Raw genomic sequence first — 144,179 nt, forward strand, 5'->3', positions numbered from 1 at the left:
TAAGCCTGACTGCTCTTTTCCAAGCTACCAGAGGGTGAGCACAGGCTATCTCAGTTGTGTATTTAGCTTACCCTGACTAGAGTGGGGGTCCCTACTTAGACAGGGTGCATACCCCTGTCACGTAGAGACCCAATTTCTAATATGCATATCTATATATATCTAAATACTAGACCTCCTTCTCGAGTCATGTTCCAAATTATTTGGCAACACTGTAGTTCCTCAAGGTGTTATAAGAGGTCCCTGCTTCAAATGATCTTCACAATGCCTGAGGAGGTGTGCCTTTAACATTTAAAATTTGCATACTCACTTTTATAATTTTAATGATTTGGGCTTATTTTCTGTGGGATGGACAAATTTGCCGAAGCGAGTGAATCATAAGGGGGCAAACTAAGAGTTTCAATAAATGTCTTGATTTTATTGTAGTATGTGATAACACCTGCTATGTGTAGGAACTAGCATTAATTTTAAAGCCCAATGTCCTATGCTGTGGTAGGAAGAGACAAAAGGTGAATATCAGTAGGTGACATAATAGATAAAGATATTTGATAAAAGTTCCTTTAGTCATATACATATACGTACTGCTGTAGTTCCTCAAATTGTCATGTTTCTAAATGATGATTACATATAGCAAAGCTAGTTGATAGTGATGAGTTAACATTGCACCTTACAATAAATGTTTTCTCTGTTATAGAAACAGTTGATGATACCATACTATACATAGGACTGGCAGTCACTGGAAAATACAAGTGTCTAAAACGTTTAATTCCCTGTAAATTATTTGTAAGTGTATGTACAATCCCTCTCATATCAGAAATGAACACTGCAGCACATATCAGGAAATCCCCAATGAAAACCTATGAGAGGGCAGCCTCACAGCAGTGAGAAACCAAGTAGGCTGTCACTACCAGGATATGCCACACAGTTAACGCACATGTCCTATTTTTTACCTACACTGCACCCTGCCCATTGTGCTAGCTAGGGCCTACCTTAGGGGTGACTTATATGTAGTACAAGGGGAGTTGCAGCCATGGCAACCATGTTTACATGCCACAAGGCTGCAGCAGTAAACTCTGCATGCAGGTCCTGCAGCGACGGAGGCCTGAGGCAGGTTTGAAAGGCTACTAAAGTGGGTGGTGCAAGCAGCGCAGCAAGTCCACTAGTAGCATTTCATTTACAGGCCCTAGGTATATGTGATATCACTGTACAAGAGACTTTTTTTTTTTTTAATTTATTTTTGTTGGCGAGGATAGTAAAGAAGGCACAAATTATACAGTCATCAAGCCAGTTGACATATAAGGAACAGGTAGGCCAGGTCCAAAGGGAGTACACAGCCAGGTATGGCCCACATCCTGGAGGCAGGGCGGCGTCAAGGTGAACCTATTAAGCTAGTAAAGGGATTCGCACTTGTGCTTCAAAGATCAAGTAAACAATATCAATGTCTACGCCAATTTTCATTTCTGATGCAGTTGCAACCTAAACAACAGTATAACAGTAACGAAGAACCCCATGAATGGCATTTTTAGCGCTGATCCGATCACATAAGGAGATGAAGGCAAGGGCCAATTAGAACGCGCTCCTCACAGTACAGTGTGGTCAAATGGGAATCACAACGAAAGACAGATGTATACAGCAAGGAATATCGGCATGGCACAGGGGACTGCTACACTACCTCCCGACACCCCGCCCCAGATCCCCCCCATCATCATCAGACTCCGAGGAAGCGGAGGAAAACAGCTCAGCGCTGGTGGCGTCTGAATCATCCCCCTCCATCCCCTCGATACACATGGCTCTCCAGGCGAGTAAGTCATCCTGGAGTTTCCCATCCCTGCGAGTGCGCTGCATATGTGTCTCCTCTGCCAAGGCCCATTCCTTGACGTCCCGTAACCAACAAGGGATTTCAGGTGCCCTCTGGCCCATCCAGGTAATGGCCACCCGTCTCCTCGCCAGAACCAGCAGAAGTTGCAGTAATTTGTAAGACAGACCCTTCTTCCTGGGTTTGGGCACTAACGCTAGTAAACAGTGAAGTGGGTCTAGTTGCAACTTAAGATGTGTGATCCGGGTAATGTGAGCTATCACCCTATTCCAAAAATCATGAACCAAGGGGCATTCCCAAGCCAGGTGAAGGAATCCCGCCCTTTCTGCACCACACCTAGGGCAATTATGGCTTCTATCCGAGGAAATACGGTGGAGGGAGGCAGGTGTCATATAAGTGCGATGGACAAAGTTAAAATGGATCAATTTGAAACGCGCATTGCAAGATACTTTACGAGTCAATAGTCCAATTCGCTTCCTCTGAGCCGGATCCAATTCAATCCCCAGGTCCGCTTCCCAAGCCACCCAAGCTGGCGCCAACGGGGGAGTCGAGTCTCTGCGCATGGCAGAGTAAAGGAGGGAAGTCAGGCGCCTACCTCTACCACAGGACAAAATGATGTCCAGGGTATTAGTGAGCTGGGGCGCCTCTGGGAATTGGGGCCACGTCGTCCTGGCCACATCCCGAAGACATCCGTAATGCAAGTACTGGCCCTCACGGAGTCCAAAGGAGTCCGAAGCTCTCTCAAAGGACACAAAAGAGTCGTCCGAATACAGATCCGCGAGGGTCTCGCAATCGCCCAGGCGCCACTCTCGGAAAGACATATTTGCCTCCATTTTGAGTATCGGGCCAGGATCCAAAAAGAGAGCTCCCTGTGAAACGGCGCACAACGCAGAACCCGCTCAACGAACCGCTGCCAAATATTAGCCGTATGCCTGACGACATAGGGCAGAGTGTTATCAGCGCCCCGACCTTGCATGAGAGCCTCCTGTAAGTCCCTGTCCGAGGCCACTCCCGCCAACAATTCCAATTCCCAGTTCTCATCGTCAGCGAACCACCTGGCTGCCGGGAGAAGCTGCGCCGCATAGTAGTATAGATCAAACCTCGGGGCCTCTAGGCCGCCTTCATCCCAACACTGCGTCACCGTACGCAACGCGACCCTGCTGCATCCACCCGCCCAGAGCAGGGATGTGAGGAGTGAGTTCAGTGTACGAAACACCCGGGGAGGCAATGGGCATAGGGTATTTTGCAGCACATATAGGACTCTAGGAAGCATCACCATCTTGGCAACTGCCAGTCGTCCCATGAGGGAGAGAGGGAGTGTGTTCCAAAAAGCAATGGATTTACGGAGGGCCACAAGAATTTTGTCTATATTATGAGTCAAGAGAGCCTCATCGGAGGCGGCCACTTCAATACCCAGGTACCGGAATGCCAGACGTTCGCACCGGAGGCCCAAATAGTAAGAATCCGCAGCCGGGTCGAGGACACCAGGAGTCAGTGGGAACACCAGGGATTTATTGACATTCATGCGCAGTCCAGAGGCTGCACCAAAGCGGTCCAAAAGCCGCAACAAAGCGGGGAGGGCCTCCACCGGAGAAGTCAGGTAGAAGAGTGCATCGTCGGCATAGAGGGAGATGACATTGGTAGTGTCCCCCACCACGATACTCCAGTCATGCAACTCCTTGCGGCCAGATACGGCCAGGGGCTCAATTGCAAGAGCAAATAGAAGGGGGGACAAAGGGCAACCTTGCCGGGTACCCCTCCCCAACGGCCATTCATCGGAGCGGGCTGAACCCAGACGCACCCTGGCCCGGGGCGCTCCATAGAGGACCCGGATCCAGTCTCGAAATCCGGGACCAAATCCCATCTTTAAAAGCACATGCATCAGATAACCCCAATGCACCGTATCAAAGGCTTTAGCCAGGTCAACGGAGACCAACACATGGGGAGCCTCTCGCCCCCGGACCTCATGCAATATGTGATTCAGGCGACACAAATTCATCGCTGTATTACGACCGGGGACAAAGCCACACTGGTCCGAGTGGACGAGCTGGGCCACGTGCGGGGCAGGGCGATTGGCCAGCAGCTTAGTCAGGATTTTTGCGTCTGAGTTTATCAATGTGATAGGACGGTAAGCAGCGGGGTCTGTTTTGTCACCACCCGGCTTCAAAATCAAACAAACATCACCCTGATTTAAGGTGGGTGGGAGGGTGCCCGTACGCAAAGCTTCATTGTAGACCTGTAGAAGGAGGGGGGCCAGGGTATGCCCGAACGCATGGTAAAACTCTGCAGGGAATCCATCCCCGCCAGGGGTCTTGGACCGGAGGAGGGCGGCTATCGCCGCAGTAATTTCACCCAACGTCAGCTTGACATCAAGTTCCTTCGCCGCCGCCTCTGGCAGGGTCTGCAGGCCGAGGTCTTCAAGGTATAAATGATAGACCTCCTCAGATATGGACAGGTCAGCCTCATACACAATACGCAGATGGTCTCGCAGGACTGCGAGGACATCGGCCTCCGAATGGACCATATCGCCACTGGGCGTCTGTAGGGCCACTATACGTTCGGCCGTGAACTCACGACGAAGTATCCAGGCCAACAAGCGTCCAGACTTATCCCCCTCACGGTGTAGTCTCTGTCTATATTGGCCCAGCATGAATTTATCGAGCCTCGTGAGAATGTCGTGGACCGACACCAGGGCAAGGCCCTCCGCCCGTTGATCCGACGCGTCCGGATCAGGCCGGGTTTGAACGCGCAAAAGCTCAGCCTCCGCAGTCTGCAAGTCAGATAGCAGCTGTTTCCTGACCCCGTACGACAGGCCCATGCACGCTCCGCGGACGACCGCTTTCAGCGCCTCCCACTTAGTGGAATAGGACAGATCTCTGCCCGCCCAGTTGAGTTCCAGGTAATCGGAAAGTGACGATGCCACATGGTCCCGGGCCACCTGGTCTTGAAGCAGGTCAGTCGGCAGTCTCCAAGTGCGTGGACGCTCCGTCCGAACAGGCCATTGTGCCACGCACGTGACCGGAGCATGATCCGATAGGTATCGGGCCTGGTGTGTAACCGTCAATGTGAGAAAGGAGGGGAGGTTGGCTGCTAGCACTCTGTCTAGTCTACTATGAGTACCATGTGTTGGGGTATAACATGTATAAAGCTTCTGTGCGGGGTGACCGGCACGCCAGACATCCACTGCCCCTATGTTATGCATCACTTCCTGTAAGCACGCCGTCATACGGGGCTTAGTGCCCGCCCTAGGTGGATGACGGTCCAGCTCATGATGTAGCACGCAATTGAAATCCCCTAACCAGAGGAGGGGTGCGTCCAGGCTCGGAGCCACAAGATCTTGCATCTGGGAAAAAAAGGTCGGGTCATCAACATTCGGTGCGTACGTATTAAGGATCAGAAGGACTTTATCGTCCAATCTGAGTTTCGCCAATATGTACCTGCCTTCCACATCCGCATCTATATATTGGACAGCGCAGGTAACCCCAGGGGCCACCCAAATTAGAACCCCCCTAGCATATGTAGAATAGGAGGAATGGAAAATCTGGCCTCTCCATTTCTTGGTCAGCCGCTGCGCACCGTCTTCATCTAAGTGGGTCTCCTGTAAACAGAAACCCCATGGCGTTTGAGGAAGGTAAGGACCCTGTGTCTCTTAGTGCACGTATCCAGGCCACGCACATTCCACGTTAAGAATTTAAATCCCATGACCACCAATCACGCCCAACCGGGCAACAGTGTAAGCACAACCTAGGCCGTCGCCAGTAGGCCCCCGCCACATAGAATTCTAGGGATGCATCGCATAGGACAAGCACCCTGCAAATCGGAATCAACAAGCGCAAAATGCCAGTGTCATCATTGTCACAAACCCAGTCCCACCCCCCAACAACCCCAACATATGAAACTTTGACTTGAACCCCCTCAACCCCACCACCCACGAGCAATAGGATAGCAACAACCAAAACCGCCACCCCGCCCTTCCCCCGCCAGTGCCAGGACGTGCACAGCCACCCCATTCAACACACTCCACACACACTTACACACAGCAAAACAACCCCACCCGCTCGCCCTCCCAGCTCCCCGAAAGACCCAGCGGATCTGTTATACGAACCCGGTCACATCTCCCTTTCTGAGTCAGCAATGCGGGAGGGACAGCCCCCACCCACACCTCCCACCTCCCGGAGCACACACAACTCAGATGCCAAGCACAAGGTACCAACCAGTGTTCAATTGCCCCCAGCATCAAGGATAAACAGTCATAATTTTAAAGAGTTGCCGGGCCATAGGGAACTACACAATAAAGGCAAGCTCACAGTGGAGTCAATGGAGGCAGGGCAAGGATCATTCCAATTCTGACGCCGGTAAGGCCGTCTCCGGGACCACTGGAGCCGCAGAGTCCGTGTTCAGCGGCGTCTCCTGCAAAGTATCCGGTACCAAAATGTCATCAGGGGCGGCCGCCCCGTTCGGACTTGGATCCAGCCCTCGCAGGCGAGTCGTCCATTAGGATGGCCCCATCGGTCCCACCGTGGGCCGAGCCTCAGGAGGACCACGGGATCCAGAACGGCGATTTCTCCTGCCACGCCGTCGTCTTTGCGGCCTGGTCCCCCAAGCGTCTCGCGAGCCCCCTTTCTCACCCGGGGGCAGATCATCTCCTCTGATCTCAAGCCACTCCCATACCTCCGCTGGCGTCTCAAAGAAGTGTGCCCGGCCCTGGGAGAGCACCTTGAGCTTGGCAGGGTTTATAAGCATGTACTGAAGCTGCATGTCGCGTAGCTTTTGTTTGACTCCCAAGTAGGATTTCCTTTGCTCCTGCACCTGCTGGGTGTAGGCGGGATAAATTGAAATACGACTGTTCTCAATCGTGTGGGGCCCCGACTCCCTCGCCGCCTTAAGAATGCAGTCGCGGTCCTTATAGTTCAGGATTTTCGCGATGAGGGCTCTAGGGGCTTCCCCAGGTCGTGGAGGGGGCACCAGGGTTCTGTGCGCCCGTTCCACAATGAAGACGCTGGACAATCCACTCGGACACAGATGTTCACGGATCCAAGTCTCTAGGAAGCGCTCAGGGTTCCCTGCCTCCAGCCGTTCCGGCACCCCCAGGACCCGTATGTTACTTCGGCGCGCCCTACCCTCTGCATCCTCGGCGCGCCTCTCCAATGCACGGGTAGTAGAGGTAAGTTGGGAGAGTGACTTCTGTAGGGACGCGACCTCCCCCTGTAGTTGAGTGATATTGCCTTCCGCATCTGAGACTTTATCCGCTACTTTGTGAAGGTCTGTCCGCAAAAGGTTCACATCTATGGAGACCGTCTCTATTTGGCGTTCCATGGCAGTGTGTGAACCCTGTATAACCTTGAGAAGTTCCGCTCTGGACGGCTCCTGCGGCTCCCCATCCCTATCTCCAGCGCCCGTCTGGCGCGTGATCCTCTGCGGCTGCAGGCGAGGGGTAGTGTACTGCATAATCGTGTTAGGTTGGGTAGCCTTAGGGCCACGACCAGAACGGCCCGCCATAGCAATTGTTAGAGGTTCGCACGGCTCAAGCAGGAAGGGCCCCTCAGAAGCCCCCCAAGCACGGTAGGGTATGCGCACGCCCCAGCGCTCGAAGGATATAGGGCAAGTGGCGTTGAGGTCCAATCAAACCAAAAGGCAAGACAGCGTATGATCAGGTCCCGTCCGCCCACCCCTACTGGGGGACCAGGAGGCAGGGCCCCGGCAAGACAACAGTAGGCAGCGCAGGCCACAAGTCAGGTTCCACCACTGCTTCACGTCGTGCTCTCCACCTAGGCTCCGCAGGACTGGGCAGGGCGGAGCACAGATGCACCCCGCTACCGGCCGCCACTGACCCTCAAGAGGCCGCTCGACACTGTCTCCAAAATGGCGGATGCGTGGGGGAGGGGCGCCAGTCGTCCACGGGCCCAGCAACACCACCCTAAGGACCCCTCCAATGTCTCACAGTTAGCGACAGCCCAAAGCCCCCTCAAGGTGCAGGATGCAGTCCGGCGGGAGGAGGTACAGATGAGGCAAAAGCTCCGCAGTCACCACGAGAGAGCCGGACCCAGGCAGGCACACAACAGTCCGGGGCCCCCGCACGCACCCCCACGTCTCAAAGGGGACGCCCCGATGATCGGGCGCGCAGTCCCCAGCACTAGTAAGGGGGGGGGGCCCTCAGCTCTCCAGCCTAGCAAGACCGCACAAAATGGACGGCGCCTCCGTCTCTCTCCCCTCCTCACCGCACACCAGGAGATTCCTGCACCTTCGGAACTCCAGTCCTACGGTCGCGGGTCGGGATCTTCAGTCAGGTCACCGGCGGTCATCAGAGGGCGAACTCAGGTCGGGGATCCCTGCATGCCTCGTCCGCTTTCCGGCCCAGTGTGCAGGCCCAAGCCGCGGCGTAGCGTGAGGAAGCACGCCGGTGCCGCCTCCAGCAACAGCCAGTCCAGCGCCCACGGCGGATTGCCGGTCACGGGTCTGTTCTTCCGGGCACAGGAGTCCCGGCGGGGTTACCGCTGCCCCTCCGACACGCTTCCAGCGAACGGGAGAGCCCGGGCAGGATTTTAAGGAGGATTTAGTTGGTCTTCGGGACGGAGCTGGTGGAGCTCACGTCCTGTCGGACATGCTGCTTGGCCACGCCCCACTGTACAAGAGACTTACAGGAAAATTAAAGATACCAAACGGGTGTAGACCAATCTTACCAAGTTTACAAGAGAGAGCATACGTACTTTAGCAATGATCAGCAGTGGTAAAGTGCCCAGAGTCATAAAACCAACAAAAACGTCTCAGAAAAAAAATACAGGAGGAAGGCAAAAAGTTCTGGGATAACTCTGCAAAAAAAGGGCGAGGTCCATCAATGCAGTCACTCAAAGTGAAGGCATCCAATGGTTAAAGTGGACAGCTCCATTAAACTACACTTTGTGAGGCGGTGGGAGGGAGCATTATTTCAGTGAAATTCTAACAGACTAATGACATAAGAGTGTTGAGTGAGAACCTACATATAGCCATGACTTTTTGTATGATATTTTGGAAAACATGAGGCTTGCACAACACATGAAGTCATCTTTATGCCAAACCTAAAAATAGTTTGTGATGCGGGTCCGCTTTGTTCTAATTCCATCATTTGTTGTTGTATCCGGCTGAAATGAATGACATTCCTCTCATATAATAAGCACCCTAGGTCTTGATGTAAAATTAATTGAATCTAATTAGCCTTCTCATCAGTAACACTAGTCCTGAGCATCATTGTGAACTCTCACTCCAAAACCCATGTGCTGTACTGTTGCTTTCTGTTTACACGTATGACAAGCTGTCAATCTATGGAAAATAAACTGCACAAGCGGGCTACATTTTCACAATATAGGCACCTCTATATGCACCCCTTTACGCTTTCTTGCACCTAATTTAAGTAATAGATGTGGAATCATGTTCTTGTCAGCCAAACATATGTAATATTTGGTCGCGAAACTGATTTCCAAATGATATATTTTAAACATAAGTTGGCAACTTAATACGCTTAAAATATATTTTTGAAGAAGGGGAGGATATGTGGTCCACACAGACAGAGCAGGTGGCTGATCCTTCTCCTACCTGGTGGCCAAGATCTGGAGCCAACTCCCCCTCCGCATTGGACGAAGCCTAACACTGCACCAGTTCAGAAAGGACCTGAAATCCTGGCTCTTCCAATGATCTACGGAGGTGCTCCCACCCTCCCCGCATCCCCCCTCCCAGAGCCTTGAGACCCTCACGGGGAGTAGTGCGCTTTAAAACCCCTGATAGATTGATTGAACGATTGATGTGGTCCAGTGCCTAACCGCTAAGCTAGGAACCTGGAGACCTGGGATTTAATCACGGCGTTAACATTTGACCAAAACGTCGTATGATTCTGGACAAATCACTTTGTATTTGTGTACCTCAAAGTGTTAGTATGGATAATACTCTTTCCTTTATCTCCTGGCTTGCAGTGCCATGTGAGAGATGCTTGTGTTACTATGGAACAGGCTTCTCAATCGAGTGGCTTGTGAGCTACTGGTAGCTCTCCAGCTCATTGTAGGTATCTCTCCTATGTGCAATCCAGCCTACTACATTTGAAGCTGTAACTTAGTTGAATTAATATTTGAATATCGAAATCGAAAACACCTCTGTTCAAAATGGAAATATGTTTATTTTCAGAACTCATAAGCTGATGCTTGGAGAAAATAGTTGGATTTCCAAAACATATTTAAAGCACATATTTGAGAAACAATTGTTTGGAACTGGGGAGGTATATTACTAATATCATTACCTTGGTGTCAGGTGTATTGCAGCTATGGCTATTATGTAGCACCTGTGTAAATTTCAGAGTTTTTTTGCTTTCGCACTACCTGGTGTACCGTGGTGATAATTGTTGGTAATCGTGCTTTGCATGGCCCCTATGCCAGCTTGCCTAATTTGGTGACGATTGCAACACTAGTAACATTAATAGCTCGGGATGATTTTCATTGAACAGAAGTAGCTCATATTTTAGAAAAGGTAGGAGAGCCTTGCTGCTGTGTGAAGTAGGTGCACACTCCGTCAACTACTTAAAAAAAAGTACGAGTTCTCCTTTAGGACCTGCAAGCCTGGTCAAGGTCGTATTTGGCTGTGGTGCCTGCTGTCCTCACGCTAGTTTTCCACTCGCATAAAATAGTGTGGAAAGAAGTGATGCTTGTATAGCGCCTATTGCCTTTTCTCCTCTAAGCACTTCTTTTAAAATGTGACAGTTTCTCAATTAAGTTCTACAAGATAGGTGGAAGAGTGAAATGCTGCGTCAACCAAGGTATGATTCGATTCTGCAGCTCCCAGATCATGCAGAGAGAGCTGAAGGTCTGGTCAGATCATAGAGGTGACCACAGGGGGCACAGTCGATAGTGCCGTGAAGAGCCACCCGGGTGAGGTAGGCGCTAGCAGAAGGCCCAGTTGGTACCAGCAGTGGTATCCTTTGACTATTCTACCCCCCTCACACTGTGTGTGAATTAGACACGCCCCAGGACTCTGGACCCTGTGTTGCTAGCAGCCTGTCTACAACAGACGAAAAAGGCCGCCAAATGCACTGTGGAAGTGAGCATTCTCCCTGTCTGCTGCTGTCTTTGGGCCGGAGTTAAATCTAATGCATCACAAAATGCTGATATTAGGGTTTGACGGTAAATCTGGCAAGGGACAATGGCGGGCAGCATTGTGAACCTGCTGATCTAAAGTCAAAAGCTAATCTGCATTGAATCGGCTGGCAGATTGGAAGGCCCGTCGGAGCAGCGCTGCCATAGTGTGTGCCCAGCCTGAGCTATTGATGCGGACACTGATGGGCGCGATTCAATAGCCAGAGCTGCTGCCTCAGCACCCGAATAATCTGCTGCCCTTTTCAGAGCCCTCTCATAAATACCGACGGCCTGTGTTGTGGCCACTGGCACTCCTGAAACACTCATTGGACGAGGTAGTGTGGCGTCTCGCGGCTGTGCTGGACGAGGGGGGGTTGGGCTTGTTTTTCTCATCGGTTGCGTGGCGGTGGTGGGTGTGGCAGGGGATGGGAGACTGTTGCCTTCGTGCTTTTGATTTGTAACGATGCTCGTGGTGATCTGCTTTTACACGGCATGCAGCTCATGTGTATTTTCAGCACAGGTCCTGTAAGGGGCGGTGGCACTGCAGTCTTTTTATATTGTTGGTTTTTGCTTTCTCTGTGAATATACTTTTCACAGCAACGTGGTTTTCTCACTTTAATTCCAAAATATCCTTATTAATGTTTTAGTTGATGTGTTTTCTAAGTTAATTTGAACTTGGTGTTAACTTTATGATGCATCAAGATTTGAAATGTTGTGTTCAAGGTTGACTTTACAATGTTGTTTAAAGCAAGCCTAGCTTGTAGGAAAGTACATATAGCAAGGTGCACATAAACAGTATCTGAAAACATGTTTTGATTTGTGGCTGTCAATTTAGAAACCCAAGCAGCACATTCCCTCTGAAAGGAAGGTAAACTACAGATTAAAGGAGTGGCAAGAAAGGTGTTAAGCTATTAAATGTATCTTATTTTATATTATATTATGGATCTTGTAATGTAGTACTGCAATCTGTGTCATGTATGGGATATAAGACTTATGTAATTGGCATACTGAGGCTTCGAGATGACAACCCCAGTATTGAGGGCACATATAGAATTTTACCTAAAGTTGGCTCTTAGAAGCCACCGATAGTAGGTTAAGAAGTTAGCAGGTATCCAGTGTGGCAGATGGAGAGCTGCAGCGCTGTTTCTAGTATTCATGAGAGGAGACCCTGTGAATGAAACACAAACAGACCCGGAGCATAAGGAGCGCAGGCTGTTCTATGACCTCGCATACGCTAGACACACAGCTCTGTCTTCATAGCTTTCGGTTCTCTGAGGCAAGTGTTCACCTCCACTGTTGACAGTGTCAGCTCATGAGAAATGTACAGAAGATTCGGTTGTTGAAGTTACTTTTGTAATCAACTAATCGATTGCCTATCTCCGCTTATGTGTAAGAGTACTCCAGATTCCTACACTGGCGCTACTTTTGTAATCAACTAATCGATTGCCTATCTCCGCTTATGTGTAAGAGTACTCCAGATTCCTATACTTGTGCTACTTTTGTAATCAACTAATCGATTGCCTATCTCCGCTTATGTGTAAGAGTACTCCAGATTCCTGCACTGGCGCTACTTTTGTAATCAACTAATCGATTGCCAATCTCCGCTTATGTGTAAGAGTACTTCAGATTCCTACACTGGTGCTACTTTTGTAATCAACTAATCGATTGCCAATCTCCGCTTATGTGTAAGAGTACTCCAGATTCCTAGATTGGCGCTACTTTTGTAATCAACTAATCAATTTCCAATCTCCGCTTATGTGTAAGAGTACTCCAGATTCCTACACTGGCGCTACTTTTGTAATCAACCAATCGATTGCCTATCTCCGCTTATGTGTAAGAGTACTCCAGATTCCTACACTGGCGCTACTTTTGTAATCAACTAATCGATTGCCTATCTCCGCTTATGTGTAAGAGTACTCCAGATTCCTACACTGGCGCTACTTTTGTAATCAACTAATCGATTGCCTATCTCCGCTTATGTGTAAGAGTACTTCAGATTCCTACACTGGTGCTACTTTTGTAATCAACTAATCAATTGCCTATCTCCGCTTATGTGTAAGAGTACTCCAGATTCCTACACTGGCGCTACTTTTGTAATCAACTAATCGATTGCCTATCTCCGCTTATGTGTAAGAGTACTCCAGATTCCTACACTGGCGCTACTTTTGTAATCAACTAATCGATTGCCTATCTCCGCTTATGTGTAAGAGTACTCCAGATTCCTACATTAGCTCTACTTTTGTAATCAGCTAATCGATTGCCTATCTCCGCTTATGTGTAAGAGTACTGCAGATTCCTACACTGGCACTACTTTTGTAATCAACTAATCGATTGCCTATCTCCGCTTATGTGTAAGAGTACTCCAGATTCCTACACTGGCGCTACTTTTGTAATCAACTAATCGATTGCCTATCTCCGCTTATGTGTAAGAGTACTCCAGATTCCTACACTGGTGCTACTTTTGTAATCAACTAATCGATTGCCAATCTCCGCTTATGTGTAAGAGTACTTCAGATTCCTACACTGGTGCTACTTTTGTAATCAACTAATCGATTGCCAATCTCCGCTTATGTGTAAGAGTACTCCAGATTCCTAGATTGGCGCTACTTTTGTAATCAACTAATCAATTTCCAATCTCCGCTTATGTGTAAGAGTACTCCAGATTCCTACACTGGCGCTACTTTTGTAATCAACCAATCGATTGCCTATCTCTGCTTATGTGTAAGAGTACTCCAGATTCCTACACTGGCGCTACTTTTGTAATCAACTAATCGATTGCCTATCTCCGCTTATGTGTAAGAGTACTCCAGATTCCTACACTGGCGCTACTTTTGTAATCAACTAATCGATTGCCTATCTCCGCTTATGTGTAAGAGTACTTCAGATTCCTACACTGGTGCTACTTTTGTAATCAACTAATCAATTGCCTATCTCCGCTTATGTGTAAGAGTACTCCAGATTCCTACACTGGCGCTACTTTTGTAATCAACTAATCGATTGCCTATCTCCGCTTATGTGTAAGAGTACTCCAGATTCCTACACTGGCGCTACTTTTGTAATCAGCTAATCAAATGACAATGTTAACTCATGGAAGATGCATTGCAGAGTTTGTCATTGGAGTTAGTTTTGTAATGAACACATCAATTGGCACTGTCAGCGCATGGAAGAGGCGCTGACGATTCTGTAGTTGCAGTTACATTTGTAATCAGCTAATCGATTGGCAATAATATTTCAGGGAATAGCTAACAGACTTTGAGGCTGGAGTGATTTTTGTAAACAAATCTTCGAAGGACCGTTTCAGCTCATGGAAGACGTTATAGTTACTGTTGTTCGGGAGGCTTCGACCTTGGAATATAATTGTTGCGGCCCCTGTTGGTTTTGCTTTGTTAATCTTATGCAACGGTTCGTGTTGTAGAAAACTTGGAATCTTTTATTTCCAAAACCCGCCGATCACAAGAGGATATTTGCACCCTAAGCTTACCCTGGAATCAGTGAAGTGCCTAAATTCTCGGGTTGGTCCGTTCATGGACACGCTCTGGGTCAGAGGCTCACTGTAGGCGTTTAGAGAGGTTAAAGACAGGAATGTAAAAGAGGTGGAAACAGAGACACACCTTTGATCTTCAAAGCAGCCGAAACTTGGAACTCACTCCCCCTAGAACTGCGCAGCATCCATGACCCCGCCATGTTCAAGTAAAGACTTAAAACCCTGCTATTTACCCAATGATAATGTCCCCTGTTCCATACTGTTTCCCCTACTGGCTTTTCGTGCTGGGACACTCCTGAGTAGCCGTGCGCGCTAGAAATCACTGAAACATAACATAACATTTCTGGAGGAGATATCAAATATGGAAGAAATTAGCCTCCAGCATAGGGGTGATATGGTGGCAGAATTTCCACCCGTGGATCCTCCACCAAGCTTAGACTTTCCTCGAGATGTTAGAGGGTTTTTCTTCCCTGCCATTCTCTAGAGCAGGCCATAGTTTTGAACTCTTGTTCTGTTAGGTAGCATGCATTGTAAGGCCAGTTTCTGAGCTCATGCATTAGAGAATTTGCAATGAGAACATAAATATTTTTGTTTTTCAAATTAAATGACTGGTATGTCACACAATTATGTGTAGGCACAGGGGATAGATCTGTATGTTGACGATCTGCTTAAATATTTGTATTACCTTATATTCATTTAAAAGAAAATCTAAAACATTTGTTAATAACATGAGATTTTTTCTTAGATGCATTTCATTATGCCGGCAATCATTAATGGTCAACTGACAGTGTAGCTGTACGTATAGCTTCCTCTCCAACCGGGACCGGTGTTAAAAACATATTGGGTATTTTTAATGCTCTTTGATCTTAAGCTTCAATTGTTCAGCAGAGGGACATAGTGAATCTTCAGGAGGCCTTCCCTGAAATACATCTAACGGAGGATCCCCGTTATACCCAGGTGCACCTTCATAAAGTAACAGGATCAGCACAGGATGGCTTTTACATTTTTTTTCTTAATGCAGCCACCTTCCAAATATGGCATGTGGCTGAGAAGGCACCCCTAGACAATGAGCCCAGTTAGGTACTCATGCTTAACCTCCCTCCATCCCCCTGCCAGCACATCTATATCCACCCCACGCAGCATGAGCGAGGTGGCCCGTGTTACACCCGTAACTCATCAGGAGTAAGCAAACTTGTAACACCAAGGATTTTATATTTTTTGTGATGTGATGTAATCCAGTTTATTCTGGGACAAAGTTTCTCCATCTTGGCAGCCACTGACCTGAGGCCCTCTTAGAACTGCAGTGAATGATGTCCACCTTGCACTGTTAATTCCACTCTTAACTGGGTCTGGCCTAAGTGAATGGGCAGAGTAGATCCCGTTTCCACTGGATTACAGATCACAGTGACTGGGTTCCCAATGCTTCCCTTCACCTGCAGCTGCTTCCAGCGATAGCGATCCCCACTGGCTTCCTGCAAAAACTGCAACATTGCTTCTTAAGGGGGAGGGACTTTCATGAAAAAAGTACGTTAAGTACTTTGTTCAGTGTTCTGAACTTGTGTGATGCTTAGAGCCCTACAAAAATGGAATTTCAAACTCGTCTTTCTGTATTTTTGATTCCTTTATATCTGTTCTGCGATGTTTACTACGCATTGATGAAAAAATCCGATGAAGTCCGGCAGTGCGGATCAGTTGGAATAATGTACCTACAAAATATTACAACCACTATTGACGTAATCAAGGCGGGCCGAGTGCTCGGAGAAGGAATGGTACTTGCTGGTCTAACATTCCTCTGTTTTTCAGGTAAAATGACCGAACAACAGACCGCCCCTGAGCAGATGGCAGCAGGAAAAAGCCACGGAGGAATAGGTGGAAATTACAAGGTACTGTGCACACAACAACACAGAGTGGCAAAGTGGCAAATAAACCGATTTTTAGTATCCAGCAAGCGACGTAAACATGTTATTGTGGTTGTGCGTGCAGTGCATATTTGAGAATCTACAGTAAAATGTATGGGGGCTGTGTGATTACTAAATAGATGGCTTCAGTTCCATTTAATATTTCGAGTTCCCATCTGCTGGCAGTGACGTGGACAGCCCAAGATGTGTGTTTTCATGCTCGCGGGTCTTTTGTGCTCTACGGAGCGCATCATCTGAAAATGACGACCAAAGGGGAGAAGTGTACATCGCCATATGCTCCCCTTCAGAGTTCACTTGACAATGTATCTCTTGCAAACACGGAGATGACAAAAGGCATACTCTGACCGGACAAATGTGCAGTCAAAACAATGGAAACCCCTGGCTATCGCTGGCGGCCCTGGCACTGAACAACCCTGCCTTGTCTCTGTCCATAAAAAACGGGCTGGGTTTGTGTCCTGTTGCATCACTCTGCTTTGTGCGTGGATGTATAAAATGGTGGCTAGTGTGCAGGTCGGGGATTGCCATATGCACAGTGAGTGGATATTGTCCTTCCATGTTTTTTACCTGGTGAGTTAAAAAGGTCGACCAAGGTCATCAGCACTTATTAAATGCATTAAAACATTTTTTCAGCATGCCAAATGCTGCTCCACTTTCACAACTCCCACAGAAGGGGAGCCTGATTGCTTGCCTGAACTTTAAGGGATTTATTTATTTTATATTTTTGTTTTTTTGTTATAGCACAAATGCTACTCACGTACAGAGTGTCCATTGTTAGGACAATGCGTGTAAATGTGGTGATGACAAGCTCAGCTATGATCCAGTAGTTAATGAGAGAGGACAGAAGCATTTTTCGTTTTTTTCTTCCAATCAAGCTGATGTTCCGTGAGTCTGAGATGAAGAGGAGGATTGTTCCATGCTGTTGATCAGACCTGCGAGAGGGTCGCGATCAGGGTCTCGTAGTAGCCTGACATTCAACAGCAGGCATGCTATGGAGGACCGTGTTCTCCTAGAGGGATTGCGATGCATACCAAGCTGTGAGTGAATGATGGATCGCCATGATCTACGAAGGATGGGTCATGTGTGCATCAATCAATCAGGGAGATTATAAGCGCGCTTCTCACCCGTGAGGGTCTCAAGGAGCTGGGGGAGGGGGGATACAGGTCTGGTCAGCCGAAGAGCCAGGTCTTGAGGGCCTTCCTGAAGATGTGCAGAGTGGGGGCATGCCTGATGGTGCATAGCACCTTGAAGCTGATAGCTTTGTGACTGGAACCCAATGTGAGGTCAGACGATGAGATGGGATGCGAGTCCTTCTGCTTGGGCCAAGAAAGAGCCTGGTGGCAGTGTTTTGAATAATCTTAACCCTCTGGAGAATTTATCGGGGCATTTCTCATAACAGAGAGTTCCAGTAGTCCGGATTAACCATGGTCGTCAACTGGGTCAATCTTTTCTATAGAAGAAGGTAAGAGAGGAACAATCTTTCTCGACACTTTCAATAAAAGAAGGCATGGAGAGGTAATTTTATTTACATGCTCCTGGAAGCAGAAGTCAGTGTCCCATAAAATGCCAAGATTGGAAGCCCTACTAATAGGGGTCTGAAGAGATCCAGGGTCACAGAGCTACCATGTCTCTGGAAAGAAGGCTGGATTGTTGCCTAAAAATAAATTCTGTGGTTTATTGGAGTTTATTCTGGGGCAAAGTTCATCCATCTCAGGAAGCCCCTGATCTAAGGCTTTCTTACAACTGGAGCTGATGCTGTGCGCATTTACTGTTAATTAAACTCTTAACTGGATATGTCCAGGTAAACCTCACCATCAGCTGACAGGTAAAATTGTGTGGTGATACCGGGGTCGACCTTAACAATACTGGGTTGGTACCACCCCATTTGCATTTGAGGTCGGAATGAGGGATAACTTGCAGGGCCTAGAAAGCTGTTTACCAGGGTTTTCAAAAATGCCATGCCATTCCTTATCCACTCACATTTCCACCTCCTTTTGGCAGGTAGAAATGTGAGTGAACACAGGCGAGGCTACGCGGTGAAATCCACACTCGGTCAAACTTGGAATATTGAGGTTGGATAATTCCACATAAAAGCTGCGGTGTCACAATTTCACATATTTCGTTTTGCGAGCCTAAGTGTTTGCTTGAAACTACTCCCACAAACGCCCGGTAAACAGAGGTTACACCACAAAGGTCTGGAGCTGCGCCACGCGGTCCAGCGCCCGTGGAAGGTGCGCGCTGCTGAGAAACAAAGCCCTGGCAGCCGAGAGCCGTGGGATCGGCAGGAAGTCACACGTGGGAGCTCCGTTCCTGGGGTTTATTTAACAGCAGAGAGGCCGGCAGGCATTGTTTAGCGCGGAAACTTGATTGCATCTCTATTGTTGTCAGGTTTCCTAGATATGTCGAGAGCTTATATGGAACCAGAGTTTATGCTGAGCGCGCCGTGCCGTGCAGCAAGCGCTCTATTGCATTTCTACAGCATATACAATAATAATTAGCCAATGGAGGTGGGGCAGTGAGCCAGGAAAGTAGCTTGCATGCCTTGGGACCTGGATCTAGCAAGGAAAAGGTCTTTTTTGACTGCAGTTGTGGAGATAAAATAAAACTATTATCAGGCTTCAATGTGCCCCTCCGGTCCACACTGCCAGTCACTGCACCTGCCTGACCACTCTGCTTTTATCTTCCTGTGCAATATGACAGATCCATAATATGCTCAGACGTTTCTGTTTTTTTTTTTTTTGATACGGTGACAAATGCTCTATGTCTCTGTAAAGGAACATATATTGTATTCGTAATGTGCATGTTCAGGTACCATTTACTATTTATATGTCCGATTCGCGATGTTCCTCTATTTTCTCTGTACTGCCCATTTGCACATAAGTTACTTGTTGTGAAGCGCTCTGATACCCTCGGGTCCAGCTAGCGCTATACAAAACTCCTGAAATAAAATAAATAAAATAAAATTACCTGCTGCACCAATGCCAGTTATTCCACAGCAGTGAGCTGGTGTCAAACTGTTAGTCTGACGTCCGGAGTTCGAACCCAGGCAAGGCCGTTGCAGGCTTCGTCTTCATGGGGACGATACATTGGTTACTACTAACGTATGCTATTTATAGTGCTTAGAAACATCAGTCTGAGGTAAACTTACACTTTTGTAGGAGTTTACTACTTTTAGGGTTTCACAAACTATGTGCATAGTTTTAAGACTCCGCACTCCCTATACTTATTTTTGACATGACATAAGCAGAATAGATTACAACACTTATACACGTGGAGAACTTCCTAAACTTATCTGTCGGGGCTAGGGCTCGAGTCGGGGTACCACGTGGGTGGATGGCGTCTCCCCACTTATTTTAGTGGATTTTTACCGGGTGGACGCTGTCTCCCCTTCCTCACTGTTCTTTCCTGGAAGAAGAGCTGGATGCCTGAGGCTCCGGAGCACTTCCGGGACAACCTGTGAGATGGAGATACACCAACAAATGCGACCATGCCACAGTTGGTGAGATCACGACCTGTAATTATATAAGAGTTGTAAGGCTGCGCGTGCTAATTGTGGTTTAAAAGCCACAGCAATTTTGAACCCATAGGATAGAGCAGAGAGGTGCCTTTCGCTGTTGAAATGCGTGAAGCTAAGAAGTTACAAAGGGCAGCCGGGCTGGCACGTGTGACAGAGGGTCAAAGTGAAGGACTCCCGATAATGAAAGGGGACTACCTTTCGTGATGTCACTTCCTGTCGTGACGTCACTTCCGGTGACCACCTAACTTGGAGCTTCCCCCCACTTCTTTTTTTAGGACTTGTGCCCTGGTCGGGGCGGAGAACTCCACACGCATACGTATAGGGAGTCGTAAAACTCTGCAGGTAGTTTGTGAATTGCATTTGGTAGAAAGTATACTGCAAAGTGCAGTTTGTGGATCTAGTTCACAGATTCTAAACACTATGTAAAACAAGTTACTATCACTTTGATATGATTGACTATCATAGAGAGCTTTTATTGTTCACATCACTTTTTGAATCGGACTCACTGCAATGACGCAGCGACAGTTGATAACAAAGCTCGTTACCTGTTTCTTCATCATAACGGCCTTCCAGGCCAATCTAATAGGGCTCTGTATGAGCCTGTCAGTGCAGCACTGCCTGTCTGCTTTGATGGAAAGCAGAAAGTAGAGCTGCAGGAGGGGGAAGGAAAGCAGGGATGGGGGTGGGGTCTGGGTAAGGATCGAAGGTAAGGTATTTATTTTTCACATTTGGGTCAGGGAGGAGAGGGCATGTAAAGTGTAGCACCCCGCACAATCCTTTGCCTTTGTGCAGCAGTTGTACATTTGCAGCATAGTAGCAACAAGAAGCAGGCAGCCTTCCTCCCCCTCCTAAGTCAATCACAACTCTGCAATTGCAGTGTTGTGATTGGTTGGGACGCTTACCAACCAGGCGCCTATGGGGAGGCCATTTTCTCCATGTAGGCTGAATACATAGAGAAAAGGCAGAGTGCGGATGACTGGTTTGGTCGGCCCCCAGAGGGCCGACCAAACTGTCTCAGCAGTGGGCACTCCACTCCTCCCCTGCCTAGAGCAGACGCGCCTACCCGCCCACCCTCCCGCCCCCAACCAAACCCTTCATCTTTCTCGAAGTGTGAGAAGCAGAAACATAAAATGGTAGTTTTACCATTTTATGTTTCTGCTTCTTGCACTGCGAGAAAGCAGTGGGGCGATGCTCCTCGGCCCCTGTTGAAAAGAAGTGAAATATAGAGAGATACAGAGCAATAGGTAGCGAGCAAACAACTCTGCTACTTGAGCAATGGGTAATGGCCACAGGCAGGATCCTCAAATTCCTCAAATTTGACCACCTGGCTATTGATCCTTTATATAAGTAGTTCACGTCCTGCCATGATCAGAATTTTTATAAGATGTTATGTCCACGGACTTCCACTTTCATAGAGTGTGGTGTTTCACAACAACAAAAGATGTTGTGAAGCATCACCTTGAGTATTGTGTCTCTCCAACTGTTGACTTTTCTGCTTCTGTCTTCCAGAGTTCTAAGTGCAGGATGTACAGTCCTGACCCATGTGTGGCACATGGACGAATTGGTCCAGCTGGTCCTCCACTGTCTCCAGTTGGTTGTCAGTCCATCACATCTGTACCGTAGTAATATCAAAGAGTATGAATTTTATTTCCAATGCTGTGGTTGCTGAACTGTCTTGTACTGTCACTATCAATGAGTTAGTAGAGTTGAGGTTCATCATGAGATGAATATCCTCATGAGAGTTTCTGCCATCATTCTAGAAGAGGCAGGTAGTGACTGATTCCTTTTGAAGCAGAACTTCAATGAAGAGAGATTTACTTAAAAGCTTCTACTGAGGCATGAGGCAGAGATAATAACAGGGGAGCGTGCTTGAAAGTTTCCTTTTTTTGTATACAAGGTATATAAAGGTGTTTCCTCTCTAAGTATAGAGAACCAAAGCAGCCGTGCTCAAGGAAGATCAGTCCTGTTGGACATGAAAACATTAGCCACATCAAAAGGAGGAATCAGAAAGAGTACAGGTTACCTACCTATGCCTGGCTGCAGGGCCGGACTGGGAACCAAAACCGGCCCTGGCAAAGTGCTTGGCCGTCCCCCCCCCCCCCCCCCCCCCCCCACCACTGGGGGGGATTGGAGTTTCCCCCGACCGCTTTGCTAGGGCCGGCTTTCGGCCGATTTCGTTGCAGGGCCGATTTTGCAGCTATGCTGCAGAAACGACCCTGTCACAAAATCGGCCTCCAGGGGCTCAAAACCGGCCCCCACCCTTGCGGCGCACCGGGGGATTGCCCGGTGCCCGCTATGGCCAGTCCGGGCCTGCCTGGCTGCCATGATATACCTGTAGTGCAGCAACTTTGCACAACCTAATGCAGCCAGGACATCATTAGACTCGAGACAAAGTGCAAAAAAGGGAAAACAAGGCAACAGGCCTTCTCCATCTATTGTCCCAAGATCTGGATAGATCTGCCCATATCCATCAGCACTAACCCCGCCCTGCTCCAATTTAGGAAAGCGCTTAAGAACACTGCATCTTAAGGATAAAACAATCTACTTTCGTTCTTTGAAACCAGCTACCCCTCCAATATGTTGACTGAATCTTTGCCTCAGATAGTGTTGGCTTTCGGCTAGTTTCCCACAATACTGATGATTCATACATAGAAACAATATGGCCACCAAGTGACCAGTGCTCAATGCTTTTCCTCATATCTGTACTGAGGGTAAGGTACATGCCACCCTCAAGACTCCCCAAAGAAGAACCAGCTGCAGCTGAAGATCAGTCTAAGCTGGGGGGAGACCTCACTCTCCCAAAGCTAATCAGCACTAGAGGGCAACAGGAACTACACGGGCCTCCAGTATTGCACAAAAGCAACCATCATCTTTTAGCAAACACCATCTCTATGTGGCAGTTCACAGTTGTCTTCATCTCTGACAGACTAGACGCCCCACTAAGCGGAGGGCTGTGTGGGTCCATGCATGCAACCCTGACATGTGTGACATAGTCTTCTTCAACTGTAAACAGGCATAGATACTGTTCCATTCACCTTCATGGGAACTCTGGCCACCGCACATTGACTGAAGTGCATGAGGATAAAAATGAGCCGGTGGCCCACAGCATAAGCAAGTGTTGGCCATCTTCACGATAGCCAAGGTACACACCTCCCAAAGCTTGTTTAGCCCACAAGTGCTTACAAGCAGACACAGGTACTAGAGGAATATTATTTGGTGGGATCAGCATGGGGTTAAGTGCTTAAGTTAATGTTATGTAAGGTCCTTTCATACCCAAAAACCTAAAAATAACCAGAAATATTATGCATGTGTACCCACCTTACCTACAAAATGGGTACTGAATATTTTAATATGTATTTTTGTTGTTCGACAGCCAATCGTAAGCTTTTCTTGCTGATTTTTGGAATACTCTAGAAAAAAAATCAGATTTTACTAGATTCATCTCTTTTTATTACTATTGAGGATCATATCTCCCATTAATATTTAATTATGGAAATAATAGATTTACACATTCTTCCTCCCTGCTCAAATCTTACTCCTTACTCCTGAGTGATGCCTTCAGTGCTGAATAAGTAGGGTGGAATTTTCCTTCTTTTTTTCCCTTCTTTTTGTTTACCAGATGACAAATATGTTACACATGATGAAATCCATTCCAAAACATACTCCTAATACATGGGTGTGATAGGAGAGCCTTCCCACGCCATTTCCCTCACTTCCTATGATCGGTTTTAGTACAAAACTCACATGTGCAGAATGGATGGGAGAAAGCATTGGGATGGATGTGAATAGTGCGAACCCTACATTTACGACTACGAGCATCCCACCATATCTATATATTACTCAGAGTGTAAATGAATTTTGCTGTCAGATAAGTACACAAATCCAGATTCTTTGAATTAGGTTTTTAAATTTGTGACTACAATTTCAACTTTTTCCACATTTGAGAATCATTGAGGGGAACATATGATTTTGTAAATTGCACCCCAGAATACCTGTACTTGATACTGCTCAACCTTTTAATTGGAATACCAGCATTAGCAAAGAGAGGAATCTGAGGAGGGTACCTTGATGCTCTGGGATATAAAGTTGAGCCTTAATGCAAAGTAAATACAGAATATCCGTTGCAAAGACTATTGCTACATTGGCATTTGGTGTAGATTTTCTATTATTTAGTCCCATGGGGCTAATATTTTTGTGAGCATTATTTGGGATTCAATATGTATATCAGACGATATTTAGGCAACAATATTCTTCTACCATACCCAGTGTCCTTGTTTGCAACTCCATGGCTCACAAGTTTCTACAGTGGTTAGCGTTAGCTTACCGTGAAACTCAAGTGTAATCAACATATGGTATCGAGCATATTTTTTATTGGACAAGAAAGTCCACAATTACTGAAGATCGGTTGCGATCACATTGGAATTCAGTATGGCATGTGAAACATTGCAATGTGTTTCAGAATACAAAGCCATTGTTTACATGCCCTACACGTTTCATCATTTTGAGTGTACTTGGTATTCCTTTATAAATGAAGCATTGATTGACAACTTCAAAATATATTCATGCTGTGCTCGGCACCCAGTAGTCTGTCTTGTACTGTAGGAAGCATGCAATGCTGATCCTTTTTGTCTCTTCTCTGAACTTGGAAAGGCAAATGATAAACCATGGGTCTAGCATTGATATCAACATTAGGGGTGAGGATTTCTGCATTTAGCACTGATTGAGTCAATTAGTTGCATAAAATAAGTATCTGTGAATTGCCTGTTCTAGATAGAGTTTGGATGCCTCTGGGATTATGAGTTGGGATGCCTCTGGGATTATGAGTTGGGATGTCTCTGGGAGCCTCTGTAGTCTCTCTAATGCACCTTTTCTTGCTCTGACCTATTGAGGATCTGGTTCGACCATGAGCTTCTTAGTTAAACTCAAACTAGAAGCTCTACATCCCAGAAAAAGGAACAAGAGGGGGACAGTTCACTGATCAGTGAGAACATTCTATATGCCTTCTAATCGTAAAAGAACGAATTAGGAAAATCTAATATCGCAGTGGCAACTCTTGACAACTCTTGGAAATGTACCCCAATACATATTTTTTTTTTACTTTGAAGACTGTTTCAGGCTTCTTCAGAGTGAGGGGCCCTCAAGTGGCCCAACCATAAATCTGAAGAACAACCTTTACCCGGGGGACCTCTGAAGCCTGGGTAAGAGATCATTAGGTGGTGGGAGAAAAAAAAAAAAGGTTCAGGTCAAGTCACTTTTGGAGTTCAGCACCAACTATGACCAGTCTAGTACCAGTGACACCAAATGGGCATGACCCTAACCACGTGTGAGAGCTCAGTGTGTTCTTCACACAACCACAAAGTGGAATAGACACCCTGGAGTGGAAAGCCCCATTTATGGACAAAATCATTGTAAGGAAACAGGAGTGGGGAAGGGAGCGACGCAACGAGTAGACAATGCAGTTAGCCCTCTACAAGGTTTCATCTCTGGAGAGGCCACATCCAAAACAACGTTAATAGGCATACTAGCGAATAAACTTTGCATAACAGATGTGGATCTGTAAAAGCAACCCAAAGAAACAATCCTCCTGTATATGCCACCAATTCATTTGCAAAAACACCAAATCCACTTATAATTTAAATTGAAAAGTTCTCTGAGACACAAAATGGCCCCTGCCTGACTTGCCAGAAGCTAACAACCAAAAAAGATTATGACCTCAGAAAATGGAACATATTTTTACCCAGTATTGGTCACATGACATATAAGAGTTTTAATGGGATGTGTAGTTTTGTTCAGGGCTGTGATGTTAAAAGCTGTTATATGCTGCTGAGGATGACCGATTATTAAAAAACATTGGAAATTCACTTGCCCTGTTGCTAATAGATTTTATTTAATCTAGATCCTAGCATTGTGTTTCTTACAAATATAACACTGACATGGCAAGAATTCTTAGAACTAATTAGTAGAAAACTCACATGTGCAGAATGGATGGGAGAAAGCATTGGGATGGATGAGAATAGTGCGAACCCTACATTTACGACTGCGAGCATCCCACCATATCTATAGATTCACTACGAGTGTAAATGAATTTTACTGTCAGATAAGTACACAAATCCAGATTCTTTGAATTAGGTTTTTTAATTTGTGACCACAATTTCAACTTTTTCCACATTTGAGAATCATTGAGGTGAACATATGATTTTGTAAATTGCACCCCAGAATACCTGTACTTGATACTGCTCAACCTTTGAATTGGAATACCAGCATTAGCAAAGAGAGGAATCTGAGGAGGGTACCTTGATGCTCTGGGATATAAAGTTGAGTCTAAATGCAAAGTAAATACAGAATATCCGTAGCAAAGACTATTGCTACATTGGCATTTGGTGTAGATTTTCTATTATTTAGTCCGATGGGGCGAATATTTTTGTGAGCATATTTGGGATTCAACATGTATATCAGACGATATTTAGGCAACAATATTCTTCTACCATACCCAGTTTCCTTGAGAGCAACTCCATGGCTCACAAGTTTCTACAGTGGTTAGCGTTAGCTTACTGTGAAACTCAAGTGTAATCATTATATGGTATCGAGCATATTTTTTATTGGATAAGAAAGTCCACAATTACTGAAGATCGGTTGCGATCACATTGGAATTCAGTATGGCATGTGAAACATTGCAATGTGTTGCAGAATACAAAGCCATTGTTTACACGCCCTAAAGGTGTCTGCTGTTTTATTTCATGGTTTAATTTAACTGGTAGTTTTATTTCTGCTAGACATGTACTATTTTTTGATACACAAGATTTTATTGTTGTTTTCAAAACGGGTACAACTGTAACTTTCGCACACACATTTGAGTACAGATTTTCACATGGGTTTGTATCCAGCCACATTTGTGAATTCAAACTGGCCCATGTAACTCCCTCCATATGCCCCAAATGTTGCCATGTTTGCAGGTGCAGTCCCTCGCCTCGTAAATGGGTACCTCCATTTTGGCACACCAACTCATCGCTGTACACCGGCCCCCGATTTCTGGGGGGGTGTTGGAGTACCAGTTCTGTGCAATGTCCCTCTTTGAAGAAATGGTTTCCACCACTAGCAATGCCTGCTTCCCCCTGCTCCCACCAACATCCTCCAGTATTCCCAAGAGAGCAACTCGGGCTGAGGATGGACATGCACATTTTAATATCAGCATTCCAAATGGCACATTCAGATTCAATAGATACTGGCTAATTGTAATTTACACTAGAAGTCACTTTTCTGCAATGATTTTCCTTCCAGTCTTTCATCGTTTAAATGGGCAATTGTGAATGCAAATACTCCAATGTTAATACCAAGAAGGTATTTTTTGTGCTTTTGTTTGCATACATTAAACGTATTGTGGTAAAGTGTAGTGTAATCAGCGGTTGTTAATTTGATTTCATTTTAATGCCTCTTCAGTTTGTTTAAAGACTACTATTTAGTGGGTTGTGTGAACTGGCAGTGCCAAATAATGTTTCTAAAGTTATTACAATTGATCACTGAAAGATTGCGCAATTGATGTTCCTTACCACCTAAGCAAGTCCCAGTTTACCCAACTGGAAAACGTGTGATCAACCCTAAGGGCCATGAGTTAGACTTCTTCCCCTGATGAAAACAAAAATGTCTGGGGCCATTTTCTATACATGTAACCTTTGTGTGTACAAGGAAAAAAACTGGACTTATTGCAGTACTGGCATACATTGGAAAAAAATATCCAACTCTGTATCAGGGCTCCTAAACGTTAGGCGCCCCACTGCTTGCCGCAAATTGTCAGAACCCCTTTCAGAGGGCCATGGGGCACGCAGGTGTTACTGGGCCGAACCATGTTGGTTGAAGCCTTCTACATCTGATGTCCTGGGGTCAGGCCTACTAAGAATCCTGCACATCTGGGCCAAGTACCCCTACTGCACTTGACTCTACGTGGTAGCTGTGGATAAGCAGTCAAAGCCTACCTCAGGGGAGTGGAGCAAGGGGGAGTATAGCTGCAGGCTAGTGAGACCGACTCCTAACTCATTGAGTCCACAGCAATGTCAATAAATCAATGTCCAGCCAAATACTTATTTTCAGATTGACATTTTATTTATAAGTACACGCATTCCAAGAAGTATTATGACATTCATAAGCAACACCATAGTTCCCTTGAAATCGAGGCTATGGTGTTTCACAGGCAAATCCCTATTCCACCCACTCCTTGTAAGGTTGTTGGGGTTATTCCTCATTCACTGGTAGCCACCTCCAAGAAATGCTCACTAGGAGGCTTTACTCAAGAGTCCACTCCGGCTCTTAGAAAGTAGTCAAAAGTGTGTTTGGTGCCACGGCATCTTTAGCAGTGAGTCCTCTAGGACCCGGTAGGTCTGTCACAAGTTTTACCCATTCCATCACTTAGCAGCAGCCCGACTACGACCACTAGCAATGCTGCAGTCTGGCTCGGTTGAGTCAGTCTGCCCGCAGGGGCGCTGCAGCACCTGGCAGGTGCAGCCCCCTCAGCATCGATTGAAGGTGCTCCGGTGCTTCCTCCTGCATGGTAAGTTCAGTGCTTCCATACAGGAGAGAGTGGTTGATCTTGCCACTCCCGATCTGGTCCCAGATGTACTGACTCGCTCACGGTATCCTCCTAAATCAACGTGCCAAGTTGAAGGCAATCCTTGATACTTAGTTCGACCCACGGATCACAGCGTTCAGTTCTTGGGCGGCGACCCAAACTTCACAGCTTGCTTGGTACCAGCAGCCCCAGCTGAAATATCCGGTTGCCACAGCACCTTGAAACAAGGCACCAGTGTTCACTGCAGAACAGTCTATACCTCTGCTGCCACTAAGGCTCCACACAGGCCGTGAGTCATGACGGCAGCAGTAACTTTCACATTGGCCCCTACTGGCATACGGGGTCACTGCAACAATGCATTATGGGCTTGACTGTCCCCGCATGGCACTCAGCTCGCAGCTATCTTTGCTTTGGCCCTATCCTGGCATAGTGGGGTACCTGACCTGAATCCGCTCATGGGCAACAGCATGAGACCTTGCACTGGGAGTCCTCTTCACAGGGCTCCCCATTTGGCTTGACTTTCTCCATTGCTCTCCTTTTCCTCACAGGTCACATTTGTCTTGGCTAGTAGGCAGGTGCTTGTGCTCTACGATACAGAGGAGAAGGTCTTGGTTTCCCTGGGTGATGTCCCCTCACCCAGCAGGGAGACCTGCAGACCATGGCCACCAGTCCTGATCACAGACAGAAGTCTTGTAGTGCTTCCCCTCATCATGCAGCCCGTTTCGTTGCTTGGCAGATGACGCATTTTGGGGGTCTCAACCTCCCCTTATAGTGCATTTTCAGACACCAAGGGGTGTATTATGTATGTTGTGCATTTTGCTGGTTAGCGGTGGGTGCAAGCGCTAACCAGAAAATGTGCCGCATTTTGGTGAATGTGCTGCCCCTAGGGCAAATGCAAACTCGTGCTGCCCTGGGGCCAGTACATTTAGATGAAAAACAGAGAGGCTACTTTAAAGCGTCTCTGTGATTTCACAGTGCAGGCGGCAACCCACCTGCATTTTTAAAGGGGATTAGAGATTCCCCTGCAGGCGGGTGCAGTGAGTGACTGCACCCAGCTGCAAGGGGATGTCTGGGAGTCCATGAGACCCTCTTTCCCCCCACTTGAGGGCTACAATCAGGGGGCGCACTGACAGTGTGCCACCGTCTAGGTGGTGCACGTTCAGTATCTCTCCTGAGAGCTTCTTTACTACTGCGGCCCCATCTGTAATACAGCGTGGGCGCAAAGGGAAAGGGATTCCCTCATTTACATGGCTTTACGCCACATGCAAATGAGGGAACACCCTCTTGAGGAAGCGCTGGCACTGTATGTTCACCAGCTCTTTCAGTATTATAGAAGGGGATGCACAAATGTCTGCGGCCCATTCTGTAATACCAAAGTGACATGGGGGTGCACAAAGCGGGCGCAAACACCCGTTGTGCCCTGGGGCACTTCTATAATACGGCCCCTAATGTGATGTGATTTAGGGTCTACATGTACCAATAAATAGTATTGGTACATGCATTGCTTGTAAACAGGCAATGCATGTTGGCACATTAAAACCAGACCTATTGGCTTTGTCATTGCTTGTTCATCCTGCAGCCACCAAAAAAGTGCCTACAAAGCACAGGTTCTGCCACAGGACCATTTCTTTTCTAAGTAGAATGAAGAAACATTACTGAAACTTTCCACCATTAAACCTGCTTATGAAACACCAGGTTATGGCTGGACATTTGCATCAAATATGGTACAGAGTTTAAAGTTATGATGCAGCAAACAGGCCTTATTGAAGTGTTTTGAAAGTAGACTTTAAAATGTGATTATGGTATTTCAGTGGACTAATGCATCCACTACAGAGAATAATTTTTTGACCATGTGGTCACAGGTTTGAGTGCTAGTGGGTCCACTCAACCTTTCATCATTATGAGTTCAATAAAATGAGCCTAGCTTAGTCGGAGGGATGCGGGGTGTGAATCTCAAATATCCTTGCTTAAAAAGAAGTGGGCTTCTGGGTAAAGGAGAGGGATGACTAAGGTGCATGATAGACTGTGGAACAGGGTCAGAACTGATTTGCATTAGATGGGCGTCTGTCTAGAGTTTTTGTAAAGTGGGCGAAACACGAAGGGTTGGAATGGTACCCCATTGGACTGCCACTGCTTACACTATTTTCCAGTATTTATTCTATTAACTTTTTTGTGTGTTTGATTGTCAGTAGTATGCCTGGAAAAGTTGAGACGTATGCAGATTTCCTCGCCTTCTATTGCCAATGTTTGTGAATTCCTGAAAGAAGAACATATCTATACTGGAATACTTCTATAGGTGCAGGTTTACTGCTTTTTTGGTAAACCAGTTACTATATATATTTAAGAACCTGATCCAAAAACAGAACAAGTTAAACCCTCTTAGTAAAATGAGAACAAGAAAAACTGACAGACATCGTAGAGTCAACTCAGGACCCTTAGACCCAACTGCCAAGCCAAGAATGCATTTGAAGGTTGTCACACCACAAACACCTCCGCTGAAGCTACATCCTTGCCCTTCCTATCTGGGGCAGGTAGTCGTTCCTAGTAAGTCATGAGTATGCTTACGTACAACACAAAGATGTTGAGTGGTCAAGAAGTTGCAGGTTTTGAATATTCCTCCTGAACTAGCCCCTCAAACTACACAGCCAACGATGCACGTCGATCCCGCTGGCGACACTTTAATTAGATTGACGGGACCACCTAAAGCAAAAGGAAATAGTTACTTGGCTTTGTCCATCCAGATTAGGTGGTCAAGGTAACCAGTGGCACCTTTACAGGTGCTGGATGACTATCTCCCCCCATAGGCAAAAGATTGTGACACCGTAAGCTAGTGCACTTCCAATTTGGAGAGATTCCCAGCCTGGAAGGAGGTGTGAGTCACAGTTGCTCGAAGCAGCCTGCTGTGGGTGCACACAAGGCACAACGAGACACCTTGGGACCAGTCACAACGTTACCAACAACAGTTGAGTACCTTGTGGCGTGGGTCTGGAAGCCGGGAGCCGGCAGCCTTCAATAGAGGCCACAATGTCTGGTATTATTGTTCTCCCGATCTGGAGGTTGGAGAAAGCCAGGCTTACGGATTGTGTCCCGCAGACTCTACAAATGTCCCCCAATACCCCTCGGACAACACACACTATGAAGTGCGAGCTAGCACAGGTTTCGGGTTGCAAGCTCGGGTTCCTCGGACTATGCTAAATTCTCCAGCACTCCTCAAACTGCTCACGTTACGGCACCCTAGGTGGGCCACTGATCTTTACGAGCACCCTCTTCTGCGCAGTGTGATTACTGCATGTGTCAGGACAGTCCTTGTCCCAACTGACGAAAACTTCCACCCATTTCCGCCACACCCTGCATGGTTCTTATGATCTCATGGAAATTGGGTTATTCCTTTAGTCTCTGGGATGTCCCTCAGGGCTCATCTTTGAGCCCTACCTTATTTAATATTTATATGACTCCTCTTGAAAGAGTGGTCTCCCCCTCAGGAGTGAGGATCATCAGCTACGCTGATGATACTCAGCTCGTGGTAGGCCTTACCCAACTGGTGGAACAACCCGAAGTTTTTCATGACTGCCTCGCGAATGTCCATCGTTGGATGTCCCATTCTGCCCTTAAGCTCAATGGTGAGAAAACCGAGCTGATGCTGATGGGCAAATCCAGTCCCTCTCTCATTGCTAATTGCTGGCCTCGGTCTCTGGGTGACCCACCATCTCCCAAAAAGGAGATTAGGACCCTGGGAGTCTGGTTGGAGGAAGATCTGTCCTTTAGGACCCACGCCAGGAAGACGGCGGGGGTGTGTTTCGGTCTGCTGCGGTCAGCTCGCAAGGTGCTACCACTGCTCCCTAATCCATCCAGGAAGGTCCTGATCCGTGGTTTAATCTTGTCGAGGCTTGACTACGGGAATGCGCTGTTTCTCGGTGCTCCCGAAGCGACGTTTAAAACCCTTCAACAGGTGCAGAATGCAGCCGCTAGAGTGTTGATGGAGGTTCCGAGAAGACACTCAGCTGCCCCGGCCCTGAAAACGCTTCACTGGCTCCCCGTCAAGGAGCGGGTGAAATTCAAAGCGTTATGCATAGCCCATAAGATCTTGCATGGTAAGGGCCCCTCTATCCTGTCCACTATGGCACGCCCCTATAAGCCCACACGCCCACTGCGGTCAGACCAAAGACATCTTCTTCAGTCAGCCAGAGTAAAAAGAGCTCGCTCTGGGGGCCGGCGTTTTTCAGTGCAAGTGGCTGCACTGTGGAACTCCATGCCCTTTAAGATTCGTTCAGAGCCCAATATCTTGCACTTTAGGAAACTCTTGAAGACCTATCTGTTTCCGGTGTAGTGACTGAGTTGAGCTTCTTTCTTGTTTCTACAGCGCCGGGATGCCCCTGGGTGACTGAGCGCGGTATAAGTTTTATATAATAATAATAATAATAATGTTGTGGGGATGAGATCAGCCAACTCACCCTTGGAGTGTCATTAGGGCCCCAGCCCATGAACGTTGGCAATTAGCTGCAGGCCAGCAACATCCAGGCAAAATCCACCATGTGATGGTCCCCTTCCTGGAGCACAACAAGCCCCAGGTCAAAACAAGTCTGCCAATAATCCAGTTGAAATTCCTCCTGCCCCAATGGTTCCTTGTGTTGATTTCCCAGCGTCGAACCAGCATGGTATGGTTCCAATCCCAAAAGCATCTCTCAACTACTGAAAATGGAACCCTTTATACCCATAATGGCCTTTGAAGATGAGATAAGTTCAAAAGGGCACCTTTAAAAAGCACAGGCCCCCTCTAAATTTAGTCCTGTCTGCCATCATATTCTGGGAGGCTTGATCAATATCTTTAGTGGGGCAAAGACCCCGCCCCTTGGAATACAGGTGCATATTCCACCCCCTCTTACCCGTCCCAGGAAGGCCCATCAGAGTCTGAGGTCTTCAGTTTCCCTTCATTGCCCCTAGTTTGTCTATTAGGAATGCACATATGTAGCTATTCCCTCAGAATCCAGTTGTGGATTGGAGACAGGCTGACAGGCATACAGAGAACCACGAGCATTGAAAAACCCACTTTCCCAAAATGACATTTCCACATTAGTAATGTCAAATCGATTCTCATTAATGGAGACGATTTGCCATTACTAATCCATTAACCCCTTCGATGCTGATGACGAGCTCAGCTCGTCATCAGCCACGGGGGGCGTGTGCGGATGACGAGCTGAGCTCGTCATCTAACGCGGCTTTTTGAAAAAAGCCGCGTAGCGCGAAAATTACCGCCGCAGCGATGAGGTTAATACCAAACACCATACTGCTACTCTTAAGTATGTGGGAAATACAGCTCAATAGAATTTCCATATATCCCCCATGTTAATCAATGCGAGAAGCAGGCCTCACAGTACTGAACACACCATCTGGTGGTATTCACTACTAGGGCATGTAGCGCACATATCCTATCTCTTCTGTACACCGCACCCTGCCTCAGGAAGTACTCAGATGTAGCTAGAGATATGCAGAACTTTGTCAAGTAGCTTTGAAATGCCAAGCTGAGTAACAGTAACCTGCACACACAGGCCCTGGCATGGCAAACGTGCGGTACGTTTGAAGAGATACCTCTGTAAGTGGCACAACCAGTGTTGCAGGCTTATGGAGTAGCATTTGGGTTGCATGCCCTAGGTATATGTCTTACCACTGGGCAAGGGACTTCCAGCTTACTCAAATTCAGCGAATCATGTATACATCAATCACCAGTATGTATATGATATGCACAATGCTTTGGCACTAAATGGCAGTTTCAAAGCACTCAAAGTCCTAAGGCTAGCATGTAGATCAGTGGAAAACCAGGAGGGACAAAAGCAAAAAGTCAAAGGAAAGCAACCCTTAAATGGGCCATTTCCAACAGTGAGCCACTAAGGTAAGGTAAGGTAAATTTTATTATGCTTGATTAATTAAAACCATTGCATACATAGCCACTAAATAAACATGTGCCTAATCTTCTAGGAGCTTGGCACAAAGCAGCCAGGCTTAACTTGGAAGCACTGTGCAAAGTATTTATGTGCCACTCAAACAGTAATACTGTAGAAAAATGAATGACAAGAAAAACCCCAACCAATATAGTAAAAATAGGGAATATTTGAATAAATAAAAGGACACTAGAACAACAAAAATCAAATAAATAGAACCAGCGATATGAATTGTCAAAGCTTAAATTAAAAATATTGCTAAAAAGCACAAAAGTGCTAACCGCCGTTATCTGATTGCGATAGAACCAGCCATAATCAAAGGTTAAGCCAACCACAATGGAGCACTAGTCAGATAAAGGTACCAGGTTTACCTCTATGGAAAGTTTACCTTCTGATTTTCGATACTTTTATGAAGAAAAAGTGGTTGTCAATGAGTCGTCGGCACCGCAAGCTGGATCTGAAGTGGGGCTTGATGACGGCGGGCTGCTGAAAAGCGTGATGTCAGAGCAGTCGTCAGCAAAGGCGGGAAAGCTCAGAGCAGGCCAAATCCATTGTCTGCCCAGGAAGGCTTTGACATTGATAGACTTCGGCTCAGCGTCAGTCATGGTGAGGCCCTCCAGTCAGTTTCTCCTTCCATCTGGATTTGGAGCTAGCCTGACTGGATAGACAAAAGGGAGCCAGACCTAGGTGTGAGCTTCATCTGACAGTGACAAGAAGGCATTTGTTGGTTGAACCTCAGGAAGGGGCTGGGCACAGCCCCCAGACCATCCTGTCAAGGGGGGAAAGCACATCTCACCGCAGGGGAAGCCTCAGGGGACACTGGCAGGCAAATGACACTGTTCTAAAAGTGTAATTTCCAAAATAGTAACATAAACTCAGACTTGACCATTAAGTTGGATTTTAAATTACCAATACAACGAGTCCTCAAACCATTTTTCCAGGTACTCTGAAACTGGATTTTGCACTTATTAAATAACAGTGTAACTCAGTGTCAACAAGTGGGAGTGCCTTGCCACAGTGAAAAAATACTTTGGAGGTTTTTCACTGCCAGGACATGTAGAATATCAAATATACATATCCACCTTTTTAAATACCGGGGGCAGATTTACAATAACTGGCGCATCCCCAGGGATGCGCCAGTTATTGTGCGCCGCAGCTCCGCCACCCACGGTGCGCCGCATTTATAATGCGGCACACCATGGGGCAAAAACAGCACAGATGCGTTGCACATCTGTGCCATAAATGCGACGCAGCTCCAGCAGGGCTTGGGGGGCCCTATCTGTCCAATGCTGCATCAAGCCTTATGCCTGCTTCAAGCAGGCGCAGGGTTTTGACGTAGCATTGACCTAAAAGTGACTGAGTGAAATCTTGTGGATTTCACTCAGCCACTTTTAGGAGGCGTTCCTGCGCAGGAACGCCCCCCCCCCCGCCTGCGCCGGAATGCCTCCTTATGGCGCAGGGCTTTACAAAGTGACGCATCTTGTAAATACCCCGCACCATGGCGCATCTGTAGCGCCGCCGCTGCGTCACAAAAGTCACGCAACAGTGGCATAAAAGAGGTGCAAGGGGCTTGTAAATCTGCCCCCATGTACCTTGCCCCACTGGCATCAAGTGCCTTTCCCTGGAATGACTTATACGTATTAAAAAGGAAGGCTTCTTTTTGCAAGGTAGAAATGGCAGTTTAAAACGAAACACCAAGGCTGCAGCAACAAGCCTGGAGACATGCTTTATAGTGGTACTTTAGTGAGTGGCATAATGAATGCTGCAGCCCACTAGTAGCATTTAATTACAAGCCCTGGGTACAGGTAGTACCATATGCTAGGGAATTTTAAGTAATTTATCAATGCCAATAAGGTGAATGCCAATGTTACCATGGTTACAAAGGAGAGTGCAAACACTTTAGCACAGGTTAGCATGTTAAAGTGCAGAGAGTTTGACAGCCAACAAAAATATGATTCAGTGAAAAGGCAAAACAATCTACGATGAACCTTCTGGCAGGGCAGCTTTCCAACAGCCATGATCCAGCAAGCCAAAAAGAAAAGACGACAGATAAAGGTCGAAGACATTTAATTCTGATTCCTTCCATGCCCACAACTTCTCCTTCCACTTGCCTGTCTTAAACTTAAGATTCCTTCATTGTATGCACCTGCTTAGCTACTCTGAGATCATAGAATTCTCTTTACACATCTCCAGCTACTCCAGAAATCCATTTAATTGTGAAGGTAATCTTTATTAACAAGCATAACCACTAGCTGGACTGGTTTACCCATTTCCTGGTTTGGTTGAAGATTCCAGGTAAATAAAAAATAGAGTGTTTCTGAAAATGTTTCTGCAACTGCTGACTCTCATGCTCCCCTAATGTAAACTTTTATATTAGTTCTCCTAACACTAAACCATTATCTGAATTGACCACCATATTTCCACCTCCAAACTTTGAGTGTTTTCTGCTTAATACATTTCTGGTATTTTTAAATCTACCTTTTTCTGGGCCTTACTTTATTATCTCCTGAATGCCTTGTACTTTGCTTAGATTTCTCCTGGAAAAACCATAAATCTTGATTTCAGTCAGACTAGAGAGCTACTTTCAGTCAGACTAAAAAGCTAAAGAGCATTGTTTTAACTCAGTTCTGTCCCTACACGGCTGAATGTAAGTGTGTTTTAACTTATTTTACAGTCCTATTATTCTGGAGAGCATCTCACATGGTTTTACAGCCTTTAGTTTTCAGTCTATGGGCCAAATGTACAAACCAGTCATACAATGCAGTGCAGCACCTAAAGTTTTGCTGCTCTAGGTCGCGTGGCAGGGAGAGAGCAGGAAAGCACCATATCTACAGAGATATGGCACTATCCTGCTCTCTCTATAGTGCCATTGCAGAATTGTGCTTCCGAGTGCTGCACGCACTCCCTTGCAACATACTGCAAACGTGTCTGTGTGAGTGTAGCATAGGTTTTACTCTGGAAGCATACTCTTCCAGTACACAATACTATGCTCAGACTAAGTTTTCCCTCTGGATAAATGCTGAACAGTGTGGCACATACATGCAAAGTGGGAAAAGTTCAAAGAAATGAAAGCATTTTTCCATTTTAACCCCTTCTTTTAAGTGGCGTTAATTATTTTACACAAAACCATGCCTACTATTGTAAGTTGATAGGTGTTAGATTTGGGGGTGTCTAGTTGGCACAGGTAGGTACTTGTGACATATAGGGACCCTTGCCTCCAGTCAGGGTAAGGGGGTACACTCTTAAAATAACCCCTGCTCACCCCCTTGGTAGCTTGGCACGAGCAGACAGGCTTATCTCAGAGGCAGTGTGTAAAGCATTTGTGACCACATACAGTAATCAAGTGACAACACTACAGATGGACACCACACCAGTTTTATATAAAAAAAAAAGTATTCTTTATAGACTTATCACAAGATCACAAACGATAAAAATCCACAATACTGTACTTAAAATGGAAGTTTTAGCTTAGTTCTGTTCAGTTCTTAAAATGTGGCACTTTAAGTCAATGTACCTTGCGATGCGTTGCACTTCCACAATAAAAGTGTTGCAGCGATGGAAATGCGGCAAAGTTCAGGTGCAAAGACATAAAGACGTGAAGATCTTCCAGATGCGGCACGCTTCTTCGATGTTGCGAGAAGTCTCGGGTCGATGTGTCAGCTGCAGCGGCGACACCCTTGTTCAGAGATGGGACGATGGTGGCGACACTCTTCTCCCTCGATGCGAGACGCTTCAGCTCGATGCGACAACTGCAGAGGCGACACACTTGTTCAGAGATGCGACGACAGCGGCTCCGACACCGGCACGCTTCTCCGTGGATGAGAGGCGCTTTTCTTGATGTGGTGCAATGCGTCAGCTACAGCGCCGACATCCTTGTTCAGAAATGCGACGGCAGTGACTGCAACACGCTTCTTCGGTGCGAGACGATTCTCTTGATGCGGTGCAATGCGTCAGCTACAGCGGCGACACCCTTGTTCAGAGATGCGACGGCAGCGGCTGCGACGGCGACACGCTTCTTCTTCAGTGCGAGACACTTCCCTTTATGTGGTACAAAACGTCTGCTACATCGGCAACACCCTTGTTCAGAGAAGCGACAACAGCGGATGCGACGGCGACACGCTTCTTCGTCTTGAGTCACGCTTCCGGCTCCTTGTGACATGCAGTCCCTCAGAAGGCCCAAAACAGCAGCAGGCACTTCCAAAGAAATCTTAGGGAGCTCGGGGGTGAAGTCTTTTGTCCCTGATACTTCAGCAGGATGCAAGCTCTTCTCTCAAGCCCTTGGAGATCCTTACAAGTTGAAAATAAAGTACACAAAGTTCCTTTCTCCTTCCTTTGACAGTCAGGCAACCACTGCAGGCCAATCCCCCAAGCAGCACTTCAGCTTAGGGATAGTCTCTCCTCAGTTTCTTCAGGTTTCTCTCCTCAGTAAAGGTTTCTTCTTGTTTGTCCAAACGTGACTCAATTTCTTGGGATCAGGGTCCCAATACTAATACCCCAAAATCCTTTGTCCTCTGAAGGCAGAAGGACCTTTGCCTAGTTCAAACCAGTTCTGGAGCACTCTGTTTACATGACTCTTTTTTTCCTTTCACAGTGCTGGACAGAAACATCAGGCGCCCCACAGGAGGTGGAGCCAGCATTGTGGAGGAAAAGCACAGCCCTGGAGCACTCTGTTGACATGATTCCTTCTCTCCTTTCACAGTGCAGGGCAGAGACATCAGACACACCACAGGGGGTGGAGCCAGCACTGTGGTAGGCAGGCACAGTCCTATTCAGGTCCCAGGTGCAACTCCTCCCTCCCATCTAGATGCAGATCTCTTTATTCACCACTGGGCTGACTCATCCTGTCTCTTGGAATCCCCCAGCCCTGTCACTCAAACTCCAGACAAGGAATACACAACCTAGCAGAGGCAGGTTTTGATAGTTAGACAAGAAAATACATACTTTCCAAAAGTGGTATTTTCAAACACAGAATGTTAAAACCAACTTCACTAAAAGATGTATTTAATCATTCTGAGTTCAGGCATACTAAACTCGAATTTCTCCCATGTTCCCTGAGTCAGTTAGGATTATAAGATGTAATAATCTAACTGCCCATTCTGGCCTATGGAAAACAGGTAGCCTTGCAATAGTGAAAAATTAAAATGGCTGTAATTCACTATTAGGACATGTCACACACACCAGGGCAGGTCCAACTTATACTTACAATGCACCCTGCCCTTGGACCTACCATAGGGGTGTCTGATATGAAGAAAAGGGAAGGTTTGGGGTCTGGCAAGTGGGTGCACTTGCCCAGTCAGCATGACAGTACCAGAGAACACCCAGGCTCTGCAATGACAGGCCTTAGACACACTTTTACAGGCTGATTCTGTGGGTGGCACAACCAGTGCTGCAAGCCCACTAGCAGCATTTGGTTCACAAGCCCTGGGCACACTCAGTGCACTGTACTAGGGTCTGATAAGTAAACCAAACCAGCCAATCATGGAATCACTAATCCATACAAAAATTTGCAATAGGGAGAGCAAATGCACATTAGCACTGATCAGCAGTGGTAAAGTGCCCAGAGTCATAAAACCAACAAAAACAGGTCAGACAAAATACAGGAGGAAGGCAAAAAGTTTGGGGATAACCCTGCAAAAAGGGCCAAGTCCAATAATAGGGTTTAGCATCAAAAACCATGGGTGGTTACATAGGAACGCACCCTTAATACAGAGTACACAAAGCAGCACTTCGTGCTGGTTCGCCTTATTTTTGTCTTACAGGCCAATGCAAAACCAATTTACATTGGCTTGTAAATCCCAAACAGTATTTTGTATTGGGTCTGCGTTAAAAAACATCAACTGAACTCAAAACCTTTTGTAAATTTGGGGCTACCTTCTTTCTCACGTGGCTTCACACCAGATAGGAAAGGACACAATGCAGCTCCTCTGTTATAGATCTTATTTGTGCTCAATCTTCACAAATGCCACAGTCATGGTGGCCAGCTTACTAACAACAGCAGTATAGAAGAGGGAGAGTCTAGATGAATACTCATCTGCTTCGAAAGTTTAGGGCTGAAGGGTTTTGATAAACAAAAAAGATGTAAGTGAATGTCATTTCATATCACACATTTCTGATTCACATTTGAGGACTTAAGTATGGCTCTCCCCAAATGAAAGTGCACAGTTAAAACTCACTGCTCCCACAGGCTTCAGCCCTTTTTATTGAGCAGATTTAAATGTATCTTGGAGATGCTCTCACAAGCAAAGAAGAAAGCAAATTAAGATTCATAACATTTCTTTAACATGTGATTTTCTTCTTGAAGTGATTCTCACTACTCTACAAATCCCTAATTAAAACAAACTCAATTGCTGCGTCCCGGTAGACAACCACTCGAGAAATCCCGTGAGATGGAAGGAAGGAGTTCCTTGCTTCTTGAATAGCAAGTGTGCGGCAGTGTGACACAACAGATTAATTGGCATAATTGCGTTTTTGGGCGAATAGGCTCTAAAGAGCTTGAATGCCTGTCTTTGGCGCTGTGTGTAGCTAGCCTGAAAGTCCTACGCGTTGCTACTCTTCCTTCTCTTCCGGGTCAGCTGAGTGTTAACACCATGGCACTCTCTTCCCAGTCAAAGTATCAGAATAAGTAAGTAAGTAAATAATGTATTGTTTGGTTAATACAAAGCAATGTCAGAATAGGAAATGGCAATGCCAGCACCAAGTCGCTGATATGGCTTTGACTTACTCTTTGTTTTCCCTCACATCAGCAGTACTCTATAAGCCTGTCTTATTGTGGCACAACAGGGAGTGAATGTGGTGAGCTCTGACAACCTCATTATATTGAGGTTTTGCACAGCTTTTTAAACTGAACATCATTTTTATTGCATGCAGTTCTCTTGATTTTCATGCATCTTTATTTGCCGTATGCCACGCCGGGGCAAATCTTTTCTTTGATCCAATCCATATCATCATATTTTACATATAATTTTGGTACATTCTTTTGCTGCTGTGTACGGAGGATCCGACAAGTTTAGAATATCCCACCTGTGATGTTTCCGATTTGTTATTTCTCCCCACCCTCATTGACTAATCACATTTATAACAGTCTGTGTTGTTTTTGAAAGCCTCTCCATATCTTCTCAAATGTTGTAAGGCAACCCCTCCCTTTGTGTGCCACCCTTTCTGCTGCCATGCACAGGTCCATATTAAGTATACAATCGTCAAGTGTTGGTAGTGATTGGCTTCCCCTTTGTAGCTATCACACCAAGGGCCAGATGTAGGTCGGTCGGTAACGGCCGAAAATCGGTATTTTCGGCCGTTACCGACCGGTATACATGATTTGGCATGTAGGGGCACAATTTTACAGAATCGGTAACTTTACAGATTCGGTAAAGTTACCGATTCTGTAAAATACCTAATCGGTATTTTTACCGATTCGGTAAATCTCAGATGTAGGTGGGACTCTTCTGAGTCCCAAAGGCCCTACAAAATCGGTATTTTACCACACAATCCTATTGTGTGGTAAAATACCGATTTCAGGTGTGCATGCACATGTGTGCATGCTCACCTAGCCATGTGACAGACAGACATGCCCTTAGGGCATGTCTGTGTGCCATATGGCGCACATGCCTATTTGTGGGGTGCCAGAGGGTGTCCAAGTGACACCCCCTGCACCCTTGCAAAATTCGGTATTTACCGATTCTGTAAATACAGAATCGGTATTTCCCATTGAATCCTATGGGCTTTGAAGCCCATAGGAATCAATGGTAAATTTACAGAATCGGTAAATACCGAATGTGACAGATTTGGTATTTCCACATCTGGAAATACCTACATGTCCACCACATTGATTTACCGATTTTCAATTTCCGAATCGGTAAAATTCGATAATTGAAAATCGGTAAATCAATTTTACCTACATCGGGCCCTTAGTGTCGGAAATGTGCCCTTCCTGCAAGGTCACCTGTGATTTTTGACATGTTATTGAACCTTATTTTTCCTGGGTATAGAACTCTGTGCACTTTATTTACCCAGCTAACCAGTGGAAAATGTTTCTCTCTCCGTTTTAATTATGTTAAAATTAGCATACACCTAATTGGCACATTTAATTTGCTTGTAATTCCCTAGTATATGGTGCCACTTGTACCCAGGCCCTTCACATTAAATGTGACTAGTGGGCTACAGCACTTATTGTGCCACTCACTAAAGTAGCACTGTAAAACACCTCTCCAGGTCTGCTCTTGCAGCCTATGTGTGTTATTTTGAACTGCCACTTCGACCTCACAATATAAACCTTTTCTCTGGCCTAACCCTTTGTTGTTAATACTTATAGGTGACTTGTAAAGTAGGCCCTTAGGGCCAGATGTAGGTAAATCATATTTACCAATTTTGAAATACCGAATTTTACCGATTCGGTATTTCAAAATCGGTAAATGGGATTTAGGTACCAACATCTGGATTTTTTACTGATACCTTGAAATTCGGTATTTACCGATTCGGTAAATACCGAATCGGTATTTGCTATTGAATCCTATGGGCCTTGAAGCCCATAGGATTCAATTCAAATACCGATTCGGTATTTACCGAATCGGTAAATACCGAATTTGTCAAGGGTGCAGGGGGTGTCACTTTGACACCCTCTAGCACCCCCAAAACGGGCATGTGTGCAATGTGGCACACAGACATGCCCTAAGGGCACGTCTGTCTGTCACATGGCACATGTGTACATGCACAGATCAGGAATCAGTATTTTACCATGGATTTGTATTCCATGGTAAAATACCGATTCTGAAAGCCATGTGCCAATGGAAAATTGGCTACCCACATTGCATTTTCGGTAATTTTACCGAATCTGTAAATATTACCGAATCGGTAAATTTACCGATTCGGTAATAATAACGAATCGGTAAAATTACCGAAAATGTGCCCCTACATCTCCATAGCCCTTTACCGATCGGAAACGGCCGAAAATCGGTATTTTCGGCCGATTCTGATCGGTAAAGGGCTACCTACATCGGGCCCCTAATGTTTTAGAAAGAATGGTGCATGGTACTCAAAAAGTAGGACATTGATATTTAATATTTTACATATCCTGGTAGTAAAAAACCTTTACATTTGTTTTTCTCTGTGGCAAGGTTGACTCTCCGGTAGGAAAACACTGAATTTACATTATAATTACTTACACTGCTTACTTTCCATTGGGAGGGGCTAGAAAAAAAGACTAATTTTAATAGTAATTCAAAATCCAAATTAATGGCAATCAGATTTTATATTACTATTTTGGAAATTACACTTTTAGAAAATTGTCATTTTTCTGCCTAAAAACTAAAAGGCTTTACTTCCAGTGTCCATCTGTCAATCCCCTGTGGTGAGATGTGTGTTGCTTTCAGACAGTGGATAAAAGGCTGTGGGTGTTTGGAGGGGGCACCTCCCTTGACAGGATGGCCTCAGGGGGTATACCCAGCCCCTTCCTTCAAAATCATAGGATGCCTACTTTGGCAGCGGCAGATTCAATTCACACCTAGGCCTATCTCTTCTTTGCCTCTCTAGTCAGGATGGCATCAAATGGTCCCCACAGATCTCTCCTCAGAACACTCCTGGACCTGTGAGGCATCAGAAGAAGGACTACCCTATTGTCTGGAGAACAAAAAGCAAGACAGGATCTACTTGCCTTGAACACAGGATTCCAGAAGTAAGTCCAAGGGCCTGTTGGGAGACCTCATAGTTGAGCTACATGGACACAACATACTTCCAGAGGCCTCTCTCCTTGCAAATGCCCAGGTACAATGGGGCGTATCCTGAACCCTGGTGCTGGACTCCGTTGTAGTGAGTCCATTGAGTCCTAACCCCCACAGTAGTGCCCTAGGTCTTCAACCATTGGCTGGTGTTAGTGTGTACTCCTCCTGTCAAAAAACTGAAAGAAGTGGAACTTAGAAACTTTTTTGCCAGGAGAACCGTTGGAGACCAGGATCACTGTCAAAGCAACAGCTGTTGACGTTGAATCACTAGTTGGCCGCAGCTTGCTGGTTTTCCCCCAGAAGGAGATCTCACTTCCAAAACATTTTCAAAGTCTGAAGGTAGAGGGCTTCATTGGAACCAACTCTGAGCAGCACCTGAACATTGTTGAGGCCTTCCTGGGCACAGACTTCGGGCTTCACCTGCTCAGAGCTTTCCCACCTTTATTGAGTGTGCACCAGGACCCGCCTTTCAGCAACCCACTGTCGTTGAGCCCCTGCTTCAGGTCCAGCTTGCAGCCTGCCCCGCTGTCGGCTACTCTTCGGCAACCACTTTATCTCCATAGAAGTTTCTAAGTCAGAAGGTAAACCCTACCACTGGGACAAACCTTGTTTCATGTCTGGCACATGATCCATCATGGACGACCTTAACTTTTGACTTTGAACTGGTCTAGGATGACCAGATAACCGTGGTAGGCGATTTGTGCTTTTTGGTGCTATTTTTATTTGTTTGGTTCTTCCTGTTACATGTTTGTCATTTTATCTGCTAAAGCATTCTGTGTTTTTCTAAATTGGCTAAATATTTTTCTTGTGTTGTGTTTTTATATTATTACTGTTTGTGTGCTGCGGAAATACTTTATACATTGTCTTTAATTTAAACCTGACTTCTTTGTTCCAAGCTACAAGGTGTTTAGGCACAGGTTTATATAGTGACATTTGTCATTCACGCTAATAAGGTCTGAGATTATTATTTGAGGTGGTTTTTCCTTTTCAAAACCTAGGTTGACAAATAATTTCTGATATCCGTTTACAATATGTTCTTCTCATATTGTAAATAATATTGTGGTTGCATCCAATATCAGAGGTGGTTCTATTGCTCCGTTGATTAATGTTATTACATTTGTATAGGGACCCAGTATGTGTATAAGTGTCCTTTTCTACCCACAGCCTCTTATAAATCTGTTTTATGGCATGCGTTTGAATCTGTATTGTTTCACCCTAGTGATGTATGTTCTGTGCATCATTTTTAATGGAACCAGTTAGAATTCATATCTTATTGGCATCTCTCTAGTGTGCAGCAAAGCCTTTGTCTGGAATTTAGATTAAATAGTTCCTTTTCAGAGTTGTTTATCAATATATGTTAAAAATGTGAGGTCACTTTTAATTAAAACATTTTTTTTAATGTATTGAGTTTTCCAAGATAAAACAAGGCAGATGTCAAAAAAGAGTGCATTCGTATACATATCAGATTTCCCAAAACATTCAAAGGGTTCACTATGAAAGTCAGAGTGAAAGATATTGTGCCTGTCAGAACTTGAGGGGATAGGGAAAGAGGGGAGGGAGAGGGGGTTGGCCACTCAGCAGTGAGAGAAGAAATGGAAGACACGGAGCCCTCATCTGCAATGGTCTCGCTATCTCATCAGCTTTTGATCTCAGTTATGCTTCTAGGGGAGACCAAATGTCCTTGGGTCGGGCACGTAGTGGCATCAATTTTCAATATGCAGACAGCTGTTCCTGGCAATAAGCTGCGTCGCATAGGCAATCCTCCCTTTTTAGGTCTCGCCTACGCAGCGCGCATGCGCTGCTTAGACAAAAAGACCTTTTCCCATCGCCATGGCTTTTCAGCCAAACACGTGCACCTGTCCCATTGCCTTTAATAGCAACGCGTGCACGTGAGGCGACTTACTTGAGGGAGCGAGCGCCACCACATGGTAGCAATTATCGCTCTCGCAAGTAAATCGGGCAGGCCCCCCTCCTCCCCCTGCTTCTAGTGCATGTGCCCGCACACAGAACTCCAGGGCTTGTTTTCTTTTTTTTAACTTTAAGCGCGAGTGCATCCAATGCTTATTATGCCAGGGGACCACTGTGTGAGCCGCCCTCTACATTAAGATGTGTTTTCGTTAGTCCCGGTTCGCTAAGCAGAGCCCGCATCCCTTCTCAGCAGCCGAGCTCCAGCCGTACAACAGGACTAGGGAGACGTGAGGCCACCACATGCCGCTGCCTTTCCTCCTCCTCCTGCTCGTCTGGCTCAGTGGGTGTGGCTGTCTCAGCGACCATCACTCCCCTCCTTCGCCCATGGCAGAGAAGTCGCCGGGGACTGGGGCCCCGCAATCCCTGGAGCCACTGCCAAGGTCTAAGAGAAGCTGGGTTTGGAACCAGTTCTTTGTGATCGAGGAGTACGCTGGCCCAGAACCCGTCCTCATAGGCACGGTAAGCTTCCACAAGGAACCCCGCAGTCTGGCCGCATTAACTTAAAGCTGCATGGATCTTTACGGCTTGACAGGTGGGGCCATGTCAATGCTGGCCAAGTTAGCCACACAACCAAAAGTTTCACCAGACTCTTAACTAAATCACACCTTACTTTTATGTCTATATTTATTTGTGTGACATATGATGTGCACGTTTTGTAGTGATTAGCCTCAGGGCGGGTCTTTGCTGTCAGACCATTCGCTATTCATTTCATCTTCATCTGAAGCTCTGGGGGTTTGTGGTTCTCCTGAAGGAGAAGCGCATCCGGAGGAATCCTATATTTGTGAGCAAGATCCTGCACAACCTGCAGGCTTATGCAGAGAAGCGTCTCCTGCCCCTGCCTATGTGCCTTGAGGAAGATGTAGGTTTGTTTGGTGGAGCAGCAGTTGACGTAGTGAGACATGCTGCCACAAGGATTAGGAAGGACTGCTCCTGTGAGGTTAAGATGTTTGGGATTCAATGTGATTTTCATTGGGAGGGTTCTTTTAACACTGGATTTAAGGGGTTTGCTTTTTGTCCATGGCAGTTATGTGCCTGGCCGCCATGCGTTAGATTACCTGAACTCTATCGAGTTGTAATTTTCGGAGGCCGGTGTAGAGCATTGTGGTGTAGTGGTGTAGTCAGGCTTAGCATTAACTAGAATTGATTCATGTGTTCCTGTATTCTATATTAATGTGTTCTGGTGTTAGCTATGGAGTGCCCATAGTCCACAATATAGGTCTTTCCCTAGGCTTTCTTTGAGGACTATGTGATTGAAGAAAGTGAAGGGTTGGAAGAGCAAGAGAGTGTTCGAGAGGATCATATGTCAGGAAATGAGAGGAAGCCAAGAAAACGTCTAAATTTAATTTAAGACTACATTTTACAAGAAATCATTCTTCCAAGTTGTACAGGCCTATGTGCTACAGCAAAGGATCTTCAAAGCCGAAAGCAGGTAGATCTGAATATCATTGGATAATGTGTCTGAGGTGTATTGGCATTCTTAGCAGGAAGGTTGTGGGTAGTATGGATGTGAAGTCCTCACGATCTTGTCTTACTCTGTTCTTCGGGGCTGCCAGCACAGTATTACGGTTTAAGGTAACTTGAGAGTTCTTTCGTTCGCTATAAATCCGGAATGGCGCTTCCTGGTGGAGAGGCATGTGCAGTCGGCCGAACATGGGCAGCCCGGACGCAGCCGTCTGACAGCTGACTCTGTGCCTCTTGCGCCAATTCAAGTGGTGAAATGTTGCTTCAGGCATGCTGCACTATACGATTAGGCCTGACGCAGTGGCTTTCGTCACTTCCGGGTCTCTGTTTGCAGCTGCCGCTAAACAGATTCAGAAAAGGGGGTGGTGATGAACAGAGTGTCTGAATTAAGCAGACCACTCTTACCCAGTCCAAAGATCAGGGCTTGATCCATCACCGTTATTTATCTCACTGCACCATCCCAGCTCAGAACCTGGCTATATGCAAATCAGTCTGTCCCTAGCCCAGTGCATCATGGGAACAGGGCAGACTAAACTACCAAGCCAATTCTTCACCAGAAAGGAGACAAGCTACCGGGGACCGGTTTCTGGCATTTCAGCCGTCTTCGGCCCGGCTTGCTTGAATCCTGATGGTGCAGTGAGAAAGGGACTCATGTCTGAGTATACCCTGCCACACCTATAGTGGCCAAAACGATTCAGAAAAGGGGGTGGTGATGAACAGAGTGTCTGAATTAAGCAGACCACTCTTACCCAGTCCAAAGATCAGGGCTTGATCCATCACCGTTATTTATCTCACTGCACCATCCCAGCTCAGAACCTGGCTATATGCAAATCAGTCTGTCCCTAGCCCAGTGCATCATGGGAACAGGGCAGACTAAACTACCAAGCCAATTCTTCACCAGAAAGGAGACAAGCTACCGGGGACCGGTTTCTGGCATTTCAGCCGTCTTCGGCCCGGCTTGCTTGAATCCTGATGGTGCAGTGAGAAAGGGACTCATGTCTGAGTATACCCTGCCACACCTATAGTGGCCAAAACGATTCAGAAAAGGGGGTGGTGATGAACAGAGTGTCTGAATTAAGCAGACCACTATTACCCAGTCCAAAGATCAGGGCTTGATCCATTACCGTTATTTATCTCACTGCACCATCCCAGCTCAGAACCTGGCTATATGCAAATCAGTCTGTCCCTGGCCCAGTGCATCATGGGAACAAGGCAGACTAAACTACCAAGCCAATTCTTCACCAGAAAGGAGACAATCTACCGGGGACTGGTTTCTGGCATTTCAGCCGTCTTCGGCCCGGCTTGCTTGAATCCTGATGGTGCAGTGAGAAAGGGACTCATGTCTGAGTATACCCTGCCACACCTATAGTGGCCAAAACGATTCAGAAAAGGGGGTGGTGATGAACAGAGTGTCTGAATTAAGCAGACCACTCTTACCCAGTCCAAAGATCAGGGCTTGATCCAACACCGTTATTTATCTCACTGCACCATCCCAGCTCAAAACCTGGCTATATGCAAATCAGTCTGTCCCTGGCCCAGTGCATCATGGGAACAGGGCAGACTAAACTACCAAGCCAATTCTTCACCAGAAAGGAGACAAACTACCGGGGACCGGTTTCTGGCATTTCAGCCGTCTTCGGCCCGGCTTGCTTGAATCCTGATGGTGCAGTGAGAATGGGACTCATGTCTGAGTATACCCTGCCACACCTATAGTGGCCAAAACGATTCAGAAAAGGGGGTGGTGATGAACAGAGTGTCTGAATTAAGCAGACCACTCTTACCCAGTCCAAAGATCAGGGCTTGATCCATCACCATTATTTATCTCACTGCACCATCCCAGCTCAGAACCTGGCTATTTGCAAATCAGTCTGTCCCTGGCCCAGTGCATCATGGGAACAGGGCAGACTAAACTACCAAGCCAATTCTTCACCAGAAAGGAGACAAGCTACGGGGGACCGGTTTCTGGCATTTCAGCCGTCTTCGGCCCGGCTTGCTTGAATCCTGATGGTGCAGTGAGAAAGGGACTCATGTCTGAGTATACCCTGCCACACCTATAGTGGCCAAAACGATTCAGAAAAGGGGGTGGTGATGAACAGAGTGTCTGAATTAAGCAGACCACTCTTACCCAGTCCAAAGATCAGGGCTTGATCCATCACCGTTATTTATCTCACTGCACCATCCCAGCTCAGAACCTGGCTATATGCAAATCAGTTTGTCCCTGGCCCAGTGCATCATGGGAACAGGGCAGACTAAACTACCAAGCCAATTCTTCACCAGAAAGGAGACAAGCTACCGGGGACCGGTTTCTGGCATTTCAGCCGTCTTCGGCCCGGCTTGCTTGAATCCTGATGGTGCAGTGAGAAAGGGACTCATGTCTGAGTATACCCTGCCACACCTATAGTGGCCAAAACGATTCAGAAAAGGGGGTGGTGATGAACAGAGTGTCTGAATTAAGCAGACCACTCTTACCCAGTCCAAAGATCAGGGCTTGATCCATCACCGTTATTTATCTCACTGCACCATCCCAGCTCCGAACCTAGCTATATGCAAATCAGTCTGTCCCTGGCCCAGTGCATCATGGGGACAGGGCAGACTAACCTACCAAGCCAATTCTTCACCAGAAAGGAGACAAGCTACCGGGGACCGGTTTCTGGCATTTCAGCCGTCTTCGGCTCGGCTTGCTTGAATCCTGATGGTGCAGTGAGAAAGGGACTCATGTCTGAGTATACCCTGCCACACCTATAGTGGCCAAAACGATTCAGAAAAGGGGGTAGTGATGAACAGAGTGTCTGAATTAAGCAGACCACTCTTACCCAGTCCAAAGATCAGGGCTTGATCCATCACCGTTATTTATCTCACTGCACCATCCCAGCTCAGAACCTGGCTATATGCAAATCAGTCTGTCCCTGGCCCAGTGCATCATGGGAACAGGGCAGACTAAACTACCAAGCCAATTCTTCACCAGAAAGGAGACAAGCTACCGGGGACCGGTTTCTGGCATTTCAGCCGTCTTCGGCCCGGCTTGCTTGAATCCTGATGGTGCAGTGAGAAAGGGACTCATGTCTGAGTATACCCTGCCACACCTATAGTGGCCAAAACGATTCAGAAAAGGGGGTGGTGATGAACAGAGTGTCTGAATTAAGCAGACCACTCTTACCCAGTCCAAAGATCAGGGCTTGATCCATCACCGTTATTTATCTCACTGCACCATCCCAGCTCAGAACCTGGCTATATGCAAATCAGTCTGTCCCTGGCCCAGTGCATCATGGGAACAGGGCAGACTAAACTACCAAGCCAATTCTTCACCGGAAAGGAGACAAGCTACCGGGGACCAGTTTCTGGCATTTCAGCCGTCTTCGGCCCGGCTTGCTTGAATCCTGATGGTGCAGTGAGAAAGGGACTCATGTCTGAGTATACCCTGCCACACCTATAGTGGCCAAAACGATTCAGAAAAGGGGGTGGTGATGAACAGAGTGTCTGAATTAAGCAGACCACTCTTACCCAGTCCAAAGATCAGGGCTTGATCCATCACCGTTATTTATCTCACTGCACCATCCCAGCTCAGAACCTGGCTATATGCAAATCAGTCTGTCCCTGGCCCAGTGCATCATGGGAACAGGGCAGACTAAACTACCAAGCCAATTCTTCACCAGAAAGGAGACAAGCTACCGGGGACCGGTTTCTGGCATTTCAGCCGTCTTCGGCCCGGCTTGCTTGAATCCTGATGGTGCAGTGAGAAAGGGACTCATGTCTGAGTATACCCTGCCACACCTATAGTGGCCAAAACGATTCAGAAAAGGGGGTGGTCATGAACAGAGTGTCTGAATTAAGCAGACCACTCTTACCCAGTCCAAAGATCAGGGCTTGATCCATCACCGTTATTTATCTCACTGCACCATCCCAGCTCCGAACCTGGCTATATGCAAATCAGTCTGTCCCTGGCCCAGTGCATCATGGGAACAGGGCAGACTAAACTACCAAGCCAATTCTTCACCAGAAAAGAGACAAGCTACCGGGGACCGGTTTCTGGCATTTCAGCCGTCTTCGGCCAGGCTTGCTTGAATCCTGATGGTGCAGTGAGAAAGGGACTCATGTCTGAGTATACCCTGCCACACCTATAGTGGCCAAAACGATTCAGAAAAGGGGGTGGTGATGAACAGAGTGTCTGAATTAAGCAGACCACTCTTACCCAGTCCAAAGATCAGGGCTTGATCCATCACCGTTATTTATCTCACTGCACCATCCCAGCTCAGAACCTGGCTATATGCAAATCAGTCTGTCCCTGGCCCAGTGCATCATGGGAACAGGGCAGACTAAACTACCAAGTCAATTCTTCACCAGAAAGGAGACAAGCTACCGGGGACCGGTTTCTGGCATTTCAGCCGTCTTCGGCCCGGCTTGCTTGAATCCTGATGGTGCAGTGAGAAAGGGACTCATGTCTGAGTATACCCTGCCACACCTATAGTGGCCAAAACGATTCAGAAAAGGGGGTGGTGATGAACAGAGTGTCTGAATTAAGCAGACCACTCTTACCCAGTCCAAAGATCAGGGCTTGATCCATCACCGTTATTTATCTCACTGCACGATCCCAGCTCCGAACCTGGCTATATGCAAATCAGTCTGTCCCTGGCCCAGTGCATCATGGGAACAGAGCAGACTAAACTACCAAGCCAATTCTTCACCAGAAAGGAGACAAGCTACCGGGGAACGGTTTCTGGCATTTCAGCCGTCTTCGGCCCGGCTTGCTTGAATCCTGATGGTGCAGTGAGAAAGGGACTCATGTCTGAGTATACCCTGCCACACCTATAGTGGCCAAAACGATTCAGAAAAGGGGGTGGTGATGAACAGAGTGTCTGAATTAAGCAGACCACTCTTACCCAGTCCAAAGATCAGGGCTTGATCCATCACCGTTATTTATCTCACTGCACCATCCCAGCTCAGAACCTGGCTATATGCAAATAAGTCTGTCCCTGGCCCAGTGCATCATGGAAACAGGGCAGACTAAACTACCAAGCCAATTCTTCACCAGAAAGGAGACAAGCTACCGGGGACCGGTTTCTGGCATTTCAGCCGTCTTCGGCCCGGCTTGCTTAAATCCTGATGGTGCAGTGAGAAAGAGACTCATGTCTGAGTATACCCTGCCACACCTATAGTGGCCAAAACAATTCAGAAAAGGGGGTGGTGATGAACAGAGTGTCTGAATTAAGCAGACCACTCTTACCCAGTCCAAAGATCAGGGCTTGATTCATCACCGTTATTTATCTCACTGCACCATCCCAGCTCAGAACCTGGCTATATGCAAATCAGTCTGTCCCTGGCCCAGTGCATCATGGGAGCAGGGCAGACTAAACTACCAAACCAATTCTTCACCAGAAAGGAGACAAGCTACCGGGGACCGGTTTCTGGCATTTCAGCCGTCTTCGGCCTGGCTTGCTTGAATCCTGATGGTGCAGTGAGAAAGGGACTCATGTCTGAGTATACCCTGCCACACCTATAGTGGCCAAAACAATTCAGAAAAGGGGGTGGTGATGAACAGAGTGTCTGAATTAAGCAGACCACTCTTACCCAGTCCAAAGATCAGGGCTTGATCCATCACCGTTATTTATCTCACTGCACCATCCCAGCTCAGAACCTGGCTATATGCAAATCAGTCTGTCCCTGGCCCAGTGCATCATGGGAACAGGGCAGACTAAACTACCAAGCCAATTCTTCACCAGAAAGGAGACAAGCTACGGGGGACCGGTTTCTGGCATTTCAGCCGTCTTCGGCCCGGCTTGCTTGAATCCTGATGGTGCAGTGAGAAAGGGACTCATGTCTGAGTATACCCTGCCACACCTATAGTGGCCAAAACGATTCAGAAAAGGGGGTGGTGATGAACAGAGTGTCTGAATTAAGCAGACCACTCTTACCCAGTCCAAAGATCAGGGCTTGATCCATCACCGTTATTTATCTCACTGCACCATCCCAGCTCAGAACCTGGCTATATGCAAATCAGTCTGTCCCTGGCCCAGTGCATCATGGGAACAGGGCAGACTAAACTACCAAGCCAATTCTTCACCAGAAAGGAGACAAGCTACCCGGGACCGGTTTCTGGCATTTCAGCCGTCTTCGGCCCGGCTTGCTTGAATCCTGATGGTGCAGTGAGAAAGGGACTCATGTCTGAGTATACCCTGCCACACCTATAGTGGCCAAAACGATTCAGAAAAGGGGGTGGTCATGAACAGAGTGTCTGAATTAAGCAGACCACTCTTACCCAGTCCAAAGATCAGGGCTTGATCCATCACCGTTATTTATCTCACTGCACCATCCCAGCTCCGAACCTGGCTATATGCAAATCAGTCTGTCCCTGGCCCAGTGCATCATGGGAACAGGGCAGACTAAACTACCAAGCCAATTCTTCACCAGAAAAGAGACAAGCTACCGGGGACCGGTTTCTGGCATTTCAGCCGTCTTCGGCCAGGCTTGCTTGAATCCTGATGGTGCAGTGAGAAAGGGACTCATGTCTGAGTATACCCTGCCACACCTATAGTGGCCAAAACGATTCAGAAAAGGGGGTGGTGATGAACAGAGTGTCTGAATTAAGCAGACCACTCTTACCCAGTCCAAAGATCAGGGCTTGATCCATCACCGTTATTTATCTCACTGCACCATCCCAGCTCAGAACCTGGCTATATGCAAATCAGTCTGTCTCTGGCCCAGTGCATCATGGGAACAGGGCAGACTAAACTACCAAGTCAATTCTTCACCAGAAAGGAGACAAGCTACCGGGGACCGGTTTCTGGCATTTCAGCCGTCTTCGGCCCGGCTTGCTTGAATCCTGATGGTGCAGTGAGAAAGGGACTCATGTCTGAGTATACCCTGCCACACCTATAGTGGCCAAAACGATTCAGAAAAGGGGGTGGTGATGAACAGAGTGTCTGAATTAAGCAGACCACTCTTACCCAGTCCAAAGATCAGGGCTTGATCCATCACCGTTATTTATCTCACTGCACGATCCCAGCTCCGAACCTGGCTATATGCAAATCAGTCTGTCCCTGGCCCAGTGCATCATGGGAACAGAGCAGACTAAACTACCAAGCCAATTCTTCACCAGAAAGGAGACAAGCTACCGGGGAACGGTTTCTGGCATTTCAGCCGTCTTCGGCCCGGCTTGCTTGAATCCTGATGGTGCAGTGAGAAAGGGACTCATGTCTGAGTATACCCTGCCACACCTATAGTGGCCAAAACGATTCAGAAAAGGGGGTGGTGATGAACAGAGTGTCTGAATTAAGCAGACCACTCTTACCCAGTCCAAAGATCAGGGCTTGATCCATCACCGTTATTTATCTCACTGCACCATCCCAGCTCAGAACCTGGCTATATGCAAATAAGTCTGTCCCTGGCCCAGTGCATCATGGAAACAGGGCAGACTAAACTACCAAGCCAATTCTTCACCAGAAAGGAGACAAGCTACCGGGGACCGGTTTCTGGCATTTCAGCCGTCTTCGGCCCGGCTTGCTTAAATCCTGATGGTGCAGTGAGAAAGAGACTCATGTCTGAGTATACCCTGCCACACCTATAGTGGCCAAAACAATTCAGAAAAGGGGGTGGTGATGAACAGAGTGCCTGAATTAAGCAGACCACTCTTACCCAGTCCAAAGATCAGGGCTTGATTCATCACCGTTATTTATCTCACTGCACCATCCCAGCTCAGAACCTGGCTATATGCAAATCAGTCTGTCCCTGGCCCAGTGCATCATGGGAGCAGGGCAGACTAAACTACCAAACCAATTCTTCACCAGAAAGGAGACAAGCTACCGGGGACCGGTTTCTGGCATTTCAGCCGTCTTCGGCCTGGCTTGCTTGAATCCTGATGGTGCAGTGAGAAAGGGACTCATGTCTGAGTATACCCTGCCACACCTATAGTGGCCAAAACAATTCAGAAAAGGGGGTGGTGATGAACAGAGTGTCTGAATTAAGCAGACCACTCTTACCCAGTCCAAAGATCAGGGCTTGATCCATCACCGTTATTTATCTCACTGCACCATCCCAGCTCAGAACCTGGCTATATGCAAATCAGTCTGTCCCTGGCCCAGTGCATCATGGGAACAGGGCAGACTAAACTACCAAGCCAATTCTTCACCAGAAAGGAGACAAGCTACGGGGGACCGGTTTCTGGCATTTCAGCCGTCTTCGGCCCGGCTTGCTTGAATCCTGATGGTGCAGTGAGAAAGGGACTCATGTCTGAGTATACCCTGCCACACCTATAGTGGCCAAAACGATTCAGAAAAGGGGGTGGTGATGAACAGAGTGTCTGAATTAAGCAGACCACTCTTACCCAGTCCAAAGATCAGGGCTTGATCCATCACCGTTATTTATCTCACTGCACCATCCCAGCTCAGAACCTGGCTATATGCAAATCAGTCTGTCCCTGGCCCAGTGCATCATGGGAACAGGGCAGACTAAACTACCAAGCCAATTCTTCACCAGAAAGGAGACAAGCTACCGGGGACCGGTTTCTGGCATTTCAGCCGTCTTCGGCCCGGCTTGCTTGAATCCTGATGGTGCAGTGAGAAAGGGACTCATGTCTGAGTATACCCTGCCACACCTATAGTGGCCAAAACGATTCAGAAAAGGGGGTGGTGATGAACAGAGTGTCTGAATTAAGCAGACCACTCTTACCCAGTCCAAAGATCAGGGCTTGATCCATCACCGTTATTTATCTCACTGCACCATCCCAGCTCAGAACCTGGCTATATGCAAATCAGTCTGTCCCTGGCCAAGTGCATCATGGGAGCAGGGCAGACTAAACTACCAAGCCAATTCTTCACCAGAAAGGAGACAAGCTACCGGGGACCGGTTTCTGGCATTTCAGCCGTCTTCGGCCCGGCTTGCTTGAATCCTGATGGTGCAGTGAGAAAGGGACTCATGTCTGAGTATACCCTGCCACACCTATAGTGGCCAAAACGATTCAGAAAAGGGGGTGGTGATGAACAGAGCTGTTTTCAGCGGTGCCCTAACCTGGCGGTAGTTTGACCCTCCCTGATTGTCTGGCTGCAGAGCACTTCAGAGTTGGGGCTTTTGACCAGAGTCTTCCCGCTGTGTTTCGTCTTTTTAAAGAACATGTGGCCCTAGTTGTGTTATGTAATGATGTCACCGCCTTGAAGAATGTTTTGTAATACATACATATGATTCACATAACTCGCACGAATAACATTTTATGCGACAATACAACACAATATTGAAAGTGTCCTTGTGTAAAGCAACTGCTGCTCATGTAAAGCTCTCCCATACAGTTGGGTCGAGTTTGCGCTATATAAATCTGCAACAACAAAAAATATATATTTCAGTCAATGTGTTATGTAGAAAAACATACTCTGGTAACGTGCCTTAAGGCCCCACATTGTTATTGTGGGGTTCTGGTGCCAAGTAGGTTGGTATAATGTCACTTGAACACCGAAAGGACATTTTAGGTATGGGGTTACCCACAGGGGCGGCTCCTCCATTAAGGCGGAGGAGTGTCGCCTCACTGCTTTCTCGTAGTGCGAGTAGCAGAAACATAAAATGGTAAAACGACCATTTTATGTTTCTGCTTCTTGCATTGCGAGAAACCAGAAGGGTTTGGTTGGGGGCCGGCAGGTGGATGGGTCTGCTCTAGGTCACCAGCAAACATCCTTTGTGAAGCCTTAGTGTAAAAAGTACAGGACACAATACACAACGAAATAGCAACTTACTAAAAGTAAACACAGCAACAAATACCCGGAAGGAGACTATTTTTAAACCATGTCAAACCTGTACTTATATACACACATCATTTGAAGTACTATGTCTCACTCACTATCTCTCCCACTCAGTCTCACTCGCTAACTCTACCAACCTCTATATCACTAATTAAATAACTCTAGCGCACTCAATAACTAACTACATATTCCACTCTCTCACAATAACTAACTAGATCTCACACTCACTTTAAATAACTGACTAACTCTCCCACTCACTCAAACCAAATAACTCTCCCAAACTATATCACAAACTAACACACCCACTCTCTCTCAATAACTAACTCTAAAACTCTCTATCGCTAAATAAATAACTCACAGACTCTCACTAACAAACTGTCTAACCCTCAATAACAAAATAGGCCTCCAAAACTCTATCACTAACTCTTAAACGTTATCTCACTAACTCTCACACTCTATCACACTACCTAACTCTACTACTATATCTCACTAACTCAACCCAAAAGCGAGACCTATTGGCTATGCCAATGCTTGTTGGAGTGGGCCGTCAGCCCCAGTGCATCGCAACACTAAGCTATGCTAATACTAATAGCATCGCTATTAATCTGCGGGACCGGGGCGAAATATCTGTGACATAGCCCAGTAGTGCAAAGCGTAGTGCACACTCACTCACACACTTAGCAATTCTCTTTATTGCATCGAAGGTCTCAGACCACAAGTGCTGTACACTGGGGTGGTTCCACACAAGTTGGAGAAAGTCTGCCACGGGCACCAAGCATCGCAGGTAGAGCGCATCCTCGAGTAGGCCCATTTTGTGTAATCGCACCAGTGTGTGGTATGTACGATATATTAATTTAAAATGTGGAAGGTGTAGTCTGTAATTGTGAGAGAGTTCCAGATTTAGCTCAGCAGTATCTCCACTGATCATCAGTAAAAGTAAGAGCCAGATCCATTTACCATTCCTGTCTAGCGCAAGTGATGCACGCCGGCGAGATCCCCTGCATTTCAGCATACAGTCTAGTTAGTAGCAGTAGAATAGCTTTTATTTCTGTTAAAAACCATAAAAAGCATTCAACCAACAATCATACAATGCAGCACAATGTAATATATGTAATCTAAATACATTTCTAATTTGTCATTTATACAATTGAAACATTATAAAAATAAAAACAAGTAATAAAATTGATCATCTATCTTTTAACATTTTAAGCCCTTTCCCTTGTATACTAAATGTACAGGAAAAATACATCTAATGAGACTAAAAACTATAGGCTGAGACGTATCTCTTTTTAAAATTCTTGACGCTTCCAAAAATGTCCTAGTCCCCATATTATTACAGATTAGTTTAATCCATTTGTTTGCTTGGGGATAGCATAGACTGGACAAAAAAATAGCATATGTGAAAGATTTTCTACAGTGTTTAAAGTGCATAATGTGCAATAAATCTCCCCTACATCAGCTGGACCACATGACCATTTAGATGCATTTGATTTAATTTGAAGAACATTGAAGCAGAACTTCGTATACAGTGATCATTGTGGTTGTACTTCGTCCTGGTAGGGTTCTAGGGCAGGAAACAGTATAGCACAAAAGAACTGTGTAGTCAGCTATCCTACACTGGAGCTACAGTGGAGCATATTTAATATGTACTCCCATTATGAATGTTTCTGAACTTTCTTTGAATGGATTGTTAATGAATTGGGAGCATCCCATAAACAACCCACTTGGGTCATGCGCACTTTGACACGCGTTTTGAGCACGCGCTAACACGTCATCATGTGCTTACACATTACGTGCCGCCATCTTGGATGTTGTCAATCTCCATGACAACGGCAGCATGAAGTTTTATCGAGCCGCATCTGAAAAGGATATCCTTACCGCTCTTGCCATAAAATTACCGCTATAGGTTTACTGCTTTTGCCTTCATGAAGACTCTAACGTTGAAGATGGGGCCTACACAATCAAATTACCTTATCTAATACAATTTTTATTACACCAAAATTTTGCTCTCAACCTTTTTGGTGTCAGTTTGTTGTTCTTTTTGTTCTTTCAAAACAATTTTGCAATATACACTGAAACCTTGGCTGCCACTTTAATGAATCAGCCCCCTCCATTCCTTTGTGAAAAAGGTGAACCGCTGTTGCCTTGGAAGAGATGAAAATTATTGTTTGATTCAAGAGATGGAAATTATTGTTTGATTCTTATTTGGTTGCTATCGGGGGTGAGAACTTTTCTGCTCATATAAAACAAGCCAATCTGCTTCACAACCTCGGAATAGAGGCACGCAACATTATGAGAGCATTGATGTAAACCCTGTAGGTGAAGGTAATGGCGAGCCATCTGTTGTGTTTGAAATGTCCACACAAATGTTAGAGATGTATTTTGGGCAATGTATTAATGTTATTTTGGAGAGGCACACATTCTTCATGAGAATCCAGGAACCCAATGAGAAGGTTGGCAACTACATAGCTTCTCTAAAGACACTTGCACAAACTTGTGAGTTTGGTGACCTCACTGATTTGTTGATACATGATCAACTACTCAGGTGCACCAACAGTAATAGGGTGCAAGAAAAACTCATATCTAAAAATCTGTCACTCAAAGAAGCTATAGCCATCGTAGAAAGGATGGAAAACTCCTCTGGTTGGGTCAAAGAGATGATAGCCAATAAAACAACATCTGATGATACTCACACCCCCAGTTGCATTCATGAATTGACCCATAGGGAAACGCCTCAAGATTTTGTTGACAGTGTTTCGAAGGTTGTACGTGGAACCAAGCCCAAACCCTCCACGGACTTTTCAAGGATGAAATGTTACAGATGTGGTAGCAACAATCACTCTTCTAACTACCCTCACTGCTACGCGAGAAACACAACATGCCACAAGTGTGGAATCAAGGGCCACTATGCTAGAGTATGCAAGTCTGGTGGCAGGGTACGCACAGTGGAGAATATGTGCGAGAACGTTGAGACCAATGTCACATCTAGAACCACCATGCTAAGTGTAAGAGGTGATGGCATGGTAGATGCAGATCTCATCAGCATGCATGAATGTGAAGTGGTAATTGGAGACAAGTTGTTTGTGGTTCTGGCAGACTCTGGATCTCCGTTTACCATGTTGGGCAATGAACTTTGGGACAAGACTTTTCCTGAAACACAACTTTTTGTGACAGACATTAGCCCTGTCAGTTATGGTGGCTCACACAGTGATGTAATAGGATATGCCATCATGAAGATTAATTTCAAAGGGAGGGAGACTATTGGAAAGATCTATGTTGCCAAGCGGGTGACAACCTCCTTGGGTGGAGACATCAGAGAGACTTGGGAACACTTTTCAACTCGAATGCTCATCATCCTTCAGAGCAAGTCATGTTAGATGACCACAATACCACCTCAAACACATTTTTTGAAGAATTTCCCCAAGTTTTGTCTGACAATCTTGGTTTGCTGAAGGATTTCGAACACCGCATTGTACTTAAGCAAAAGGCTGTACCCGTGGTGCACAAAATTAGGAAGGTCCCCATCATGATGCTAGAAACCCTGAGGTGTGAACTAAAGAGGCTAGTGACTCTGGGTATAATTGAGGAAATTGAGTCCTCTGAATGGTTGGCCCCAGTGGGTTGGGCCCCAAAGGATGGAGGAAAGAGTATTAAGATGTGTGTTGATTTGAGAAGTCTGAACAAGCAGATATGGGTGGATCATCAACCACTTCCTAATATCACTGAGTCAATCAGTATGCTTGGTAGTGCAAGGGTTTTCAGTGTGTTTGACTTATCTTCAGCCTACCAACAAGTATTTATTTATTTATTTATTTATTTTGAAAGTTTTATATAGCGCGGACAAGATCCTTGCAGATATCAGAGCGCTTTACAAAGAAAATTATATGGACATGGTTAAACAGATAAATCAATAGGTCAATTAGTACAAGTAGGTGGCAACTAAGCCCAGCATGAGTACAAAGTAGTACAAATAGGTGGCTACCAGGCCAAACATGTGAGTAATAGAACAGTTAATACAAAATCAAAAGGTTCAAACAAGTAGTATAGATCGGTGCAGAGTACTAACAGTGATCCAGATAGTAGTTCAGGTGTATTTATACCTCCATCCAGACTCCAAACATCTTACATCTTTCGTGACACCACTGGGTGCTTTCCGTTTCATCAGGATGCCATTTGGGTTAACCTCAGCAGCTGCCTGTTTTCAGCGCATCATGAAAGTGATCCTGGTAGATATCCCTAATATCATGTTCTTCCAGGACGACATCCTAGTTTATGGGAAGGATGACTCTGAACATGACAGTATTTTGAGACTTACTCTGCACAGGTTAGCTGACAAAGGCTTAACCGCGAATCGCTGAAAGTGTAGGATTAGTGTGTCTTCTCATATCTGGAGAGGGCGTCCAACCGAAGCTGGACCTGGCAAAAAGTATTGTGGATGCTCCAGCACCAACTGACAAAGAGCAAGCGAGGTCTTTCCTTGGCCTCGCTGAGTTCTATTCCAAATTTATTCAAGGTTTCGCCTCCACTGTTAAGCCCATCAGAGCTCTTCTAAGGAAAGGAACACACTTTGCCTGGTCACCTGAGTGTATTGCAGCTTTCGCTGCCATCAAGCAAACAATAGGGAAGAGTCCAACCCTTTGTCACGTTGACTCGAAAAAGAAAACTTTCCTAAACACTGATGTCAGCTTATGTGATCTTTGGGGCTGTGCTTTTTCAAATTGTTGGTGGTGAAGAGAAAGTTGTTGCGGTCGCCTCAAGAGCACTGAAGAAGCCTGAGCAACAATATTCATGCATTGATAGGGAAGCTTTAGCCATAGTATGGGTGGTAAAGCAATTTAAGTTTTACTTGTGGGGATTCCCTTCTTAATAAGGTCAGACCACTGTCCTTTGATTCAAGTGTTCTCTTGTGCAGAAAGTGAGAGACTTACTCCAAGACTGAAATGATGGTGCGAAGAGTAAGAATAGTACAATTTTCAGGTGCAATATCTCCCTGGTTCTGCCACAGAGGTGCATATTGTTTATCAAGATTGCCTATTGAGTGTTGTGGAGATGCACCAGACTCTGATACTGTTATTGTTTATTGGGCCAATGAATCTTCCATTCAAGAATTTGAGTGGGAACATGCTTTGGTAGAAGATCTGTTACTTCCTGTTGTGACACGTTTTGCCATTGAGGGTTGGCCTACCAACAAAGGAATGGACTCTGACCTATTGCCCTTTTTGTCCATCAGAAATAAACTTACGCTTTGCCAGGGCCAACTCATACGTGGTGAAAGAGTTGTGCCTCCTGAAGCCATTAGGTCCAAGCTCATAAATCTGGCTCATGAGGGACACCTAGGGAGAAACCTCACAACGTCATGCCTCTGTGAAAGGAACTGGTGGCTGAAAATGGATGGCCAGGTTGAAAAGGTGATCAAAGAGTGCTGTCAGTGTGCTTCCATTGACAAATCCCGAGTCACCAACACTGCTCCATTGTCACCTGTTGAGGTCCAGCGAGAACCTTGGGTCAAGCTTTGTTTGGACCTCATGGGGCCTTTTGAGTTACTTAATCCTACAGAGAGATTTGTAATTCTCTTGGTGGATTACTCTTCCAAGTGGGTCTCCGCCAAATGTGTAAGTTCTGTCAGTACCAGGGTGGTTATTGACTTTCTTAAGGGTGATTTTGCTAGTGAGGGCATTCCCAGACTCCCTATTACAGATAATAGGGTGCAGTTTGTCTCTCAAGTGATGCATGAACTTTTGAGAGATTATGGCATCATTCATCAAAGAACTGCGCTCTATGCACCAAAAGCCAATGGGCTTGCGGAGCACATGAATAGAGTAGTCAAGCCATGTGTGCAGAGGGCAATTGAAATGAGGGTTCCCCTCAAGGGTGTTCTAAGGGACACTTGGTGGGCACATCGCACTGCTGTCAACACCATCTTGCTTAAATCTCCTTTTCAAGTGTTACGTGGGAGGGTTGCATTATCCAAACTCAATCCTGGTTGGTTACCTCTCATTGAAGGTCCTATTATACATGAGGAGGAGGTTAGTGATAAGATCAAATCCTACCAAAATAGGTACAAAGAGAGATTTGATTTCAAAAAGTCAACCAAAACCACGACATGGAAGGTTGGTGACTGGGTACTTATCAAGAGACCACGGTGGCATAGAAGGGTGTCACTGAATTCATGGGCCCGTTTGTCATTACTTCTGTCAATAAGAATGTAGTTACAGTTCATAAGGGTGGAGTGTCTTGTCTTGCAAAGTTCCATGGTAACAATTCTAAATTTCCTCTATGCCCAAAGGTCTCACCAGGTACAAGTTTGCCCATGTCTAGTTTCTCTTCCTTTTCTCCAAGGTCTTGCTGTTTTCCTAAGAGTTATGAGGATTATGAAATGTATTGATTTTTCTTGTCATGTTTTTGAACTGTGTTTGTACCATGTTATGACGACGTTTTTCTTCTTCTCTTCTCTCTCTAAGTCTCTTCTAATTCTTCCTTTTTCTTCTGTTTTTCCATGTGGAGGGGATGTGTTGTAATGATTCAAAGAGGCTGCATGTCTTTGTCTGTTCTGTTTCCATGGTAGCGTCTCGTGTGAGACAGTTATACCTAGAGAACTGACAAGACAGCAGCTGGAGTTGGTGGCTGATCATTGATAGAAAATAAAACTATCTAAACTTACCAGAGTGTCTCTTCATAACACACTATTTCAGCTCATCTCCATGTTTGAGGTATTGGGTCCTCTGCTGCCAACGCGTTACAGAGTAAGTTTACATAAGGTACCTATACCGCCTTGTTGTGTCTCAGAAGGTCACCTGGTATTTTGTCATGGCCTGGGACGTTCCCTGGCTTAACTGCTTCTATTGCTACCCTTGTCTCATCTGTGATAGTTCCAGGCGTTTACAGAGGACTTAGCCCATATTTGATTTATGAAGGGTTAATCGGCAAATGGTTTGCAGTGCCAGTCACCAATCTGTGCTGATTGGGGAATGTGAGCATTGTTTAAAGTACTTGGAACGTGGGGGAGGGGAGGGCACTAGGAAGTTGCATTAGATCCCAGAAGGGCAAGCTGCGGAGAAACAAGAGTGCCCTACGGATAGAGTGTACCCATATTCATTAATAGTAGATTCCGCAGCCGAGACCGGGTGCCTGCATTCTGTGTAAAGGGTAAGGAGGAATGATCAATGAAGGCCAGTGATGGGGAGAAAAAAACATTGAGTCACACAAGTCGTCTGAGGGTGCAGCATTTTCTTGCTCTGGCGCTATGTGTGCCATAAATCGCATGGGGTAAAGCCAATAATGCACAAACTGGCCGTGTGCCCAATAGTAATGAAGGTCCACATCTGGTGCACCCAGCCTGCCCTGCTCAAATGAAGTTTCAACACCTCCCAAACAATACTGGGTTGGTTACCCACCCATACAAGTGTCACAAGGTTGGGGCGGAGTCGTCTGCGTAACACCGATGTCAGTGGAAGTGGCAAATTTACAAACATATAGAGAAACTTGGGCAGTACTTCTATCTTGGTGATGGCAAGCCTACCAGTTTGGGATAGTGCCAGTTTGCGCAAGCTCTCCACTCTCCTCTGACCATGTCATGAAGTGGCTGTAGTTGTCCCTCCCAAGATTGTTGAGGTTCCTCATGAGCCATATCCCTAGTTATCTAACCTACTCTTTGATCCCACGGCCAAAAGAGGTGGCCTGGGGGTATTCTGGGATGAACTCAGCGGTCTGATCCATTAAGGGAAATAAGATAGATTCAGACCAGTTTATGTTGACTCCCGACAGCCACCCAAATCTTTTAAACTCATGGATTAACGGATCTAGATTATCTAGTGGGTTTCTCCCATATAAGGTCACATTGTCAGCATACATTGACACAAGGATCCATTGCTGTGTGAATCCTAGTCCTCTATGCGAGTGGTGTTGCCTCAGTTTTGTAGCAAGTGGCTCCGTAGCAATGGCAAATAATATCAACGATAACGGTAGAGTGAATAAATAGGGCCACTCTACGGAGTCAAATGGCATCAAGGAAAACCATGACGGCATCAAGGTCTGAGTTTATGGTGTGCACAACAGCAAAAAAGGTATGCAAATTATGAGCCGTTGATCAACCAGGCACAAATCCGGCTTGGTCTGGCCTGACAATGAGCGACAGAAGAGGTAGCAGTTTGAAAGCAATTAGCTTGGCAAGGATCTTATTGTCAAGGTTGATCATTGACAAGAGGTGTTAGGATTCACATGTTTGAGGGTTCTTGCCAAGCTTAAGTATTGTGACAATCAGGGCTTCTCGCAGGGAGGGGTGCAGGGCACCGACCCAAAGAGATTCCTTATACATAGCAAGGAGATGAGGTGCAAGTTTCTGAGCGTATTCTTTATAGCAGGCTGCAGTGAGGGCATCCAGCCCCAGGGCCTTGTCACCCAGTAGCGTATTGATGACTTGTATAATCTCTTCTGTCATGAACCGTTCATCTAGATATTTACCTGTGTCCATTTTCGAGCCAGAGCTGCAGCACCCAGTCTAGATAGTGACTAAGGCCTGGAGGGGTCTTGGGTTGTGTAGTGGCATAAAGGGACGTGAAGAAGGCCATAATTTTCCCCTGTACAGCAGTCTTGCAGGCATGATTATAATTCATGTTGTGTTGTAGTTAGTGTTATGGTCACTGGCCCAAGGCATGCATAGAATATTGACCTGTGTACATTGCTATCTGGAGTTGCGTTGAGGTGCAGCAAACAATTTGGTAGATGGAACTTACAGGTGAGGAATTACTTCACATAACTGGAAATGAAATTTCAAAATATCTGACTGCCATTTAATATTTGTAAACCTTCACAATCAAAACACAGTTTAATAGCAATTCTTCTAATATGGAACCAGCATTCCATTTATTGACAGAAAAAAGGCAGAGAGAAGTAAATGTATCTTACAGACAGGTAACATAGTAATTGACATCACTGAGCATGTAGATAGAGCCCCAGTCCCATTTTTACTGCAGTCTTTAAAACAACCTGATAGTAAAATGTCCTCTCACCGTCTTTGGTAGCAAGTCCAAATTCAGTTTATATGATTGCTTCTTTCTTCATGAAAGGCTTAGAGCACTCCAAGTGCATAAGCACTGTCCCGCCTCACACCCACATCCAAGTCTTTCTCTCAAAGGTTCTGGCTCCCAGGTAGAGTCTTGCACAATGTCCAACAGTAACATACAAAAAACTAGAACAGTGTCGTATTAACCAACACCTGAAAGAGCCTTCTTATTCTCACGCATTCTGATGGATGCGGAAGATGCAGAATCTGTGGTGCTAGCACTGAGAAGGGTTTACCTCCCAAATGTCCAATGTAACCAACCAGAGAGTGATACCAATGTTTCCAGGGTCATTCTGGCCACCGCACTCAACATGCTCACGAAGAGGTATGACATTTGGAGGTATCACGAGGCTACAAATCCTTGATGTCTGTAGTGCTACTATTGGGCAACATCTCCTCTTCCATTCAGTGAGTGTGACAGTGAGATACGACCCCATCCAGTTCTGGTCTCACTCCTCTCCTAAACTCCTTCCCTTGCTACTACAGCCCTCAGCATTCGATGACCTGAACATCTGGCCTGCACACTTCGCTCTTGAAGAGTTCAAGTCTGCTTGGTCCTGACTGCTGTCTTAGACTCTCATCTCTCACCCACACAAGGGCAAGTATCCAGCAGCCTCTTGGATCTTCAGGTCACCAGGATTGGCCTGCATTACACCTCCAACACTAGGAGCCTGCACCATGCATCAGAATTAAAGACATCCCCTGTCAACAAACCCACAGGTATCTGTACCATTCTTTCATGTGAACCCAGATTTTATGCATGCATCTGACATCCCATAGCTAACTAGATCATAGCTCAAAATGAAATGCCTACTGAAACCGCCTAACTGAGCCTAATACATACTTGTTCCATCCTTTAAACCAGTGCCATACCACAGAAAGAGAGTTGCATGTTCTATGACTTACTGGCCCTCGTGACCCTCCACTCTGCAAATGCCCCCAGCAAGCAGAACTTTCAAAGTCAGAGCAGTCACTATGTGCACATTTCACTCAATGAATAGGATGTACTTAGGCTTTCCTGTTATCGGTTTCTATTTTTGGTCAATTCTGGTGGTTTTTTTTCAGTGTTTTCAAGTGATTTCAATACCTTAAGAAAAAAGTGGTTATCAGTGTTTACACATTTTCGTGACATTTAAACCCCCCAGAAACAGTGTTTTTTCCGGTGTTTATGGACCATTTTGCTTTTATTATTGCTTGCTTTCTGCACTGATAGTGCATGGTGTATAGACAGTGCACGTACAATGTGTATGAGGTCCAAATATATTTTGCAAATCAAACTTACTGTAGTACATCATACAATACTTCTTCAGTGAGTCTCTGGTCATGTGCGCTCGCTCTTTCCTTCCCATGTAAGCTTTTTTTCCGTGAAAAGGCCCTATCAACATTGACACTTGAGACAGGCAATGCTAAAACAGCCAGTACATAAATTGCTAAGTCCGACCACTGACGTAGCTTTCCATACCAACTGGTGCACTTTAGGATGGTGATTCTCTGGGCAGGTTCTGCAACATTTGCATTGAACTGGAAGGTTATGCCCTCAGAGTTATTTAAGCGGTCAAAAATGAAGCAGCACTTTTGAAACTACAGCAAAAATTCCCATTTTCAAAAGGGATCTAGAATTTGTACCACAGTGAGGTTTCATTGACTTCAATTGCCATGGTTGGTGAAGGAACATTTCTACGCATTATTGCAAGCCATTTCTCATACATTGTAAATTAAAAGTTCCTAAATTGCTCTTCAACGTTGCTTTGCTTACCAAGTGGCAAGCATTCTAACATGGAACATGTTGCAGTGCCAAAGTCACTAAGTCACTATCGGCCAGCCTACTCTCAAGGAGATGTTTTATTTCTACACCAATTATGCTGAACACTTAGCAGACTAGGATGTGTTTATAGACTGTAGTTTTTTTTAATTATGTCCACTACCACAGTCATGTTTTCCTGTAAAATTCTAAGACTGCAGAAGAGCGTACTTTTTTCACATCACTATCAAAATGTGACCAACAATCCTCCCATTTCTTGCCTCTGGCATTATCACTCAGCAAATCCTCTGTAAACAGTTGCCACATGGATATTATAGTATTCACATCCCCTTGGACTGAGAACCATCAGCTAAGTGACCTAGTTGGGATGACTCTTTCTTTGATGCCACACAAAACACAAAATGAGAAATATTTGTGGTTTAATACCAGCGCATAACAAAACAGTGCACCAGAATGGACTAAAAAGTCAATAGAATTCTTCATTAACTCTGAAGATTGTAAAGGCTTTCAGCATATCATCTGACAAGTGGCAAGGACCTCTTACAGGGAAACACTTCAGCTCAGGTATCGATTTTGACAGGACATTACACAACTTTTTCATATACATAGCTGAATCACTGCAAATACAAGCAATATCTCTCCAATCTTTGTTGAACTTGGAAATAACCTTTTTGCAACAGCATTGCAAGTGACACTGTTTTCCAAAAGTCTGGTGTCATGTTTTCACCACTATACCAGATACTTGGTGATAGCATTCATTTCACATATACTTGTCATACATATACTATACCTTGCATTGAATGTTTAAAGCCGGATGTGTTGGCAATTCACCTACTATCAATACTGACTCACTAGAAACTGGGGGCTGATGTAGCAAGATTTTTTACACATTCCCTGTGGGTATATATGATGGCAAATATTAGGAAAGATTCTTATGAAACCAGTCATTTTACCTATCAGTGAAAAAATCAAACACAGCCAAAATATCAAATATGGTTTTGATATGTACTGATTCTCTACAGTTTGTAAAATAATTAAACAAGACCTAAAACATGCTTCTAAACCCTGCATCTTTGGACCAGAGACCACAAAACTGAAAAAGCAAAAGGAAGAAGAAACAATATTTTAGTGGCATCCCTAAACAACAAAACTCAAGCAGAATAATGTTAGCCCAGTCTTTCTTGCTGCTAGTTTGTATAACAAAGTTACATTGTATTGGCCCCTTCAGGGAAAAAAAAATACTATTTCACTTGCAAATTAATTGATTGCATTTTAATTATTTATGCTTGCAATTCAGAAACGTGACCTATTAGTCCTGCTGACACTCTGTTGTATATGCACGAGGGATTGTGAGCGGCAGCGCCTAGTGCCCACCTGGCACTAGGCATAGAAGCTCATTGGGAGACACAAGAGTGTCCTGTGGGCAATGGCTCCTTCAGACCCATGAGCTCTGCCACTACCAGAGTCATCATGAAACCTTTCTTACGTTCATTGCCAACACCCGTACAACCCATAAATCTCTCACTACCTCTGTCCCACAATACACCTCCAAAACTGCTCCCTCAACATCCAGCGTCCACGTTATGTATAGGCAGGCCACAAGCATTGCTGAAGTTGCGTCGCGCTTGCGACCCGACTCCAGCAATGCGCCACCCTTCTGATGGGAGATGCGTCACGCATCTGTTTATCCTTGCACCACAATGCGCCACATAGTGGATGCGGCGCATCAGTGGTGGCGCAAGGGTAAACTTGCAAGAAGCATCTAACCTGGGGCATCCCTGATGATTTGCAGGGATAAACCCAGTCATCATAAATCTGCCCCTCAGTTTCTACTACCAATTGTTCCTAATAAATCCCTGTTGTGTGCCTTGGAAGAGGTACTACAACTGGTTCCAGTAGGCCATAATGTTGTCTGACACAATTGTAGCAGAGAACCGACCACCAATACATCTCTGGACTTCTGGATCAATTTCCCCACAATCTTGCACATCCTGGTGTTGATGGTCATACCATATGCTCCAGCGATGAAAGCTTTGCCAAATAAGCATAGTTCCATTCCTAGAGGCCAAATGTTTTTATCTGTGAAATGGTAGGCTGACTGTAATAGAGAACATTAGAAATGATGTCGAACCATCTGGTCACTGTACAGCTCAGCGGTCTGTACTCAGATCTTAACCCGTTGGTCGCTCATGACGAGCTCAGCTTGTCATGAGGCATAGTGGAGCTGTGCCCATGATGAGCTAAGATCGTCATACCCACCGCGGAACGCCCTCGCGGGGATAATTCCCCTCCTGTGCTGGGGGTTCCATTGAGTGGGCGGAGTTGTGACACGCTCAGCTTGTCATGAGCACAGCTCCGCTGTGCAGCATGACGAGCTCAGCTCGTCACAAGCACTGCCGCGTGGCCCCCCTCCCCCACACCTCATGGGAATTAGCCCAGCAGGGAAGGGGTTAAAGGATAGAGTATTGTTTCTTTTTTTGTGATATCTGGAAAATTTTGAAACATAGCAGCTTTTGGAAAATGGGGTTGGTTATGGAGAACTTGCAGGTGCCTCTAATCATAGACGCAACTAGAGCCAATTTTCGGGGAGAGGGCTACTAAAACCTTCAGGGGAGTAGGGCTAATTCTTCCAGCAATAGGCACAGTGGAGATGCAGGGGATCTCAGAAGGGGTGAAAAAACAACAATGCCTTGTTAACAAGTAAAGGCATTGCATGCCTGTCTCTAATGCATTCTCAATGATGCATCAATGATTTTTTTGGGGAAGGAACTAGCACGATTTTGCTCCATGTTTGCATCACAAAAGTGAAGCAAGCCTGGCACAGTATGATGTATTTGGATTTACTTTCAATGCAAATCCTGATTTGTGTTGGAAAGTAGCCATACAGCAATGCAAAGTAGTGCTATGCGCCATTTTGTGCTACTTTACTTAAAAGAGGCTTTCTATTCGGGGCAGGCATGGGCATTCCCATACAACAAGCTATTGATTTTCACGCACAACTCGATCTACTATAAAAGGTAGACATGACTTTGTGCCAAAAATGAATGCCTCAGGCTGGCGTAAAGTTTGAGAAAAGTTTTCTTTTCTCAAAACGTTTTCAATTTTTCATTTGTGCTTCACTGTACGGCACACATACAAAGTGTGAAAAGTGTTGAACTTTGTCAAGGCATAGTATTTTGGACTGGAAAAATACATTTCCAGTACAAATTCTATGCTTGACATGACAGGGTTGTGTGTATCGACAAAAGGCAGCCTAAAGCGGGCCACCGGTGGGGAAGAGAGAAGCAGAACCATATCTTGGCAGATATGGGACTGTTTTCTCTCTCTCCCTTTCATGCAACCCAGCAACTTATATCTGTTTGAAAAAGGAGTAAATCTCCCCTGAATTTTAATTAATTTAACTATTTGCTCATCTTTAAAGCAGTAGGTGACTAATGCTTTAGCGACAGGCTGGAATAATTTGCAGAACATCACAAGCACCAAAACTAGTAGAGGTGAGCTCTATTGGCTTTTCCAGTGCTTGTTTAGGAATGGTGACCTGGATCCAATACGAGTCAGTAGCACCCTTGCTGACAGAGTGGTATTTTAGAAACAAAAAACGTGCCATTTTGCAAGGGTGAAAAGACAGCTCAACCGACACCAGCACTCGTGTCCTTTTCTAATGCTTGCAGCAGTCACGGGACAGCGCTTCAAGTTCCAAGGAAATAACGGAGGTCACATACTGCGGCTAACACTTGCCTGCAATGACCACACGTTGCTGCTTTCTTGGGCCCAGATGGGAAGTTTGAATTTTTGGATTATGGCTTGGTGGAGACTCGCTGAAGTTCCCATCAGCAGTTAGTTGTTTCAAAAGGAATGTATTTCATTCCGGGTAAAAGCCCAAATAAAGAACGTCTGCTCCTGCACTGGTGAACAAATCAAATTATCTACTGTGCCTAATAAAAAGTAAAGTAAATCTAGAAGATTAGCACAAGTAAATTATTTTTAATAAACACCAACTGGGTGACCCTAACCTAAAACAAATGTGAGTGTGGTTAGAGCTCCGTAAAAATGAAAAACCATGCTGGCAAAATGTTTGTACTTCGAAATCTGAAGACGCCAAAAAAAGCTTCATCTTTTAGTTACAATATACAGGTTAAGCAACAAAATTCAAACTAATACGGTAGTCAAAAATGGCTTTACAATATAAAGGCAGTCATTAAGTAATGTAAGGAACATCTACCCTGCTGTGCTATGTCTGTTCACGCTGTGTAGGGGACGCTCGTCTGTACTGTATGTATGTATTTTGTGCATGCAAAAAAGTGAGGGTTGCCCTGCTACTATTCACGATGCACGTACACTACAGCCTTAATGGATACAGGTGTGTTGACAGCTCTGTAATAAATAACAGCGCTATGCTGGCAAAGTGGACATTCTTCAAATGCTGACGAACAAAAGCAAGGGAAAACAAGCGTTAAGAGCGGCCGGCCAGGAAATTAAAAGTACGGCCGGCCTGCGTCCGGCCATGATTCAAGCATATCCGACGTGGTTTGATGAAGAACAAAGTAATTATTTTTAAAGGTAGGGATAGCAAGTGACTTCGATTGGCAGTTTGAGTGTATGCAGAGGCGTCTTGTGACGGAAGCCGGATGGGGGCGGGAGAGCCTGGGGCGGGATTCCGAGTGAGGGGAGGCAGGCGGATTAGGAGGGAAGCTGTATGGGGGCGGGAGAGCCTGGTGGGGGGGGCGTGAATAAACAAGCGTTGCCGGGAAACTGAAAGTACGGCCGGCCTGCGGCCGGCCATGATTCAATTAGGGGAGGAGAAGCCGCAGAGTGCACGCTGGGCGAAGCCCTTTGATGTGCTGTGCGGCCGTGAATGCCCGTGCTTGTTTGGTCATGTGATTCACGTGAACTCAATGAAAACCGCAGCGCAAGAAGCCCTTGGTTTCACGAGGATTTTCGAGACATGAATTCTCGCTCCGCTCAATGCGCTTGCTCGCATTGATAGGTCGCGAGACCTAAAAAAGAGGAAGCATTTGGACATTTTACATGCAAATTATTGAATGATCAAGCACCCCTTAATTCTGATTGAAAGCAGAATTAAAGTACTAAATTTCCTGCACTCGTACACAATCTCGAATGAGCTCCTCTCGCAGCACGTTCACCCTAAAGCTCCAAAACACAATAACCTAGTGTTCTCTGCTGGCTTGTACTACATAGATATCTGCACATCCATCAATAGTGCATTTGCTGTCATTAACTGCCCTCCTCTTGTTTCAGGTCACCCTCTATGAACTAGAGAACTTTCAGGGTAAGAAGTGCGAGCTAACTGGAGAATGTCAGAATCTGAGTGAAAAAGGACTTGAGAAAGTGGGCTCAATCAAGGTCGAATCAGGGCCGTAAGTATTGAAAACCTACAACTTAAGATTTGTATCACCATTGAATAAAAACAAACCAGAAAAATAAATATCACGTGTCTTCATAACGCAATAATTGGAATGCAATATTATACAGAGGGGTGGGGGAATTCATCGATTTGCAGGAGACGTGGAGACTACTTGCAAGTGAAATGGTAAGGCCCATTGAAGCTGGTGTGCCAGAGGCAATGCTTGTTTCAGGCCCAGGGAGGACCTGGCTTGGCAGTTCGGGCTGGACTGTTCCCATTGAGAGCACTGTCAAGACTGATTCGCATATGGCTGAGTCCAAACTGGGGTGGAGGTACAAGCACAATAACGATGGATTAAATTCAAATCTGTGCCTGGGGACGAGTGTTTGAAAAGTTTCAACACTCCGTCCATCATTTTATCTTGTGATGTGGCAGATGCAGTGTGTCATCTAGCCAGGTGCATCCGGGGAGCAGTAGTTAAAGTTATCCAGGTTGCTGGCATACATTGCCCCACCCGCCTCAGGTTTATAAGGCAGTTCTAAAATTGAACTAGAACAATAGTCCGATGCTTATGGGTCTGATACAGAAGATTTTTTCAGCACTGGCTAACTATGTATAAACATTTAGGAGATCAGCATGCCTGCAAAATCACTGGATGCTAAATGAGCAAATGCGTGTGCCCCAAGAAAAGAAGTGCTTGTCTGGTGTACCACGCCCTTCATGAAGGTACAGCCATTGAAAATCCTATGCCACAAGGAAAATAGCAGATTTACATACTTTGTCAGGACATAATTGAGTTACCGGCCTCTATATTGTCCCCACTATCAAAACCACCATAGTCATGGTGTTTTCATATTGCCCCACTATGTAAAAAACACATTGACATTCTTGACTGGGACATTCCACAACTTCCAGTGGGATATATGATGTTACAACGCGTACTTTTAGCACGCATACCATTACAACAGATTTTTTACAACGCAGGTCATTTTACAACGGATACCATTACAACGCAATACACTACAACGCACATACTATTACAACGCATACCATTAAAACGTAAGTATAGGTAAGTATATAATATTAATATATATTTTAAATAATTATTTTTGTAATATTTAATTTAATTATTCATTATTTAATTATTAAATAATTATATTAATGAAATTAATTTTAATTTTAGTATTTGTAAATATATATTTAAAATACCCCTGTAGCCCAAAACCCATACCCAGCCCTAAAACCTAAAAATATCCCTGTACCCCAAAACCCATGCCCAGCCCTAAAACCTAAAAATACCCCTGTACCCCAAAACCCAAACCCAGCCCTAAAACCTAAAAATACCCCTGTACCCCAAAACCCAAACCCAGCCCTAAAACCTAAAAATACCCCTGTACCCCAAAACCCAAACCCAGCCCTAAAACCTAAAAATACCCATGTACCCCAAAACCCAAACCCAGCCCTAAAACCTAAAAATACCCCTGTACCCCAAAACCCATACCCAGCCCTGAAACCTAAAAATACCCCTGTACCCCAAAACCCAAACCCAGCCCTAAAACCTAAAAATACCCCTATACCCCAAAACCCAAACCCAGCCCTAAAACCTAAAAATACCCCTGTATCCCAAAACCCAAACCCAGCCCTAAAACCTAAAAATACCCCTGTACCCCAAAACTCAAACCCAGCCCTAAAACCTAAAAATACCCCTGTACCCCAAAACCCATACCCAGCCCTAAAACCTAAAAATACCCCTGTACCCCAAAACCCATACCCATCCCTAAAACCTAAAAATACCCCTGTACCCCAAAACCCATACCCAGCCCTTTAAAAAAAAAAGATAATAAACTTACCTATAATAATACTTACGTTGTAATGGTATGCGTTGTAATAGTATGTGCGTTGTAGTGTATTGCGTTGTAAAGGTATGCGTGGTAAAATGACTTGCGTTGTAAATGTATGCGTGGTAATGGTATGCGTTGTAAAAAATCCGTGGTAACAGTTACATACCCTTCCAGTGTGCAAAGCACCATACCAATACTATGTTCTCCTATCAAACTGTAAAGCAACATTGTACGTACAGTATCTTCAGGCCACAGATTGTGAAGGACCATTGCTATTCCAGTTTTCGCAACCTCCCACAGTACGTAAAGCACCATTGCTGTTCCAGTATCTAACCCTCCCTCAGTATATATAACACTTTGATTGTGAATCAACAGTCACTTATGGTCAATCTTGAGGGATATTCCCATGCGGGTTCTTGGTGTCCTCCAGTGCCAGCAGTGGGAAATGGATGAGGCTTTTTTGAGGGACCGTGGTACAGATTCGTGGCAGACAGCCGTGGCCACTGCAGATAAAAGCGGTGGGGCCTCAAATTCCCCCGAGATGGCCCCACAGCTCTAACCTGCAATGGCCGCGGCTGGTGGCAGACTACTGTCCAGCTAAATGCTTTGCTTCTAAACTAGTAGGCGGTTCTTCCTTTCTTTGCTGGAGCTGGCTGCCTGTGCAGCTTTTGCTCCCTTGGTCCAAGTTTGCAAAGCCACTATAGGGAAAAGTTGAACAGTTATTTGCCCACCTGTGAACCAGGGCTGCCTCCTCGTTCAATGCAGTGGGATGCAGGCCAAGGCTGAACGGTTGAAGTGAGGGAGAGCGGCTTTGATTGATGGAAGGGTTGAGACTGCCTCAGCTCATCCAGCCTTGAAAGCAGAGTTCCAAAGCAACAGTTCAGTGTCTCGGATGATCATTGTGACTGTCCTTATCTGTTGACAGAGACGGGGAGGGAGAATCTCTTCCTGTAGTATGCTCAGCCATGGAGTAGAAATTGTGAATTATTGAGATTTTGGCATATTGGGTCATCGCTATAGACCCTTACATGGACTGGTGTGAGGAATTGGCAGACGCCATTGCACTGGAAACCTCTCCAGATACTGGCATTGTTTCTCCTACCATAGCTGCGGAGGAGGGAATCTATTTTGCTATGATGGTGAGAAGGGCGGCTGAGGTCCTGGACCTTAGCCTGACCTCAGTGGCAGTCAAGACTAACATCTTGACAGAGGTGTTTCCACCGGAAGTGATCCCCTCAGAACCTTTCCTCTCATTTAATGAAGCACTTACTGATGTGCTGCTTGGAGTCTGGTTGTAGCCCTGCACAGGGGCTCTTGTGAATAGGACAATTGCCCACCCCTATTTCCCCACCCCAGGGGACTCCAGATTCCTCACACCACACCCTACCCCAAAGTGCTTGTTGGTCTCTTCCTGTGTATACCCTGGCACATTCCCTACCACCCCACAAGATAAGAAATCAATGAGGCTGAACACAACACCTCAGGCATAAAGATGTTTTCTTCCAGCAACCTGGCACTGGGGTCCATGAACACTGAGTGCCTTTTGGGTCGTTACTCTCCTGCACTTTGGGCTGGTTGCGCAGGTGCTGCCCATGGTCTCAGAGGAGGCCAAGGCCATACTCTCCCAAGCTATGACAGACAGGAGAGATGCAGCCAAGTTCACTATCCAGTGTGGACTGGACATGACCAACTCACTAGGCAGAGCAGTTTCTTCATTGGTGGTCTTACAGCGCCACACCTGGCTGAGGATGGCTGGCTTTTCGAGGGATGCCTAAGCTTCACTTATGGACCAGCCCTTTAATGGCTCCTGTCTGTTTGGAGACATGGCAGACTCAGCACTGGATCGCTTCAAGGGTTGCAGAGCTATGGCCAGGTCCTTGGATCTTTCCATGGCGACCTGCTAACTCCAGTCCACCTTTTAGTGGACTGCATGAAAAGAGATTGCAGTTACCTGTTTCCCTACCCAAGCACCACAGCATGCAAGCTTCCCGGCCTCTGTGTGGGTCAGGCAGACGTAGGTCAGCAAAGTCCACTCCTGGCAGCCACAGCCTCTAAACCTCTTTAGTTCGCCCTCCAACCATCATTGGCATCCAGTGGGAAGCAGTATATGCCATCACCTGCACCACTGGAGGTCGATAACATTAGATCGCTGGGTTCTCCAGATTGTTCAAATAGGCTACTCTGTCCCCTTCATGACTATCCCTCCCTTTGGTCTCAGTTAAACTTAGGACCAAAACTTAAGTTTAACTGAGACAAAAGTCTAACTTTACCACTCGTAACTGTCCTTTGCGAATACAGAGAGTTGTAAAGTTAGACTTTTGTGACAGTTTACCTTTGTGAATCAGGCCCATGGTTTAGAATGGGCTCGGCCACCCACATTGCAACCACTGGTTTTCATCGACCATCCTCTTTTGACTATTGATAATGTGAATTGTCAATCATGTCCCAGTACACCCCAGTGGAGTATTGATCTCTTACCTATTGCTGTAGACTGCCTGGGTGTCTTTCACCCAATGGTACTGACTGGGTGCATCCTTCCTCCTCTGTTAAAGTGCTTTCATTGAACTGCATGAGGGACTACTTTACAACTATAGCCCTCTATGTCCACTCATGCTGGCTGCCTCCCAAGTGCCTCTCTGGAATGCTGCATGCGTTAGCATATTCAATTTCTTAGTATATTTATAGCACCATTACTGTCTACCTGAAATAGTCTAAATCAGACTTAAGAGGGAACATATTTGGAAATTTGCCCACTTCCTGTTTATTTAAATATTCTACTTTAACATTTGTTGCTGCTCCTCTCTTATTGTATTATATGCTTTTAACGTAATGGGGGCTTTTTAAATTACATGCTTGGCAGGCGGAACATTTCTCCTATGCAAATCCACGTAGATTCTACAATTCTAAACTACTGCCAGGTGCCATTTCAATTCCTTATAAAATGCATTTAATAACCTGCAGCCTCTCATAGAAATTCTTAGCGAGATCTGTTTTTTACTGAGAAAATCACTGTGTTCCGTATTAAAGCTGGCCAAAGGCTTTCTAACCCACCATTTGCTCTTTGAGGGCTGCTTAATACTTTTTTCTGTTTGCTTTTATCACTGAAATACCAGATTACAGCACAACTTTTACAATCCTATTTTTGTTATTTTCTATATTTGAAGTGTTATTGGTGTACATGGAGGCATTCACCTACAATACATAGTTTATTTTGATTGAGATATTTTCCCAATAATCTGTTTATTCTTTTCATTCACATTGCATGTGTGGCAAATTGCCATTTTACGAATTTCAATCCAGCCTTCACAGGTGTGAGGAAGTCCTGCTTTGTATATTTTCTGTGGTACCTGAAGTGCTTTGTGTCTGGTAAAGGAAGGTTGAGTCTTGTTTGCTGATACTGAGGCTCCAAATAGCTATTATCCCCCAGTGTTGGACTTGGATAGAATATAGGCCATGTATACCAAAACAAAAGTGGCTCATTAGCGAATCAAATAATTAAAAAAGTGGCCCACATTTGCAAATTTGAATTTTTACAGAGACACTGTATAGGTGTTTTGCAAGATGTGGGAGGCTTCATGCTTTTGTGCTTGCTGTAGGTAATGACCACAAAACAGGCCCACAAACAGCCCAAAAATTGGCCCACCCATTGACCCGTCAGACAAGTCCTTTTAGCATGACCAGGTTGCCGTACAGGCCAATCGAACCCTGATATCCCGTAATTGTCTCCCCTAAAATTAACAATCAGCACGTCTCTCCATTTCACTCTTGTTACCGTCTTCAACTTCACATTAAACTCTCACCTGATATTGCCATTGTAAAGATTTATTGGCAGGCGGCCTAAATTGCTCTTTGTTCGTTGACAATGCGTTAACTTCACTGTCATTAGGCAGTTGGTTGATAATGAAGATGCCACAGCAAAAACTGTTTTTCCCAATTATGTCTTGTTAATTTTGAATTTTTTTACTGTCCCGGAGGGAGCTGATCTATCTTTCCAAAGATGGCTGTAATGAACTAAGGTTTTTTTTCAACATGTTCTCTGTGACTTAGGTGGTATGTGGTGCTTCACCAGAGGACCTTGCATCAGAGTGGGTAGGGAGTGCTGTATGTATCTACTGCTATTTATATACTGCAAACCTAACTATGACGCCATGGGGCAATGCACCTAACATGAGGGGCTAAGAAACAATCTTGATTGTGTACAGCAGGTGGGGATTAGACAAATCCATTTTACACACATTAAATAAAAAATGTACACACAGGAAATGATTTTTTTTCAACAGAATCAAACAATGTTGAGCAGCAGAGACGACTCGGCCTGTAGTTTGAAGCAAACATGTGAGATTGACCAGCTATCTTGAGATTGCCAGCCTGACATGCACACTTCAGACCTCTCTAACCCAGCTGGGTTAGACAGCCAGATAGAGTGCAGAAACAAGCCCCTATTCTCATAAGGAGCGCTTATAAACAGCATGAGAGCAGCTCTTGGATTGGCTAGGTTAGTTGGCTCACCTCTGGGACCCCACGCTTGGAGCCATGCTGGAGCAGAAAATAGATAGTAGCCCAAAGGCACACCGCCACACTGATTGTCATAAATGCTGTTGCACAGACATAAGTACATTCTAACATTTTTAATATTTATTTTAACTTTAAAACGTTAAGGTTGTGGATTTAGTTGCTGTTTATAATGTATGAGTTTTAAAAGCACAGCCCCTTAAAGTGTTAACTATTTCCAGGATGTTGTTTCTGCATTTTTTTCAAGTAGCACATTAGTCCTGTGCAGTGCGTACTTTGAACTGAGTCGGCCATGGTCAATGACTGAGAGCTCTAGAGGTGATGCAGAAGGCACTGCGAGTTTCTCACAGCCCCTGTCGTGGGTCAAAAAGTTGAGAACACAAGCTCATTTAATCCGTGGCCTCTCAGCAGAAGACACACAACAATGGTCATGTATTCCACTTGCAATTGAAATTCTGTGTAAATGTGTGTGATGGGGGAACACAATTTTCAAACTAATGACAAGGTGAAAGTAAAAAACATGCAGTGTTTAGAAGTGAGTGTGTGCATTGTATGTTTGAGGAGGTGAAGTGAATGTTTGTTTTTTTGAAAGTTTATTATGCATAGTTAATTAAAACCGTTGCCATGAGTATTACAAAAATTTTAAAACATCATTGTTTAAAACCATTTAAAATAGATCATAAAATTGGGAGTTCATTGCAGTTTGCGCAGAAGTAACTCAATAAGACTGATCAGAACACACTATTTACACTAAGTGGTAAGCAGTACAGATCCTCGTATTAAAGTGTTACTGTCCTGTTCGGCCATGTGCTATTTTAGCCACTAGCGTTTTGCTTTTCTCAAGAATGACCCTCTGGTGCTGGACGGACATGTGCACTGAATGTGCCCATAGGTACTATTGTCTGTCTGTTGATCGACCTGAGTCTATAGCATTGTCCCCCAGTTTTGGCAGACTTGGCATTCTTTGCTCGGCCGTTGCCAGAAATCTCACCAGTCTACAGTTTAGTTTGGTGTTTAACGGATTCAGGCAGGCGAGCACCGCTTGCCTTCTAGTGCTGATCCTTTTTTGCTTGAGTTGATCTTTAAGAAGTAGTTGACGTGCTTGTTGCAGTTCTACACACGGGCAGATTACGTGAAGAATCTCACCATTCTTTGAATTGTATGGCATGCAGCTTCATTTCCGTCTTTCCTGAGCCATGGCGGTAGGTGCTCTGTGCTTGGCAGAATCCCTAGTCTGTATTTTAAAAGGTTCATTTTTGTAGCTTTCGGGTAACCCTGGTTGAAGTATATTTGTGGTGTTAGCGATTTATAAGAATTTAGGGTCATCCATGCATGTGATCTTTTTGAGAATATTGCCTTATCCTCCAGTGAAGAGAGTGATTTAACATTTTTCCAGACTAGTTTTTTGAAAGTACTATGCCCAAGTTGTGTGTCCCAGAGCTCTGATAGTTTAGTGGCTCTAATGCTGCTTGAAGGTAAGTTCTTGCCTCAGAAGCATGTCTGCTTTCTATATCCTGTCATAGCAGAGAGTGTAGTGTATCTGTGGTGGCGCTTCTAAGATTATGCAAGCAAATAATGTATGCCCCGTTCCTGGCTAGATCTTGCTTTTGCAGGCCGAACTCCAATCTTATTTGAGCTGGAGATGTGTAAGGCGGGAGTGAGAACATTGTTCTGTAAGCTTTGACCTGTGTGCCATCCAGGTCTTTGGAGTATCTTCCCCGCAAACCTCGCTGTCATAGGTAATCGAGAGAAACAACTTTGCCTTGATTACTTTCAAGAAAGGGGTCAGAGTCGGACCCATCAATTGAGCTGCCAGGTTTTTCATCGTCAAGACGGTCAATGTGCCTCTCCTTAGTATTTCCTGCTTCTGGTGCGTGAAAGCACCTTCTTTGTCGAAGATGACTCCCAGATATATGTACACACAAGCTGGATCCATTTTTAAACCGCCAAAAGACCAGCTCTTCTGTTGTTTTTTATACACAAACATCAATGCACATCATTTACAGTTGCTATTATCCAATTGGGCAATCAGCCTCCAAATCCAGTGTCTCTTGTTTTTTAACACCACTTTCTCTCAATCCAAATGGAAACGTATAGAGTTGATCAGTACAAAAGTTTCTTTATTTATTCCTTTTCTTATCACAGCCGACGCGCGTTTCGCCCCCAATGGGCTTTTTCAAGGCAAGAATTTTTCCAACTATGTGGCACTTCTTCCAAAACTGTAAAATTTCCTTAAAGAATATATAGGTGCGGCAATGTTCCTTCAAGCCTTTCTCTTTAGTGCGCGAAACATGAATATTCCTTTCTTTTTCAGATGGTCCACGCCGTGTTTGACTAGTACTGTGTCTTCATTTATTTAGGAGCCTTGATAAGTTCCATCGCTAATGCGTCTGCTTGTGCTACCAGCCCGATGTGCTCTCCCGAGTGGGAAAAACGATTAAAAAAGAGACACTGGATTTGGAGGCTGATTGCCCAATTGGATATTAGCAACTGTAAATGATGTGCATTGATGTTTGTGTATAATGTATATATGACAAACTGCTTTATCTTTGGTAGGCAGGTTGTTGTGGGTCAGTGCTCAAGGTGGATGAGCACTTCATCAAAAGTTGCACTCAATAACTTAGAATAATGGTTTTGAATACAAATATTTAACACTGAGGAGACTATTACGATGTGCTGATCATCTAGCAAATCCGCCACTGTTGTATCTTCTGTTGTTTTTTGTTGGTGTTAATTGACATTGTGCGAGTCTTACTCAGGTTTATTTTTCGGTTGTTTTCCATGGCGTATTTTTTCATTTCAGTCAGAAGACGTTGAAGACCAATGTAGGCGAGGCTAGGTAGCACTACGTCATCTGCATACAGGAGATTGCTCAGAGTTTTCCCTCCTATCCTTGGTGTGTGTGTGAGTTACAAGCGTCGAGCACTCTCGGTAGATCCGCCATAAAAAGGTTAAACAGAATTGGCGCAAGCACACACCCTTGTGTAAGTCCTTTGGTGGTTTTTGCTTTTGAGGACAGGTGAGTGCCGCTTCCTAGTTTTACATGCACCCAGGTGTCCGTATGGAGAAGCATCAGCATGTTTAGGGTCGACTGCGGTAAGCCCCATAGCACCAGTTTCCCCCATAATCTACCTCTCTCGATGCTATCGAATGCTGTGCTGAAATCGATGTAACACAATTGTAGCGGGCGCTTAGAAGATTTTGCTGCATCGATAATTAGTGAAATGGCAAAGATGTTTGTTGCTGTTCCAGTCTTTTTCCGAAACCCAGTCTGATTCAGCGGTATGATCAAGTTAGACTCAGCACAAAATGCAATCTCCTCTAGTATGGTGCCGACAAAGTATTTCGCCTCGTTATCAAGAAGGGCTACTAAGTGATAGTTGTTTGGGTCAGCCTTGTCTCCTTTTTTGTAAATAGGAACAACCGTCGACCCCCTCCAGGATTCTTGGATTCGGTTTTATTAGCCTGATTTCCACAAGTAAAAGTTGCATGATGTCCGCCCACTCTTTGTTCTTTGCTTTGTAGAGGGCAGGTGGGATGCCATTTGGTCCCGGGGCACCTTCTTTCCTGCCTTTGGCTATCTGCTTTTTAATTAACGCTGTCTGCTGGTTCCTCATATTCTCTGGGAGGTTGATGTTCATGCCTAAAAAGGCCTGTCCCAGTGTCACAATTACTTTCTGTAATCTTATTGGTCCTCAGTTGCACTCCTGGATGCTTTGTGTGGTCATTAAAGTGACTGGAGAGGTATTTGATCCAAATCTCTTTAGTGATGTGAGATCCTATTTCTTTATACTGCGGGCACATGATCCCATTCACTGTTTGGCAGAAGCGGGCGCTGTTGTTGGTATTTATATCGTAAAGGAGTTTAGCCCAGACCTCGTTTTCACCATCTCTCTTGATCTTCCATTTTGTTTGTTTGAGCACTGCCCTTTAGTGTTTCAACTCAGCTTGTAGGCTGAAATTGTTAGGGGCTATTCTCAGATTCCGAAGCGTCAAGTTTACTGATCTTTTTAGTTTCTTTAGTTCTGCTCTCTGTTCCTTCTTTAGATTGTTCTTGTTGCACTCTTTGCGAGGATTGGCTTTTAGGATGACAGTAACTGCAGTTTATTTTAGCAGTGTAGCCGTGAAGTGATTCCAGTAAGTGATATGCCTGCCTGCAGTTGTTTTTTGGGTATCGAAGAGTTGGAGTGGCGCTTCGGCTTGAGGGGTCGAATTGACTGGTGTACATTTGATCCTTTTTTGATTTGAAGAGTGGATCAGCCCCATAGCTGTGTCTGACCTGATTAAGTCTGGCGTATTTGATAATATATGGCACTCCAGGGGGCGGTGGTCACTGTCGCCCTTATCTCCCATTCTAAACCCTGAGATGTATGGAAATAGCGCAAGACTTGCAAAACTGTAGCCCAGAAGGGAGCTCGTTGTAGTCGATTAAAAGGATTTTACTGGAGGAGAATCTGTCGAAAATCTTCCATTCAATGCCCGAAGGCTTTTGATGTTCTAGGTCGTAAAGAAAGCGGCTTGGTGAAGTCAATGAGATGCGAGGTAGTACATTCTGGAGAAAGTGAAAAGAGAGTGCTGAAGAAGTATGAGATAAGGTGAACGATATGCAGATGAACGGGATTCGATGAGAGTAAAGGGCATACATTTCTAATATAAAGTGCACACATTTCTAATGAAAAGTGCACATAACTGTACCCTAAGACTACTTCGACAGGCCTCAGTAATATTTAATTCACAGTCTCACAGTTTCAGAATTGAACCATATATATTATTTACAACAAAATCACTGTTGCTACTCATTTATCTAAAACAGCTAACACCCATGACAAAGTCAATAGTCCTGGCTGGTTTTAGGTGAATGCCAGCTCTTGTAATATATATGTGGATGCAATAAGAGAAATCTGGAGAGAACCCCTCTTTGGTCAGTCAAGTTCACTCACTTGCTACATAAAAGTCATCCCTAACTTTACACCCCACCCCTTTCAAGTGTCACCAGCCGTCCTTGAATATTAGCAAACATCAACCAATGAACCCAATTCTCTCTCCATATGGCCCTATAGGCCTTGAAAGCCTTCATGCTGGAGGTTTAACTTATCTGCCTGTTGCCAATAGACCTGCACCACTACTCACTCCAGCTGTGTATGGATATTTCTTCAATAACTAAAAAAGATTTCACCACTTCCAAATGAATGAATACCTTAGACTTTCCCTCCTTTATCATCTTCAAGCAAGCGGGAAGCTATAGTGAGGCGGTGACCACGAGTTCCACCAGTCCTACGTGCACCCTCTGCTTTTCCTTTCTGTTTTAGTGCTAAGATCTTCGAGAAAACATTGCAATATTCATTGATGATTGAAACTGCCATATTTTGTTCAAGGTTGTGGGTGGTGCTATAAATGTAAGGTAATCCCGCTGCTTAGGGCACCACTATACGTGGTGCAGAAGTAGATGGAAAGACCAGATAACCCTCATTTCCTTAGTGGTTGGGACCACTCCAGTGGCAACATTATATTTTGCCTTGAGAGATAAACTTCATATTCGTGGTAAATCTGAGTCTCAAACTTAGTTTTTTCCAGAGAGTGTTTGTATCAGAAAGCATAAGTCGCCAACACATGAAAGTCTTCCATTATGACCTGCTTTCGAGCAACTATTAGCAGCACTGACCATTGCCATATGTGGGACCTGCAAACTCATGGTAGACCTTTGCTTACAGGTGGCTGTGCTTTGAGCGTCAGGCATTTGGTGGAGAGCAGTTTGTACTGGAAAAGGGAGATTATCCAAGATGGGATACCTGGTCCAACAGCCACAAAAGTGATTATGTGATGTCCATCCGTCCCCTAAACATTGTAAGTACAAAGCAATAATGTACTGTGTCTCCTACCTGATGTTACAACATTTGCTCATTGTAAATATTTCCTTATCTGCACACCTCCAAATGGGATTATCTTTGACTTTCTGTATCCACCTGCACAATGACAAACACCGATCCTGAATAGCGTCATATTTGAAACTGGAAAGATCAGCATTTCAGTTTCTGATGCCCAACTTTGTTTCTTCCCTTGATTTGTTTAGCATTAGCCTTGGTCCTCTTCCCTGCTTTTACCTTTGTGCCTCTACATTTACATAATATATACCATAGGTCCTCTACCTCTGTCGACACCCTCGAAGCTCTGTGATTATTGGAGCTAGTACCTGCCATCCCTTAGAGCCACGAGCCTTACACACATGCCTGCCTATATCCTATCTCTATCACTGCCTATTTCTTCATACCTGTCTATACCCTACTACATCTACCCCTACCTATTTCCTATTACCGCTACCCTTACTTGGGGTACAACTGAGAAACAATACACTCACTCACTCACTCACTCACTCACTCACTCACTCACTCACTCACTCACTCACTCACTCACTCACTCACTCACTCACTCATGTTCTGGTTTTTGTAATGCCTATATATAATGCACTTAAGTTAGTTATCCTACATTTTAGTCTTTAAATTCCCTTAAAATACCTATGGGACTAATACATAAATCATGATTGAGATCATTTTCAGTTCCTGCTAAATTATAGTGACGTTTCATCCTAAATGCAATTTAAATGTTGAGTTTGCTGGAAAACTTCTATTTTAATGAAAAAAGCTAACTCAAAGACAGGCCCTTCACTGCGCACATTCTACAGGCTGTTGGTAATATAAACTCGGGTGGGCTACATTGTACTTTGTTCTACATTTATGTATGTACACTTTTACTACAATAAAATCAAGATTCAGATTCTTAACTCACGTTACACTTTAAATGAACCTCTTCGGGCCCTGAAGCCTTGCAGTGACCACAGATTCTCCCTACCGTCACTCAATGCATGTTCATGTATGTTTTTGAACTCACATTATTATCTTTGATGAACTAGCAGCCTGGGTTAGCACCACAGGGTTCAAACAGGGCTGAACTTGAAACGAACTTTGCCTTGCCAAAACTGTTCAAACCAGCCCCATGCTGCAGGCGGCCATGACTAGAAGTAGGACATGAAGGCTTGCACCCCACTGTAATACCGAGTCTTTTTGAAAATTACATGCAATTGATTTTAAAAATTGTGGTGTAGTAATTGTGTCTTTTTATATCTTTTAAAAACCTTTTATGCTCTGTGATCCGGTCCCCCTGTGCCCCGTTCCACCGCGGCTTCCAGGTGCCGATTGTTGTGGAGGGCTAGGTCGGGCGCCATCTTGAGTGAGGCCCGGACCCTGCGGGACCCGAGTTAGCGGTCCAGCTGAGGGAGGGGCTTGGTCTATAAGTAGATTTGGTGTTCGGGGGCCTGGGCGTTTGTTCGGGGTGGTGGCAGCACCTCGATATCCCGCTTTGAAGGCGAGCAGATTGCGAGGGCTCTCCTCTGCTCTAACTTGCACCCCACTGTAATACCGATTCCTTTTGAAAATTACATGCAATTGATTTTAAAAATTGTGGTGTAGTAATTGTGTCTTTTTATATCTTTTAAAAACCTTTTGTGCTCTGTGATTTGGTCCCCCTGTGCCCCGTTCCACCGCGGCTTCCAGGTGCCGATTGTTGTGGAGGGCTAGGTCGGGCGCCATCTTGAGTGAGGCCCGGACCCTGCGGGACCTGAGTTAGCGGTCCAGCTGAGGGAGGGGCTTGGTCTATAAATAGTTATGCACTTGCAGCCACGCGCAGCGGGCGCGCCGACTGCGCGCCGAAGGAGCGCCAAAGGAGGGTCCGTCTATGCCCGTCCGTATCCCGGACGTGCCCAGTGCCAGCCCTCCTGCCTGTGTACCTCGGATGCCTCTTAGCTCCAACGCTCGGTACTCCCGTGACCACCTCATTGCACTGAATGTCAGGAACTGTATGTGCAATGACTCTTGGGAGGTGACAGACAGTGCATCTCAGGTATGTCATGTGTGTAACTTCCGCTTCCAGCCCACTCTAAATCACCATGCTCGAGGTCATGTAGACTCCTCACTCATTAGAGCAGGTTTGATTAATGCTAGGTCACTGGTCAAGCATGCAGCAGATATTTTTGAACTGTTGCTTGAGAATCAGCTGGACCTACTTTTCATTACTGAAACCTGGCTTAATGACACATGTGCCCCATCAGTCGAGCTTGCCATCCCACGGGGTTTTAAAATCACAAGGATTGATCGCCCGCTTGGTGGAGGAGGCGGTATTGCTGCGGTCTACAGGGAGCAATGGGTTCTTTCCCACAACCCCCAGGATCAGCGGGCTGACGCCGAGGTGCTCCACTTCTCCCTAGCATTTAATTCTCATCTTACCGTAGGTGGTACACTGGTGTACCGGCCTCCGGGATATGTTGGGAATTTTGTGGGGGCACTGGAAGAGGTTATAACCCCACGGGCACTAAGATACTCAAGGTATCTCCTTCTGGGGGATTTTAACATCCATGTTGATAGCCTGAACTCTCTGGAGGCCGTTCGCCTAAACAAAGCTCTTTCCATGGCCCAGCTCAAACAGTGGATTGCGGCGACCACTCACACGGGAGGTCATGTCCTAGATTTGGTCTGCTCCAACTTCGATATTGTCATGGCCTGTGCTGAGATAGTGACTTGGTCGGACCATAAGCTGATCAGGTTCTCTTGGTCTCTGGCTATTGCCGCGGAGAGCGGTCCCCAAGTTGCTCATGCACAGAAGATCAATTTATATATCCTGTCAGATTGCCTAGCTGTTTCCAGTCCACTACTACCCTTAGAAATTGAGGCGGCAGTTAGCTCTTTCAATACATGGGTCGAACACGGGACCGCTGCCTCTGTAAATAAAGGCGGGGTCCGTAGACTACGTACTACCCCCTCCAAACCCTGATTTTCACACACTCTTCGTGAACTTAAATCGGGTTGCAAGAAACTCGAACGGGTATGGAGACAAGCATATCTGCCTTAGACAAAGAAGGATCTACGGGTGGCGCAAAAAAAGTATTATGCGGCCATCAGATCTGCCAAGAGCTGTTACTATGCAGGACGAATTAATAAAGCTAATAATAACAGCAAGGAATTTTTTTCAATCGTAAAAAGCTTTGTTTCACCATGTGCTGCTCAACCTTTGCTGCCTTCATCTGAGCAATGATGCGAAGAGCTCTCTGTGTTTTTTGTTGATAAAATTGCCAAAATTCAGGATGACCTGCTTGCTGTCTGTAACAGCTTTCCTTCCCCCTTGTATATCCCCCTCTACGATGCCGGAACCTGCAGAACAGTTTGCTAACTTTGCTCTGTCCTCTAAGTCTGACATCATCGCTGTCCTCGCGGCCCTGAAATCGGGATCCCCTCTGACCCCTGCCCTGCTAGAGTCCTCGGGGGACTAGCGGAAACAGTTGGAAATGAGGTCCCTCAGATCATTAACCTTTCTTTTCTCACTGCAACCGTCCCGGCTTGTTGGAAGCAAGCAAAATTGCTTTCACTTTTGAAAAAAACCGGGCTGGATTCTGCCGTTCCCTCCAACTATCGGCCTATATCATTACTGCCAGCACTAGCCAAAGTCTGCGAGAAGATCGCTTTTAAACAGCTGGACAATTTTGTCGAAACCTCTCAGGCACTACACCCAGCACAGTCAGGATTCAGGGCTGCCTACAGTACTGAAACAGCCCTAGTTGAAATATCTGAGGCTATCCGGGAGTGTTTGGACGGAGGTGGCAGAGCGGCTCTGATTTTATTAGACCTCTCTGCCGCGTTCGACACGGTACCCCACTCCCTCCTACTTACCAGATTAGCCACTATTGGCATCACCGGCCCTGCACTTGACTGGCTGACATCTTTTTTAGATAATAGGACTCAACAAGTCTGGATGCCTCCCTTCGCTTCTTCCTCAAAGAAACTCGCTACTGGAGTCCCACAGGGCTCCACCTTGAGCCCCTTGCTTTTTAACGTTTATCTTACCCTATTAATTTACCTAGCAGAACAGCTAGGGGTAAAAATGATGGCCTACGCCGACGATACCCAACTTCTGTTTACCTGGCCTAAGAACAATTTGGATACGTCGGCGGCCCAATTTTGCCTATCATCAGTTTTCCGATGGCTAGCACTTGCCCAGTTAAAATGCAACGAAGGCAAGTCCGAGGTTCTGCTGTATGGTTCCTTCCCTGACAATTTTAGCGACCTTCTTTGGCCCACTGATTTGCCATGTCCAAAATCCATTGGCGGCTCAGCTATAACCCTAGGAGTCTGGTTTGGAAATGACCTCAAATTTGAGGACCACATAAAAAAACGTACGGGGGTTTGTTTCTCTACTTTGAAAACCCTACGTAGGTTTTTTCCCCTCCTCCCTAGAGAGGCTAAAGAGACTGTTATACGCGCTCTAATACTCTCTCGGTTAGATTACGTGAATGGCCTGTTTTGTGGGCTACCGGCCTATCTGATCCACCGTCTTCAGGTCATACAAAATGCCGCCGTAAGACTCCTGTTCAATATACCCAAGAGTTCCAGTGTTCGCCTCCTACTTCGCAGCCTCCACTGGCTCCCAGTTGCTCATAGGATCATGTTTAAAACTCTTGTCCTCTCCTATCGCGCTGTCCATCAAATTGGCCCTGTCTACCTGAGGAAAAGGTTCACCCTCTATGTTCCTAACCGATTCCTCCGGTCTGCCAATCAGTGCCAACTGTCCGTGCCTAAATTTAAGTACTGTAGATTAGGCGGCCAATCCATCGCGGTCCGAGCCGCGAAGGCCTGGAATGCTCTCCCCTCCACATCAAGACTGCTCCTACCATCATGGCTTTTAAGAAAGGACTGAAAACCCATCTGTTTAACATCACTCTGTAAACCACCTCTCTTCTGTCCTCCCACGAACCCTTTGCTTCGCTCTCACCTTCCCACGCCAGGATACTATTTTTAGTAATATTGCGCGCTACAAAAGCCTTTATATCATATCATATCATAGTTGGTTCAGGCCCGCCCACCTAGCAATGAAAGCAGCCCCCAAACTTGCAGCCAGTTGGGGAAATGCCAGAGTAGCAGAAGTGCTTCACCCACCTAATGCCTTCCAGGTACAGAGTAATGCAAGGCAGAGACTTGCGCTGCCTTGATTTACTCTGGTTTTACCAAGCCAGATAGGGCCATGCAAGGTGGCTTTGAGTGACTTGGTAAATATGAATTAAGGATTGTGTTGCCCTTGTGCCACCTTGAGTTTAATCTGGGCCCCAGTGCAAATATAATTCACTTGTGGACTTTTAGCACCACTTTATGTGCACAGATCTAAACACCCCTATTGCCCATCTCTCTCAAGTTGCAAATATAAGCTCTTTTATACCGTCTCCCATGCAATACTTTTAAGGTGCCTGCAGGAAATAGGCATTAGGGATGTAGCTCTGAATTGGCTCCGGTATTTTCTGGGGGGGAGGTCTTTTCAAGTTCTTGTGCCTCCTTTCCACTCCCAAGAGTTTGCTCATCGCCTCTGTCCTGAGTGGTTCGCTCCCCTGTCTCACTGCCGAGGCTACCGAGACACGGTTACTCTGCCACTGTTTATTTTGTCGCCTGCTATTAAGTTTGTGCTTGCCTCGCCTGCCTGTATTATTTCAGCTTTCTAGCGCTGTTACTGCCTGTTTTATTTCAGCTTTCTAGCGCTGTTACTCTGCCACTGTTTATTTTGTCGCCTGCTAGTAAGTTTGTGCTTGCCTCGCCTGCCTGCATTATTTCAGCTTTGTAAGTGCATTTTAGCGCGATATACCCCCGGCGCCCTGCCCTGCTCCCCCCTCCATTTTGTCCCTGTTGTTGTTGTTGTGCTTACTGAGCCCGCCCTGCCTCCCAGCTGAAGCGCCCTCGCCCCTCCCCCTCCACTATCCATTTATGGCCAAATGCCTCCACGCGCAGCGTCCACGCGCTACGTACATGCCGAAGGTGCGCCAAAGGTAAGCCCGTCTACGCCCGTCCGCGCCTGGACCGCGCCCAGCGCCAGTCCCCCTGCCCCTCGCGCTGCCCAGCCCCCCCGCGTTACCTACGATGCCGCCACCCTCCTAGCCCTTAACCCCGGTCGCGCCCCCAACTGCGTCCAAGCCGCTCCTGGACGCACCCATGGACCGTTCTCCTGCTTCTCCTGCAAATTTAGCGGCACCGACAACATCTCCGCTACGACCACAACACAGATTCCCGACCCCAACCACCTAGAATGCATCCTTCTCAACACCCGCTCGGTCCACAGGCACGCCATTGACCTTTGGAACCTACTAGACACCAACTCTCCTGACGTCGCCTTCCTAACGGAAACATGGATGAACGCCTCCTTCGCCCCTGACATCGCCATCGCTATCCCTGATGACTATAAGATCACACGCAAGGACCGCACCGACCATACAGGAGGTGGAATCGCTATCGTCCATAAGAAAACAATCCGCATCTCAACCAGTTCTGATGCCAACCTCGCCAACTCCGAACACCTTCACTTCCAGATCCACATCGACCCCAAGACCACACTCAGAGGCACCCTCCTCTACAGACCACCAGGACCACGCGCAAAATTCAGTGAAGACATCACGGACTTCATCACCCCACACGCGCTCCCCTCCAAAGACTACATCCTTCTGGGAGACCTCAACTTCCACCTTGAAAAGATCAACGACCGTAACACCGCCACCCTCTTGGACAACCTCGCCAACCTCGGACTTAAACAACTGGTCACTTCCCCCACCCACATCGCAGGTCACACTCTCGACCCCATCTTCACCTCCAGCAACCATGTCTCCTTCAGCCACACTACGGATCTCCTCTGGACTGACCACAGCTGCGTTCACTTCACCTACAACAAGCCGAAACCCATCATCCACCTCCAACCAACTCTACAAAGAAGCTGGAACAAAATCACCACAGAGCAGATCTCCACATCGCTCCTTCAAACCTCCCCAGCCCTCTCTTCTAACGCCAACGAAGCCGCCTCCAACCTCACCCTATGGTTATCCAACACCGCCGACACCTTAGCACCACTGAAAAAACGTCAACACAAACTTGGCATCAAGAAGGCCTCATGGTTCAACGACGACCTCAAGAAGTCCAAGAAACTGTGCCGCTCCCTTGAAAAGGCCTGGAAAAAAGACCCATCCACCAGCAACAAGGACGCCTTCAAAAGCGCCATCCGTACTCACCACCAACTGATCCGAAAAGCCAAGAAAACAGCATTCAAAGATCGACTTGACAACAACGCCCACAACAGCAAGGAACTTTTCAACATCGTCAAGGAATTTTCCAACCCCTCGGCCAACTCCAACGACATCACCCCCTCTCAAATCCTCTGCGATTCCCTAGCCTCTTTTTTCCACAACAAGATTGCTGACATCCACAACAGCTTTGACAACCAACCCGGAAGCCAACCCACCCTACCATCAGCTGACCATCTCTCCCCCGTTATCACCCTTAACGCCTGGAACCCAATCTCCACTGAGGACACCATCCGCCTGATGAATTCCATCCACTCTGGATCCCCCACAGACCCATGCCCTCACCACATCTTCAACAAAGCAGACTCCGTCATAGCTCCGCACCTCCGAGACGTCATCAACTGCTCCTTCAACTCCGCTACCTTCCCAGAAGTCTGGAAACACGCTGAACTCACCGCCCTTCTGAAAAAACCAACAGCAGACCCCACCGAACTCAAAAACTACCGCCCCATCTCGCTTCTTCCATTCCCGGCCAAAGTCATCGAGAAAGCTGTCAACAACCAGCTCGCCGCCTTCCTCGAAGCCAACAAATCACTCGACCCCTCACAATCTGGCTTCCGAGCCAAACACAGCACTGAGACCGCCCTCATCGCAGCAACAGACGACATTCGAACTCTACTGGACAATGGAGACACAGTCGCCCTCATCCTCCTCGACCTCTCCGCAGCCTTCGACACAGTCTGCCACAGCACCCTTTTACAACGCCTCAGAAACATCGGAATCCAAGGAAAGGCACTGGAATGGATCACCTCGTTCCTCACCGGAAGAACCCAGAGAGTCCGCCTCCCACCATTCAAGTCCGAGGCCTCTGAAATCATCTGCGGCGTACCACAAGGATCCTCACTCAGTCCCACCCTCTTCAACGTATACATGAGCCCCCTCGCCGCCATCGCCCGCCAACACAACCTCAACATCATCTCTTACGCGGATGACACTCAACTGATCCTATCTCTCACCAAGGACCCCAGCACCGCCAAAACCAACCTACACGAAGGAATGAAAGAAGTCGCCGAATGGATGAAACAAAGCCGTCTGAAACTGAACTCAGACAAAACAGAAGTCCTCATCTTAGGTAAATCCCCCTCTGCATGGGACGACTCCTGGTGGCCGGAAGCCCTCGGAAATGCACCCATCCCGACAGACCACGCACGGAACCTTGGCGTCATCCTGGATTCTTCACTCTCAATGAACAGACAAGTCAGCGCCGTATCCTCTTCCTGCTTTAACATTCTTCGCATGCTCAGAAAAACATTTCGCTGGATCCCCTCCGAAACAAGGAAAACAGTCACCCACGCACTAGTCACGAGCCGACTGGACTACGGAAACACCCTCTACGCAGGTACCACCGCAAAACTCCAGAAAAAACTCCAACGCATCCAGAACGCTTCAGCCAGGCTCATATTAGACATCCCACGCAACGAACACATCTCTGGTCACCTTAAAGACCTCCACTGGCTACCCATCAATAAGAGGATTACTTTCCGACTGCTTACCCACGCACACAAATCACTCTATGACATCGGACCAGATTGCCTCAACTCTCGACTGTCCTTCTACACCCCCTCCCGCCAACTTCGCTCTTCCAGCCAAGCCTTCGCCACTGTACCTCGCATCAACAAGACCACCATGGGAGGCAGATCCTTCTCATACCTGGCTGCCAAAACATGGAACTCACTCCCCGCTTACCTTCGCCTCACCCAGAATCACCTAGCGTTCAGAAAGCAGCTTAAAACGTGGATATTTGACAAATAATCCTCCTCCCCTTCCTAAGCGCCTTGAAACCCTCTGGGTATGTAGTGCGCTATATAAATGTTATGACTTGACTTGACTTGACATCAGGGGGTACCGCAGGGTTCATTGTTAAGCCCCTTACTGTTCAACAACTACGTCCGGCATTTGGCCGTGTTGGCAAAGGGAAAGGGTTTATCACTGGTGTCGTACGCTGACACCCAGCTGGTGATCGCGTTTCTCAAAAAATGTTGCACCAATTTGACCAAGTTTAAAGAGGATCTCTCAGCTGTTGCGGACCGGATGGCGTTAAACTGTTTGCAGCTGAACGCCAGTAAGTCCGAGATCTTATTGTTTGGGAAGGATCGAGGGTTGTGGTCCGAGCAATGTTGGCCGGACCGCCTGAAACCTGCCCCCCTGCCTAAGGAGACAGTGAAAATCTCGGTATTTGGTTTGATAGTGGTCTGACGTTTGACGCCCAATCTAAGGTAGTGGCTGGGGCTTGTTTTGGGCTTCTGCGTGGCCTGATGCCGCTGCTGGGTTTTTTTCCTCCAAAAGTACGCCAAACCATTATTCAGGCTACAATCCTGTCTAGACTGGATTATGGTAGCTGCCTCTACTTGGGCGCAAACAAGGCTAGTGTTGAGCGTCTTCAGAGTGCACAGAATGCAGCTGCTCACATCCTGGTAGCCCTTCCTAAATCATGCCGTTTCTCATTTACTTCGTAAACTCCACTGGCTGCCTGTGGAGAAGCGTATTCAATTTAAGGCGCTCTGTTTGGCACATAAGATCTTGTTGCTTCAGGCACCCGTGGGGTTGGCTGGTCTGTTAGTGTTCTACGAGCCACGGCGTTCTTTGAGGACTGCCGATGCAGCGCTGGTCTGCATCCTGTGTGTTTTGAAAGCCAGAGCTGGTGGCTGCTCCTTTCGCAACCTGGCCGCGCAACTCTGGAACTTGCTTCCTGTCCCCATCGGAGTTATCCAAAATCATCTTGCGTTCCGGTAAGCCATAAAGACCTGGCTCTTTTTCCTGTATAATCCATCTGCTTTCTGGTTCTTGTCTTGGAGTCTGTGGTTTGCGCTGGGATGCCCCGTCGCTGGGGCAGCTATGTGCATTACAAATTCGACAAATAAATAAAATATGATACATCTGGAGCCATTGCACATACCAGTATGTCTAAGTATCTTACGATTGATCATGATGTAAAGCGCCCCAATACCTTCGGATCTAGCCAGCGCTATATAAAACTCTTAAATAAATAAATAATAACTACATTATTAATTAATACAACTTTGGGCAGCGTGGCCACTGGCGGCTCCTCCGTTAAGGCAGAGGAGTTTCACTCCACTGCTTTCTGAGCAGTTAAAGGAGGAAAAATAAAATGATAATGTAACGTTATTATCATTTTTCTTTTCCATACTTGCTCAGTTCTAGAGGCGTGCTGGGCCGTGCTGTGCAGAGCGAGGGGAGGAGTGGGGAGCTCTTTTTAAGTTTGCCTGATGGTTTGGCCTGCCATTTTGGATCGGCCACGGCTGGCCAAAAAGTCATGCGCACTTTGCATGTTCTCCACCCGGCTGTATTGAACAGTGGACAACATGCACAGGCTCATATTCCTCGTCTGAGCGCCGAACCACAACCCTCAGACCAATCACAACGCTGCTGGCATGGTGTCAGCAACATCGTGATTGGCTTAGGGGAGCCTGTGTGCTTCCTGCTTTGGACTGGGAGTTGAAGAGATGAGGAGAGGCGGTGACCATACCCAGGTAAGTGATTTATATATTTTTTCATTTCTTGCCCTAAACCTCCTGCCCCATTCCACCACCCCTGTTCGGTAGCGGCCACCACTGAGTTTGTCTACTGTATTGCCTAATTCTAACATCCCAAGATTCTTGTAAAGCCCTTGCTAAGGAGGAGGCATAGACATTGGCAATTAAAATGTGGAGCAGGATCAATGCTTGTTTATATTTGAATGATGAGCCTTTCTTTAGGAGGCAGATTCTTGGAGCTGGTGGTGTTATTCAAAGGGTTGTGTCCTTTATGTACCCTCTTCAAGTGATGCAAAGTATTTGATAGTTGCATGCATGGAGGCTAAAATCAACTTGTACTGAACTTGGTGAAACCCTTATTTACATTTAATAACAAGCGATCCCAGTTTTATGGTATTTTTTTTATATTTCCATCTGTATTTGTCCATATTTATTTTTTGTTCATTTTATTTTTATTTATCCATAGTTATTTTTAACTTGGTGAAAAAAAATGAACCTGTAATTGCTATATTTTCATGTTTATTTAGCTGTCAAATGAATTCTAATATTTGAAATTCCAAGGAATTTTAACCATTTTACAGTACAATACAGATATCTGAAATAATTTGTATTGTAGAATTGCTTAAACCACTTTCATGCTGCAGCTATTTCAGAATCACTAGGAATTCTTTTTCTATTTTTCTTACTTCCCCTACCACTCTGTCTGCATAGATGTTGGCCTATTATGCATGATTAACACCAGTGGGAATTCTCCCCAAAAACTTATTTTTAAAATTATTTTTCCATATTCAGCAATACATACAGACAGGCATAATATAGATTGTTTTCTGTGTATATTTATCTGTAAACATTAGCACAAAGGAAAAACAGGGGAGCCCAAATAATAATCCAAGGGAATGCATGCTCTGTATTTATATTCTAAACTTCATCAGTCGTAGTAAGAGCGCGCCCAGTACAATTCTCTCTTCCCTTAAATGCACATAAATCTCTAGAATCTGAGGAACTTCACAACACCACAAGATGGCAGCATTTGCTCAACTGTCAGACAGACACAACCATTATGCTCCATTATCCTGACTGCACGGCTATTCAAAGATATATGCTATGTTTTTTTCTCTTATAGAAGTTTTCAAACACTAATCTTTCTAGAACTGAATTTTTTGTACCAGTGCAGCGCTGCTTAATTACGCTCTCTCGTTTGAGACGCTTCTCGTTTGATCTGTCTAGCTGCCAGTGAATTCTTGAACTCGAGAATTTCTCTTCAAGATGGTGATTAAAGGATTAGGGCTCCTCGAGGGGGATCAGCTGACGGTCTTCTAGAGTGTGAGAGGCCTCTCACTGTGTGGTGGAAGCATGCCTAGCAGCCCTAAGAGCTTGCTGTAGACGATCAACATGTAACCGTGCAGCAGCACAATAGAAACTCAACACAGGCAGTGCAGAGATGACCAGAGGAAAGTTCAGAGCTTATATTGTAAAAATTAACGGCCTTTTTAGAGTTTGGCGGACAGGATACTCAGTCACAAACGGGGTGGAACACCAGTCTACTGTATTTCCACTGCATTAAAATGGCAGAAGGGATTTCCGCCACGTTTTGACGGAGTGGGCAGTCTGCCCAAATCTAAACAAGCATTTGCAATGCAATAGGTCTCACATTTACAAGAGTTTGAGCTATTGGCGTTGTAAATGACAATAGCCTAAATTCTCGCAAATGCAAGACCTATTACATTGCAAATATATTTTTGTTTCCAAGCACCCCATCTTGCGCTTGCACGCTAATAGTGGCCACGGCCCTTTCTCAAGATGAGCTGCGTCTAAGTAAAGGGACGCAGCAGCTATTAAAGTGAAAGTGCTGTATTTTACCCAAAAAGCATTTGTTTGAGAAATAAAAGCTTTTTTGGTGAAAACGCCCCAAACAGCGCTTAATTTTAATGACGGCCACAGTCCTTTCTTTAGACGCGGCTCATTTAAAGGAAGGGGTGTGGCCTCTATTAATGTGAAAGCGTGGCATGGAGCGCTTGGAAACCTAAACAAAAAAAAGTAAATAAAGAGTAAAAAAAAAACATGCAGCCGCGTTCGGCGGTGCAAATAAACTAATGGCACAGGCGCCTCAGTGGCGTGGCGTGCAATACAAAAAAAAATAAAGCGTTAGGAGAGAGAGTGTTCTGCCTGCAACAGCAGGCAGGTATAAACAATTACAACTAAATAGTGCTCGGAGGCTGTAATTAAAGCCTACAGAGTAATAACATGTAAGAGGGCCAGTATTTGTGGGAGATTACAAGATGAGACAAGGCGGTACTAAGGAGGGACAACTAAGCCTAATGAAGAGCCACAGTTTACAAAGGACAATGACACAAGCCAATGAAAAATATGGACGGAGAGTGGGTGGAGCTTCAAGTCCATTCCTGAATACAGCATGCCTTGCAGAGCAGCGCATGCGTTGCCCAGGCTCGACCTAAAACATTACTTGTGTGTAGTGGGCAGGCCTCCACTGCAGATAAAAGCTGCCTAGTCTTGATACCACTACATGCTTCCTTCCTCCACAGACACAAAAAAGTGTATGCACTATTTGTTTAATTCCAGCTGCAGCCTAGATCCTCTGGATTTTATGTTTGCCTCATTGAAGGCATGTAGCTTGAGACCCTAATTGTTTTGCTAATTTGTATAACTTCCTTCACTGAAGTGTTGAGCCTCTCCTGAAGTCTTTTTCTAACCTCTGGGGATATCAGCATGCAAATGGAGTGTGTCCTGCATTCCATTAACATGGTACCTTTTATCTAAACAAAAACAACCTCCTGAGTCAGCTTGAATTAAGGTGTGGTCTGTGTACTTATTTAACACAGTGCATTAATGTAACTCCTCAAACAATAAACACAAAGCAATGGGTTTAAACAGGGAAAGGAGGCAGTATCTGTCCAGTGCGTGAATACCACAATTCATAATCATGACAACTGAGTTCAGTCCCAGCTTCCCTGCTTGACCATGCTGTGTCATCCTAAGTGATTAAGGGGCATATTACCAACAAGTAGCGATATTTATAGCTAAATAGGCTTAGCGACGATTTTTTTATCACTGCCTATCGCTGGATATGTTAGCGGAGAAAACATGCTATTAGCAACGTTTTTCTCCATTGTGCTAAAATATCCAGTGATAGCGGCGAAATGCGTGAATATCGCTGAGAATACAGCGATATTCACGCATTAGTGATGAAATGCTCTTAGCCATGTTATCCACCTCCCATTGGATAACATGGCTAAGAACTGGTCTGGGCAGGTGTTAGTATTTGGAGATATTCGCACTTAGCGCGAATATTTCCAACGCTACGCCTGCCTTGCTAATAGGCGATAGCGACGTTAGCGACTGCTTTCAGTCGCTAACTGGTTGGGTACGCCCACTTTGCATGTCATTAGCGATAAACATCACTGACATGCAAAGCGGGCCGAAACCGCTCGCTATCGTCTAAAAGCTCTCGCTACCATCAGTTAGCGACAGCTTGCTAATAAGGTGATAGAATTATCGCCGCTAAATCGGCGATAATTGCCTATCCCCCCCCTTGGTAATATGCCCCTCAGTTATTTCACTGTGACTTGATTTCCTTGATAAACACATCTCAGAGCACCTTCAAATAATTCAAGATGTGTGCTATCCAAAAGCCCCTCTTATATATTCTAGACTACGGGACTGATTTAGAACTCAACAGACAGGTTACTCTGTCACAACGTTTATGGATATCCCATCTGCCAAAATATTAATTCCTTTCCATCCTATTGGATTTATATGATGGCAGAGTTGACATCCATCACAGTTGTGATGGAGTAATCCGTCTGCCGAGTTCTAAAACAGGCCCTATATTGTTTTACCATGTATAATAACATTTATAGAAAAATAGAGGGCACATGACAAATTACTTGCCTCTTGGGTGATTCATGACACCTTAATCGGGGTGAGGTGGGGTGGGGTGGGGTGGACAGGTCATGAATGTTTTTAAGTTCATGTTTAGAAAACACCACTTCTAATCAATGGCACTCTATGCAGTGATATAATCTAATAATATACAAAAGTAAACACTTCCAAGTGTTAAAAGAATACCCTTTTGAATGTTTACCAATCTGCATCATATTTCCAAGAACATTTGTTGTACAATTTACATATTGTAAACAAACAGTGGTCCCCAGAAAGGAAATAGGCAAAAAATAAATATAGACTCAATTGTTACTATATTGAAGTGGAGATGTCCAGCCGGACAGAGGTCAATTCTTTACTTTTTTGTAATAAAAAGATAGTACAGAAAAATGCATAAGGTGTAAACAGTGTCACAAAACAAATCGCAATTTACACCTTTTGCGATTTGTTTTGTGACACTGTGTTTCCCTTGTGTGTAACAAACCTTAGTTTTGCCTGAAGCCCTTTGTCCTCCCTGTCCCTTCCCCCTCAGTACTTTGTTGGCTAAGTAGGGCACAGGCTTGTGCCCCACCTTAGCATTTTTCTGTACTATATTTTTATTACACAAAAGTAAAGAATTGACCTCTGTCCGGCTGGACATGTCCACTTCAATATAGTAACGATTGAGCCTATATTTATTTTTTGCCTATTTCCTTTCTGGAGACCACTGTTTGTTTAGAATAATTAACTCCCAAGGTCCCTAGTAGACCCTTTTTTTGGGCTTCCTTGTGGTTTCAAAATATGTACACTTTACATGCCACATATTGTGATGGCTAGCATGGCTGTTGCTTAGCTCTCCCTTGTAATTTGCTGTCTTGCCCATTTCTAGTACTAGAAGCATTTTTGTTCTAAGCTGCAGGTCAATAATGGCTGTAAATTACCCATCCCCTCTTTATGGGCCCTCACCTGCAGCTCAGACCCATAATTCCATTAGAGGTTAACAGCTGACACTGTGAAGATGTGGCCAATGGCCCTTAACTATTAAGTAGGGAGAAACAATAATGTTGGTGCTTAATGTAAATATATTGATTGTCTTTGAGGTTGCTCACAACATACCTATGTCTTCTGGAACATTTTGCTTTGTAATACTTATATGATCTTTAATTTTGTAACACAGGACAGCCCTGATCACAAGATCCACCTGTTTGAAAATAACAGCTACAATGGACGGAAAATGGAGATCGTGGATGACGATGTTCCCAGTCTCTGGGTTCACGGATTCCAGGACCGCGTGGCTAGTATCAAGGCTATCAATGGAACGTAAGGAAATCTATTGAATGTGCTGCTTTACTAGTCTCCAAAATGACTTTAGAATGGCCTAAATGGTGCTACTGTCTTTGGGGACACATTATTGGGACAGCTTCTTGTATCCCCTTAATATCTAGCAGATGTAGCTCCAGTACACACCCCATGGCTTCCAAATACTTCAGACCTAACATTGACACAATGTTTTTGCACAGTTCATTTGCACTGTTTCTAGGAGTGGGAGGCTTGTGTAGTAATGATACTCCTTTTGTAAGATAGCTGTGGTTATGATAGTTTGGTAAACTATGAACTGTACTCGAATGGTCACACCCACTGCCACATAGACAAATGGATGACAATCTTGACTTTGAGTGGCAGAGATATTTTTTCATCGGCACTGTCAATTTCTTAGACTACAATTTTGTTTTTCTCCATCAAAAAAGGCCGTCACTTTGTGCAACGTATGGTTCGCAGTGGTGCACAACTTCGAATGCATCTTGCTGAGTGAGGTCATGGAGTTATTGTATTACGTGAAACTGAAAGTATTTAAGTGTAGTAATATACGCTTGAGTATATATTATATGCTTGAGCATACTAATAGGATTGTACAGAAAATTATTTCTCCACATGGAAATATGTATCGAACTTGGAAAAAAGAGCGGGCATAATGTGTACTATTGCACATATTCCATAGCACTCAATCAATCAATCATCGAATTTATATAGCGCACTACTTACCCAGAGGGTCTCAAGGCGCTGGGGGGGGGGTCTGTTACTGCTCGAACAGCCAGGTCTTGAGTTGCTTCCTGAAGGCGAGGTGGTCCTGGGTCAGGCGAAGGTGGGTGGGGAGGGAGTTCCAAGTCTTGGCGGCGAGGTAGGAGAAGGACCGTCCCCCTGTGGTGGTTCTACGGATGCGGGGGACGGCGGCGAGGGCGTGGCTGGTCGAGCGAAGCTGGCGTTTGGGAGCGTAGAAGTTGAGGCGGCTGTTGATGTATCCTTGGCCTTGGCTGTGTAGGGCTTTGTGTGCGTGGGTGAGGAGACGGAAGGTGATTCTTTTGTTGACCGGGAGCCAGTGCAGATCTCTCAGGTGTCCGGAGATGTGGCTGCGACGGGGGATGTCCAGGATGAGTCGTGCTGAGGCGTTCTGGATCCGCTGGAGTCTCTTCTGGAGTTTGGCGGTGGTTCCGGCGTAGAGGGTGTTGCCGTAGTCCAGACGGCTGGTGACGAGGGCCTGGGTGACCGTCTTCCTGGTCTCGGTGGGGATCCACCGGAAGATCTTGCGTAGCATGCGCAGGATGTTGAAGCACGACGAGGAGACGGCGTTGACTTGTCTGGTCATGGAGAGGGAGGAGTCCAGGATGAAGCCCAGGTTTCGTGCGTGGTCTGTTGGTTTGGGTGCACTGCCTGAGGCGGGGGGCCACCAGGAGTCGTCCCAGGCGGAGGGTGAGGATCCCAGGATGAGGACTTCCGTCTTGTCCGAGTTCAGTTTCAGGCGGCTGTTCTTCATCCATTCGGCTACCTCTTTCATCCCTTAGCACTAAACCTAATGTTTGCTATTGGTCAGTTTGCTGGAGTCTGACTAGTAAAAAAAGAACTTTTTGAAAATGTCCAATTTGTTTGTAGATTTCCGCAATCACCCCCTTGGATATTGCAAACTGAGAAAGAAAGGTAAATCTTTGTGAGAGCTAGGAATAAATTCTATGATGCATATATTTACTACTTGTTGTTAAGAATCGGGACGTCGGTGTCTGTGTTGAGAGCGCACACACCTTACATGCGCTGTATGTCAAAAGCGAGCCATGCTGTTGTCTGGCCAGAGTCTTGATGATGTATTACACGCACACACACACACACTTGAATTCATTGGTTTACAAATATATTCACTCACTTTGCCTCAGTGAATACCTCACCACAAAATGAACACAGTGGCATGAAGGCTGACAGGGCGCAGGGTTAGTGACACTTCATATCCAGGCTAAAAGAGCCTTCACAAATATAATTTGATGAAATGTACTTGTGAATTGTGTGGGTGAACAAAAAATGTTTTGTTTGCTTTGAAAGTGTTTAGTTGTTTTGCATTATCAGGCTAAGCGTCGGTATTAGCTCAGAACACCATGCCATGGTATTTTATTTGTGTAACAGTCAGCACCACGTTTTCCAACTTCAATGCAGTTTCGATCCTATTGCATTTTTGGGAGTTTCTATATGGTTATTTCCTTTCAGTTTCCAAGGCCCACAGAATGACCCCAGTGCAACGCTTCTAAGAGTATAGGAATGTCATGCCTTGGTTCAAAATAGTTACCTGTGAGAATAATACGCCTCGGGGCTTAAAGGTCACGTGACACCTAAAGGGGAACTCCTGCCGCACACAGTATTCTGTTAGGGCGTGATTCGCAAGCGTATTTGAGCACCTACTTGTAACCAAGGTGCACAAACAAGAGATTTGTGAGTCTAAATTCCACACATTAGTTCACACAGTTAGAACAGTGCACTTACAATGGTGGAACAGTTGCTGGTATGGCGGATTTTCTACTGCCATAAGTCTAGAGGTAGAGCATGGGAATGAATGGGTTATGGGGAGAGGGTGGTCATGCAACATGGATGGAAAACCCACCGGCTCTTACGTTTGTAGGTATTCCCTGGCAGACGTGTGGTCATTCATACCAATGAAACACACATAGAATCGGTCCTATACATTCGGAGTGGCTGTGTTACCAGTTTGAGAATGGGTAGAGAGCGACCCCATATTCCATAGGGCTGTGGGAGGAGGGGTTTCCTCCGGAGGGCAACATTTTCACTCTGGAGGAATGGCAAGAAAATAGTTAAATGGGCGTTTGCAAGTTTTCGTCTAGATTTATTCATGCAGACTTTCCAAAATGAGGAAGACAGAATGAGTAAATATCGACCAGTGGGAGCACTCTTAAATCCATGCCTGAATGAAAACCAAAACAAGCATATGCCCCCACAACAAGCACTTCCCGAAAGAATGAGTGTAATACTTGCTGTCAACATTTGATGCTCAGTGTTACTGAAATCTCTGCTCATTTGTGGTTTTTCAACTTAGAACTTTGATCTACTAGCTGCAGTGCTTCATTTAGGCTGGGGGTTGGAGGCAGCAGATGAGGCCCACTGTGATGTATTTTTGGGGATCAGCAGTCACTTTAATTACTGAATCAATCAATCAATTCGGATTTGTCGAGCGCGGCTTATCACTCAGGGGTGTCCAGGCGCTGAGGATGAGCCATTAGTTGAACAGCCAGGTCTAAGACTTTGACCAAGAGAATGAGATGGAAAACACAAAAAGGGGAAAGAGGGAGGAAGAGAAAGACGGAAAAACTGTGACAAAGAATAAGAAGGGAAGAAAAAGAACATGCAAAAGTGAGATAAAGCGGTAGCGAGTGTCTGGTGGTGGGAGAAAGAGGTATGACTTCAAATAAAGATTACGCAGCCTTGGCATCTGGTAACTCTGTGCTGGCAACAGGCTTCTGAGACATCTTGAGGCACTGGCACATATTATTTTAGACGTAAAGCCCTGGTAAGCTGTATAGGGTACAAACATATCTACATGGGCAACAATCATTTAACGTGTTTTTTTCACAAAGCTTTTTTTTTTTGTACCATAATTCTGTAATAAAAAATCAAGGGCCTCCTTTATATTTAGGTGTGTCATATATACTCAGTCGCACTTGTGAAGCTCCCGACTGCTGAATTCATAACTGACCGCCAAGCTGGCGTTAATTTAGGGCAGGGGTCTCCAAACCGGTCCTTGAGGGCCGGATCCATTCCAGATTTTTTGGATATCACCATTGAGATACATGTAGTAATTTAAAAAATCTGGCATGGGCCCGGCCCTCCAGGACCGCTTTAGAGACCCCTGATTTAGGGGAACATTGTTTACGACGCGGTTTTTACTAAGGGTGGGCGGCCAGCTACGCTCCGTGCACGGAGTGTGCGTAGTGCCGCCTACTCCGCCTCCCTCCCGCCCTCCCTAAATACTTTCAATTAAAGGAGTCAAATAATTAAAACGCACTTACCTTGCCCGCCGCAGCCCGCCGCGTCCCCGGGGCTCGCTATCTTCCATCTTCCGTCTTCTTTACTAATGCGCATGCGCGGGCGGCCGCGCATGCGCATTTTCTCGTGAGAAATGCGCATGCGCGGCCGCCCGCGCATGCGCATTAGTAAAGAAGACGGAAGACGGAAGGAAGATAGCGAGCCCCGGGGACGCGGCGGGCAGCGGCGGGCAAGGTAAGTGCATTTTAATTATTTGACTCCTTTAATTGAAAGTATTTAGGGAGGGCGGGTGGTGGGGCTGGCGGCCAGTGGTGTTTGCGTAGTGGGGCTACGCGGAGTGCGGAGGTGGGCGTAGTTTCTCGCCCACTTCGCGTAGCTCCGCGAAGCCCCACTCCGCCAACTCCGCCAAGGGTTAGTTTTTACACCGCAGTGCATTTACCCCGCAGCTATTACAACGCAAGTGGTTACTACGACTTGCGCTGGATGGCGCTGTGGGATAAGGAATCTTGCAATTTTATATTCCAACACCTTCCCTACTGTTACGGGGACTGGTGTTGGCATATAAAATTTATAAGATTCCTAAATCCACGCCCTACAACGCAAGTCGTTGTAACGACTTGCGTTGTAAGACTTGCGTGGTAAAGGAATGCGTTGCTACAACATGCGTTGTAACAACGTACATCTGTTAATTTATAAAGCATTGGCAGAAACCACCGTCACAGTGGTTCCTGTCAATGCAGTCTGCTGTTTAGTGCAGGGCTGCACCAGCATAAGCAAAAAGGATTTTCTTTTTGAAAATAAAAAAAACGAATGGTCCCCTCACCATCTCCTATGGCAGGGGGAGCATTATTTGGGTTTAACTGTCCCTCTGGTGGTGATGGATAGTAACACAAATGCCTACATGTCTGTCCATCCTGATTTAGCGGCTGGACTGGTGGCCATTTATCCGACGGTCCTCACCCTGTCGGGCCGTTGGAGAGATTTGGCTATGGCGGTGACAAAGTAGTCACTGCTGTAGTCAGACCGTAGGTCCGCCCGCATTTAAATCAAGTGGGCGGACCTTCATGTTGGCGGTGTGTATACTCCGTCGTATTGTGATGGAGTATACACACCACCAGCATATAAATCAGGCCCTAAGTCACACTCAAGTCAACAGCAAGATATAACCACACAAGTATAAAAACTTTTAAAAAGTTCACAGTATATCTACAGCATTTTTGTTGTCATTTGTTGTATTGTGAAATATCTTCAGAAATGGGTGAGAATGATGAACACATTATTTTGTAGATATTTACAATGTACTGCAATTGTAAATTGTTTAGAGAGCATGGTCTTTTCCCATGTCAGCTTCTCAGTCGAACTTCAATTTTCCTTTGTTGATATGACTTCTCACCTTTTTTTTCAGGTGGGTAGGTTATGAATATCCTGGATACCGGGGTCGGCAGTACGTACTTGAAAAAGGCGAATACCGTCACTGGAACGAGTGGGGTGCCAACCAGCCCCAGATTCAGTCCATGCGGCGCATCCGGGATATGCAGTGGCATAAGCGTGGCTGCTTTTCTTCTGCTTCTTCTCGCTCTGACCCAGACCCTGCCCCAGCCCCGGCTCCAGCTCCTGCTCCCGCCCCTGCCCCCACCCCAATCAGTGCCAGCAGCTGAAGCAAAGCCAAACATGGTGAGCCAGGGCCGCCATGTCTTATTGGAAAACATACAAAGAAGAGAAAGATGACATGATCTTGCAACAGAAAAACAACATGTTTATGTGTTTCAGTCACAGACCTCATAAATAAATCTCTGAACCAGAAAATTATTTGTCTTTAATCTTTTTTGCCAAGGCAAACTTAATACACAAGTCTGGGCTACATCAATTCAATCAGATATCCCTCATTTAATAATAGCAGATACATTTGTCTGGTAATCGTTTCATTCTATATTTGATGCTAATAAGTGCATCTTATGACTTTCAATTTAAGGAAACTAGGGTAGGGCACATATGCTAAATTCTCATTAGAATGTTAAATGGTGCATTACAAACTAAACACATACTTGTACATCACACCTTCAAAATAGATTTTAGTAATAATGTACAAAAAATGTACCTATAACAAATGTCAGTTCTTTTAAGTTCGATTAGATACATATAACAAGACAAGTCAAGAAAAGTTGATTAAATGCACAATAATTCAAAAATGTCATATCCAACAAGTTAATATAGTAAGTTAAATATGATGACACTGTTAATTTGAAAGTTTTTTGGTTTTAAAAATCTATAGTGTTACTAGAGTTTATAGTCACTGGTTATTTTTTATAGTACAACTATACTACGAATAACATGCAGTGCAAAGCACCAAGCCATAGCCAGTCGCTTTTGTAGAAAGAAAAAAATAAAAGAATAAAGCACTGCAATTTAGGTAGATGGTGCTATTTGTGATATCACCTGTGGTGTCATGCCTGTGGTAATAAGCAATACACTGGTGGCTTTTTTTGTTTGTGTAGCTAAACATAACCGCAGCATTTCAGTGCTTTTTAGGTTTTGGATTGTAGTTCCTTAAGTTGTGTGTTTTAAGATGATGTTATGTTGCTTTCCTTGGGGTAGATCTCAATCTTAAAAACAGTCATAATGTCCTTTTGCAGAAATTTTTGTGTGGAATCTTTTGGATTTAATAATAATATACCGCTGCCTCAAAGTTTGTGTGTATAACAGCCCTGGGCCATGCTCAGTAGATACTTTTACATGTCATGGTGGAGAGTATCTACCCCAAATATCTTCTGGGGGCAAACTGAGTCAGATGGTTTAGCTGAAGGCCCTGGGCTTTGGCCACACCTTCTGCTTTGATTGGCTGAAGGCTAATACAATGTACACGGGTCACACCGTGTACGCAGCTGCCCTGCCGCCAGATCTCACAGTGCATAGTGTTTGACTCTGTCCAGCATGCTCTTTGATCAGTGTGTAGCAATCCACTATGCCCTCGGCCTACCATCAAGCTTAGAGTGCATGCAACCTTCTCTTTAACTATGCCCCGCATCCAGTGAAAGGCCTATGTTTGGCAGTGCCATGCACGAAGCATATTATCCAAAAACAATTAATACAGAAAATGAGAGTTTGAAAAAGTAGACAAAAAAAGCAGTAGCGTATTTATTATTTACGTGTATGTGAAAAATAAAAAAATGTACAGGTAAAAAAGACAAAATGTTTCCATTACATTTGTGCATTGTTAAGAGACATACTTTAACCCTCAACCCCTAAACGTTAGTCTGTCCTTAACACTAACCTTTTTTTTATTTACAACATGCTGTCTATACCCTTTTGCATGTGGCATAGCACCCATGCCCTGTCCTGTTTCACTGTTATCCTGCACCTTTTTCTTACAACATCGCTTACAACAACAATTAAGCCTTCCATTACTCTAACCCTAAACCTAAGCTAGCCTAACACCAACATTTACCCACACCACACCTAACACTAACTCTTACTCCAACTCTAACCATAACATCTTCCCTAAGTACTTCCCTTTTGCCATCCTTTACTCTAACATTAAAATTACGTCAAGTGCAACCTGCGCCGAGACGCCCACGGGTATTCGCCGCGCTCTACAAATGTCAATAAATAAATAAATAAACCTCTGAATTTAACCTAACCCTAACCCCATACCTTATCACATCCCAAATAACATAGCCCAACCCTAACCCACACACCTTACTTCACATTATCTCTTATCTCAACTCTTACTCTAAAACAAACTATCCACTAAACGTAATCTGACCCTAAAGTTCAATTTAACCCCGTCTTTTACCCCTTCCCTAACCGTTGCATATTATACTACTTAAAAAAAAATATATATATATATTAATATTTCAATTTTCAGCCACTGCAATAGTTACTCTTCCTCCTAAATTCTAAAGTTATACTGCAAACGGTTCATAGGTCGCTGCTACATAGCCCTGTTGCCTGCAGCACTTGTATGATTTGACCAGGCTTAGTGGGTTTGGTCACATGATTTGGGATTTGACCATGTCATGCAGTCAACTCCATATACACAGAAACTGCTGGACGCTGCCTGTAGATGTGCTCATTGGGCTCTGGGGCAGGCCATACCCTGCACCCAGGCCCTGGCCCTAAGAGTTTCCTGTCATGGCCCCTGTCACCAAAGCCATCTGGAGAGTAGCAGGTTATTGCCAGAGGGACTTGCGGTATCCATCCCAGTTCGCAAAAATTGACGCCAAGGTGTTATTACACAATACAGTATTCTAAATGTATTGGCTAAAAAGGAGGGATGGGGAAACTCGCTGAGTTTCACGCCACAGAATTCTGTTACATAAAACCTCTTTGGAGTTCCGCCAATGGGCGGAAAACATACAGGTTGCATTGTTGACACTGTAATTTAGTGCCAGTAGCGTGAGCAGTGCTGAAAAATCAAAGCGAATGGCACCACACGGTGTGTAAGATCCTGTGGCCATTTGAGTTGATTTTGCTGCCTGTCGAGTAGAAGATCTACTCGAGCAGCAGCAAATCTACTCAAAAAGCAGCCTCGGACATCAACCGCTCACGTTAGAAAATCGTGCTTGGGGTTGGCAAATCTCACTTGCATTTCTTGAGCTTTTTGGGAAATAATTCAGCCACACAGTGATTGGTGGAATTTGGCTGGAACTCCGCATTACAAGAGTAAAACTAAGTCACCAAATTCCGCCAGTTCTGCGTGCGGAATGAAACATTCCACACACCCCTTCTAAACAGACAGTTAAAAAAAATGGATATCCCTAGTTGCTCATAATATTGAAAGTTTACAAAGGAGCCCACCTAATGACTGGAACCAAAGGAACAAGACTGTAAGACCCACATTCTTAGGCAACACAAATGGCTTCCCCATTAATCTTGATCTACTTTTGAATGCACTGCTCAACATAAGAAGATTTCTATCTTGATTGGCATTCATACCCTCCATACAAGCTTTCAGTCGAAGAGGCTATCATGAAATGAAAAACAGACACCAAATTAATATGAAAATTCAATGCATGAAAAATGAAAAACTCTTAAAAAGGTTTTTACTTCAGTTGCACCAAGAATATGACATCTTCTTCCAGAATAAATGTATCTGCCCCCTTCTCTACCGACTGGCTGCAATGGGGTCAAGGCTCACCAATTTTCTGGTCACCTCAATCCATATGAATAAATGCTACATTTTCACTCTTCAAATCTCACAATTATTTGTGTATTTTTTTTTGTTAAAGTGCTCCCCATATTGGTGAGGTTCACTCTAAAACTATTAAAACTAATGAAAGTTACTTAGATTTTGTAAGAAGTTTTGAAGGGGAACTCAGGAATTTCCCAATACTTCAGATTCTGTAAAAATATCTGGGACATCATGGAAGGGAGAGCAGGAAACCTGCTCTCCCTTCCATGAAGCAAAGCAGATTGCTTTTGACAAAGTGAGCTGCATGTCGGCAGCTCCCTTTGCCCAAAAGCAATGCCGGTTACCGCAAGAGGCAAAAAAATGTCTGGGCCCCAGGAGATGGGGTCCCGGGGGCCAAAATCAGCCTGGGGAGGGGGGCCACACCGCCCACCTCCCCTTTTAAAAACAAAAAACAAAGGCAGAGCCCTGGAGTGATGGGCTCCCCGGGTCATAATTTGCCTCAGGAGGGGGGCCTCGCGCCCCCCTCCCTTTTCAATTTTTTTTTTAAATGACTCAGGCCCCAGGTATGGGTTCCCCAGGGCTCAAATGGCTCATAGGAAGGTGGGACACAGAAACTGGCAGCTGGCCCTATGCCCCCTCCCCTCCCTGCACCATTCTGCAAACGCGCCTCCTGGCATGTTCTGTGTTGGGTGATTAAATCCCCTTGAATCCTAAGGGTTCTTAGGGGCCAACTAGCCCACCAGGTACCTCCAGTAAGCCCCACACAGTGGGATTGCTGAGAGGTGGTCAGAGGCCACGCCCCTTTTAACACCACTCTGCAAACGTGCCTCTGGGCACACTGCTGGTGGGGCGATGAGGTCCCCTTGTGTCCTGAGGACTTCAGGACTAAAGTGGACTTCATCCCCCAAGCAGCAGTGCACCAGGAGGGGCATTTGCAGAGTGGTGTAAAAAGGGGACGCGGCCTGCTATGAGAACGTTGCAATCCTGCTGTGTGGGGCTTACTGGCGGTAATCAGAGGGGTAGTTGCCAAATATCTGTCTTGCTACCTCCAGTAAGTCCCATACATTGGGATTGCTAAGAAGTCTTCAGAGGCCACGCCCCCTTTCTTCACCACTCTGCAAACATGCCTCCTGGCACACTACTGGGTGAGGGATAAAGTCAACTTTACTCCTGAGGGACTTTGGGGGCCAAGAAACCTTCCTGGTACCTCCTGTAAATCCTACACAGCAGAATTCCTGACTACTAGGTGACTGTCTGCTTTGCCAGTTTAAATTCTGGATCACTCCTCCTTAACCAGCATTAGTTGGAGCCCTTATAAAAAGACTGGACTGGTGAATTGAAGACTCATTCGCCTGATTTCTGCTGCTTGTTAAACTATTTGTGTATCCTTTTTTTCTAGCATGCCCTGGAGCAAAGTTCATTCTTACATTTATTTTTGAGTCGTATCATGTTGCACATTCAAGACCCAACAGGTGGCACAGTACTTTATATAGGAACAGTTTCAAAAAATCATTTAGGAGATTTATAGGAAGTAAAATAATGTATATTATAATATAATAAAGCCCCAAAAAGTCATGCAATTGTCTAAGACATTACTGCACACTGATCGAGTAGTAAGGCTGGAATGAGCACACAGGAACACAACATTGCAGATTTATAACCTATTGCTCGCCTAGAGTCCAGGAAAAAGGCATTCAGAGTTAGGAATGGTGCTGAAAGAGCGAATTGGTCAGTTTTCACTAAAGGTTTCTCAGCATGTAATTGTCCTAATGATCAGAAGGATATAATTTCATGTGATAGGTGCATATAGATAACTGTTGAAATCTGATTTCACTGGAAAACTGTGCAGTTAACTAATGTCAGTGGAAAAATATGCAGTCACATTTTCAGGTCTGTCTTGACAGCTTAAGATTTCACCCGAGCTCATGTTAATACAAGAAGAAGGAACAACAAAAATTTCCTCCATCAGAGGCAACTAAGGGCCAGGAAGCCAGTGAGCGCAAAAGTGCGCCACGCACCGATTTACTTTTTAAAAAGCCCCAATGAGAAGAAGAGGGCAGAGTTACAAACATTGCCAAAAGGCAACTGAAACAAGCGGTCCCCAGCATTGCCGCCATTGAGATTGATCCCACCCACCCATACCAAAATATTGCGGGCGTCGCAGCCTCAAAGAGGAAGAAGTGTGTTGGAGCTACAAGGATTTAAGAATAAATATCTTCACTCAAGGACATAAAAAGACAATTGCCCGAACAAGGTCCTTGGTAAGCCTCACAGCAGGGCACTTGAGGGCAAACTAAGAGGTAAGAAATGGTGAGCGCTTAGTGGACACAACACTTGCATCCCAGGCAAGGCCAAGTGCCAGCGAATACCTGTCATTCAGTAGCAGTTGAGGCCTCGACGCTGCGACCTACTGTGCCAAGCAAACGAAAAAAGGAGCTGTCACAGCAGTTGGTAAAACGTGATTCATGGCAACCATTAAAAAGATGTTATGACTGTAAGGAAGAGGCATAGCAAGTTATGTATTATGAATATGAACTAAAGTAATAATGTTCACTATATGACCAATTGTGATCATAATGAATTACATTGGAGTGAAAAATATCCACAGAACTGAGCATATTAATGTCCAATGTTATATTGATAACTTATTAACCAGATTATAAATAATAACAAAGGTCTTGGTGTCCATGATTAATGGTAAGAAGGGAACACTGAGAGGGCCCTGCGGGAAGATAGCACACCGGGGGGGGGGGGGGGGGGTTGACAAAAAACATATACAAAAATATGCATTGGTCAGTTTGCTTCAGCTAATAGCTTGTTGTGCTCAGCCTCATTCACCCACTGATTCTATGGAGTGGCCTGTATGTTTTGCGTCTGATGACAGAATTGTATGGAGTTCACATTATTTGTCCTGACATTTTGTACTGAATTGATGAAGTGGATAAACATTCCTACAACTCTAACCAAATTACAGTAAAAATCAGTGGCGACCGCTAGCTGGGGAAATCGATGGGGTGGGGGGGGAAATAGAAAAAATAAAAACGTACCTGAAAGCCCGACATCCACCGCCTCTTCAGCTCCAACGCGAGGATTCTCACATAGGCTCCCAGAGTGCCCTGCGCCAATTCCAAAGCTATCCTCATGCTTGTAGTACCCAGCATGAGAGTAGTGTACAGATGGGGCAGAGCAGGATGGTTCCACGCTCCAGGAGGGACTGGGAGCCTGTGCTTCTGAGTCCTGCGCATATCTCCAAGCAACAGCTTAGCTATATCCAGATGCACATGTAGGTTTGGCCGGCTGTGGTCGGACGGCCAAACCTACATGTGCACTGGTAGTGCCTGAGCTCACCACTCCTCCTGCTGTCGGAAGCCCCATCCTCATAACCCGGCGGCTCCAGAGTAAAATAAAATGATAATATAGCAGTTTTAATAACTGCTTTATTATTATTGTATGTGCGTCTGATTGTTCCAGTAGAGGGGCGACGCTCCTCCGCCATAACGGAGAAGCCTCCCTTGAAAAAAATAAAAACTATAGACTACAAGGTGCTCATGTGCACCTGTTGCCTTTGCTTTGTAAGAACATTGAGCAGTCACTGAGACATCTTGCTGTCCTGCTCTTCCTTACTTTAAAGTTCCTGATCTTCTGAAAATAGCAGTGATACAACATCTCTTCCATGGAGCTCCTATAAACTGTTTATTGTTTGTTTTATTTTATATATGCTTTATTGAGAAAATAAGCAACGTTACAAAGTGGAGAACAGAAAGTACACAACAGTATTATCAGTGAATTAACACAATCTAAATCATTTAACATACTTTAAAAAATAGTTTGCATAAGCATGGACAAGTAACTGCAACAAAGTATATACTAAGTGAGCACAATGCATGTAGATATATAAAACTAATCAATAAAGCATATGGATTAAAAGCGGTAGATTAAAGATAAGGTAATGGAAAGGAAAATTAAAAAGATAGAACATGCCTATAATACATATGTAATCCAAAGAGCAATTACTTATAAATGAAAAATATTGCATTTCTAGATGGACATGAGAGCATATTCTAATCAATATGAACAATAAATGGTATGCTAATAAAAATGTCAAGATAAATGATATTTGTTAAAAGAATTAGGGAGGTTTTTTTAACTTCAACCGATAGCTCCGTCTGATTTGTGATGAGAACATTTTACATTCCACCAACCATTAAAAGAATTAAAAGAAAGATTAACAGTGTATTTCCAATTAGTAGTTATTTGATGAAATGCTACAGCTAGTAAAATATCTATTAAATTAGCTCTATGAGGTAAAATATCCCAAGCAGGTGAAATACTACTTAGGAATACATTGGGAAAAGGAAAGAAAATGTGAACCTCAACAACTTTATTAATCTGAATCCAAACTTTAGGCCGAAAGGAGGAAATACGTGGACTAGTAAATAACCTGTTCACCATGGAAAGCATTGGAGCACCAACAATCTTCATTGGCGACTAGTTTAATTTTCAGTAGTGATTCAAGTGTTAATAATAATCTGTTATAAATATAGTCAAGTTTGCGTAGTGTTTACTATTCTATACGATTTATGAATTTTTGTACAGATTTTATGCCAGCAAGGTATGGACTGAACAACATCAAGGTCATCATCGTATTGTAGTTCAACATTGGGTTTAGTTCTAGCTTCAAGTCGAGAGAGAAGATGTTTGTAAAAGATAACAGCCTTAGAATGATGTTTCAATAAGGATGCCATCTTATTTTCATAAGGTCATATCATGGTATCATTATACAGCTGTGATATAGGTAGAAGCCTTATGTGCTCAATAAGTTATATTTAGTCACATATGAGTTAGGGAAACCAACTAGTGACTGACTAACAGAGAACAGTAGACCATTATCATTTATCATTATTGAGTGATCCATTTAGGACCTTTGGTCATCAGGGTCTGAAAGGAGTATATGCATGTGAGATGACCGGTACATTAAATAAAGGTGTTTTAGCTTAAAAATAGATGAGTTCTTTAAACAGCAAAAGATAAAATGAAGGTTTCCTCCATTGGAAACCTGTTGGACCTTGCCGCTTCTGCAGGGTTATCCCCATTCTTTTTGCCTTCCTCTGTCTATTTTTCTGACCGTTCTATTGTTGACTTTAGGACTCAATACTTTCCACTGCTAATCAGTGCTAAAGTGCATGTGCTCTCTCCTCTAAAACATGCTATGATTGGTTTACACCTGTTTGGTCTATTTAATTTACTTTACTAGTGGGTCAGTAGCATTGCTTATGCCACCCACTGACGTAGCCTTTCAAAACCTGTCTCAGGAATGCCACTCCAGGGACTGTGTGCACAGATTACTGACACTTTAACTTGCCATTTGAAACTACTGCCAAGCCTTAAACTCCCTTTTTATTACATATTGGTCATAGGTAGACCTATGGGCAGGGTGCTGTGTAAGTAAAAGGAAGGACATGTGTCTTTAGTGCATGGCATGTCATAATAGTGACCAAAATCCTATTTTGTTTCTCACTGCAGTCAGGCCTACTCCTCTCATAGACTAGCATTGGGAATTCCCTTATATATTTTAGGAGGGAATTCCTGGTCTGAAAGGAGTGGCGTTGCCATGTTTGGTATGTTTAGAACTCTGGTAATAAATCCTACTTACTGGTGTAGTTAGATTTTAAATTACTTTTTTTATCATTTTAGAAATGCCACTTTTAGAAAGTGCCCATTTCTCTGTCCTTATGACTCTGTGCTTTGCAGCCTGACTCCAATCCACATCTGGACCAGGGTGACAGCTACACTTTGAGCATACTTTACAGACAGTCATTCCACAGAAGGGCTCGGTATGAGAGGGATTACATTTGCATTCATCTACATACTGATGTTTTTTTCTAGTGGGCTTCCTGCCCCCCCCGGGGGGGCAGAAAGACTACATTTGGCCCAAAAAACATGGGGGGGAGCAAAGGCCCTGGCCCAAGGCGCCGCTCCCCCCTCCCAGGTGCTGGTGGGTGGATCCCTGCTTGGGGATCGCCCTCCAGATGTGATCCCCAAGCAGGGATCCACTAGGAAAGGGGACTGTTGGTTAGGGGAGATTCTCCCCTTTCCAACGATACCTAATAAAAGTGTTTCAGTGCTTGGGGGGCTGAGGTAGCTCCACGAGCACTGAAACACTGAAACGGAAACTAAGTTTCAGTTTTGTTTTTGTTTCAATGACGATGGCGCACCATGCGCGATCGTCATTGCAACAAAAACTAAAACAGGCCTGGGGAAGTTTGGGGAGCTCTTCCCCACCTCCCCAGGCAAAAAATAAAAAAATGGAAAATCCTTCTGCTGCTTTCAGCAGATGGATTCTCTGCGCATATGCTCATGACCGAATTGTTCCGTCATGAGCACAGCAACACTTCTCCTCATGATGGAACCATTCCGTCATGAGCACTGAAAGGGGTAAACAGTGTTTGGGAAACCAAAGGTCAGTGAGCATGGCGGCATTGTCAAAGTTGTAGCTAAAAACAAAGAGCCTCATTTATGTGGGATTGTGGTCTGGCAGCGCTGCAAGTCTTCTTGCTGCGCTGCCCTACGCCAATGTGGAAGGGCAGGAATGCACCATATTTATGAAATACGGTGTATTTCTGTCCTTTCCCCTTGCGTTGGTGCACAAATTGCTGACTAGCACCAACATAGGCAGGATTGTTTTTGTGCAGGAAGGACACCTTCTCTCACAAAATAGGCCAGATAGACGTTTTCCTCCTTTTATGTGAGCTGCAGAATGCAGCACACATGGAAAGAGGCAAAAATTAGGAGAAATATTTTCACTGGGGAGATGCACGTTTTGGTGCTGCCCCAGATTTAAGTGATTTTGTTTATATGGGCCAGCATCAAAATCCACGGGTGTATCGCGTGAACACCCATGCAGCACACATGGAACACCTCCCTGATGCAGAGTTAGGCAAGGCAGCAACTTGCCCTGCTTTGTCTTGTTCCATATCTATGGGGCCATGCAAAAATCCATGCAGGGTGACTTTGCGCCGCCTCATAGGTATGGTTGAGACGCTTGTGCCCCTAGCACATTAAAAAAACGGGTGCTCTGGTGGTGCAAGCCTTTCATAAATAAGGCCCTAAATATTCTGTATGTTTTTAGGTGTTTCACCATCAGGTACCTACATATAGAATAATGGGCAGTGTAAATGATAAATACATGTAAAAAGTTGTTACTCAGTAGGAAATGCACTGTAGTACATTATGAAACCTCTATTAGTTAATGCACTGCATAGCTCTGTGTGTAACCAGAGAGACACATAATTAAATCTTGGTTTATGCAGTGGAAATAGTGTATTGTTAGTGCTATGTAGTTACAACCTATGACAGAGAGCACTGTGAGTATGTAAGTCATTGTTTTATACTTGCATTGCATTACACACAATAAAATATAGACTGACACAAAATGTATAAATAGTTTTACAATAAAATGGTTCTTCCAAAATTTAGATTTTTGGAATACTAGGGCATATGTAATGCAATTTCATTTTTAAATAACTGTCCCTTCAACACCTCCTTAGGGGGTACTAAGGGCTATGTAAGTACAGTTATGATTAAAAGCGAACACTTCACAGCCCAGTTGTTAAATCTTTGCACTACCACTCAAAAAAACAACTCTTTGTGATCACAAAGTTTGGAGTGATTCACTAGTCCCAAGCACCCTTTACAGTTTCAGATTTACTAATGGGGCACATTTGCATTTCCTTCAGGCGGCCAGGAGACTCAGTGGAAGCATTTTAAATGATCGAAATTAGTTGTCCCAGGACCATTTTCCTTTTCCAAACCCAAAGCAAATGTTTTAGAATCCAGGCAAAGTGAGACTGGGAACGTTCAACCCCCTTCCCAGGACTCCATGGCTCCCCTGGGGCACGCGCCCCACAGATTGAAGACGTCTGTGCTAGAGAGAGGTCACTGATGGCTTTGTTGCATTGATTCAAGCTAGAGAAATGTGCCGCAGAACAACGTCAATCGAAATTGGGCCCATGAGGTCCTTCTGGAGACTCCCTGCCTTTCTTTGTGGACACTCTGTGCTTTCAGCAACTTCTCTGTGCGTTCATGGGCAGCTGTTCTTAGTACTTTTACACACAGGGGTCCCTCAGCAGAATTGTCTGTGGATGTGCCGTCCACCCGGTGGGACATACCTTGGGGGCATTTGTTCAATGACAATATGGGATACAACCAGGGTCGGATTGGGATTGGAATCACAATTTGGCCCGGGCACTGACCAATAAAGTGGCCCACATTCACGGGGCGGGGCTCACATTCACAGGGCATGGCCCACATTTGCGGGCATCCCTTTTTCATTAAACACACAAGGAATATAAGTGGGGGGATATTGTTCTTGGGAAGCACACAGGGCCAAGGTGACAATGTCCTACAAGCTGAGCAACTGAAAAACAGCGAGGCCCCTAACTATTTCAAAATTATTCCTCAGCCCTCCAGCGCAGGAGCACCTATAAAAGAGTGAGGCTCCTTTCTCTTAAAAAATGATTCCCCAGCCGTCTGGGGCAGGAGCACCTGAAAAACAGCGAGGCCCTAGCTATTTGTAAATTCCTCAGCCCTCTCCAGCCCTTCAATGCCTCGGGGCAATGGCCTGGCAGAAAAGGGGATGAGGCTAAAAACACAGCTGCTGGGCATCCATGGGGGTGGGGGGTGGGGGGGGGGGGGTTAAGGTGAAGATGAAACATTACCTGGCCACCACAGCGAGACCCATTCTTCCTCACCCACTATGCCCTGAATGAGAAGGGCTGTGGACGAGGTGTTAATGCAAACACTGTTTTAGGGCTGTGTGGGGCCCAGGGGGGCTGAGGTGAAAATGGCTCAATGGCCTGATCAACACCAGGCCCCCTAGGAGGCCGATTCTGGCAAACAATCACCCCTCCCCAGCCTTCCATCAGCGTGATTTCTTGCCAGGGCAGGGGGTCAAGGAGAGGCCACAGCTGATCATCACTGACGGCCGCACAGAGAGGCTGCTTTTCTCTCCCTGTTCAGTGCTCTCTGTGGACTGGGAAAAGGAGAAAAAACGGCCCACAGAGGTCACTGGGACACCGGCCCTTCGGCCAATGCCCGAGTGTCCGCATTACCAATCCGTCCCTGGGTACAACCTCGACAGCAGCCCCCAGTCACTGCTAAGCATCGGCTGGATTGAGGAATATTACTAAATAACCACAGTACACATAGTAGGCACGCAGGTGCACTGTGCCCTATGAGTTTCCTACGATATTTGCTGATTCATGTGTTTTCCCCTAACCTAACTGCTTAATGTTATGCACTATGTTAGTGTATGTCGTTTTGATTCTTGCACAGTCAGGAGAATGAGTGCTATCGCAGGATTTGCATAGTATGCACATTATTCATGATTCATGTTGTTTTGGTCAATATTTTATGTACAATATACTACATATTTTAATATAACCCTATATGGAGTCTCTTTTGTGGTGTTTGTGTGTGTGTGTGTGTTGCACAAGCACTTTACACATTACCTCTGATGATAAGCCTGGCCATTCTATGCCTAGCTACCAGAGGGTGAGCAAAGGTTATCTTTGGTTTGTAACATACTGGCCCTGACTAAAGTGGAGGGTTCTGCCTGGCTTAGGTGCATAACCTAGCCAACTAGAAACCCCATTTCTAACAGTCATACAGGTTTAGGTATATATTATCAAAAGGTGTGAGCCAAAGTACAATTTGGTGACACAAAAAGGTTTATGATATGTTTGAAAATGAGGAACATTTACACCTCCACCGTGCTTACGCAATTTGTGACGTGATAAAGCTACACTAGATTTTTTATTGTTCCATAAAAAGTGTAACAACATAGAGTCTATACGCTTAAAGGAGTTAGTCAAAATGGGAACAGGAATCATGGAAATCAGATATGTCATGAAAGGTGAGAGCATCATGTTAATAGAACTGAGTCTTTCACACCACCAAAAGAATAATGGATTCCAATTTCTTTGAGAGTTCATTAGAATTTAGTTTAATAATGTCCATTATGTAATTCAAAAGCCAAATCCCTAAATATTCAATCCTGATAGGATTGCAAGCAAAACCTATAGTCTTAAAGGATTTGTCAGTAAGAAGCTTATTAAAAGGTAATATTTCAGCTTTAATTTCATTGTCACACAAATGAAATAAAGAGAAACTTCATTAAACAGCCACCAAGTGCTTTTGAAAGTCTCTTCTTTGTTGAAATTGATGAATTTATGTACATCCCCTCCAGGATTATGGCATTGCGACTAGGGGACTGTCTCTTCGGTTGGAAGTGCTCTGTTCTTGAATTTGCTACACCTTAGATCAGAAGGCGATATCGTACCGCCCGCAAAGAAAATGGGCAACAATTTATGAATCCCGCATTAACCAAGGAGTGCTCCAGCCAATTCTTTAACAAAACTACCCTCACCCCATTTTATACACCTTCTTCCGCACACTACAATCTGACGTGGTGTGCTTTATTTGGGCTGGAGACCAGCCATGAGTCTCCTTCTGTAAATGCGTGTTGAACCCGTACGATGGTGGAATGGGGTTTCAGACCTCCAGTTATACTACTGTGCCAGCCACCTCCTCCCCATAACTATTTTCTTGCAGAACTCAGGAAGTTGGTGCTTCATGGCACACTCAGCCTTCTCTCTGGACAAACCATAGCCACAAATCTACTTCCTACTACCTGGTCGACTGCAATGGATCATGTGCCATGGGGTACTGAAGGCAATTATGCCACTCTGGGTCGGTTCCTGGCTTAAGCCGACCAGCCACCTTGTAGGGCCTCCAAGCATGGGACTCCATAGGCATCTTAACTCCGGGGGATGTCTGGATGGCCACGTCTATGTGCACTTTTGAAAACCTTATAGACATGTACACTGCATAAGATGCAATTTTGTCACTTTTTACAGCTCTGACATGCCCTTGCAGCTTTCTTCAACTTCTCAGAAACCACCCCCAATATAACCCCCTTGAGGCACATTTGCTGGGATCATGACTAGTTAAAAAGGGCATCTCTTGCCACTTTTGCTCATAAGTAAATCACACTCCAGACCCCGTACTACACTGAGGGAGAAGTGAGAGGGGACTTGGTCCCCTTGGATAAAGATGTCTAAGTGGAGGCCAAAATGGCCCACAGGACATTGGCAATATTGACAAAACTTCACCACATCCAGTTGAAATACTTATATTGTATATACTACAGTCCCTGAGGGCTACACAGGATGAGGGGCACCCTGCCATTGTGAAGCTGCATTAGCCGACACCCAGTGGGCACCCTCTGCCACATGGTCTGGGAAAGCAGCATACTGAAAATACATCTGTACTACCTTTTCCCAGATCGTAAGCAGGGTTGTCCTTCTTGACCTGAAGTTTGATGTACTGGGCCTTCTGGATGCATGGGGGAAATTGCCATAACAGATCACTGGTAGGGCTGGGCCTCATCATTGCTAAAAGGGACATTGCTTGACACTGTTGTTTGAGACTTTAAACCATCATATCTTGCATGGGCCAGAATGATTTATGCTGCTGCAGCAGAAACATTTGTTTTGAGATTCAGGGGGTTCCCAGATGAGCACCATAAGGTATTTGGGGAATCATTGAAATACTCAGAGTCTTTATCACAGGGATCTCTAACCTTTTCTGAAATGAGAGGTACTTCTGATCATAGAAGATTGTTGTTCGCTACTGAAGGCCAAGTAACCCACACATTGTAATCAGACACTGTCTTGCCTAGCTTTGTTGACTTTAAACTCAATGCCCATGGTGCCTGATACTATGGTTTGACCAAAATACTGTGACAAGGGGTATTATGATAGGGCTGCCATGTGAGTCAGTGAGGGCATGGTCTGTGAGGCTACATGAACGTGCATGAATTAATCGAATATCTGTATTGGTGACTGAGAGCCTGTGTCATTTGTTCTTGTGGCTCACGATATACCTTGCACCGTTACATGTACAACATAAACATACAACACATTTTTTTTTAAATGGGAGAAATTTAAAGAACAGAAAAATGTTCTGCAAAAACGTTCAGAATAGGGAACATTTCTATGCATTTGAGGCAATATTTCTTTGCACTTTACAGTTCTGTATTTTTCAGTTATAAATATGGCAGCATACCTAGCAACCACTCAGAACAAGATGCCTCTTGTCTGTAAATGCAACACTTTGAAATGGTCGAAAATTCAACTGAAGAGTTAACTTTATGTTTATATGTATTACATAAAACTCACCAGTTTGATTTTCTCCCATGTTAAAGTGTCGTTACAAACAGCAGGCATTTTCCTTCCAGTAGCCTGAAGACATAGTGATATATTTGAAATAGGACAATATAGTCATTTGATTAAATGTGAGGAATTTAAAGTGAAGAAACATGCTTCGTGAAACATTAGGACTTAATTGGCTTAATTTAAAGTTGAGAAAACCATTAAGACAATGTTTCATAGAAGCCTTTTCTTCACTTTAAAGGTCCCCTATTTAAAAAGAAAATGACTGTATTTTTAAGTTATAAATATGGCACTGTGTCTACCAGCCACTGGGAGCAAGATGCCTGCTGTTATTTCTATGGATGCTTGCCTTTTATATGTCACTTGAAAATTAACAAAGAGAGTTTAAAAAGAGAGGAAGCATGAAGAAGCGACTTGTGGTTAATTGGGAATTACATCAATATCAGTAAGGATTGGTGCATGATCATATGTGAGTATAGATCCAAATTTTGCACATAGAAGATTGTGTACAAAAGCTATATTTAAAAAGATCAGTTCTTGATTGTGTAGCATGGGTTGGTGAATAGAAATGCATATTATTTTAGGGTGGGATTACAGAATCACCATGCATCAGTGAGAGAATTTTGTGTGATTGTAGAGCAAAATGATTTAGGTATTATGGTACTTAGTAATGTAATAGTATTAGTTCCTGTTTAAAATAAGATCTAGTACTTAGTGGAAAATCCCAACCTAACATAAAATAATCCCCAGTAAGATATCACATTTGAGTAGAAATATCATTCTAACAGGAATTATTCACTGTGATAGACCATAAACATTGGATATTGAAAGCGGTGTCTGATTAATTATTAAATCAACTGTAATCCATCTACTTTCTATATCATTGGATTGTAATACAACTGGTCAATTAACAATTCTGTTAACAGGGATAATCATGCCATTCTTTTTCTGTAAAGCTGGAGATACACAAACCCAACCCAGCTAATATTGTTTGAGGTTCAACACTTCTAACTCTGGTAAGTGTGTCTCTTGTAAAAGATCAATGTCTGTTTTCAATTTAGACAAATGGGACTTCTAATTGGGTTACCTAAACCTTTAACATCCATGAGAGTACTCTGAATTTGGTTAAGTAGCAAATAGGAATAAGCTTGTGCTTAAAACTACAAGTATTACATTTGGCCATTAGAGTAATAGAAGAAGGAAAGAAAAGAACAGAAACTAGGAGATAAGTAAAAACAGATAACATAAAAAGAAGACAGTTCAAGCCAAATGATTAATGACTGAAAGATATACCTGTAAGGGAAGTTCTTCTATTTAAGGGAGTGAAGTGAGAACACAAGACCGAATGAACACAAATCCATCCTTTACAGTCACAACATCATGAAAGTAAAAGAGTACAGAGAAAGTAACTGTGAAGAAAGCTGAATTATCTGATTATTTATCTGGTTTTCTGTTTTTACAGATTAATGCAGACAGAAAACAAGCTATTTCCTGCCTATATTTATTTTTAAAAATGGAAAAAGACAGAAAATAGTGTTTTACTTGTGAGAGACTCTCCTTGTTGTCCTGCATGAATTTCCGATCAACTGCTAAGCAGATAGACATCATGAAGATGTAAAAACAGGATGAGATTCCTTTAAATACAGGCATATGTTAACATATATTTGTATATAATGCTAATATTTACCTGCCAGTGTAGTGCTTTGTTATTTGGCTGCTTTATTTGCAAAAACGCTACAGGAATCAAAGTATGAGTGCAAGTTTATCAGTTAAATAAATGTGGAAATATACTGTTTTATGACTCCATTTATACTTAAAAGATAAAATAAATATGGATAAATACCAATAAAATGGCCAAACAATAAATATGGATAACTACAAATGGAAATGTTAAATATAAATCATATTGAGTGCATCATAAACATGGCATTCATGCACACTTCAAAAGCAAGTGATAGTGTGGTTGTTTTCATAAATTCTTCCATTTTGTAGAATCCTCATATGAAACTATTTTATCCTAGTAAGTCACTTTGAATCTGCACAAATGAATCAAACCAAACCTGCCATCTATAGGTCATAGCTCAGATCGGAGATCCAAAAATGTTTTCAGTCTGTCTGCTGTAGCTTTGTCGACATCCTGAGAGAAGTAAAGTTTATGACATAACCTTGTGATGTGTTTCCTTAGCTTAGCAGTATTGAGGACAATGAGATGGTCAGTGCTCCAAGGAGAATATGATAACACCACTAGGTTAAGAATCAATTTTTGACCCAATCTATGGGCTCGATGGAAATGAAGAGTTTTGGAGGGAAGAGGATATAAGACTAACTGGCAGATGCATCAATGAAAATACCTCCCGGTAAAACACCGCATCGGTAAAACAGGCCGTTACCGAACGCAAAACCAGAAAATGCTATGCATCAACCCAAAATCGGTAAAAAATAAAGTATCGCAAAAAAAAACCCCTGCGGTAAATTACCAAATCGCAAATCAGACAATCGGAAATAACGAACACCAAAGCTGACCTCGGAAATGCCGAATCGCTATTAAAGAATCGCAATGGAATGCATGAAAAGTCGCTAATACCGAAAAACCCAAAAATCGCTATTTAGCATGAGCATAATAAGGGGAATCACAATCAGGAGGTAAAGTAATCTGAAGGATAGGAAAAAAAAAATACACCCCATCAGCAGGTGCTGACAATCAGTAACCCTTCACAAATGCCCTGGGAAACCTCACATGTCATCTAAAATGGCTGCCCTCTACGTGCTTGCTAGGAGGAGGAGGATCAACGCCCAGGCCCAGCGCAGGAGGATGATCCAGGACAGGATCTTCAGGGTGCGCATCACTTTGCTGGGGCAGACCGAGGAACAGGTGTACGATAAGTACAGACTCAACCGTGCCATGATCATGCGCCTAATAGCAGACCTGGAACCATTACTGCAGCACGAGACCCGTAGGACCAACGCCATACCAGCCCATGTGCAGGTCCTATGCTGCCTGCGCCTGCTTGCGTCTGGAAGCTTCCAGGGGGTATTAGCTGAGACTGGAGGCGTGTTGCAAAGCGCATTATCAGGCTTCTTCCACCGGTTCCTAGAGGCCATGCTGACATTAATAAATCGCCACATCACCTTCCCCACAACCCCCCAGCAGCTGACCGCACCAAACGGGAATTCTACCAGGTGGCACAATTCCCCCATGTCATAGGGTGTGTTGACTGCACGCATGTCCCCATCTGTCCTCCATCATCCACGGAATACATATTTCGCAACCGGAAGTCATATCATTCTATTAATGTGCAGGTGGTGTGCAATGCCAAGTACATCATTATGGACCTTGCAGCCCAATTCCCTGGGAGCACACACCGAACTTACATATTCCGTCATTGTGGCCTCCACAAGCGCCTGATCAACGGTGAATTTGGAGAGGGACACCTACTAGGTACATAATGATGCATCATCGTACTCTCCATCCACTCCATCCCCACATGTATGTTTGCATTCATGCTGATGACCATTCTCTCCCCATCCTGCAGGTGACAGCGCATACGTATTGCGTGAATATCTACTCACTTCCTACCTCAACCCAGCTACACCGCAAGAGCAGTGCTACAACAGAGCACACAAGGAATGTGGAGAGTGTACATTCGGCATCCTCAAGAGTCGCTTCCGAATACTGCACAAGACTGGAGGTGCCTTGCAGTACGACCCAGTGACCTGCTGCCAGATCATTGCTGTCTGTGCCATCCTGCACAACATCGCCACACGCAGGGGGATACCCATAGAGGTGGACGGAGAGGATGAACTACGTGTACAGCAACCCCCCCCCAAAACTGACAGGCGCATGTGCCCAACACAGCTTAAGTGCAACGGAGGCGGACATACATCACACGGCATCCTTTCTGAGACAGGTAAGAGAGTGTCTTGACAACAGGATCAGATTTGCAAGGGTTTAATGGGCATGGACACCTGACTGGTGCAGATATACGTAACACAAACATGCTGCTGCTGCAGTTGAAGTCTAACTTAAATTGTCCATTCTCAGAACGGGTGATGCATGTGGCACTTTAGTCTGGCCATGGTTACGTCACCAAGGACAGTGTGACTTTGCCACATGTTCACTTGCGTTTGCCGCGTACCCCCAGTCTCTTGTCCTGTGACTCCTCGGCTTCTCCACAATGGGTGTCTGTGGCAGTTGCATTGCGCCCACTGCGCCTCCTCCCGCTGGTCTCCGGCAGGGAGACGCTGCTGACACTAGAGGCTGCCTCACTCCCCTCTTCCGCTCCCAGACTGCTGACACTGGCTGACCCAGGCTGCAGTTGCTCCACTGCAGTGGTCACCCTCTCAAGGGCCTTTGCCACATCCCCACAATAATGCCCTAGGTCCACTTGCAGGGACACGGACCTGAGGGACAGCACAGCTGTGCTGTTGCACAGCTTATTGATGGCCTTGTTAGTGGAATTCACTGCGAGCATGATCTGCCTGTGACGCCGGCACTCACTTTGTTGGCCTGCGACTACGGCACGTGTCAGTTCCTGCAGGCAAAGCTTGATTTCATTGTTGCCGGCAGCTTCGGCAGTGGTGTGCTCACGCACAGCATCAGTCATGTTGCCTAATTTGTTGCAAAGTTTGGTCATGGAGAGTTTCATGGTACCCATGTGTCTCCCCTGCAGGCGCTGGACACGCAGCATCCGGGTCTCCACAACTCCATACCCTTCGGACAGATCGACTAGTCTTGCAGCTGCCCGACCCGGGGGCACAGCCCTCTGTCTGATACGCTGACGTGCTGCAGTTTGGCTGGTTGGAGTGACGACAGCCTGGCGTGGGACATTTTGGGGTGCTGAACTCTGCTCCAACTCCATCACGGGCAGGGAGGAAACATCTGCTCTGAGGCTCTGCGGAGTGGCCCGCACTGGTGGTGGTGGTGGTGTCTTGGACCGCGAGGATGGCGGTGGTGGTAGTGGTGTCTTGGACCGCGAGGATGGCGGTGGTGGTGGTGGTGTCTTTGACCGCAGGGATGGTGGAGGTGTTGTGGGGAGGACATGGCTTCAGGTCCCTGTGAGCACTCTGCATCGGTCAACACTGGCGTCTCTGAGATGACGAGGCGGCCACTGTTGTCAGAATCGATGGGGGATGCATCTGTGTGTGAAACAGTGCATAGTTATTATCATGGTATTGTATGTGAAAATAGCTTTGGCATCTCACAATAAAGAACTTTTTGGGACAGACATTTGGCCCTTTGCAGCTGTATTCACCTCCGGGTTTAGGCATGCACACATTCATGTATTGACTACAACTCCCATGGTGCAACACAGTGGTGAGGGTATGTAATTTGGGGACCGCTACATGTGCACTGGGTCTGGCATGGGGGAGTGGGCAGGGACTTACTACACGCTGCATTGTTGCGCTGCCATGCATCTTACCTTGTCCTCCTTCCGCAGCACCAGAGGTGTCCAGACGTGTGACCCCCACAACAGTTTCCGGTTCTATGGTGGACTCCACTAGGTCCTCCAGGGCTGTGTTAGGTGTCACATTGGATGTGCCCCCTCCTGTGCCAGCAGCATCCTTGACCCTCTGCGCAATCCTCTCCTTGGCCCTCTTACACAGGTCATACTAGCGTTTTTTTAAGTCGTCGATGCTGTGGTGGGTGACTCCTCAGGCATTTACCTTGCCCTTGATGCGTAGCCACATCTTTCGGTTTTCGGCCTCAGCGACAACTTCCCAAATAGTCGGTCATTATTGCTGGTCACACACTCTATCAGGATTTCGAGTTCCTTATCAGAGAACTTGCATTTTCTCTTTCGGTGTGTGTCCTTTCCCTGCTGGGGGGCCTCCTTCTCCATCTTGTCCTGCTTGCCTAGTCCTGGTTGCTGCTGGTTCAGTCTGGGTCCTCGGCTCCTGTGCTCTGCCTCCTCCTCTGTGCTCCTCGGAACACTGAATGGAGCATGGGCTGTCCTACTTCCTGGTTGTGATGTCATCGGCCTGCTTCCGATGCGTCGCGTATTTTTCCCGTTTTCGCTATTACCGAATTCGCAATTACCGGATTCACTAATACCGATACGGTATTTGCTAACTCGGTATTTGCTGGTCTTGCTGACGTACTTTCGCTATTTAATAGCGATTTTTACCGATTCGGTAATTTTTACCGATTACATTGATGCATCGCGTTTGCATGTCCTTAATAGCGATTCGTTATTTTTCGCTATTACCGACATGTATTACCGATTTTTTATGCATATGCCCCTAAATGAAGAAAGTCTTACAAAAATATTAGCAGATCACCTCCCTCCACATTATCCGGAAGACCATAAATTCTCAAGTTATTCCTACAGTTCCAATTTTCAAGGTCTTTAGTATGTTTTTGTAACACAGTCATTACAGCCTTCGTCTCTCTGTCGTATCCCCCTCCTACCCCTTCACCCTCCCCCCTTGCCCCTCTACGCTCCTTTCTTCTTGCCTTCTATCCCTTTAATGTGTTTCTGTTGAGACCTAGCTATTTGACTGATGGCGGGTGGAGGTACCTGATAGCTGAAGAGGAGATGGGCTGCGGATTCCGCCTCGGCCATCACCTACCCAGCCGGACCTTGAGCAAACTTCCCCTTCATCTCTCCGTCGTATCTATACCCTACCCCTTTTTCCCTTACCCCCTCTCCCTTCCCCACCCCATTTTCCTTTTCTGCTATGCTCCTTAAATGTTTTTACTGGTATCTTTGGTAACTTGTAACTGATGTAAGTTTGCAACTATGTGGAACCTTAAGTAAAGCGCTCTGATACCTTCGGGTCTAGCCAGCGCTATATAAAACTCTTTAAATAAATAAAATAAATAAAAGTCATGTCTAACAATAATTTGTCCATTATATTGGCAGTGTGTAAGAAAGCACAACCCTTTGTTCTAGTTCAGGAGACTTGTTTCTCCATAAATCACCATGTTTCTTCAAGGTAATGTAAAGTTTTATTTTGGTTTTTCATATATTTGTTTTTAAAGCACAAATTTCCTCCAATAGCAAGTCCATGGAAACAAGCGAAGGAGATTTTACTGAAGAGGGTATATCTTTTTCAGTAGAAGTAGACTTATGTTTATGAACTATTTAAGATTTAGGAACAACCACAGGCACCTAAGAGTTTTGAAGAGATGTTTCTGTCCTTATTAGAGCAATAGTTGGGAGTATCATGATATTTCATGCCACTAGAGGTTGTCTTAGGAAGTGTTTTCCTTCAACATAGTCTCCCCATGCACTTAAAACATACAAGATTCAATTAATATGACTTAAAATCCTCAACTAAACGATTAATAAGATACCCGTATAGAGTAATGCAGCACATCTACATCAGCTTGCAATATGGCATATGACCTAGATAAAATCGAAATGGTTATACCTTGAAGTGTTTAGTATATCTTCACAATGATAAGAATATATTATCCACTGTGACCTCGAAGGCAGTGTCCCTTGAGAAACTGGTGATGAGCAGACATAATGGCGGCCAAAAATGAACACTGTAACTGCAGACATCGATAAATGCATGCAGATTTGTATAAATGATGCAGTCTGATGGAAAAACAAACAGTCAGTGAAAGAAGACAAGAGAAAGTGCTTCCTTCAAAGAAGGGAAGCAAGGGATCAGCAAGTCCTGAGAGGATTCTGGCAGCATGAAAAGCTCAAGAATTCAGGAAATTGTGGTAACAATGCTTCAAGGTTCACTTACTAGGTAAGTCTGGAGATGTTGTGTCCCGCTTCTCTTGAAATTGTTTTGTGCCTTTCTCATTGTAAGCCATCACGTGAACCACCAGCATGGAGCACCAAAGCTAAGCCACGAGTGCATCCTGCTTAGCGACCAAGACACTCCCCTATATGTAAGATTTTTAATGACCGATTTGATATCCAGCCATCTGTGCCATTTCTCCATCTGCTGGGTGCACCTACTTCATAATTTTTGTGTTCTGCTGTTGATGGCACAACTTGGTGTTGGTTCTGTGGTCAACATGAGAAGATTTCAGGATAGTTGACATACTGCCATCAACTAAATTCCATCACTGCCGGGAGACATTTTGGCGTTTGGTATAACCCTATCTCTTACTGTTGCATGCTGGAGAACTAGTCCTGTATCTCAGACTGATCTGAGTTCCTAGTGGTTGGCTACATAGGGCATATCCTCATCATTGGGAACTCCAGTGCAAGAACAGTGGGTGGCCATCTAATGGTCAGGCGTGGCCTTGATTCTTCTACTAAATATATATAAGGTAGTCCTGATGTATTGCATTTCCTCCTAATGCCTTGTCTTCTATCTCAGGTCACTCCACATTCTGCTAGCAAGAATGCTGCTTCTCACAATCGGAAATGGGAATTGATAGTTTCATATTGTTTTTACTGTTTGCATTTCTCACTGAGATAGATTACACCGGCACTGTACATGTTTTACAAACTGCATTGTTGAAAATGCAGGTCACAACGGCAATGCCAGAAGTGTGCTTGGAGAAACTGTTTGTTCTGCATCTCTTTCGTGTCTGGGAGGAGCTTGTACAATTGCTGCTCCTGCTCTTTTCTGTGAGAGGATTATGCCCTGGCATTACATTACATCCTCAGTAAATTCCAGGTAAGCTTACACCGTATAGTTGTTGTATATACCTTGTGAGTACGTGAGGAAATCGTAATCGCTGAAAGTGTTATTCATAAATTGTTTTCTGTGGGCAGAATGAAAGCTCACATTGCCACTTTCAGATTACCTACTTTTGCATATGTGAAAGCTGACCTGACTATTGTACTCATTTGTATGTGTAAGGTGGGCTTTAATCACCAGTGCACATGTAACATCTGCTTTGTGTGCGTGAAGAGAGCATTAAGGCTCACAGCCCTGCTGCACATGCCAATTGCATGTTCTGGGGAACAGCTGCACTCAAATGGCTAGTGGGCATGGGGGAGCATCTACATCTGGACTTTCTTTGAATGTCTATGAGATGTTTTAAGGTATGGGCAAAGTGGTCATTTGACAGGTCCCCACCTTCCAAAGTGTAGCATGGTAAAGTGATGAGTACAGCAAGAAGTCCCAATAATGGTGTGCTTAAAAACATATTCCTTTGTTAATTTGCCTGTACATGTGCTTCCCATAATCTTAGTGTGCATACCTGGGCCCGTATTACAAATAGGGCAAACTTTCCATGTGTGTGCCATGGCACATCCTAATGCATGTGCGCCGGGTGTAAACATGGAAAGTGCACCCTATCAGAAAGAATGTGCTGCCCTCGGGCAGCAGTGAACTCGCATTGAACCTAGTGCAGCTGTTTTAAAGCTGCTCCATGTTTCTCTGTGCAGGTGGAACGCAAACTGCACTTTTACAAGGGATTAGAATCCCCGTGCAGGTGGGTGCAGTGAGTGACTGCATCTGCGTGCATGGGGATATCAGGGGAGCTCATAGGACTCCTTTTTATCCCTTTAGAGGGCTGCATCTAGAAGGTGCACTGAAAGTGTGCCACCTTTTTATTGCACACTTGCAATGCGTCTTCTAAAGACATGTTTGCCTCTGCGCCCATGCCAGGACTAGGGCATAGGCGCAAAGGTAATCTCCCCATTTGCATGGGGCCATGCCCCCATGCATATGTGGGAACGCCCTTTAATGATAGAGCTGCCGCTATATGTATGCCAGTGCTCTCTGTTTTGCAGAAGGGCCAGTTGAGAATTTGCAGCTCTTTTTGCAATACCAAAGTGCCCTGGGGGTGCAAAGCAGGCAGGTGCAAACGTCCGTCGTGCCTTTGGGGCACATCTGTAATACTTCGGCGTCCTATTCAAAACAAATATAATCCTTTGGTCGGGATACCTAACTAATTTTTTTAACTGTGCATTTATGCAATTCAATCATACCGGACTCTTGGCGGGGCGCAATAATCCATCCGATTTATAAGTCAGGTTCTCATGCCTCTCTAAACAATTACAGATTAATTTCCCTTTTAGACATCGAGGCAAAATACTATGCAGGCATTCTTTTGGAGTAGCTAAGAACCTGGGCAGGTTATATATTCGTGAAGAATAGAATGTCCTATATGTGACTTTAGATTGTGTATTTTACACACTATTGTACAAAGTGGATCTCTAGCAGACCTCTAACTCATTGTTATTTGAATTTACCCTTAGGAACTTTGCCCACCCCATTCCTCTTGTCCTGAAGAAGACCCGATTTGTAAGGGAAACTTCCCCTACTTGTAATAGGGTCGAAACGTAGACTACTTACCCCCATGGTACCAGCTTCCACCACTAGCAAGATTGATACAGTTGATATGGGAGCCTGGTTTACAAGAATTTTTTGACCCTTGTGGCTGTATCTTTGTGGCCCCCAGTCGGAGAGTCACTGCAACAATGTATATATGAATGATTTCAATTTCAATTTATTTTGTCACTTGAATAAGGATTTCTTCTTTTCTATTCTTCACGAATCCCCTCACAACACTACCCCTTTCCAACCCCCTTGCGCTTATGGGCACTACTGTATTTAATATGTGAAAAACCTTAGGATGTGAATATATAACCAGCAATAAGGTCACAGTACATTGTGAAAAAAAACATCGTACTCTTGATTTGTCTCTTCTTTCATCCTTTTTATTCTTCAAATTTTTTTTCTTTGTCCCCCTCAGTCCGGGACCCCTCTGTTTATAATAACATTTTACCCAGGTCCCAGTGACGGGTATTGGGTTAACCCTGTTTGATATAACGAGAACCTGGGCAGAGCAGAACAATTTGATCCCAAGGAACCAAACTGGCTTCACTGCAAATTCTGGCACCATGACCCACTTATTGACATTGTCTATAATTGTTTATAAAGCACTTATTACATCTAGGGCTGTATCTGCTGCTTTATAGATTTCAAAGCCCCCTTTGACCGGGTCCCCAGGGCTGCTCTATGGGTAAAGCTAAAAAAATGGGGGATCCTAGCCAAACTTTTGGAGGCGATTTTCCAACTGCACTCAGGCACATGGATACAAGTGAAGTTGGGGACTGGCACATATCTCTCTCGGAAAATCATGACAATCAGAGGTGTCAAACAGGGATGTGTGCTGGCCCCACTACTTTTTAACTTGTTTATAGCAGACTTTCCAGCCACCCTAGAAGAAATAGATAGCCACCCACCCAAGATCGGTGGCGTGTCAATAAGTAACCTATTATACGCAGATGACTTGGTCCTTTTTAGTCTCACACTGGTAGACTGCAAAGGCTAATAAACAAACTACATAGCTATACCACCATGAATACTTTAGAGGTAAACCTAAAGAAAACCTAAGTGGTTATCTTTGGTAGAAAACGCAACCTCGGTGGTGGATGACTATACAATAAAATGAACCTTACAATAGGAACATATAAATATTTAGGAGTCAACTTTGACTCTAAGGGTTCCTTTGCTAAACAACATAGTGAAATATCAATAAAAGCCATAAACCTTCAGGTGAATCTTTCTAAGCTCTCAAAAAAACTGTCCGGTCCGAGTTTATCACCACTACTGGAAGTCATGAGAGCAAAAACTGGGCCTACTCTGTCGTACGGCATTGAAATGTTTAGGGGAAAACTAAATGCCAATTTAAACCAACATGTGACCAAAATTTACAAAAAAGTCCTCCACATGCCTAAAACCGCCTCGGCTGCACAGACCAGATTAGAACTGGGCCTATTAAATTATGAAATTTCAAATACTGGCACGTATTTGAATCTGTGCCACAAACTAAGACAAGCAGATCCAGGTACATTGGAGTCATTACTCTGGTTAGACATTTCACGGAAAAACCCAAGTGACTCGGTCCAGCAAATGTCTGCGGGCGAACTATGGGATCTCAACACCAGTAAGGCAGTTTTTAAAATCAGCATTAAGAAACGTATTCGAATGAGGTCCCTAATCGCTGATAAAGCCCATTTCGCTAAACGTAAACATGCATGGGCAATAATGAATTTTTATGGGCTGGCCACTCCCCCCTCTTATCTGTCCTGCACTTATCTCTTGTACTTAAAACTTAGTTTTGTGGCTCTTAGATTGGGTGACTGACAATTTTTAAAGGATCTACCCTCTTGGCGTCGAACGTCAGAGGACGTATTGTGCAGAGGGTGTGGTAAGACGGCTGAAATTTTAGAGCATGTAGTCTGTCTTTGCCCGGCTCTTATGCCACAGCGCAGAAGAAAACTGAAAACTGAGTGTAACAGGCTGGGAACCCGGACCTGTAGACAGGCAATTATTGCAGCTCTGAATCCAGAAAATACAGTTTTAAAGATAGGCCTTACCATTTTTATACGCTATGCATACCGCAATTTCACTTAGTAACCGGAAGGGCCTGTCAATGTTTTTTTTTTAAAGAAGCAGTCTACACTAAACCACACTTTATTTTATGCTGCTAAAATTGTTTACATCTGACTGCACTTTACTATAAACTGCTGCTAGTTGTTGAACACTTGATTGTATCCATTAGCATAATATTGCCATCGTCATGCCCATAAACCTTTTTCGTCTAAATGCCATTGTTGACACTGTTGTTTTGCACATCATGATTTTTTTAACATATGTATCCATGAGGTGGATTCAGGCCTTCTTAACTGGCAGGGGCTTCCAAGTGAGGCAAGGAGATTGCTACTCTAAAAGGGTTCCTTTGGGCCAGGGTGTGCCTCAGGGCTCGTCCCTGAGCCCGACCCTTTTTAACCTGTATGTAGCGCCTGTTGCCTCCATTATAGAGAACCATGGCCTCCAGATAGTATCCTATGCCGACGATTCGCAGCTGGTCATCTCCCTGTCGCACACGCCCTGTCTTGCGGCAGATAGTTTCCGGTCGTGTATGAAAGATCTTGCCGACTGGATGGCTATGAACTGTCTGAAACTCAACGACAGCAAGACAGAGGTGCTTGTGGTGGGGAGAGACCAGTCTGCTTGGTCGTCGGCTTGGTGGCCATCCTGTCTGGGGCCGACCCCCACCCCCTGTCAGGAGGCAAAAAACCTGGGGGTGTGGTTTGATGCGGGTCTCACCTTCGGGCCCCAAATCAACCGTGTGGTGGGTATGTGCTTTGGAGTCTTAAAAAGGCTGAGGAAAATTCTGGAACTGCTGCCCACCGAGGCCCGTAAAACCCTGGTACATGCACTGGTGACCGCAAGTTTGGATTATGCGAACCTGCTGTACCTGGGGGCACCTGGGAAAAGTTTCGGTCGCCTTCAAGTGCTGCAGAACGCGGCAGCACTCCTGATCCTCAGGCTGCCCAAAAGGGCGCCCTCGAGGGAGGCCTTGCAGAGGCTACACTGGCTCCCTGTGAGGAGCAGAGTAGAGTACAAGGCCCTTTGCACCTGCCATCATATCTTGAATGGCAGGGCACCTCGGCCACTGCAGAGCCTGATTGAGCCCTATGAACCTGCTCGAGCACTAAGATCTGTGGGTGGGGGACTGTTAAAAATCCCCACGGTGAAGAAAGCCCGCATGGGAGGTAGATCGTTCAGGTATTTAGCGGCAAATCATTGGAACAAACTTCCGGTGGAGTTACGACTAGAACCGGCAGAAACTAGGTTCCGTGCTAAATTAAAAACATACCTAAATGTCGGGTAGACTGCCCGCCCCTCAGTTAAAATCCCAGCTTCCGCCCCTTCATCATAGCGCGGGGACACGCCGGTGTGCGTAACTCAGCACTTTACAAATGCCCCTATTATTATTATTATTGATGTTCTCGAATGCAATTTGGAAGTTTTTATCTACTCACTGTTTTTATGTCTTGTTCTTTCATAATAATTTGTACTGTCGCTGGCATTTTTGATGTGTACTTTTATGGATATCTTATATCCAAATAAAAATTGAATTACTTCGGCCTTGTCTATGGCAGTAGTGTGGCAAATAAATAAAAATATATTCTTATTCCTCTACTTCACATCAGCTCTCTTACCTCAACCCTCTCTTTTTTGCCTTGCAATCTCTCTCTTCCAATATTTACATCTGAATGTTCCTACCCACTCTATAAAAATCTTGGCATGGTCACCAGTCCCAGCCCAATGAACTGTAGTTCAAGCTCTGGTGATTTCCAGAATTGACTACGGAAATATTTTATATATGGTTGTGGCTCGATTTCTGCTCAAGAGGCTTCAAATTGTTCAAAATGTGGCAGCCCATATGCTTCTTCATCTACCCAGGCTTACCTTTACAGCCAGTTTGCTCTTAACTCTGCACTGGCTGCTTATTGAGCAGCCGGTCCAATTTAAGACCTTATGCTACATGCACAAGTGCCTTGCTAATACAGGGTCACTGTAAATAAGACCTTTGGTGTTCTGCATACGTTCCAAACCCTGCTTTGCATTCAAGCCATCTAGACCTGGCAAGGAATCCTAAGAGCAGGGAGTCCTGTCAGGTCATTTGCATATCTTGGCCCTAAATTGTGGAATGATTTCCCAAACTCAATGAGAGCCTGCAAATCCCTTGCAGTGTTTTGGAATAAATTGAAGACTTGGCTGTTTCCATCTGTATAATGTAATGTAATAGACTGAGCTACCTTTTTTGGTGAGGAGGCTAGCACTAGGAAACCTTGTCAAGGTAAGGTAACCATGTTTCTGTACAAGTCACTATAACATAACATAACATATGGCTAACCTCTCTCTCTTACCTCCTAGTCTTCACTTTCCCTCACTCTATTCACTCTTTCTATCTAACCTCTGTATACTTCTCCATCGACTGCACCTCTTTTAAACTCATCTCTCGCTTTACTCATCTCTACATCTTTCTTTTCATTTCTCTATCCCTCACCCTTCCCTACCACCTCCCTCACCTCTCTCTCTACGTCACTTATTTTTTACTACGTCACTCCCACTGCCACTACCACCACCTCATTTCTCTTGATCTTAATCTATTCCACTACCTTATCTTTCTCTCCCCCACTTACTGGTCTCTCTCTCTCTCACAACCTAACCTCTTAACTCATCTCAGCATTTATTCACTACCCCACTTCTTAAACTCCCCTCTTCTTCTTCCTCTGGTCTCTCTTCCTCACTTCTCTCGTTACCTTATTTTTCTATCACTGCCTCCTCTTTCTTTCTTATTTCACTGCACCTACTTTTTGTCTCAGTTCACCTACTCTATCTCACCTCTCACTGCTTCTCAATTCTCTACATCATCTCTCTTCCTGTATCTCTCTATCTCCCATCTCTCTTTCTACCTCACCCTATCCTTCCTCTCTATCTCTGCAACCACTATATTTCCTTTTATCTGTCACTCTTTTCTCTCTACAATTACTCTTTCCACTTTTCACCACTCTCCTTCTCTCTACCTAACTACTAATGTTACCTAAACTGTGCATCATTTTTCTGCTCCCTCTACCTCACAACTATCTTTCTACCTTACCTCTCGCTCTCTAATTCTCTTACTACCTCACTTCTCTCCCTATCTACCTCTCGCTAGCTCACCTTTTTAGGTCGAGCCTAGAGAAGCGCATGCGCTGCTCTAGAAAATGACCTCTTGGAATCACTTCAGCCTTTTACCAAACTTGTACGTGTGGCTTTTATTTCCACATCTTGTATTGGCCATTGCGTGTAATTAAAGCATGCAATTGCCCAAAGGTGGGTGCATGTCCCGTCTTTTGTCTAAACCTTGACTCCCACGGTGTTTTGGTCTTGGGAATGAGAACAAAGGCACAGAGGCTGGCAGATGCATTCCTCCCTCGTCATGGATAATTAAACACAGCGGGGTGCTTTAACTTTAGCGGCCGCACTTGTTTTTATTTATCCTTGCCCGCCTAAAAAACACGAAACCCCAGTTGGTATGCAGGAGGTACTCGTTTATTTATACCAGCAAAGTAAACATGTTGTCAACGGAGCCACTTTAACAGCATGCTTGCAGAATCCACCTCAAGTCTCTTTTTCTTTCATTTTGAAAATAAAGCACGTACTACAGGAAATACGTCGAGATCTTCGGGTAAAAGAGTGGCAGAATTCCCAGTGATGAGAGAATGGAATCGGAAATGCATGTTTATGGCAAGGGGTTTTCGCTTGAGCTTGTCTGCAAATTAGTGCCACATGGTGTTTGGAGCACGTGCCCTGGGAAGCGCTTTCTCGCAAGACAGTCATTGTGAAACAAGTGCTGAGATTGGAGCGGATGAAAAGAGGACAAAACGTAGACCGAAGGCTATTTTAAAAGTGAGCACAGACCGGGTGAGTGTGAGAGAGAATGGCTGCCTTAATTCCCACATTTGAGTTCAATCATCAAAACGATTAAGCCAGGCCAACTCTATAAGAAGCTCCAGTGGCATACAACTTATTTATCCCAAAATAAAGTCTTGTGCAAATCTCAATATTGGAATATTGTTGGGTCAGGTAGGCCTACCTCAGCACAGGCTGCCCTCTTTTCAAATAGTATCCTGTGGACATTAATATTGATCAAATTCAATATTGCTATGCTTAAAAAGTACACAGGATTTTCAGCATAATATTGTTAAATGCTCAGTTCACCTGTGTCATGTTCTGAAAGTTACGCAAACAAGTGGTAAGCTCATAATATTAGTCAAACAGTCACAATGACACAGGGGATGGTTAGCACATTTTGAGCACTCGTGTATAAAGTGTGAACTAGGACGATCAGGGAGAAAAGCCTCTCATAGGTTAAATGAAACTTGTGTACCTTGTACGTAAATGGATCTGCCCTGTAATATTTAATGTATTCATTTATTTAGATGTGGCAAATGGTGTTAATCTATATAAGTATTCGACACAACTACTTAATGTCTTTTTTATGTCCAGATTTAAATGAATTGAAACTGTCAACATAAATACACTCCACATACTACCACTCAATACCACATAATTACACAGCACAAAATTACACTCTATTCAATGCAACATAAGTTCACTCCACATCATACCACTGTGCCACATAATTACACTCTACTCAATGCAACATTAATATACTACACATACCAATCAGTACCACATAATTATGCCACATAATTACACTCTACTCAATGCAACATAAATACACTCAACATAATACGACACAGTCACACATAATTACACTCTGTGCAATGCCACTTAAATACACTCCACATAATACCACTGTGCCACATATTTACATGCCACATAATTACACTCTATTCAATGCAACATAAATACATTCCACATACCACTCAGTACCACATAATTACATGCCACATAATTAACTACTCAATACAACATAAATACACTCCACGTAATACCACTCAGTGCCACATAATTACATGCCACATAATTACACTCTCCTCAATGCAACATAAATACACTCCGCATAATACCACTCAGTGCCACATAATTATATGCTACATAATTACACTGCACTCAATGCAACATACGCTTCAAATAATACCACTCAGTGCCACATAATTACACGCCACATATTTAAACTCTATTGAATGAAGCATGCCATATAAATACACTACTCAATGCGACATAAATACACTCCACATAATACCACTCAGTACCACACAATTACACTCTACACAATGCAATATAAATACCACTCAGTACCACATAATCCCACGTCATTATTACACTATATTCAATGCAACATAAATACACTCCACATAATACCACTCAGTGCTACATAATTACATGCCACATAATTAATCTACTCAATGGAACATAAATACAGTCCACATAATACCACTCAGTACCACATAATTGCACATCACACATATGGCCGAGATACCCGCCACCCCCTCTCAACACAATCCCCGAAAGGAGGGAAACCGGAAACAGTTCTTGAAGTTTTTGGAAGTGGGATGGAGTGACCATCCCGGCCGTATTTATTAAAACAAAATTAAAACATTAAACGCTTCATGTTATGTACAATTTCATTACCATATTGCGATGTTTGGCTAACCTTAACAGATTCTCTAATACAGAGGTTCTCCTAGCCGAACTAGCATCTTACAAAACATTTCTTGACATATTGAAATTGTACAACCTAACGTTTAAGGGCCAACGGCAAGGTCATAACCGGTGTCAAGATCCCTAACCAGACTTACCCCTCCCACTTGGGCTGGGCGACAGCACGGAGGCGTACCTCAAGTGCAACTATTACCAATTTCCCTTGACTTGACGGGGGCACCTAAAGACTCGACGCCAGTTAAAGGTCGTTCGAATACTCGTGTGAGGTATCTAGAAGGTACCGTAGACCTTATCCCAACCCCACACAACTTACCGCATCTGCCGTCGCAGATGTCACTGGCCCCGGGAAATTCCCCAGGAGGGGGCTGTAACCCCTCCTACAAAGGAAGGGGCCTTGACCGCCTTTCCTTTACTTCCGGCGACCCATCCTTAGAAGGGACCGCCTCCCCATTGAGGGGCCAATGGCCACCTCTCCCGAGCGCTCCCATCCGTGTTGGGTGACGCCCACTCATAGGGATCTACTAATTAGTGCTCACCGATCATGACCTTACCGCCTACCAAAATAAATACGACAGTGCAAATTAACCTACGAATACATTGGCCACTATGACCGAAAGAGCATGCCTTCAAAATTCAACACTAAACTGAATATCTTTAATGGCAAACATACTCAAAACGACCATTCTTTATTAACTCAACATCAACATGGCACTACACCCTGTATACGAAAACCGAAGCAAAATTAATCAACTTTATTAAACACAACTGGCTGTCTTCAGGGGCTGGTGGGTGGGTCAAAATTGGCTCTTTGTTCTGTCCCGAGCTCACGTACAGCGAGGAGGTGCAGCTTCAGAGCACAAGAACAAGAGGATGTCTTCTGGTCTTGCGTCCCTTTTTATCCGTCTTCAGGGCGGGCGTATACCCGCCCCTGCCTGCCCCGAGGGCGTGGCTGGCTGCGTCGGTGTCTAGGCCAGCCCACTCTAGGGCGGGAACGAGCGCGCCCCAGCTACGCCGCTTCGGGCATACCAGCTGAGGCGCGCCTCCCGCCCAAAAATGGCTTCCCGGGGGGATCGAGGCACTCGGCCATACGTTCGGGGGGACCGAGTCGGTCGCCCCTTTCCATATGGCCGAGATACCCCCCCACCCCCTCTCAACACAATCCCCGAAAGGAGGGAAACCGGAAACAGTTCTTGAAGTTTTTGGAAGTGGGATGGAGTGACCATCCCGGCCGTATTTATTAAAACAAAATTAAAACATTAAACGCTTCATGTTATGTACAATTTCATTACCATATTGCGATGTTTGGCTAACCTTAACAGATTCTCTAATACAGAGGTTCTCCTAGCCGAACTAGCATCTTACAAAACATTTCTTGACATATTGAAATTGTACAACCTAACGTTTAAGGGCCAACGGCAAGGTCATAACCGGTGTCAAGATCCCTAACCAGACTTACCCCTCCCACTTGGGCTGGGCGACAGCACGGAGGCATACCTCAAGTGCAACTATTACCAATTTCCCTTGACTTGACGGGGGCACCTAAAGACTCGACGCCAGTTAAAGGTCGTTCGAATACTCGTGTGAGGTATCTAGAAGGTACCGTAGACCTTATCCCAACCCCACACAACTTACCGCATCTGCCGTCGCAGATGTCACTGGCCCCGGGAAATTCCCCAGGAGGGGGCTGTAACCCCTCCTACAAAGGAAGGGGCCTTGACCGCCTTTCCTTTACTTCCGGCGACCCATCCTTAGAAGGGACCGCCTCCCCATTGAGGGGCCAATGGCCACCTCTCCCGAGCGCTCCCATCCGTGTTGGGTGACGCCCACTCATAGGGATCTACTAATTAGTGCTCACCGATCATGACCTTACCGCCACAGGCCCGGATAGTTGACCGGCTATCCGGGCCCCCCACAAAACTCCTAGCTAAAGGTCATGGTCCAACGTTTTTAACCATGCTAAGAAGTCTCCTATGAGTAACTCATTTCCCACCCGAGACAAATGCACACCATCCCCCAGATACATACTGTCATCATTAATACAACCGTGCGAGATAGAATGCAATGTCCTGGATCGAAACAACCTACTCATTTTGTTATTAAGTTTTCTAACAGAATGGTTCAAAGCAGGGATCGAAATAGCCCCCCGCCACACTTTTCGTGGGATCATATGAGACCACGCAATTATGCACCCCGGAACTTTCCTCGCCAACCAACTTACAGTGGAAAGCATTGCCTCCAGGAGAAGTCGTCTACCGGTGGTGACCAAATCATTGCCCCCTAAATGTACTATGACTATAGACGGCGGTGACCTCGTCCGCCCTAACAAACCCTCAAAGAATGCCTGAAACTGGTCAATACAGAGACCGCCCCTTCCGTAGAAGGACATCCTGTACCCGTATTCCCCAGCTACGTGAATCATGTCACCTGCTTCGAATACGTCTGCGGCACGCCTCACGTATGAGTGGCCCACGACCCACACCTCCTTTCTCACAGCCGGTGATGTCTGACCGCTGGCCCGGTGTTGGGTCGACTGCATAGTCCGCCCCGCCTCGAAGGCTTGCGTAACTGAAAACCAAACAAAAGACAAGAAGCGTGAGTACATTATTACAGCTTCACAACATGTGCAACCGCACATACCTTTTATAACAATTGGAGGACCAACGCCCCACTCGTTTTACTTGTTCCACATTAAGACCCCTGGCTGTAGCTTCCGTGGCAGCCCCTATCCGAAAGGAATGGGTCCCAAACTCACCCGGGTCCAAGCCCGCTGCGGTAATTGACATCGCGAGCACCCGCTGAAACTGAAACTTCGTCAGTGGGGTGGCGTCCGCGTGTCTCAACAATGTCCCCCCCCATGATGCCACCCTTCGTGCTAGGTAATCTTCTAAACACTTCACCGGGCACATGGAAGACCCTGGAATCCTGCGAATGACTATGCAGTCTCCCACCCCACTTTGATCGGTTTTTGACTTGACAAAGGATACAGTCATAGTCTCACCCCTGATCTGAACGTGTTCCCGGCACAAACCCCCCGCCACATCCCGCTTGCTCCTTGCTACCAGCTCACTTATCCTCATAGCCCCGTGAAATGCAAGCGTAAAAGCAGCTCGGAACAAACAGGCCTCGAACTGAGACGAGCATATGGCGGGGAGTGTGGCCAGCAACTGGGACAACCTATCCAGACCTATCGGGCGCCTCTCATCTACTCTGCGACCCTCAAGGCGTTGCCACCCACGCAGCGCTTTCTGTACCACAAAAGACGCTGTCGGGTCCTGGATATTATGAGCCCTGGCAACAAAGGAGATGGCAGCACGATGCCTCTGGGCTGTAGCCACCGACTTCCCGGCCTTACGCAAGGACATCAGAAAATGCACTACCCAATCCTCATGCCCCCAAAGTCCCCCTCTCTCAGTCCCCA

At 45.3% G+C, this 144,179-nt stretch overlaps 1 protein-coding gene across 1 annotated transcript; it reads left to right on the forward strand.

Moving 5' to 3' along the window:
• Positions 1–11,223: 11,223 nt before the first annotated feature.
• Positions 11,224–107,356, forward strand: CRYBB3 (crystallin beta B3). Its single transcript, XM_086944726.1, has 6 exons — positions 11,224–11,240; positions 16,193–16,272; positions 73,262–73,380; positions 85,432–85,564; positions 101,421–101,563; positions 106,965–107,356. Exons 2-6 carry the CDS (start codon positions 16,198–16,200, stop codon positions 107,215–107,217), a joined length of 723 nt encoding a protein of 240 aa, XP_086800852.1. The 5' UTR covers positions 11,224–11,240; positions 16,193–16,197; the 3' UTR covers positions 107,218–107,356.
• The last annotated feature ends 36,823 nt before the right edge of the window (positions 107,357–144,179 follow it).

Source organism: Lissotriton vulgaris, chromosome 11, assembly GCF_964263255.1.
Source record: "Lissotriton vulgaris chromosome 11, aLisVul1.2, whole genome shotgun sequence".
Lineage (NCBI taxonomy): Eukaryota > Metazoa > Chordata > Amphibia > Caudata > Salamandridae > Lissotriton > Lissotriton vulgaris.

What these genes read in the sequence shown, in the direction of transcription:
- CRYBB3 (XM_086944726.1), top strand. Translation starts at nt 16,198, where the DNA reads ATGACCGAACAACAGACCGCCCCTGAGCAGATGGCAGCAGGAAAAAGC. An exon ending in ATCAAGGTCGAATCAGGGCC is followed by an intron (nt 73,381 to 85,431) that starts GTAAGTATTGAA and finishes CTTTGCTTACAG; the next exon opens with GTGGCTGTGCTTTGAGCGTC. An exon ending in ATCAAGGCTATCAATGGAAC is followed by an intron (nt 101,564 to 106,964) that starts GTAAGGAAATCT and finishes CTTTTTTTTCAG; the next exon opens with GTGGGTAGGTTATGAATATC.